Source organism: Tympanuchus pallidicinctus, unplaced genomic scaffold (assembly GCF_026119805.1).
Source record: "Tympanuchus pallidicinctus isolate F22 unplaced genomic scaffold, pur_lepc_1.0 scaffold2, whole genome shotgun sequence".
NCBI classification, from domain to species: Eukaryota; Metazoa; Chordata; class Aves; order Galliformes; family Phasianidae; genus Tympanuchus; species Tympanuchus pallidicinctus.
This window is the reverse complement of record NW_026294721.1, coordinates 16,023,539-16,167,717: the sequence shown is the minus strand read 5'-3', so window position 1 is coordinate 16,167,717 and position 144,179 is coordinate 16,023,539. Positions and strand designations below refer to the sequence as shown.

Here is a 144,179-nt window from a genome sequence, read left to right as displayed (position 1 = left end):
TCAAAATCTGTGAACACTGGAAATCCACAAATAGTGTCCCATACTCAAAATGAAAATGCCAAATCTTGAATTTCTTACTGTTTTTGCAGAAGTCATTGTATATCAACATAGGCACTTAAGAAATTTTACAGTGAGTACATCACAGGAGTCAGGGTATTTCTATCCTATTGGACTGCCACAAATGATCTTGTTCATCATCAACCAAGCTCTTTCTTTCTGAATAAAAGCAAAGCTTGTACATTTGTACTATGTAATCAATACTTGCTCAAAAAATAAGATTCCTCACAGACCACAAAGTGAAAACTGTGAAATACACCTCTCCTTGAAAATTTCTGGAGCTTGCATATACAGAATATGCCCCACTATCAAAAAGCTTTCAATCATGCAAATGAAATGTAGAGGCAAATGATATATATGGATTTAAATAGATGTTTAATAATCAAGAGAATAGAAAAAAACATTAATTTAATGCCACATACATTACTGTACCTCATACCTACGTAGAGTTAGCATATTTGGCAGATATACAAAGGGGAAAAAATTAATCTGTGGAATGAGATTAGACAGAGACATAGGTTTCAACTGCACAAACTAAGAAAGTGCAAGAGAAAGGTCAAAAAAGCTGATCAAAATTCCAGTAATACAATAATGATAATCTGACTTTCGAACATAGAAATATGACATACAAAAACAGTACTGCTGCATCACAGTTTTCAAACGTATGTAAGTCTAAATATTTAAATTATGTTCCACTGCACAGAAATACACAAAAATAATCACAAAATACTGCAGAAGTACACCTAAAGAAAATTTCAAAAGATTCAGACATATCCATTCCCTTTTGTGACTGATGAATGAATGTATGACTTCCTACTAAATGTAATCTGCATTCAAGTATAATTACTTCTTGGTAACATAGCAGTTAATGGTGAAACTGTCACTAAATCTGGAATCCTGAATTTTGTCTATGTGGCATATTCAGCCATCCATGCCTGACAATATCACTCACAAAAATTATCAGTACGCACTTTGTTAAGTGAGAAAATGCCCAGCTAGGCTGATGCCCACCGAATGGAGATTTCAGAGTGTTGTAACACAGGGACAGATTTACCATATCATGCATATGTACCTAAGCAGCACTACACAAAAGACACTCCAGAAAAGCATGCTTGAACTGAGAAAACAGAAGGCTGAATTTCTGTTCTGACTTACAACCATTCATTGTAAGAAAACAATTAAAAAGTGAGTTTGACTTTTCCCCATCACTAACCAAACTTGTACTTCTTCTCTCAAAACTAACTGGGGGTTGGAGGAGGAGAAGCAGTATTAGCAGTCCAACAACATTCACTCATTTCCCAAAAATAGATGGACAAAGACAAGAAAAAAAAAACATTTTTGGTACAGAAACAGATTTGAGTTTGAAGCCTCTAAGGAATTATTAAAACCCTAATGAATGTTTTAATTAACATTCACAGTGTCCTTTTAAGTGAAATCATTTAAGAGTTGCAGTGGAAACCTGTTAAACAAATTGCTACTTGGAAAAAAAAATCTAACTCTGCTTGTTAGTAGGTCTTCTATTTCAAACAGCTCCATGCAAACTACCTGGCATACCTAGAAACTGACTGTGGAAGATTTAACCAGTGTTCTGTTGTTTTACACCCGGATTGTGTGAACTGGTGTCTGTTGAACAGATATGCCAGGCTAAGCTAGCAAATAGGCACCTTTCTACACCCTGCACGAATAAAGAGAATAGATACTCAAAATAGATCACTTTCTTTAATAGATCAATATTGTATTGTTTTACAGGTTCAGGTACACTCAGTGGTTTGGCTAGTAAAAAAATCAATACCCACATACAGTGTGATATTTTGCAGCTGCGATCTTTGCAGGGCAGCTGGATTCTGTAGCCAACTTAGTCCTTTAGCTCTTCTCTGTTTCTGTAAAGTCTCCCTCAATTAGTCAAATTCTAACATGCTTTTCAACATTTCACGAAGTGAACAACTTCTCACTCCCAGAAAGAAAAAAATAAAAGAAAAGCCACCTCTGGAGCAGGGCAGGGTTGTGGTTATTAGTGGGCTAAATCAAAGGTTTGTTTTCACAGTGTCTAGCTTGCTTCTTTTTTTTTTCTTCTGAAATCTTTTGCATAACTATAGCAGCCATGCAGTACACTCATATTTCTGGCTGTGACAAAGAGGAAAGTCTCCTGTGTTAGAAGTGGGTTTTGTCTCTTGCACACAGAACTGATGTTACCTTTACAGTATGTTTTGTATGCAGTTTATAAACGCTACTTATATATTAATAAAACTAAAGTCATGGGAAACCTTTGTGTTTAAGTGAAGATATTTTTCTTGTTGTATTAATCTTCTCTATTACAACTTTCAAACTGGTGCACACACTTTGCTTATTTAAAAGAGATAGATTAAGACTGAGAAAATTGAAATGGACTTTCCATGGCTAAAACTGACTACAGAAAGGACGCAGCAGAACACTGCCACCTCCAGTTACAGACCATGTACAGAACACACTGTCTGCATTATTCAGACACTCTGAATAAATGAAAACCAGGCGTGAATTCCGGCACTGGGCTCACACTGACTGCCAGCAAAGAGCCACATGTACATTTGAGCCTTTGATCGCGGTTGACTTTTAAGAAAATAGTAACGAAAACTGATCCTACAGAAACAAATAAGCTATCAGTCCACATACTAGTAACAGCATGTTGCCATGTTACTGAAATTCTTCTGACTAGAGACTATTCAACCAGAGTCTCTAATCTCTAACTTCACTACTTTCTCCACCCAGCTCACATTTAGTCTTAAGAATTTGCTTGTCCATTTTTCACATATCCTTGCTTGTTTACTTGTCTTGGATTATCTACAGATTGAATGCTAACAGAACTTTGGGGATTGTATGTGACAGAAAATCTACAGAGGGAGGATATGTCCGGGCTCTAGCCATGAGGGCCTGTGCCCCACGGAGAAAATACAGGTGGTAGTAGATAGAAATGAAAGATTGTATTGATTTTTTAAAATTATTGTTACTATTACTATTATTATTATTATTAGTCAATGTGAAGGAAGACTTTGTTATCCAATTCTATGTAAGACAAAGGGGGCAAAGTTCAAGCTGATGAGATAAAGAGGATGCCTATGGCTGCTGTTAATAGCACTAAAAAGAGAAGATTGCAGTAAAACAGGTAGAAAAGCATGAAAATTCATCTCCTGATGTCCAGGTGGATAAAATCTTGTGAAATTCCTGTACCTAGTACTTCTTTCACAGTTTCCAACTTTTATGCAGCTAAGGTCAGTTACTGTCACATTCTACTTCTGTCTTCATTCTACCTGTCATTTCTTTCGAATCTGCTTCAACCACAGTCATGAGACCTTTTTATTCCTGCATCTGCCACTGCGTTTTTGCTATATACAACTTGGCTTTCTACATTGAGCTGATATTTTTTCATTTATCCATTCCCCAACTTAGACACAAGAATGCAGCTTCTCTTTTCCCAGGGTGAAATTGCATTGGAGTTTGCTTGAAACACAGCAGCAATCATGACTATGCAATAAATGACATTAGTGTGATCCTATGTATGACATTTTTGGAGAGGTGATGAAAAACTGAATGAAGTTGAAGAAAACAAAACAAACAAACAAAAAAAGATTGATAGAAAAAAAAGAATTATCTGCTCAGACTAAGAAGAAAAGATAAATATGTTTCACTTGGCTATGTGATGTCTTGCTATGGAAGAAACATGGTTACAAACAGTTGGAAGAAAGAACACAAAAGAAAGAGAGAAATTATTTAGCATTAAATTTAGCATTAGGACTTGGAAAGCATAGCAATAATGAGAAAAAAATAAGGAAGTTTATTAGAATTAAATGACATATATTAGACTGGGGAATTGCTTTCCAACTATGGGTCTTACAATAATGTTAACACTGTACTTTTAAAACAATTTGTGGAATATAATTAACCTTTTAAAAAATCTTTATCTTAAAGGATAAAGCCATTACCGTTTCACACCTATATATGATTACATCACTTAAAAAACTATCACTGCCTGCATAAGTGATAATGATTCTCAGAGAGGAGAACAAGTGAGAACAGCCAATGAGCATTAGGGTGGAACATGTTTCCCTGTTATTCTGGACAAATCTTTAGTGATGTTTTCATGAAAATAAACATGCTGTAAATTCAATTATAGTGAGATGGGAAGAATTCCTTCAGCCAGAAAAAAAGCAATGCAAAACAATCTGGGGAAAATATAAATATTCAAGTTTAAAATCTCCTGGAAGAAACAGCTTGATATTTATTTATAAAATATATATTTTCAACTTGTTCTGACTTGAAAAATGATATTTATTTAAAATAATTTAAGCATTAATATGTTAAATGCTCTGCATCAATCCATTCCATTAATTTTTTTATTAAAAAAAATTGTTATTTTTTTCCCAATCATTATTTAAATACATCTACTTCGACAAAACCACTCTCTAGCTTCTGCAAGGTTATACTTCAGTCCAGCTTGATTTTCATAATTTATGGACAGTTATTGTTGTCAGTACTTTGAATTCCTAGAATCAAAGACAGAGAGATCATAAGATTGTCCAGTTTGACCTTCTGTGTATCACAGGATCTTAAATTTCAGTAGATTCCCTGTAATGTATCTAACATCTGGGTTTGGCGAAGGCATGTCTTCCAAACTACACTCATCACTGATGTGAAGACAAGAGGCACAGAATCCAGGACTTACTGTAATTTGTGCCAATGTTTAATCACTTTCCCTGTTAGAAAATGTGTCTGATTTCTCATCTGAATTTGTCTGGCATTCGGCCATTGGCTCTTTTTATTCTTTTCTCCAGTAGATTAAAGAGCCCTTTAGTATCCTGTATATTTTCCCCATGAAAGTTCCTGTACACTGTAATCAAGTCCCTTCTCAATCTTCTTTTTTGATAAGCTAGACAGATTGAGCTCTTTTTGAGTCCCACCATAAGGCATTTTCTCCAGCCCTCAAATCATTTTTGTAGCTTCTTCCTGAACTCTCTCCCATTTTTCACTGTCTTTTTAAAAAAGTGGACACTAGAACTGATGAAATATTCCAGTAGCTGTCTCACCAGTTCCTTATGCTCTTCACTGTACTTATTCATCCTCTGAAGAAAGGCAGAGCTAGTCAGAAGGCACCATCTGGTGAGGAAGTCTGGCTGGTGGGGGGCAGATTTAAATACTTAAAGAGTAGCAGAGGGGAGGGTGGAATGAAAAAGGATCTTTAAAGACTGACTTGCTAGACTATGATCATTTTTAGTATCCCCAGGAGGTTAGTGAATTCTTCTCCGTTGGACTCCTATTGCCTGTTTTTAAAAAGGTGAATAGCAGCAGACTATAAAATATGGAAAATGAAAATTTCATTGGGATTACGCATGGATGAGGAGAATCAGCATCTGCCTGCTGGAAAACACAGGATTGACAGGGGTAAGGCAAGCAGGGAAGAGAAGAAGAGAAATACCATGATCGTCAAATAAGAACAGAAAAAAATCACAATAGTCAAAAGATTACAAATGGAAAATGGGATTTCATGACCCTAATTTAAGTAGTAACATATATAAAGAGTATTGAATTACTGAAGTTTCAGGATGCAAGTCCTGTACTCAAGCCAATGCTCACCCTGCAGAGCCAATACCTGAGAGAGGAGACTGATTAGCTCCACTCTGGCACTGAAAATTGTGCATCTTAGTGAAAGATCCCTTTCAGAAGCTCATAAAGATGTTGAGTCAAGGGCAGGATGCAGAACCTGTGAACTGTTTACTTGTGCACCCAGCTAATCATAACTGCTGGGGTAGCTCATAAGAAAAAGACAGCCAGACAGCCAAAAAGCTGGATGCTGAGATCAGAGGTGACATTCAGAGTTTCAAATATAAAAGGCATGCAAGTCCAAGTGAGCTTTCAAATCACCATTTCAGAAGCTGTGGAAGCAAAAGTACTCTTTCCTTCTTCTGCAAGAGCCAAAGCATTTGTCTCTGGCACTGCATTCAGCTATGCGTATTCATTCCTTTATGATCTTTAGATTGGATTTCTACAATGCAGGATGGCTGAGAATAAACTTGAAAAGTGCACAGCAGCTTCAGTTGTTACAGCAGGAGTGTACTTACTGCTGGGCACATATTAGTCCAAGCAGAAATTATACTAAGCCCTGCACTGTAAGCCCCGACCCTGCATTCGCAGTAGGAAAAGTATTGTTTCGCCTTTTTTTAAAATCATCCAAATAATCACAAAGTATTCCTTAACAAGGACACGTAGTAATGAAAAATGTGTAATTCTTGTCATTTTTTTATAACAGTGATTCATACACTTCCATAAACTTCTAAGAAAAGATAATACACAATACAACTTTTGGCTTCTGACCATCTAACTTTTTTTAGAAACATTCAAATACCTAAGGCACATATAGGCTTCAGTTGATCCTTTCTGAAAAATCAAAGTGTTTCTTTGTTGCTTAAGCTCTTCACTAAAGCTCCCATAGCCCCTACTAATATCCATATAAACTACATCATTCATTTAACATTGTCTGAATTCCAATAAACTAGGCAATGCAAAGAATAGCAACAGCATAAACAACATTTTTGCTGAAGAAACAGTGTTTCCAGGAATTCACCAGCCTTTGCTATATCTGGCTCATTGGTGTTACTAGGTGAATGCAAAGAAGGGAAGGTTAACATGGAAGTATGTAAAAGGCTTCTTAAAAACTGAAACAAAGGTGAGGTACAGCGTGGGTTGCAGGATAAAGAAAATTTCCAGACATCCTTCCCTTTCACATAGACTTCACAGGGGTCTTAATTCCCTTGTCAATTTATGTCAATTAATCCCATGGGACACCAACACTAGCAAGTACTTTTCATGCAAGTCCAACTTATTCCAGATTTTATCTCCCACGCAAGATGGTTTAAAAACCATCTCTCCATATTCTGATGCTTTCAGTCACATTCACGCTGGGCAAATGTGACAAATGCACAGCTTAAGATTAGAACACCAAATTCCTGTAAGTATCAGGAAATATTTTTAGGTTTTACTTTTCCAAAATAAAATTGTCCCAGCAAGAGAGGATTTCTCCTCTCAGGAAACAGCAAGAAAAATGCATTTGATTGTTATATTGTTGTAAGAAAATTAAATGTAAAAGTAAAAAGTAAATAATTTTTAAGCATACATGAACATCAACTATTTAATTCTCCTCTAGATGATTACATTTTCTTACACTGATTTCTTGCTGAAGGACAGCTGTTAGGGAAGTCCAGAAGACTTCATGTAGCTAGTTTTTTGTTACCTCAACATGAATAAATAAATGCTATATTTTTTCTTAAGAAACCTCTATATTCTAACTTGTGTTGCATCCAAACAGATTCAGCATTTTCATAGAGGTATGATGACTTGCAGATATTTTACTATTTGATAGTTTGATTTTTCCATTTGCCAGAAATATAACTGTCCACCTACTTTTCTGGAGAAATGATTCCACAGTATCATAGAATTATTAACTCCTCAAAAAAATTCTGTTCAAGCATCAGTTCCTTCACTTCAGATAAGCATATTTAGTATATTTTAAATAGTAACATTTTGCATTTAATTTCCAGGTTCCATATAGGTTCAGTAAATGATTTTCCCATTAGAGTTTTTGATAGAAGCATATACCATGCATTCATGTAGATCTTCATATTCTCTGATATGAATGTTTACTTCAAAATGTGTTCGCTGCAAGAATATGACATTGAGCACACAAAGTCAGAGAAGGAGAGCAGAAAATCCAGACACTGCATCTAGTATTTGTCCCATCTTCTTTTTGACCTTAGCTAAATTATACTGAACTTGTGCTACCTCCATTTCCCTAGTTTAAAATTGAGATGGAGGTACTTCACTCCCTGTATGACGAGGCTAAGTATTTCTTTATACAAAAATGAGAGATCCTTTAGCCAAATTGATTTAATGCAAATAAACTAATGCAATGTTATGGTTGAGAATCTGAACAGAGAGCTATCAAAAAATGCAAAGGCAAACTCCCACAGCAATTATAAAGTAGGTCATAGTGAATGTATGTGTTCATGCATTGAAGGAACACACACTTGCTCAGTCAAAACTGCAGTAGAAATCGTGGCTTTAAATCACCTGACGTCTGTGAGATCAAATTATAATGCAGTGACTGAAATTTTTATTTTCATTTAGTAAGACTTTATAGCAGATAATGCCACGTTTGCATTTTATTCAGTCACTTCTGATACTCTGCTCTGTTGATCAGTGTGGTTTCCTTCCATTTATCTTGACATGGTAGCAGCTTACATGTAGAACTGCAATGACCCTGTTTCATTTGACATTGTAATATTCCCCATACAGTTGTATTTACTTCATTTTCAGCCTTTTAGAATTGAAATAACTCCTATGAAATTAAATGATGAGCTGTTACTATCACAGAAACATCATGAAAAAATAAGTAGTGAAAGCTGGCCAGCAATATATTAGCTATCCAGGCTATCCTAAAAACAAATATATATATATATTTTGTAGACCCTAGCTAAGGTTCTATTCTCATTCATTCTCCTATTTACACTTCTATACATGAGTTGAGTCCAGGAAAAAAACAAAACAAAACAATTATGTAATGATTATCAAACAACATAAAGACTGCCAAATTCCAGATCCATCTACTTAAATGGTCAGTAGCAGATATTTAGAGAGAAGAGAAACAGTGCATGAATATGTCTCATGGAATTCATCATTTAGGAACACTTTGAGAAAAAAGTTGTACCATCACCACTAAATTTAACAGCTTTCTCACTAATTCTCTAATATCTTTTGGAATCAATTTTCATAATATTTTGTGGTAATGAGTTCTGCACTGAGACAAAATAGATTTCCTGTTCTACATCAAAATGCAAAATCTCATTTTCTGGAACAGATATCTGTGACATTATGAAGTGATAGGTATCTAAATAGAGATGTTTATTGCAATAAACTGTGCCTACCTCTCAAATACAGGAAGTATATATGCCTATATAGAATAGCTTATGGTAGTGTATTTTATATATTAACTTCATTTCCAGTATATGTGATCCTGTATATGATCCTAGGAAAAACACTTAGAATGCACATAATGAGCTTGAGTTATTTGAAACTGAAATGTCTCGAAAAAGAGAGGATTAAAATTTAAAACTATCTCAAAGACATACCACCAGCACAGTACTTCTTATGATGTGCCTCTGTGGATTCAGTAAGTTGCAGAAAGGTAACTCCAAACAAAGTATGTAGCTTAGAACTGATTTCAAAACCAGTAATGTTATGTGCAATCCATATCTGATGAACTGAAACTCACTATTTTCATAAAAGGCTGCTTATTCATCTAAAATACCCAAATCCCTTCTTTTTATTTATGAAGGGTTTTTTTTCTTCCCCAGTGGTATTGTAATTATCTTTGAACCTGTACAACAAATAGGCAGAATCAAAAAAAGCTACAATAGGTGCTTCTGATGTGAGGATTATGTTTTGTACGTACAAAAATCATCTCCTAAGGGAAATCTCTAAGTTGCAGGTAAGGAATAGTTTTCTCTAACTTTCTGACCACGTAGATAGGATCTGATGGTTAGCCACTGAGATCCCAAATTTTAGCTTGCACAACTGGTAGCAAAGCTGAGGAATCCTGAATTTACTTTAACAGTGTAGTCCAGTCATACTTGTTTGTAGGCAAAGAAAATCCTTTGCCCCTAATAATAGCCCAAAGGGGCTTGACGAGGAAGACCAGCAGCAGTACCGCATCCACAGGGCCTAAATATTTAGGTTATATTCTCTGAGGCATCAAGTAGTCACAAAACCACCTGTGACCTCTCTCTCTCCCCTACAGAGTGGGAACTATTCTTGAGTTGCTAATGCTTCTGAAAATTTATGGTTCACCGAGGCTGGTTACTTGGAATCAAAGTAAATCACAGACACGGCATGAGGATGTGAAATACCGGTTATATCTAGATTCCCTACAGCTCAAGCGCAGATGCATTACGCAGCTTAGCTAGTCTTTAACACTGCACTCAAAACTCCTACGGTGGAATCAGGCAGTTCCTTTCTCCAGGGTCCATAGCCATGCTTGTTTTTTCTTACTTTCCATTTGTTCTTTCCATCTGAAATCAAGACACTGGCAAGTAATAAATTTACCACCATACAGAGACAGTGGTTTTCTCTTGCTGTACTAGCCAGACTCCTATTATTCTGTTTCCAATAGAATGGAGAGATTCCTAGCAGAAGCTTTTAAGTATGTTGCATTATTTTCACTTAAGATACATTTGAAGGCACATTACAGAACATTTTGGAGAAATAAAACGATTCTTCATAATTTTCCATTGCAAAACTACTGGTTAAGAGTTGAAAAACGAAAGTGCTCACTTTTGAAGATTAGAAAATTCAGATTATGGGATTAGTTTGAAAAAGAAATAAAAAGAAGCTTAAGCATTCAGTAACAAGAGAATCTTGTCATTGTTTAGAGGTAGCTTCAAACATCTTTCCTAATAAATTGTGTAGCCATGCTTGTGATAATGTGAAATTTATGAAACTGGCTTCTAAGTGAAATTGTACAGAACCACATCCTATATTCTGAACCTAAACTATATTAAAAATCTGAGAAATGCATCATTCTGTGCTATCATCTTTATAAGTTTTTGGTTTTGCATTGTTTTGTTTTAATCTTCGAATTCCTTACATTATTGATAACAAATTCTGCTTGATTTGAGCACTTCTGCGGTGCCTACTGCAGAGCTTCTTAACTTTTACACTATAATGTAGTCAATGTATTTATAGTTCTTGAAAACATCACATGGTAATGTTATGCCAGGGACAGCACATCTCAGAGACTCCTTAAGATGTCTGCATTGTTGTATTCTATTTGTAGAGGCATTTTTGTCAGTGGCAGTGAAGAAACAGAGCTGCAGCTGCAGCTCTTTCAATATCACTCAAGCTTATAGTTGACCCGAGGGAATCACATTATGACATCCATATTTAATTTAACAATAAATCATATTTTCAGGGACTACAGTATTGCATTATAACCTCACTGTTTTATGGGCATGTGAATGCAGCAAGAGCAGGCTAGTGTGTGTCCACGATGTAGACTAAACAGATAGTTCATGAGAGCAAAATCAAAGTGTACAGTGACAAGACCTAAAAGGTTTTATAACAAATCTTAGAAGTATGAGCAGAAAAAAAAGACCCAAAAGCAGTCCAGAAGAAACTGCATTTAATGTAAGGTGCATTTTTAAAATCCTCTTAACTGTATCACCTTGCTTACTGTCAGTTTTAGTTCTGCTCTGCACTTCTCATGGCAGTCAGCATCCTCTGTATCTTGTTTCCTTTTCTGCTACATTCAAGTATATTTAAGGAGAAAATCAACTCCATCTGAATCTTAAGCTTTACTTATCCCTTTCTTCTAGCAATAGTTTATCTCATTTGCCCTGCGTTTTTCACTATTGACCTTTTAGCTAACTCCAAATTGAATGTTCATATGCTTTCTATTTACTTCCAGCTCGTCCTGCTTATTCTCATATATTCTTGCTTCTCATCTCCCTCTTATTTACCTCTGCCCATATCACATCACATCATCCTCAGCTTCTTTACCTTCTATTAATACTAACTTCACCTCTCCTTCCACTGTCTAATTCTCACAGGCCTCTGCTCTCTAACTTTCATTTAATTCATTTTTTCCTCCCCATCAGCATTATTATTAATCTTCTACTGGCCAGATTATGGAATAACTTCTTTGCTCTTCTCCATCATCTGCCTGTGGCAACAGTTTATCCACTGTTTACATTGCTCTCCTTCATGAATTTTATGAAACTCTATTATCTCTTTTAAAAGGTTCCAGTTTCCAAAACTAAGTAGTTTCAATTACCTTTTTATTGGCAGCCTTGATCTTTGGTCTAGCTGTCATGCTTAACATATATTACATAAAATTAAGGAAGAGCAACGGTAGTAAAAGGCGATTCACAACTCTGATCCATTTTCTCTTTATACATCTCATCCAGCCTTCTGTTCATCTTCTCTTCATGCATTGTATCTAAATTAGATTTTAAGCTCCTTGGGGTAAGAAGACATCATTTTCATTTATCTGTAAAGTACCATGCATGCTTATGGCTCTGTAGAGATGTTAAATATGTATATCCACATTTATTAAAATATTGATGCTTTTATCTATCCATATAGCGCAGAAGCAACATGGCAGTGTTTAGAAACTATTTTCCATCTTATAACAGCTATAATGTGATATATTTGTAGTGGCTCCATGCTGCTCACTCTCCATTTCCTAGTTCATATTTACATTGTTATTTCCATTCTTATTAACTAATGCCGCCCCCAAAATAAAAATTTCGGTTTTATCTGACAGCATCAAAATCTTTTTTTAAAAATAAAGCATAGGAATAACATACAGTGGTTATTTTAATTATTCACACTGTGTAATCAGTCTTATGGGTGAAGGATATTAAGTAAACTCATGAAATAAAAAGTCTGCTATAGAGCTCCAAAATCTTTCATTTCAAATAGTCTTGATATCCAAAATTTTAGGCATTTTGCACACCTGCAGTCCTGCTACCTATCTTGAGAGGCATTGAAGTGTCTGATTTTCAGAGTAGAAGAATATAGCTCTTTCTGACATTTAAGGTTTCAAAGAGGGAGAAAATATTTTCTGAAAATATTGGCTGACAATGTTAACATAAGAAATGCAAGCATGTATTCTAAAAGGCAGAACGATTTTTAATGCAAAATATAATATCAGAATACACATTAAAATTTTATATTTACAAGTGCAGTCAGTGGCTGTTGATATACTCTTCTTTGTAGTCAGGCATACTTATTTCTCAGTTAGGCAAAAAAGTATGGCCAAATCCCACTGCAAAATCCACACAAGCCCCTATCATGACCCAGAGCTCATTGCATGAATGAGCCTGTACATTTCAAAAGTTAGCTCAAAGATAAGGAATTATTTTTGACACCAATTGCAGAGCAATTGAACTTTTCTGCTTCACATAACACTTAATAAATGGTTAAGAATTAAAGCATTGAATAAAGTGAACATCTTTGAAAATCCTGTTTTTCAGGGTACCTGAACTGAAAACTTGAAATGGGTTACTCATTCATGGGCCACTTTGTAGGGAGTAGATATAAGAAACTGTTGACTCCAAGCATCAGGGGAGAATTTACATGGGGATAAAGTTACAAGCATTTCTTCACAGAATGCTCTACAGCTGATGGATTTAATATTTATATTATCTTTGTACACAGAGACCTGTTTCAATCAGTGGCCCACCATGTTTATTGATGCATAAACAAATAGACGTAAATAAAGTATAATGTTAAAGAAAAACCTAACTAAGCCTGTGTAGAGTTGCATTGGTTACAGTCAGACCACACATGTCTAAAAACTCTGCTGGACTGAATGAATGGCAAAGTAAGTCTCATTTTACCTGAATGTTGATGTCTCCCATATATGCACCAATCTCAAAGCTAGTCACCCTCATTGTCTTATTGTACACAAATAGATATGCACTAAGTGGTGATTCATCTGACTTTAAATGTTTACTTCAGGATAAGACAATGTACATTGTAGAACAACTAGACCTGAAATTAAACTCATTTAAATGCTTCTTAAATTCTTGATATCTTCTTCAGAGTAAATCAAATCCAGACATTCTGTCTGCAAAGTAAGTAAACAAAACAGGGTCAATAGCATGACTCAAACACATTCCCTTGATAATCCATGGAAATTAATTTTTACTCCATTATATATCTCCAAATATGGCTTAGGGTCATATATGGCAGAGCATGGGAAGAGCAGTCCAAGGCAGCTAGAATGTGGTATACCACCTTTAGATAGAAGCAGACCCTACCAATTAGCTTCAGAGACAGAAAATGGTTTTTGCATCTTCCACTGAGCTGAAGAAACAGTTAATTGGCATGGCTGATAAGTCTAGGTTGTGACTTGGAATAGAAAGGATTAAGACAGACAGGTAGTTTTTAAATGGCTGTTTAAATTAAGGTAATGAAATAAAAAATAAAAGCATAGCAGAAATAAAATAGAAGCAAAATGAAAGTGGAAGAATGACTACCAAAAATATTAAACAAATACATGACATTCATGATTGTGATCACTTTGGACAAATATGACAGGAAAACTGGATGAACCAGTATTTAAAAACACATTCTACTTGATACATAGAGAGATGACCTCCTCCCTGTAAATTACATCAGAGAATGCTCTCAGCAGATGGAAGGTAGAAATGGAATTTCCAGAAGATCTCAATATTGGACCAACTATGTTTGTATCAAAGTCAATAGTAAAGAAGCTTCTAAAAAATAATTTAAAAAAAAGACAACAAAAACATACCAGCATTTAATACTGTTACCTATCATGACATAATGGCAAAAGGTGAGCTATAAAGGCTTAATAGACCAGTGCAGGAATGAATTATTACAGGGAATTCTGGACAGCAGGTCATATTCTGAAAGGTTATATATATATACCCTTTATATATATACAATGGTCAGATATAATGGTGCACTTCACATCTTTCACAATGAGAAGCGTGTGTTGAGCATTTCTGAAGATCAGTGCTGGCTGCTTTGTTCAATTAATGGATGGTCCTACAACACTGAGTACATGAAATAGCGTATGGAGAACCTCTTTATCTATTTCCATCCAAAGATGTGGAAACAAGATTAAAACTACTTGCTTTACTTTCTGCTAAACATTTTTTTTTCTAATGACATCACTTTACTCTGATTTATGTGAGTTTTAGCTTCAAGAATCACTGGTCATTGCTGAATGCAAATAAGCACAAAGGAAAATTACATAAAGTTAGAACAATTGATCTGTCAGCATATCAAATGGTACCTTATAAAATTTCCTGTAAATTCGGCCTGAAATACTCCCATTATTGGCTGTCATCAAGTAGAGCAGGGTCACTTTGGGAAAACCCATTCTCGGTGATGTAAATTAGAGGGTTATTATATATATCCCCAGAACAAGAGAGCAGAAGTTTTATTCAGAACAGATGTAAGAAAGCCCATAAAATCAGATGCATTACCCTCTATCTTTTCTAAGCTAAAACTAAAACTAGTTTTCATCAAATTGCAGTGACCCTATTAACTTAATTTTCCATGAGCTGACCTTTTATGACTAACAATGGAAAAGCAAAACTGTGCAAATATCCATGAAGACAGTGAAATGACTTATTTTAATGAGAAGTCTAAAATATCTTTCCTGCATTAGCATCTGCTTATTGTGACTGCTCCTTAACCCCTTGGTACTGGCAGTCACCAGAAGTCCCATTGCCAGGGGTCGATCCATGCCAAGAATGCCTTACTGCTGGCATGAAAAAGATAATTTTTGGAGCTGAAAAGATGATAAAACACTGGTATTTCTTTTCAAACTGTAAAATAGCTATCAAGTATAAAGGCAATAAGAAAACAATAAGGCTTTACTTTTTATAGCTGGCACACATGGCATTTAATTAAGAATCCCAAGGTGACTTGTTTATTTATATCTTATACAATGTCTAACGCCATCCAGATGGGCTCCTCAAAAGAAAACAAATCACCAGTATTATTCAGTGGATTCTCAGATCCCCTTACTGGCCAGCTAGTAGTGGTTAAATTGTCCTGTGAGCCTTATGTCATACTTTGATATAATACAGAAGTCAGTATAAACCCCATGGTACTTCAGCGAGCCATAGACTCCCAATTGTAACAGACCAAGAGGGATCCGTTATTTGCTCAGCCACACATGCCATTGAGACGCTTAGCCTTTTGTCTGTGTTTTCTTGATCTTAAGTGAAACGATTCAGAGCAAAGAAGTCAGCAGTACACAAGGCCATCATTTTTAACTCTTTACTAAGTTCTAGAAGCCTTTACGATTAGTAACATTGAACTAAACATGTAGCAGGACTTTACAATGGCTTGATACTCACCACAAATAAATACTGTCCTGACAAAGCTTTTTAAGGTAAAGGACATATACCCTTCCTCGTGGTTTGCTACTGAATTTATAGAAATGCTGCCAATCTGAGTTCAGAGCTATAGGCACAGGTCCACATTGTTTTCTCTAATTACCTTGACATAACTGTGCCAGGCTTTAGCATGAGCTTTTATCAAATTATGAACTGCCTTGTAAGTTCTGGTGCAAGATTCTGTTGTAGCAGGGGCTATACCTTTTCTACAACCCTGTATAGCAACAACATAAGGCTCATTAATAATGATCCAAAGCTTCACTCAGTCTTCAAATGCTTTGCAGCAATATTTTGCACAAATTATCAAAGCTCTGAATGATCATTTTAGATCTCCAACCACCTTCATCTTCTAAAAAAAACTGGAGTAAGTCAAAGCAATACTGTGAACAGGATGTAATTTTCCAGGTTACTAATTTTTTGCTGTAATAATTGACTCCTGGAAATACTGCAAAGAATAAAGGGGTTAATTTATTAAGTTTATTACATTTTAACGCATAAAGAAACCACACTGCACATTTTGCTCTGTTATGAGATGCAAAAATTCTCTCTCAACTGTATGCTGACTACTCTGACAAGAGCCCAGAGTTGGCAAAAATGCTCAGCACACAACACATTTCATTCAGGCACATACGATGAAAAGAGGATGCAAATTTTCAAAATAGATCAGTGGACAGCAACTCCCCAGGAGAAAAACAATTCTGATTGGTGCTGGTCGCATGAAAATATAATCCTTTCATTTTAATTCCCAAATGGCAGCCTAGCTGCATGTACAAGATCAAAATGCATTGGAAAAATCCTGGCACAAGAGTTGGACAGGTAGATTTGTTCTAATGAAAGAATTTCTCTCCTTGAGAAGTATGTATTTTACAAAGTTTAGTTCCTTACTCAGCAAGGTAAGTAAGATGATCTTTCATGATTTGAACTTTGTTTGCTGGTAAGCTGCTTCCTCCAGGCTGTTCTTTTCTCTGTCACTCTCCATGCCAATATCAAGACAAAGAAGACACTACCAATGCATTTAATACTTTGCAACGATGAGAATTCAATCATTTCCTCATTAGATAGGGCAACTTACCAAATCTATGTGAGATTTACAACTTTTCATGGGGCTCTGGTATATTTTAGAGTTTGGGGTGCTGGTCTATTTAACTACTAGCTCGAATGTCTTGGCAATAGTTTAGCCAAGAAACCAACTCTCTTCCTTTTACACCACCATTACACAGACTGCTCAATCCTTCTGGTGCCAAGAAGGATTTAGCTCACCTCCCTAAAATCTCATGACTTCCAACCTCACTTGTCCCCCTTGATAAGACAGAGTTCAGCTATAATCTCTTGGATGCACTGTTAAAAGTGGCCAGCACTGGGGATGCATTTCTAGAGGCTTAAAGGGAATTCACCTTCTGTTCAGATTTAGTAGTGGTTGACATGAATATGTTTCCTAAAGGACTATTTTTATGCTGCTCCGAGTTCACTGCAAGTTTAAATATCAAAATACCTTAAGCTCTCACATAAGCATTTTTAATTTTACCTAAATCCAAACACAGCTACATTGCTTTTTAAGCCTTCTGAAAATATTAGATATTGCAAAACATATCATAAGCTCTGGTTCAAAGAGTATCAATTAGCACGCTCTTTTACTAGAACTATCTGGTTTAGTGAAATAATTGGAAAAGGCCAACAGTGGCCTTGAATTATTATTTGTTAAGCTACAAGGCTCCAGCCAGGAGTAGTTCTCCATCATGCTGGGGAATGGAGAAATCAGACAGCTTTTGCTTCAAAGACTTGGTCTAAATATACCAAAGTGTTAAAGAACCTTAGTGAGTTCTAGACTCCCACATATCCTAAAAAGACATAGCTGCTTAGGAAATGTCTATCTTGAGGATATGCTGCAAACATAAACAAAACTCCAAGCTAAAAAATGATTTCTAAAGTTGAGAATGCAGTAGAAAGTAGGAGGAGAAATTAAGAGAGAATAAATTAATTGCACAGATCATCAAAATATAGGCCTATGAGATTGTGGATGGTTTCTATTATTATTACCAATGTGTGAACAAAAGATGTTTTAAATCCAAACAAGAAACCGGTTCATTAATAGATATGTCTGTATTACATCGTACTATGTATTTCCAGGGGTTTGTAGGTTCATCTTGGTGTGTATTGATATTTAAAAATGTCAGCAGAGAATCCTGCATTAACTTCTTCTTAAAAAGACAATAATAAATTTCAGATTATCCTATCCTCAAGTTAAAACTTAAGGACTTGTGTCAAATGGCTTTTTTTTAAACACAGCATATACTGCAGCAATCAATTAAGAACCCAATATCTAGACAGTGACTTCTTGTAAACAAACATGTGCATACACATCCTTTAACACAGAAAGACTCAATAAGTGTGTTTACCATGTAATTCACAATAAATCTCACAGGTAGTTTGCTTTTCCATCCGAATATGTCACCAGAAGAACCGAACTGCTTAGGAGATATACATATGAGTCTCAGAAGGCACCCTCATAAAAAGGGAAGGAATTTACTGGAACTGTAATTTTTGATAATTCTTGCCATTTGCAACCCATTTAGTGTAAAACCAGTTTGTTTCTGTTATATTTTAACAGGGAATCATTTGATCTGGTTGTGTGTTAACTGTTGCTGAAAGAACTGCAAGGTTTACTACATAAATTGATTTGAGGAAAAAAAACAACTAACACAAACACAACAAAAACAACAACAAAAAAAGCCTCTTCACTGGTACACGATCCCATTCTACCACATTGGGAATAATGCTTCTATGGGGGTTTTCTATTGTAATAATAGGTAATAGGGTTTTCTATTCTAATTTTCAGAGTAGCCTGATTTAGTTTTTATGGCTATATTTGTGGGTTATCTAAAAGCAGAAATACAGAAGAAATCTTTCTTCCAGGAAAGTGTACAGATAAGGGATTTTTGGAGACACAACAAAATTATGGGATTACAGTTATTAAGGAGCACTTTATCACTGGAAAATGAAGGATTATTCTTCTCTCCTTGCTATTGTTTTTCTCTCCCCATCTTGATTCCCTGTCTTAATGCTGAAGTGAGGCAAAACATGCAACTCTCCAAGACTTAACAGCCCCATGGCGACTACTTCTGTCCTCCTCCACATCTGCACCCAGTGTATAGCAGATAACATTCTGCTCAGAACAGCTTTTAGGGCACAAATAACACTGCTAAAATACTTCTCAAACAAACTGTGCAAGTTTTAACCTAAAATCAGACACACCCTACAGCAGTGCTGCTTTAAGAGCCCCCACACCCACTGAGTTGGAAACAGAATGGTTTTAAAGGTTTTCAAATGTCCTCTGTTTTAGGTGTGAAATTGGTAGGGAATCTCTTGGTGTGAACAATTTTATTTGAAAGGACATTGCTCTAAGCTTTCTAATTCTTCACATGCTCTTTATAAAAATGTTTATATAGAAGATGATGGCCTTTCCATGCTAGGCAGCTACAATTGCTTCAACAGATCACTGCACAAGAGAAGTGAACTCCTGCCTAATGAAAGCTAGCCTACTTGGAGTTTCTCCAGTGCCCTTTCGCTAAATGTAAAGTTCATAATATTAATCAGGCAACTGCTTATACTACAGATCAAGTGAACATTTTCTGAAATTACAGCTGAGTTATGTCAAAATTTTAGCTTCCCTTACCAAGTGTCTACTTGCTTTCTCCCAGTCTGACATCTGAGAAACAAAAGCCTGTTCAGTGGGCTGCTCAGTGGTGTTGCACAGTGCCTGCAGCACTAGCTGAAGGAATATCAGGACAGGGAAGAAACTACAAGGACTCAGCCAAATTTAAATCCGTTGTGCCACAAAAAACATTCCAAGGGAAGTACAAGCTGTGCTAGTAAAAGTGGGCCACATATTGTAAACTTTGGTAGCAAAGGGAAGGCTTCCATTCAAGCCTCTACGGGATGCTGGCACAGTTTCTGCAGTCATGCTCTGCAGGGAAAATGGCTGGTTGGTCTGTTTACAGCAGATCCCCCAGCCCCCTCATTTGAATTCCTGAAACAAAAGCTCCTTCACTCTCTAGTGAGAAATGTAATCTGCAGGATGCAGAGGACAGACTGCTGCCTCTTGAATAGACAAGCTCTCCATGACCAAAATCTGCAGAAGAATATTGCTTCTACTTCCTAGCGCAGATCAAGATAACCTGACTGACATTTTCTAAAAAAACTTTTCCCCTTGTAGCCTTCCATCTTTGCAAGCTTCAAAACAATGAAAGAAAGGAATTAACAAGGTAAACATTGCCCCCGAAATGCAAAGCTACATATTTTCTTGATAGAATTGAGATTCAGAAGAGTAGGAGACAGAGCTAAGATTCAAAGGTTCATCCAAACATACTTTGCTTTTGGTTTTCCTGGAACATCATCCTCCCAGAATAAAGGAGACCTCAGCCAACTGCTTTTTCCCATCCTTCCTAGTTCAGCTTCAGTTGCTTCTATAACTCATAATTCTCCTTATTTCTTCTTTTTTCCATTCCTTATATATTATATACATATATATATATACTACCATTTCCTTTCTTTTCCAGTAAGTCATCTTCATCTTTTCCCCAGTCTATGCCAAAGGAATTAAAATTAAATCAGATGTGCAACAGATTCTATACCTGACATCTAGTAACCCAGCTGGCTTGTTTATATGTCATATCACTTTATGCTTAGACTTCTGCATCATCTGTTGAGATTGTGAAAACTCTCTCTTCAGAGTGTGGGCTGGCTTGTTTTGTCATAGACATAGCTATTTGCTGAGCCTAAAGAATCCCCTGTAATGTTCTAAAGAAAATATCTGAAAAAATTATGTCCCTCTTATTATAAAACTGTCAAGAAGCTCATTACATCAGAGTATTCTGATAACCTATCTAAATCTATTTGCCAAGTAAGAGACTTCTCCATTGTAAGCCATCCAAAAATATCCTCATGGCTAGGATTCTTGTAACTAAAAACATTCTGATGTAGCAAAATGATTTAGAGTAACAATTAAACTGATGTAAGCAAAAATACATAGGAAACATAATATTAATCCTATCCCAAAAGATTGTGCTATCCAAAGGGATCTAGAATATTAATTAGTAAGTTGTTGCAAACCTATAAAAAATCATCCCATAATTACTCTGAAAAAAGTTGCAATTTCAAAGCTACGCTGCAGAATAGCTTACTGGATTAATTATGCCAGACTGCAGCAATAACCTTGAATTAAAGCTGCAACCTTCTATTTTTAAGAAACAATTGCCTTTCTGGTTGATGAAACCTGTCGTCCCATCAGGTAACAGACGTGACCAGGAAAGAGAAAAGCGATAATGAGTCAATCCAAGCTGTTTGATACATTTCAAATCTTCCTCCCACAGAGTGTAGCTGCCACAAGCTACATCACCAGTCTGGTTCTTGAAAACTCGATCTCCTCCCTGATGGGTGAATGTGCCCCAGACATTAAGGCCCCTTCCATCTGTATTCCAGCCTTCTGCTTGAAAAACAAAACTTGGTTGTTACACTTTTGACATCAGAAAGCATATGTTGAATGTAAATATTTATCACAAAGTAGGCACAAGAACCTCAGAATCCTAAGAGAAAAGCTAGTGGTATTCCCTTCCCCCTCCTCATATAATTTAAAGTAGCTAGGAACTTTCAAGCATTAGTATATATTTGCACTAGGTTTTGCATTTATTCATATTTTTGCTAGCTGCTAATTATTTGAAAATCCTGTTTCTAAAAGCACTCTGAGTTCTGACACACTTCGTATTTCCTTAGCCAAAAATCTGATGTTTGCAACTCTGGAGATATTACAGGTTTTCACAAAGGGCATTTTCTAACACAGCTTCCATCCATAAATGTAAAAGATCAGTCCATATCAAAGAAAGCCTTTAGGGTATGAGAAATACATCCAACAAATAGGCACTTATGGCTTTCTAGATGTCCTTTGAAAATCCTGACAGTCTGTTAAAAAGAAAGGAATGCCATTATGAGCTATGGCCCTAGGCATATACAGGCTGAATTAATAACACAGCTCTGCAAAACTTCTGCTTTTTGCCTAGCCAAACGTTCACAGAAATGAATTTTAAATGTTCAAAATCCCTGCACCATTTTCTTCACTCTCATAGACTGGAGAAATTTCTTTGCAATTCCAAAACAGAGGCAGTGAGATTATCTTTAAAATATTTGAAATCTCACTGTTGTCTGAGATCACACATCCTTAACATTTCATACTATTGAAGCCAAACAGATGTACCTTCCTTCCTGATGAGTTTCTTTGTCTTTCCAGAGCAATGCTGTAGCAGAGGTAAACATTCCATTTTTAATGTGGAGAGCTCTGTAAACTTAAACTCCTGCAAAGTGTGATTTTATCATGAAATCCAAATGACCCCATGATGTCCAAGCACATTCACCAGCAAGATTTTTCAGAGCTCCAGTAAATGCTCTGTTACAGTTTTACTCTCTAAAAACTAAAATGACATTGTGTGTTAAAATCACGTATAAATTAAATATCAGTTGGGTTGTAAGATTAATAACTATATAATAGCTACATATCAATCCTCAATAAAAGTGTTTTAATAATCAATTAGTATCATAGAAATTAGAGATGGAGGAGAACTATTAGGAGGTCATTGAGTCCATCCCCTGCCAATGCAAGATTGCTCCCTTAAGTATATTCAGTACTTAATACACATCTGTCTTATTAAATCTAAGTTTAATGCAAGGTTAAGCATATTGAAGACACTTAATTTAAAGCATTACTAAAATTTGTAATATCCCTTCTGTAACCTAGCTTTTCAAAGATCATTGTCACATTTCATGTTCTTTACAGAATTTTATTGCAGCACGTGAACACTGATACATCCACATTTGGTTGGTCAGTCAATTAAACTCTTATGTGGGACAACCTTCAAAGTAGGTCAAATTTTAGATCCAGGCAGCTTGAGTTTCTCGTTATCTCAGATTTTATCATAGATCTTGTGCTCTGTGTGCATGCTCCTCAGAAAAATGCCATACTGTAAGTTTTCCTGTCCTGCTTTCAATTTTAAATATGCCTGCAAAAATAAATTTTAGAGGAGTGCATGTAATAACAATTAATAGTAGTTCTTTTGTGATACTTAGAACTTGGAAGCCCTTAAGAGCAAGCTTCCACATCAGTGCTATAAGCTATAGCTCCTTTTCACCACAGTGGGGTGAAGGGAAGCCAAAAGCTCCCAGACTGGGCACCTAAGACACTTTTATTTAAGAATAAGCAGCAAGTGCAAATGCTGCACCATTGCTTTTTTGCCTGCCTTCCTCCAGCAAAGGAGATGGGTGGGAGGGGGAAAGCACTTGATTTCTAGCAGACTGCCAGTACTTCTCTGGTGGTCACTGGTGGCTATAAAGCCCTGACTGGGGCTATGTAAACCAACCCACTTTTTCAGTGAGCCTCTCTGTACAGTGCTGAGTACCCAAGCTAGCTAAATAAAGTGCAGGAAGCAATCTAGCCCAGGCAACAGAGAACTCAACACACACTAAGATACCCTGCTGAGACACAATTAGCCTGCACAGAGCTCTGCTCTGCTTCAGCTAGCTTCAATGAACTGAGCCTGCTCCTCTAAGCTTGCTCAGAAACCTTAGCGCTGTGCTGCACCTCTCACTGTAGACATACCCTGAGTTTTAGTGAACTTCCGGGCCAGGAAAAACACTGATGGGGAAACTGATTTTACATTTCAAATACATAGGGGAGGCTTAGCTACAAAATCCTTACATGTCAGTATAGTATGTCAATAAATGATGAATACAATGATGACCATGATGAAATGTGATGCATGTTCCCCATTCTCTGCAATTATCACAATGGAATAAGAGAAAATTATTTTCCTTTTAAGTGGAGCTAGTGAAGCAGGGCTATTACTTATCAGATTATTTGAGTTTTCATATACTTTGCAAGTTTGCTTTTCCTCTAAATTAACTATGTTTTCATCCTTTGATGTGAAATTTTCTTGGCTTTTTCTCTGCCCAAAAGGTAAAATTTTGTTTGAATTAATGTAGCTCAACTATTTGGCATAAGAAAGAAGTGAAGAAAAACACTTTTATCATTACAAGAATTTTTTGAAACTTTTCCCTCTCTTCAAAAAAAAAAAAAAAAAAAAAAAAAAAAAAAAAACCAACAAAAAAAACCCAAAACTAAAGCAGGGAGTTGAAATTTAGCATAGAAATGGCCCTCAGTAAGAAGAAGTGCCTTTGAGTGTTCTGCTGCAAATTGATTTTGATTTGACTGAGTCATGAACCTCTGAAATCTGCACTTTGAGCATGCAGAGTACAATTGGTATGATTTTTTAACACTTTGAAATATACAGTGAATAAGGTTGTGCTGTGCATAAATACATAGCTGACAGTGAAAAGAAAGTAGCCTATCAGCCTTTGCCTCATCCACTGTGGATCTTGTGATACATGCAGCAACCGAGTTTGGACTCTACAAGAACTATTGCTTCAATCATGCTGCCTTTAAGTCAAAAGCTGCACAGCTTCCACAGCTTTCAGGAGGAGAAATTCCCTGTTGAGTTTCTTACTTCAGTGGGAAAGGGGTCATTTGAGTAGTGTCTAGACCACATTATAGATTTTTTTTTTAACATCTCTCCCACTCAGAAGCCTTAGGAAAGCTCATTAAAAATACATTAAGAGAACATTATAGTTGCACTTCCAGCCACTCAAAAGGCAGGAAATTATAATGTCCTTCTGTATGCGCACACAATTCACATTTTAAGAATTAGTTAGCAAAGCTGTACGCGTTGCTGGACTCGAGTTAGGACCTGGCCCAGAGTATTGATTCCCAGGGAAGAGCAGGCTGTTCAGGACATTAGGTGAAATGAGCAGAGGTTGTTAAAAGGTTCCAGGCCTGGGTAAGTATTCTCACTTTCAGCAATAAGCAAGAACTAAAGGCTACATCCTCAAAGACAATTTTAGATCTACAGCTCCCATTTAGTTATTGAAATCAATGGGAGCACAGTGCCAGTATGCTGCAGGGTATAATATGAGAAAATCAGATCTATATGTGTTTTAGTGGTCTCTAAACACATGTTTATGAAGAGGGAATGGTTGAGGGCTTAGAGCTGTCAGTGTCCCTGTACCTTGTGGGTTTGCATTCCCTACTCTGCCACACAGATTTTTACCATGCTGGGCAAACTGCTTTATCGGTGCCACCATTCAGTTTGGAACATGACACGTGTCAGGAGCCTCAGTAAGTCCTGCTGTTAACCTCCCAGCTCTCTGTTTTTCACATTCCTTGAAGATTCCTCACTAAGGACCTCCATGAGTACTGACATCTACTAGGTAGTTCTCATGCCCTGTTTTGGAATAGCCAATAGTAACCTTCCTAAATTAATTCCAGAAAAGGAAATAAAAGCTACTGGGAATATTACTTATTTCTTTTTTTTCCTCTTTTTTTTTTTTCTTCCCTTTTCTTTTTTTCCCTTCACTCTCAGTAGATAGTGGAAGCTCCTCCCCATTTCCAATTCCTAACCATACGGTTCTGAGATTTGCAAAATCTTTTTCCCTCTTCTTACTGCTCAGGCCAGAAGTGTTTAAATGGAAGTGCTACATGTATTTGCATTAGATATAGCATCTATGCAATGAAGGAGAGATCTCTCCTTCCCTAACTATTTGGCATTTAAAAATTGACACCTTCAATTTGAAATGCTGCTGTAGCTGCACCCCAAGCAAATCCAGCTGGAAAAGCAATATCCTCCAGCAGCAGCTGCAGAGGAGAGGTGAATACACAGCATTATGTGATGCTATGGAGATGCGGGCCTCATTTGCAGACAACAGTTTCTGGCTCGATCTCTCTTGCACTTGTTACAAGCAGATTCTATACTGAAGACAAAAATAAACCCTGTGCAGCTTCACAGGCTGAAGGGCAAGCTATGCACTTTGCATATCTCAGGATTAGAGCAGAGAAGTTCAGTCACTAACAGTGGAAGTGAAGAAGGCAGCAGTGGAAAAGCCTACAGTGGTCACAGTGAAAGGGCTTCACTAACATACAGAGCAGGTGCCTCTTCTCCTCCCTCTTTTCCCCCACTGCCAGAGGGGTTTGTGGACCCTTAACACAACATATATCCTTCAGATAACAGGCAAAGACTCATTTCCATCCCTTCCTAGCTTCAAAAAGCAGCAGCTTCTCTGCCCTTCTCACATCAAATGTATATCTTTTTTCTCTGTCCACACCAAAAAAATTGGTCTGTCTGTGCTGCAATGGATAAGAAAGGCTGTTTTAGCCACTACATGTTTAGCAATGGAAATCACTGAGTAGAACAGAAAGGTTTATGTGGGAGTACAGGCAGAAGAGCTATCTTTCTCTTTCCTTGAAGTCTCATGGATACTCATTTTTTTCATAGAGAAGCAGCGACAACTTTATGGCATGTGTGCCAGGACAAACATCTGCAGGGCAGCCCCTGGGTCCTCTCCTCTGCCTCCTGTCAGCGCTGTACCTGCTGCCCTGTCACAGGCTGAGCAGGAAGTAGCCACAGGAGAGCTGGCTAAGCACTAACAAGTGGGATGGACTGAAAGGAGTTGACTGTCCCTTCCCAGCAAACTGCAACACCTGGCACACTAGATGGCACTACTGTAATTTTTTTATTATTATTTATCTTCATTGTTATTATTTTGAGTTAGAGAAGTTTTCTTCCCATTTATTATGTTATTAAAGCCACACTGCTTTCACCAAGGTCAATATTTGCACTACTTGGACCGTCAGATGATAACACACACCCTTCCGAGAAATATTCACAACTTAAAAGTCAACTCATTAGCAAAATGAAAGCCTTTGCAGAGATACAGAGAAGCTGATTTAAATCCAAAGTGCATGTTACAGAACCAGACAGCGCAGATGCAGTGCAAAATGAATCAGACTTTCACAGCAGGCATGTGTTTCCTCAAGTGTCTTTCAAAGGAGAGGTAAAAGCATTATGAATACAAAGGAACAAGGAGGGAAATGAGGCACAGCATACCAACTTGTTCTCAAAACACACAATGACGTATATGGTAGGCAGACATGCTCCTTACACATTTCATAGAGATAACTGAAAACCAATGCAATTAATGGGTTAATGTTCTCTGTTGGAATCAGCCTCCTCAGGCTTTCACATGCAAGCTATTGGACAGCTAACAGTAAAACACACTGGGGACATCTAAACCATGATTAATAGGTATTAATGAACCAGAGTAATTATACATGTTTTTTGCATCACTAATGTTATTGGTAGGTACTTTTTAAAACCTAAGTGACATTAATTATTTTCCCAGAAAATCATACAATTCAATTTCACGAGAGATATAACAAATATGGAGCTCAGTAACATGGGGAGGGGGCAGGCAGGAGATTGTAGCAATAAAAACCCAATAAAAAGTTTTATAAAAATGTTTAACCATAAAAACAAGGCTAAAAAGTGTCACTGATGATTCCCAGGCAGGAATCAACATAGGCATAGATGGGTTTTAGGAGAGACTGAGTGGGTGAAAGATATTCCATAAGCAGTCTGGTCTGGGGAAGAGTGAACAAAATTTGCCTCAGAGGTTAAGGCAGGTTCAGAGTAATGAGATAGCAGACTATGTCAGATAAGTAGGCAGATACTGACAGATGCAGAGCTTCAAAATTCAGAGAAGCTGAGTTTATAGCAGCTAATCTCCATCTCTTCTGGCAACCCAATTCCTATATTTGTGACCTCATTTTGGGTTGTATTTCTGGATTCATGAACCCATTTCCTGTTGCAGATGTGGGACTTGAAGTTATATCTTCATTAGATCCACTTCATGTCATGGCCCTTAGGATGCATGCCTGGCTCCTCACGAAGCCTTATTTCTCTGGCAATTTTCCCCGCATAGAGTAAGCAGTCTCACTTCACCCTAAAATTAAGTGATTCACTGCTCCATTGTTTTTTTCTAACACCTGCAAACACAAAACATTAAGAGAAGCCAGTAATACCTAGACATCATTTTTTTCAATACAAGAGTTAGTTTAGTGTAGTGTTTTTTGTTTTTTGTTTGGTTGGCTGGCTGGTTTTTTAAACATTTGCTCTGACAGAGACTATATGTAATTTAAAAAGCTCAATTAAGGTATTCCAAGGAAAAACTGAGTAGTTATTGGACATTGAAAACACTTGGATAAAGACAGTTTTGGCAAGTCAATAAAAATCAAGAGTAATTGGGTCTGATGCCAAGAGTTGGCAGCCCATCTTTACAAAATGCTAGGTGTTGTATCAAGGTGAAAGGTGAACAGGTTTTGGTTCTGGCCCCTTAGAACACATGGAATTGATTATTATCAGACTATATTGTCAAGATGGGTTCTTCCTGACTGAATCTCTGTTTCCTATCTACTTATTATAAATATGTTTAATAATATTTACCGTGTAATTTAGAAATTAATCTTTGAAAAGGTTGTGAAAATTAAAGTCTTTCTCCTAAAACAGTACACTGTGCAGAAACAGAAGAAGGATATAGTTACTTTGGAAGTGCACTTCTCCAAAACAGTTGAAGATAGAAGTTCACGTATTTCACAAGTTGTCTTTGAAACTGCTACTCATAGATTTAGCTTCCTTCCCTGGCAGCATAATGGACCAGCTATTCAGGAAAAACATTAACTAAAACACTTTGAAGTCTACCAGACAAAGTCAATTTTTAAAATAGTAATACAAAACTAATGAACGGGCAGCACAAGTTATACTGTCATGTGTCTGAATAGTAGCAGTACACAGTTTTCTTCAGGACGTTTTAGCAACAAGCTTGGCTGTTCTCAATTACATTACAGAGATTCTTTCCACCTTGCACTGTTGCTGCAGCAGAGGACTTTCAACTTTGATAATCTAAATTGAGCCTTAATTAAAACCCTCTACTGGACTGTTGATTAGGATTTCTTCTCCTGTCTGCAATGTGTCAAAATACTGTTCTCAAGCTTAAATCAAATTGGAAATGAACTCTCATGGTGACTGAAATGAAGGGTGATGACAAACAATGAAGGATAATGATAAACAATAACTTTGAAGGGAGGCATTTAGTGCAGTACACAGAGATTAGTATTACTTCTGATCTCATTTAATAGCTTCAATAATGAGCTAGAAGAGGGAGTAAATGGTACATTAATGAAATCTGCAGATCTATTAAACTAGGAGGAGCTGAGCATACTGCCGAAAATGGAGAAATAATACAAGGGGTCATGGCAAGATTAGAAACACAGGCAGAATGTTGTAATGAGATTCAGTTTAGAAAACAGAAGAGTAATATTTGGGTAAAAAAAATCAGCAGACAATTACAGGTATACACCTGACATTTGGGCAGAACTGGTAAGGACTGAGCAGCGATGACTAAACTTTAAGTAGCTCTTCAGTGTAAACAGTTCTACCATTAGCTCCCCTCTGCACTGAATCTGAGCACTGACAAAACAAACTATCAGTCAGATATTCAGAGACTTTGCAACTACAGATTTTTTTTTTTCCATGAAGGAAACTTAGAAGTAAGCCATCCATTTCACAGAGCATTGTCCTTCATGGAGTGAATGACATAACTGCAAACTGCTGGCTAAAAAATAGTAAAAGCATGAGACTGAAGAAACAAAATATTATCCCACTGCTTCTGGTAATTTTATCATGTGGTTTGTTTTTTTTTTTATTTTATTTTTTTGTATATTGCTTAGGAAACTTCCAGTGCAATTCTATCTGCTATGAACTTCCCAATACTGTGCAATAGATGTGCACAATATGTTGGAGAGCTAAAGCTAGTAGTGAGTAAGTTAATTCCACTTGAAGAGCTCCCAGAAATTATTCTTGCTGAGAATCACAGTATGCAAGTTACAGTGGAGTGCCAAGTTAATGTTATATCACTGCCTGTATCAGAGAGTTTCAGCAATTCAGCATGGCACAGCATTAGGATGTAGAGTATGTATGTGAAGTGATATTCCATATTGGCCATCAGTCATCAAAAGTCCTTGGTAGTTCTTGGCTGATGACAGATTCGTCCTTTATTGCTGAGTGCCTCCATACAGAATTTTTAAGTGGGCTGGGCCACTCAGGAGTTTGTCACTGTCACAACATTACAACCCAGCACTACCTGTGCAAGGAGCAAGGCGTTGATCCATAGCTTTAAATTTGCACGCTTCGGTAGAAAAATTGGCAGAAGCCTTCTCATATAAAACCATGCTCTATTCTACCTGTATCTCTGCATGTCCTGCCATTCCACATCCCTGGATTATGTACCTTCCTAGGAAATAGGCTGAAAACCAATGAGCCATCATGTAAAAATGTAGGTCTTTAAAAAGGAGAAGGATTTACATGAGGGCTGTTCCAAAAATAATGCCTCCTATTTTGTGTACTCACAATGATGAGGGCAGACGTTGGTGGTAAGAAAGTAGAGGTTGAACCTTTCCATCAATATTCTATTACATTTTGTTTCTTTGTGACAGATGGCAGCAGAGGGGCAGTCTCAGAACGGCATCTGACATGGAAGTGTGGATGAAGCAAAGGTGTGTCACTGAAAAAATAGTATCCACTGACATTCATTAATGCTTGATGAACATTTATGGAGACCAAAGAGCAGATGTGAGCACAAGTGAAGCAGTGGGTGATACATTTCAGCAATGGCGGCAGCAGCAGCATGAAAGATGAGTCATTCTGGATAGCCACATAGATTTTCAGGATTGCAGCAAGCAAGTTCTTGTTCACTGGCAAAAATACATTGTTAATGGTTTTGACTTTTGAAAAGTAGTGTTTTATAGCTGAGAATTTATTCTAGCAGATACTGTTATTGTGCTCTTTGCATCTGATGTATTTTCCATGGAAACAAATAGGAGGCATTACTTTTGGAGTGACCTCCATTTATAAAACCAACAAAAAGTACAGTATGTACATGTGGACATGAGAAAAGTTTCATTGTCCCTTGAGAATGAAACTTTTTTGTTTCATCTCTTCTTTGTTGCTCCAGGGAGAGCTGTCTTAAGTTTTCCAGAAGTCCAGTCTCAAGACATTTGTAGAAACTGCCTACTGGCAGTTTCCTGATGTGATTTTGCTGGGAAAATACCTGCTATGGCTAATCAGATTGGTTGCAATTGGTTAGGATGATGTTGGGATGATTTTTAACTAAACTTTTAACACTTCTAAAACAGAAGGCCCAGAAGTCTTAGATACATGTGAAAGCAGTGCAATTTCCTGTTCCACTCACAGATTCATTGGCTAATTCTTCACAGAGCTGAATATGCAAAATCATGCACATACCACCTTCACTGCACACACCAACTTCTGTTCTGTTTCAAAACCAGTATGAGCCATTTTTCCCCCACTATGTACACTTTGAAAGCCCAGCATCTTATTCAAGCTTTGCCTGACTTTGGAACATTATCCAAGTGTCCATAGGAATGCAAATGTGGAGGCTGAATGTGACTCTCTTGAAAATGTTGGCTTAGAACCTGGCTGTTTTGATGCTTCCCCTATGTTGCTGCAACTGTGCCCTGAGAGGGAGAGATGTGAGCTCCAGCCACAGCACACAGCGTCAAAAAGCTGAGATATCTGAGGTTCTACATGAATGATGCAGCATTGTCCTTAATAGCCTAACAACTGATCTCCATGGAAATCACCTACAAGATTCAACTGAATTTGATGGAAAAAAATAACTTTTTTGAGAATACACAGCTAAATAAGTTGTTTATAGTGGTGTTACAACTGATGGATAGCCTGAAAAGTAAGTCCAATTATATTGGATTATATATATATCTATACGCACACACATATATTAAAAAAGTCCTATTACGTTAGACATCAGAGAATACACTCATAGGAGACATATTATGAGTGCTAATATTTGCAAATGCTTCAAGCAAGATGTATGAAACTACACAAAAAAGCAAAAATCAAAATTCTCATATACACTTGGTTTTAAAAATTTGAATGTCACTTCACTTTTTTTTTTAAGTTCTTAGAAGATTGTTTTGCTGAAACATTAGTAACCCAGAAAAAATACTATTTTGTATTTTGTTAAACCTTTTAGATATTTATGTATTTATTTACTTTAACACATGCCTAGAATAAGGTAGAAAGGATTCTGTTCAGATTGATTTTGTACTGGGGATATACTGAGTAAACCCAGTCATTTCATCATTTATGATGTATATAAAGTCCTGTAAAGTCCCACATTTTGTTTTCAGAATTAGCCAGAAATAGTGAGACTAGGTTTTATGGCAGTGAAACTGTATCTTTCATTTTCTTTTCTTATAGGAATGCTGTTTCTAATGTCACTGACTATGACTAATGACATTGACTATGACTTTAGCAAATATGCTTGAAAAGCTTCTTCCACCAGTCAGGATTAAGAAATCCCATTATACTAGTGCATTTACATAAAATCCACTTCTCTATATCAGCAATATGGAACTATCTACTATTAAGCAGCAGCACAGTATGAGAGACAGTAGCTGATATTACTTTTCAAAAGATTTGTGCTATGCCATTATGCTGTAAATATTTTTTCCTTTTGCAAGATATACCATCCATTGTACTCTTCATTTTATCCTGAAAAATATTAGTGAATACTACTGCTTGCACCTGGAAAATGAGATAAGTAGCAGAGCAGTACTTTAATTTGACAAAGTAATCCAAGTACCTATTTGGACTTCAGTAAATACAGGTTATTTTTCAAACAACTTATGCTTCACACATATTTTTTGGTCTTCCAAACAGTGTTTCAGATGTGCAGTGATGTCTGAAGATGATGTTATTATGGAAGTATCACAAAACATGTACCTGACCCTGAATCTAAACTAACAGAATCAAAAGAAAATCAAAATTCAGTATAACTGTTTAACATAGATACCTTCTGTTTGATTTAAACATACAAATAACAATAACAAACAAACAAACCAAAAAATTAAAGGATGTGACAGGTTTAATGGTGCAGCAATGACCTTTTTTATCATCACAGAGGTTGTCTACTTAGCACAAAAGTCAGACAGATGAATACAGTATCTCATTCAATTTAATCTTAATCTCTTTAATCTTTCCCCATATTTTAGTTTTGCTCAGAGAAAGCTAAACATTCACACAGCATAGACAGAATCACGTACATTTTTCCTCTTCTGATTAAATACAAACTAATTTTATAAGCACCACACAAGAAAAAAAAAAAGGAGTTTACGAGTAAGCAAGCCTGTTTTTCTATCCACCTCCTCAGTACCTCTTAATTACCTTTTTCAAATAAAACTGGTGAACAGCTCTAGTAATGGTTGCTGTTTTAAAGCTTTTGGCTGTGAAGTGATCAGTTTCCAGTAGGAGGCAATAAGTAACGATGCGCAGATGGGAAGGCTGGCTGAATGCACATACCAAGCTCTTTACAGTCTGGCTCTTTACATTCCCATGAAGGCCTGTGGAAAAGTAGTGGGTGTTTGTGTAATTAAAGGACTATGTCGTGATCAGATTGATACAGACTGGGAGGGGGGAAAGGCAATCTACTATTTTCTAGCCTTTGAAAAGCAGATGTTGCAAATTACCATTCTGTTAGAAGAATGCATAGAGCACTTTATTAACTGTGTTTAAAATACAGCCACTTGTGTTGCTGATACCCACGTCATTTTCCTCTCTTTGTCTAAGCCAAGGCAAAAACCTGTAGCAACAGAAAACTGTTACCCTTTATGTGGACTATTACTACAGCTTGTCACTGGTTCCAGTTATTTGTTTTCTTGCCAAAGACTAAGGAACTTTATGTTGGGTTCCAAGTTCTGCAGTAGAGTGTGCTCTACTGATTATAAATTATTTTTATACTCTGCTTCTGGCCTGAATCCCTGATCTTAGTGCCTGTTGTTTTTTTTTAAACAACCTTTGGCAGCAGTACGAAAATGGAAGGGAATGTTTTCCTTGGCCTCTGAACTTCAGAATGGGGCCTGTTCAGTCTCTGCAGGAACAGCCCAGTACAGGTAATTCAAAGAAGCTGCGAAGGACTGAAAGATTCTCAAAGGAGTCTGAATCGTCAGAAAATTGAACAGCCAAACTCTAACAAGTTCTCCACTGGGCTTATGCAAGGGGTTTTTCTTCCAGGGCTTATATTGGGTCCAAATTTTAATGAATCATACCAGATATGGCAAGAAACTAATTCAAATGCTAACACACATTTGGCATTTCTGTCCAAATTTCAATTTGTTCCTTCAGTGTCTGAAGATGCTTGCTTTTCCCTGCAAAAATCTCTGATCCAACCAGGGCAAATCTGAGACCAGAAAGAGAAAGAAAAGAGAAAAGATAAGCAATTGTGCTTTAAAGCAAATGCAGAGTAGATGCAAGCCAGTTAGAAGTATTTGCAAGAAAAGAATCAAGTTCTTACTTTGCACCAGTCAGGTTAGAACATTAACTATATGCATGCCCTAAGCAGCATGTGTTGCCTAACCATACACTGAAATTATTCTTGCCTCCCCCATTTTTTTTCCTTTCTGAACATCTTATCAACAAAAACTGCATTACATTACTAAATTCTCACAAAATACCTCACTTCTAACAGTTCCAACAATGAAAATAAATAAATGTCATAATCATCACTACTTTTAAAAATCCTTCTATATTCACAATTTTCTTCCTTTTCAACATACTATTGTGGAATTCCTCAGAGTGCAGTCAAATGTAAATTCAATCTTGTTTCTAAAAAATACATTACAAAAAATTCCCACTGCAGACTCTTCATGGATAGAAATCAAAATCAGCTCAAGCTTTCCATTAAAGTCATTGGAAGTTAGATCAGGTCTTAGTTTTCACAAATATATATATGTTTATATATATGTTTTTATATATATATATATACACATATATACATTTAGTCAATCTGAATGAAAGGAGAAGAAAACATGACACATGAATGGAACCGTTTTTTTTTCCTCCAGCAAAACATCTTTTTTGTCATAATTGTATCTGATGTTTCAAAAGCTACTTTCTCAGACTTCTTTTAACACAACTGCACTGCCACTATTGCAACAGGACGTTAAATGGTTATTGCACAAGTGGATTGGAATTTTCACTCTCTCTATCCCAATCAAGATTAACCAACTCCTAGCTAACATAGGCTATAGATAAGATTTCTAAAGGTTTTCTAAAGACCGTAGGTTACGTATGCTCAAAACATCTATATTTCCCTTGCAGTTACAGCATAGAATTTTGGACTGATGCCTAGAACAGACCCAAGATGTGTATCTCAGCATGCTCTGTCATGTGCAGTTGGTTATAAAGTTTGCAGTTGTTATACAGCTAGAGTAGTGCCTTAAGCATACCTTTGCCTTTCAAGGAGAAGGTTCAAACACAACAAAACTTTTGCACTCCCAGAAAAGTGTGGTGAGAATCTCAGCATGGCAAAACAAGCTGGGAATATTTTCTTAAGAGAAGTTACTGTGATGACTATAAATTTTATTTATGGTAATATCTAGCTATTTGCATGGGTACCTTACAGCAGCCATTCATTTATTTAGGCATTGGTTTATTCTCACTCCTAAATTTGTCTTTTGACTTAAAAAAAAAAAGGATGATATTGATTTCTGAACTTTTTTTTTGCAGTTACTTTTCTTGTATGTACTGAGTATTCTAAGGAAAAGAGTTCCCAGGTGGAACAGCAGAAAGAGAGCAAAATAAGTAGGGAATAATAGCGTCAAGTGTCCAAGACAAAGAATTCATAAAAAAAACACACCACCACCAACAAAAAACCCACAACTGATATCAAATGTCTACAATACAGATTCCAGCACAAGAAGATTCCAGTGCTGTTATGCTTAGATCTTCTTTCTCTGTCCCTGAAAAGATACTATGAAGGAGAAGAGACTCCCTAGAGGAAAGATAAATGATTTCTTAAAAGCCGTAAGAAAGGTCAATATCAGGATTAGGAAGACATTTAGATCTTTCATCAGGCTAATGTCCTTTTCAGGATAATATCTATCTGTACCTTCTGCAACTGTAAAATTATCATCTGTCACTGAGCACATTTCTGAAGAGTTTGAAAAACATGCAGCTGGATATTTTGTTCTACAATATGTGATCAGAAAAACAAAAATCTAGTAGAATTTTTTTGTTAGATTTAATTAAATTAAGTTACTGTGCTGATTTGTCTGGAAAGCGTATGTGGAAAAAATGCTCAATGGAATAATGGACTCAAATAGTCCTTCAAAAGCTGACATTAACAGAGTTTTATAGACTCAGATATTAAAGTGTCAGAAAAAAGACTTTAAACTCAAAATCATGCATCTCACCTTCTGAACATTTTGTATGCAGTAACTTCTATGTACTTCTGAGTGGATGCTAAAAACATATCATTGCATTCATAACTTTGCAATGGCAAGTTTCCTGTACTAGATTTCCTTTGCATTTTAAGTTAAAAAGTTGAATGATTGCCTGTTAAAGTAAATGCTAGAATAACAGTCCCTGTGGAGAAGTAAATCTTAAATGTTTGTGTTCACCATACAACCAATTCAAGCACAAATGGTGTAAATGATGTTATAGATTACCTTTTTATCATTCAAATTTCTCCTGTGAATCTGTCAGAGAAAGAGGTGGTTTTGTTAAATAAATAATTAGAATTGCTGTTTAAGCAAGTTGTGATCACAATCTCATGAGAGGATGGATAAGTATTTGAAGGAAGAATTGGAACTTTAAAAGATGTGGCAAATCTATCTGCAAACAATAGCTTTTTCATTGGACAGCATTATAAAACTGCTACGCTTTTCTGTTGTGGTTTATCTTTGCTGTTGTCCATGTATCACTTTAAAATTTATCCTCTTAGCAATCATTAAAACTTGAAAACAAACTCTTCCCGAACTGTGTTTGTGTACATATAGAGTAAATATTCATCACTATGATGAATGAAGGAAAGTTGCTGTTGAAGGCTGGAAATACCCTGAAATTCTGTTAGCTGCTTGAGCCTTACTCACGGAAATCTACGGAGTAAAGCTGTTACCCTGTTCACAGCATCTGACACTTGCAACCTCCCACGAGTTCACTCGTGCATCTCACTTTTTTAGACACAATGTCTCTCTATGATACTTTGACTTTGACAACTGTTGAGTCTCTCCCAGGCATTAGTTTCCTAAGTGAAGTCTCTACATCATTTAGTGAGATAAATGCTTGCGTGTACTTATTCTGAAACATGAATCTCTGCAAGAGAAGAAATAATTCAGATTTCCAAATATTGGCAATCTCATAATTTTCTTTTCTTTTTTTTTTTTTTTTTTTTTTTTTTTTAAGTTCTACTCCTTTCCATAGTCAACATCATTGAAAAATATAAATAGTTTGAGTAATCTGTATAACTGTAGCAAATAGGAATAGACTGTTAATAGAGCACTGAAAAGGATGTCTATACTAAATGCTTTCCAAGCTAAATTTCTAAGTCTTCAACTATAGGTGTTACATAAACATCTACAAGAAAAGAAGATCACAATGAATCATGCAAGAAAAAAAGGCAAACTTATATGACTGTGTTTTGCTGAAATGTAAAACAGTAAGTGAACTTTGGCCACTGATCACATCTGACAACTTTCAGCTATGAAGGTGAAAACTTGACACTTATAACTGAAAAGGACAGAAAGAAAACATTAAAATCATAGATGTCACTATACTCTCCTTCTGAAATACCATTCCTAGTTACAATATAGTACAGACAACAGAGCAAGGTGATCTATGAAGCAACAATCTGTTACTAACAAAGAGGAAAAAAACTAGAAAGACTGCAGATGAGATCACGGATCATTCAGAACACCCACTGAAAAAATAGAAGAGAAAAATAAAATTCTGTTTAGCTAACTTCAGTGCTTTGCTGAATTGACCCTTGAACCACTAAGTCATCAGTTTCCAAATATCCAGATTTACTAGCCAATTACTCAGCAGAACCTGACATGATCAATGATCTGAAAGTTTTCAGTTGCTTGTATTGATCAAATAGAAACACAAAACACAACTGTCAGCTGCTCTCAGTTCATTACTGATGAAGCGATGTTTAAAATAATTAATGAATAATTGGTTGAACATGGAAGAAAGAAGCCTAAGTGATATAAAAGAGTAAAGATGTTTATTGCTCACTTAATTAATAATTTGTTTTATAATTGATTTTTAAATCATTTGACTGGCAAAAGAAAGGTGTGAACAATAATTACAAGCTTCCTACATTTACTCATTTTTTTACTTCTTTTAAGTGTTTCTGAAGTGAAGAAAGCAGATCTTTGTGCCTGCCAAGCTCTCTTCCATTTATTAGCAATATAAATAAATATAAATAAATCTCAGACACTGCCAGTTATTACAAAATGTGATGGTTGATTACTTTTTGTACAAATAGGCACAAGAGAAAATGCCGTGGTATGTGAAGGTAGGGCTTGGACACAAAAAAGGAATTATTGGAAACTAATGAGCTTCCAGGTGTCAGCTGAGCTTGGGTAACTAACAACATTTGTACTGTTAGCCTGAAGCGAATCTAAAGCAAAACACGTTAGATTGATCTTCAGGGAGATTATCCATCTTCTGTTAGCAGTACCAGCCCCAAAAAAGTGTCATGTTTGCAATGGCACATCACAAACAACAATCTGACTTCCCTTTGTACTGATTTGAGAATAAGAACAATTCCAACTTTTAATTCAGGAATTTATTTTATCTTCTACATGAGTAGAATGCTCCAAGACTGAGTTCTACCACAGCTTTTGAGAGGAAGATGCCATAAAACAACGGCTACTTTAAATAAGAAAATTCAAATCAAATTCCATACTGATTACACTGGAAGTGAATGTATGTCTTGCTTGGTCAGTTAAAATAACAGTCTAGCTGTTAGAAAATAAAGATCTCAGTCCTTATGGAGAAGGAAATTACAATGAAAAGAAAGCTGTTTAAAGGAAGGGTAAAATATGAGGGATTAGCTTACTGTTACTCTACTTTAATCTCTCATAAGTTCTTTTCAAAATTCTGTAAATCAACTTTCTTCTGCTCTGTGGCTGTTGCCATTATTTCTCTGGAATTTAAAATGCCTGTTTTGTTCAGCAAGTGGATGTTAGAAATCTTGAGCTATTAAAAGATGTTGTCAATGTTAACTATTATATAAAGGATTAAATCTTAAATAAGTAGTATTAAAAAGTGATTCTATAAACCTTTATGTTATTGGTACTTCTAAGTTTTTTTCAAAGAAAAGAAGACCAATATGAGGGATTAATAGTTAAGGTTATGCAAAATCCACTTAATCAGCATGGCTAATTTTAGCTTAAAGTAAAGCTTCTGGCAACTACGTGCATTTTGCTTTGGGGCTTTACTTTTGAAGAGAGTGATGAATGCATTTTTGAGGTAAATGTATCTTAACAGAGACTCTACCTAATGCTCTTTAGTTGCTGAAAAGGTGATTTTCTTACATTTGCATGTAGGAAAGGAAGGAGGTCTTCAGCTGTGCATCTGTAATACCCTAAAATAAGCATTTTATTTTCACATTTGTATAATATACTGCTTGACTGTACATTAGGCAGGGTTCATAAACAATACAGTCATCAACATGGGCATTGATTATGAAGACAGAATTGTTCTCCTGATATTACATATCCTATTTAGAAAAGACTAGGAAAATTGGAGCACACTCTGAAGGTATGAATACAATGACTTGCCAGACTATCTGGAGCACAAATGCTGAGAAAAAGGGTGTTTCACCGACAAATGCTGCCTAAGCAAGGCAGATGTACAGACTGTCAGCTCAAGCACCCCAGGCATTTTAAGCCAGAAATATAAACTTGCTAAGAATTACAGCTCTTCGGCCCAGCTCCAAAATCACAAAGGATTAGATCATTCCATGTGAAGTGAAAAATACACAGTTATGCTATAAGTCAAAATATAATGATGACCAGCAAGAGTCAGATAAAATCTGGCTGCATCTCAAATTGGTGGGGCAAGATGTGGGCAAAGCAAGGGTCAGGTGTTTGGTGAATTCAGCTTTCTTAAAACTATGAAAATCTTAGGGGGTAATCTACCTCCACACAAGAAAAATTAAGGACAATGGCTGCTATTCCACAGTGGATTATGAATGGTTTTTCCAGTGACAAAAGCAAGGCTAAGTTGGCAGCATAAGACTATTGATTTACAATTACATCATTCCAATTGGAGACCCGAGTGAGATTTGGGTGTATACCTTTGTTAGCTCATTGCTATTATTTATACAAAGGGATGCTATGCTAAAATTCATGTTTCAATCCTAGCATACCAGCATAGGATAATTTATCACAAGTGTAGGTTCTTTTAAGCACCATCAGTACAACTTTTTTTCCCTGTGATATGAATAAATTAATTGTATATGCAGCTTTGCTTCCGTATGTCTGATGTCAAGCCCTGAGAAGGTCATCCCAACATTCTGTGTTTCTTAGGGTTTTCACTATTATTTTTTTCACTGAAATCTGTTTAAAGGCTAGGAGCATAGAAGGTGATATACTAACTAGTCAATGTGGTGTTGTGTGTATGCAAGTGTTGTGTGTGTGGAAAGTGCTTCAGGAGATGCCTCAGAAGAAGACATGAACTCACAGTGGAACTAATAAACTTTCTTTTGGTCTGTACACATGGTTGAAGAAAGCTGAGGCCCTGTGTAATCTCTTCATGCTTAGTGAAATGAGGAAAAGTCAATAACTGAACCAGAAGCCACTTGAAGGAAACAGAGAATCTCAAGAGCAAGTCAGAAGTAATACTTTTCCTTCTTGAACTACATTTATTCTGTAATGAAGGCTGTGTCTATATATTTACAGAGGTTAGGGTTTCAGCTAACTAGTTTAACTGCTGTTAGTTGTGATACTGAGCTAGCAATTAAGCTTAGCAATCTATGAGGAATTTGTATAAATACTAAGATGGCAAGCCTGCACTAGACATGGTGTTGGCTGTTCAGCCATGAGTTTTTGATTTGCTGGGTTATTATTTTATCAGTGCAGTTTTGAGAGCCTTGCATTACTTAGGTAATATTAATATGTAGGTATGCAAGACCCACAAGAGAATTAAAGTATAACTACATTAAAAAGACCTTCTTCAAGATTGCAAGTAGAAATTAGATTGATTATATTCAGTGAAGCTGAGGTAGTATGTATTGTACTATTTAACTTTGTTAAATACCATCCAGTAATAAAATTCTGCCTGTTTAAAATCTTTTTGTTTCTCTCTAAGTCTTAGTTATAGTCTTCGATTTTTGGTTTAGAACACTGTTTAATGGATCATTGTATGGTAGTCTTTGCTATAACAGCCCAGAAGAATCTGTATTTCTCTGATGGATAAGGTTGTTAGAGGAGATTTGTGAGAGATATGTCTTTGAATATAAATTATGCTAATAATTCACTTAAAAATCTTCAGGTTTTGGAGTTTCTGCTTCTCCCTGTAGATTGGCTTTTAGAGAATAGTAATTATGAGTAATCAGAATTTGAACTTGGAATTACTTATACTGTTGTAAGTTTTTTTTTTTTTTTGGGGGGGGGGGATGGGGCGAGTATTCATAAAATATATATCTATAATTATCTTAACATTTGTTATCTTGTTTTATATACTTACATATGTACATGTGCCAAATGCATTTCTATGGGGGAGATCTGAAAAATAATTTAAAATTCTTAGAGAACTCTTTGTGTTTGCATACATGCACCAAAAGTATCTCATTTAAAAAAAAAAGAAAAATCTACCTTTCCAAATCTTGGAAACATTCCTTAAACTGCATTTCAAGCAATAAGCTCTGGCCATACCTCCCTAAATGAGATGCTGTACAGTTCTTATAAGTGAAAATACTGTTACTTATGAAAAAATCTGTCTAGGTATGCTACAACAAATGATTTTTTCTTCTAGAATAGAAAGTCAAGTATTTGCACCCATTGTAACTTACAAGGAAGAATGTTAAAACTTAGATACTTCATAAACCTTTGCACTCTTCGCTGCATTTGTTACTTCGAAACACCAGTGTTTAAAACAAGCCAGTAATTAGCTGGCATTAAAGAATGGAGACATTTGGTAGGCTGCAATCTTCCCAGAAGCTTTTGTAAAAGGTTCCTGACACGTCACATTCTCAGAAGTGCATGTGGGATTCTTAAGTGGTTGAGTATTCAAATGTCTTCATAGCCTCTGATTTGGAATCTGAAGCCTTAGAAAGTCTGCTGCTTGGGGCGACACATTTAATGTATCTCACGTCTTCTATTTCCACATTGCAGCATCAACTCCAGCCGTATGTTTCCAGTAACAGCAGTTCCACAGTCATTCTTACTTACTGTCTAGTATACTCATTGTAAACAAAATTTCTCCTTTGTGATTTCCCATTTGTTCTCAGCAAGCAGTATTTGCAACCTAATTAATATACATATGTATCTGTAGGCTATTAAGCTTTGCTTTCATTCTTTTCTATGAAATGAATATGCCCATGAGTTACTGAGAAATTGAGTTAACAAGAAAAAAAAATCACAACTAAATCAATTCATTTTTGTTACAAGTTTTTGACTCTTAAACAGATTTTAAGATAACTGTGATTGTACTAGTATGCGCATTAACTATGGAGGGGAACATTTGCCTTATTTTTTTTTTAATATCTTTCCATGCCATACTTTTACTGAAGAAACCCAATGCAGTATTTCTCTATAATTTTAAATATAAGCACCCGATCTTGTAACCCCAATCTATTTAATGATATTTTATCCTTGCCCTTTACAAAAAATTAATTATTCAAGTCATCTGGTACTTTGCCGAAATTAGAAGGCACAGCACTTGTGAGTGCAAAGCCATTCCTGATGAAGTCAGAAGCAATTTTGCATTTACTTTAACGCAACATGGGCTATATTAAGGGTGCAGAAATTACTGTGACAAAATCTTCACTGACTAGGATTTTATTTGTTGCCTGTATCTTATTGGTTCTACCCATTATATATTAAAATAACCACTACTGCAGTCTGTTAGGACAGACATAAAATCAAGTCTTCATCACAATGGTATTTGCTTTTTCTTGTGTAAAAGATTTTGTTCATTGCATCTCCATTGTCTGTGCTCTGGATTTCTATCTTTTCTACATCTGCTGCCACTCTAATAACTAAAATACATTTGTTGTCTTTTATTATCAGATTTGATCAGTGCACACTGCTCAGGTTTGTGCTACCCCTTTTATTTGGGAAGATTGTCTCATAAAAATCTGGAAAACTACCTGATAATCCTTACTTTAAACTTATAAAAAATATATTTTCCTCTGATAGCTATGAAAAATCTTGACAATGGTAAGGAAGCTAACGTGCTTGCTACAATTGCTATCTATAATGCTTACCAAAAAATCTCATTGATATCTCTCTTCTCTATCAGCTGTTGTCCCTTGATCTCTTATCAGATCTTAGCTTTTGGGTCTACAAGTTTTTGTTCTGTTTTCCAAAACATTCTCTGAGTTGTCAAAATGAGTAGGTGGCCATGCCTGACAATAATATGCTTATCTACTACGGTAAAACAAATGAACAAACATAAGAATCTTTATTTCTTTTATTAGTATAATAAAAGATAAGAATCTTTTATTTCTTTCATAAAGAAAGCAGAGCAAAAGTTCTTGGAGACATGATGCCGCTAGACATCCTTTCTCACTCAGTCACAACAAAAAGGCATAAACATTTCATGAATTGAGAAATTTTTAGATGAATGAACAGAAATATCAGTCAACAGAAGCAATGTCAATAAATAAATCTGAGATAATACTGCAGCAATCAAACTCTATTTAGACATGCTTTGGCGTATCTAATATGTCTAAATAAAGAAACTCAGCTGTGTAGCAGAAAAACGATGCTGATATATACTATTCTGGTGCTGGCATGGAACCAAAATGGATGACATTTTTGCTGTTCTACTCGGTTTCTTTATTTAGGTTTTCTGCTGCTTTATTGTAGGATGGTTGTGGGCTGCTTTTTTTTTTTTTTTTAATCCTTTTAAAAAATGCAAACAAAACCCCTTTCACATCTAAATTGATCTATGTAGGTTGTCAGATAATCTAAAATATTTTTGTTCTCTTCCTGGCTACCAGCTCAACAGTTCATAAAGTTTCCCAGTGTTTGATTTATTTACCTGTGTATTCATTTTTTGCTGCTTCAATCTAATCTGATTTTATTTGGCTTCTTTCTGAGAATGCTATGTGGAACCACTATCAGTGTTATTAACAAGTTCTGCATCTACCACTTTACCTGTATGCATTCATTATTCTTTCAAAGAATCCAATTAGTTTGGTTTCACTTCATTTGTGCTTTTTACAAATGTGCTACCAATTTATCATTGCATTTTCCTCAAGCTGTTTATATACTGATTACTCTTGCTTTGCTAATTCTTCTAGTTATTTGTCAGGTATTGAAGTTAAATTTAGTGGCCTATAATTCTTAATCTTTCCTCACCCCTCACTAATTCTCTTCTTTAAAATTTTGATATAACTTAAACCCCAATCCTTATTGGTTTCCAGAGGCATATAAATAACTGAAGGCAGATTTTGAACTAAGCAATAAACACTAATGTTTGACTAATAAAATCTAGTTTGAGTAATAAATGACTTCAGTGAGAAAAGGAGCAAGTTGTACTCAAACTGTACAAGAGAAGTAGGTTCCATTTTTGTCTCACAAGGCCATACCTTCTCTTGTTGCCTGTGCTTTTTGTTTTCTGCAAGCATGTGTTCAGTTCAAAGTAAAATGTTGACACTGCTGTTCGCTTATTATTTTTGGATCATGAATCAACTGAAATTAAAGATCACTGCTCTAGCCAAACTGGAGCTGGAGCTACAACAGTAAGAAATAGCATGTCAAGAGCCAGAAGTGATGTAATCTTTGGCTTCATGTGAGAGAAAAATTAAGTCCTATCAAGACAAAGAAAATGGGCACTGTTTTAAAAGGGCAGAGTAATATAAAATATTTGGTTCTTAAGTAGCTGAAGACTGATCCACAAAAACATTTCTTACTTAAATCTCATCAGCTCTTGCGATACTGGCCTTAAACTCAATGCTCAGCTGCAAACAGCTAAACAAATTACAGGGTGGTAAATCTGTCTATATTACTCCTTTAGCTAACACAACTGAACTCTTTTTAAACACCCCTTGTTTTCACAGACTGGACAAGGTTATGAAGCTCATAGTCTTTCAAGTTAGTATCATTAGCTCCCTCAATATCCAGCTTTCATGGGAAAGAGCACACAGGCTGATCACAACCCTAGAGGGAATTGTGGAAGATGTCTCACTAACACTGTTTTACTCCTGCAGCAAGTATTAAGATCTATGCATCAAACCTGAAGAAGCTAGCCACACAAGCATTTCAGGAATGTTTTTTTTTTAATTATTTTTTTTTTTACAGCAATCCTGCCATCTTCCATCCTGCTTTGTGACTTTCTCTGCCAGCAACAGGTAGTCAGTTGACACATCTGGCATGCAGTGAGAGGAAAATCTACAACACAGTATTGCAAACTTAAATGAATACAGCCCAGCTGTAAAATGCTGCAAAACAGCAACTAATGGACAAATATAACAGGCCAGCACAGGAATGGAGAAAATGCAGTTCAAGGCTACAATCTTGTATTTGGAAGACTCATGTTTGTGAAAAGAATACAATTGTTTTCAACTCATTACTGTGACCATGAAGAATGTCAAACATCTATAAAACACATCTCTTTTCTTTTCTTTTCTTTTCTTTTCTTTTCTTTTCTTTTCTTTTCTTTTCTTTTCTTTTCTTTTCTTTTCTTTTCTTTTCTTTTCTTTTCTTTTCTTTTCTTTTCTTTTCTTTTCTTTTCTTTCTTTTTTTTTTTTTGCAATGTTCAATTATCTTGCAGCTGAGATTCCAAGAAGAGACTGCTAAGCATAGTTCTTACTCAGAGAAGTTCACTTTAATATGTCTTTCAAAGCTGAATAAATTTCAGAGAACAGATGCAGTGTTACTGTTGTGAAAATATTCGAAGCATTATGACCTGTGCAAACTTTTAATCTGGAAAAGCATAGCAAAAGTCAACATGCGATTTAATTGTTCAACAGGAAAAAAATTCTAAATTAACATCTGCCATTTTCTAAGTACACTTCCTAAGTGCATTTGAGCTCATTCTTTCTTGACACAAAGTTTGAATGATTGAGTTAACTTCATAGATATAATTTCTCTCAGAGTGCTGTAACACCTTACCAAACATAATTCTGGTTTAAAAGAAATCTGATCTTCACATTAACATTATGATACATGTTATTTGGGTTAAGTCTTCAATAAATAATACACCTAAAGTTTCCTTAGGCTCAGATGTTTCTAGTGTCTCTTATGAGAGACTTCATTCTGGAAAATTCTGCAATATTTTCATTCTAAGTTGGGAAATAAATGATGGGGCATGATATGATGGATAAGAAGTTCAAGGTAACAATTTGGATCCTTCAGGATTGCAGCACATCCGCTTGCATGGAACTTGGATAAGAACCTGTACAAAACAAGATAATGACCTGAGCAACCAGAAAGGAATACTTTACCAAGAGAAGCAATGAATTCTCTAGCTCTGGGTATTCTGACAGGCTTTTTTTTTTTTTAAGAGAGCTTCCATTGGATACAATTTATCAAGGTCAATACAGGCTTTCAGTAGTTTCTTGTAGAATACCTTAGATCACATGATGCAACAACTAACATTAATTGCAACGAATCTTGTTCTTTTCTCCAATGAAACATCTTGGTCCACAGATCAAAACCGACACCAGTTATCGCTCATTGCTAAGCAGTCCTTTAGCAAAAGCAAAATCTACTCAAATTTGTTATTCAGAATACTGCAAGGGATAAAGTTACTAGTAGATCAATTCTGTGGTGATCCCTATTCATTTAGAGGGGAAAATGATTCTGCAGATTTTCAGTCTTACACTTCATTCCGAGAGACGGTCATTTATTAAATTCACAATATGCACAATTCACAGTAAAATAATGGATACTCAAGTATTGTGGCAATCTGATGAATGTCAGTTCCTTCAGTCAAAAGGGGCTAACTTTCCTAAACATATGTGTGATATTTTGTTATCTCCAGGTACTGCTAGTGACGATGGAAGGAAATATGAGCGAATCTTAAATATTGCTGATAGCAAAGGAGACTGGCAGACCATGATTCACAGCAGTAAGTAACTATTCTAAATGAAACACATTTACTCAGTCTTCAACGCTAATTTTAATGAAAAAATATGAAACAAAGATCAGATCCGCTGGGAAAATAGGTAACCTTTTAAACTGATGTTCCCTGAACTACAATTAATTTAGATTTAATAGGACAGTTAATGTATGTTATTTGAATACTGATTATTAATTCACAAAGGATTAAAAGTTATATAATAGATTCGTAATTGTGAATTTGATATGAACCTATTGCATAGCTACAGTACTCTGCAAATTTGTTTGAGTGTGTAGTTGCTATTTATTTTGTATATTTTAACAGTTTTATGAAGTCTAAATTAAATACTTAAATCTCAGCTGAAAATGTCCCAGGGAAATGCAAAGCAGAACATGGGATACATTTATTTTGCTATGTTTATCAAGATAAAATCCAGCAGTTTCAAAATCAACAAAAATGTGAAAAGTCTGTGAGGTCTGCTTGAGTAAAAAGTTTTTACTGGATAATTTCACTGCTAAAATGCCTAAGAAAGTAAGCAGGTGTCAGGATGATGAAGTATCCAAAAAGCAGGATCCAGAAATTTTGCTGTTGACATCAAAATGCATTTTTCCTTATTTCCCTCCTCCTTAGAAAACCTGTGATGATGTATTAATTGCTATTTATTATGCTTCCTACTGATTCATGTTTTATGACTTGTGGCTGCTTACCAGAAGTAAAAGTAATACTGCTGATAAAACGTAGTAGGATAAAAGACCCCTATGAGCCTTACTGCAGATTTCTCAATGTTTTTATTGTAACTGAGGGTGGCACAAAGATCACCTCTCTAATGACCGGAGCAGTAGCTCTGAGATCAGACAGGCATGCTATAATCTCTGCTGTAGCTCCACCTGCTGAAAGGTATAGGTTTGAGTTCAGAAGAGCACCATAGTTAAGACACATTACAGCTTCTATTTCTTTGCTGCTTTTTTTGCATCTGCATGGTACTGGCTGTGCCATGTCTTTATGTTATATAGGGTGTACGTGCATCTTGGTTACTTGGTAACAAGAAGAATCAAGCTTCTGTCTGAAGTGCAACATGATACTAGTCGCCATCAACAGGCCTGTAACTCCTGCATCGTCTGAGTGTAGGTATACCTCTGAGCCTAGATGTGTTTCTCATCGTCCTCCCATTTTTCTTCTTTTTTCCCTTTCTCATTTTCTAACAATCTGGCATGGTGTTGTAGGACACTGAGCTACAGTCTCATGTCAGTGTGCTGCTCAAGGCTGCTTACCTTCGGCCAGTGTCGCTTTTTTATTTTAACAAACATATTAGCCTTTCCCCTTTTTACTTTTTTCCCTTCAGAGTTTTCTGCCTCAATTTTAGGTATTTGCAAGGGAAATAAATAGAATCTCTTGTTTCAGGCACCATTATGCAGCCAATAAAATTCAGACTTTTCTAGAGTTAATGTGCTGTAAAATCTAAGGTGATAAGAATTGGGAGTGAAGGAAATTCTTCAAAGTATTAATGTTAAGGAAGTTTAACTCCTGAAACATTCATATGCTTAAGCATCAGACAGCTTCTCTTTCATGTGTTGTTCACACAACAGTGCAAATCCCCATCTATCTGGCTATACATAATCACCTTCATCTTGGAATACCATTTCCTAGTTTTCAGCCATAAGCACTGATGTGTTAGTAACAAAGGAGTTCAGCTACTGTTTTCCCTGCTAGTTTTTCCCCCAAGATCTGTGTGTTTGGATTCTTTGTCCATTATAATATCTATTAGAATACCTACTGAAGTATAACAAGGAATAGAAGGAAAACTCTTATTCCTGTTTTTATTAGTAGCTTACTGCTTGGAAGCCTCTAAGCTTATTAATGCAGAGTAATGTGCTCTTGCAGTCCAGAAAGCCAACCCTATCCTGTGCTGCATCAAAAGAAGCGTTGCCAGCAGAGCAAGGGAGGTGATCCTGCTACTCTACTCTGTGCTGGTGAGACCTTACCTGGAGTACTGCATCCAGATGTGGAGTACTCAGTACAAGAGAGACATGGATCTGTTGGAGTGCATCCAAAGTAGGGCCACAAAAATCATCCAAAGGATGGAACACCTTTCCTATGAGGATGGGCTGAGAGAGCTGGGGTTTTTCATCATGGAGAAGAGAAGGCTCTGAAGCACAACTTTTCAGTATCTAAAGGGAACCTACAAGAAAGAAGGGGACAAACTCACAGAAGCTGTGGTGATAAAGGGAAGCGGCACAATATATTCTATATGTTTCTGTGCAGCATATACTGCTTTGAAAAATTTAGCATTGAGACTGTATTTCACAGCCAGTGTTTCACCTACAACTGTAGATTAGAACAGCAGAGGAGGAATAAGGTCCTTGTATGAATTGAGTATAGTTCTTTTTCTTCACTGAAGGCAAAGAAAATATGGAAAAGCTGAGCATGAAACTCTTCAGGGCCTAGCTATCCTTTTTTCCCCCACAGAATTGCATATGATATATCAGGTTTTAGCATATTAAATTTCACTACCTAATTCAGACTTAACTTGAGATTCATTGAAAACCAAAACCAGCAACTTCTAAGTAAACAACTTTGAGAGCAGTCTCCTTTTATGTATTTCCAAAAAGATTCCATAAGAAGTTCGCAAACAAGCCAACTAACATTTGGGGTTCTGCCAAAGCATTCTTGAAATACTCGTGACTACTTAAAAGAACAACTAGGTAAAGAAAAAGGATAATCGAGTTTTCTTATGAATTTCTCAAACAAATCTAAAAACTATACTTCGTCCTATAGAATTACCGATGTTGAAGATCTCTAACCCCTGATCACAGCAGTGTCCAGTTTGTTGTATCCAACACATCAAACAAGACACATGCCTGGTAATGTCTGTATTTGTCACAAGCAGAGCTTGGTCTAACCAAGTTAGAACTAACAGAGGCAGGAATGTAACAGTACAACCTGCAGGTATGTAAGAAATACTTGCTGTATAAAGGTGACTCTATGCCTGCTGGATTTAGTGGTTAACAGCAAGCCAGCATTTGCCAACAGTTATCATCACCTCTGTCTACTTGGAATAATAAATAACCACAGTATTGCAGACATAGCTAAGGGCAACCAAATCCTTCCTTTTCCTTGGCGATTGCTGTAGCAAACAAAACATAACTGATGATATCCCAGGCCATTAAGGGAAGAGATTAAATGTGGTAAGTTGTTTATTTTTTTTTCCTCCAGCAATCACTACATAATGAGAGGAAAAATTAATTTTCAAAACAAAATATATTAGGGATAATTTAATGAAGGAAAGGAAAACAACAAAAAAGCACAGAGAGTACTTGTTCAGAGTCTGGAAGCAAGACACATTCAAAAAAGTTTAAGTGTCACCTCAAGTAAAGCACTGCCAGTAATAACAGGATTACCAACACTGACAGGAAATTATGAGATTGATGGAAAGAAACTTGAGGGTTTACTTCAATTCAGTTGTACAGTCAATAAGTATACAGCTATAAGATCAATAAGCACACAGATGTTAGGCTTAGTGAGATTATCACAGTGGAAAGATAATAATAATAAAAAAATGTTCACTAACATTGTACACCCACAGTAAACTCCACAAGGAGCAACCTCTAGAGAGAGAGCCTTCCTCAGGGGCAGTCAGCCCTTAAATGGGGTCTAGGAGAGGTGCAGCCAGGCTGCACCCCTTTCAGGTAGCACAGGTGAATTGCCTTCACCTGTGCTCCCACAGCTGACTCATTGCTTGCCTCAGGTGGTTAATCAGAGGTTCAGGCTATGATCAACAGTTCCCATACATCAGTTTAAGAAAAATAATCAAAGAGTTTTGGATGCAGTTTGCCTTTTTATTTATTTATTTATTTATTTATTTATTTATTTATTTATTTATTTTTAAATATCAGCTTCAATAATAAAAGATTTTTATTTTATATTGCCTCCCTCTACAAATCTTGTCTTTCCTGAAATTCCATACTCCAGCTAGTTTTGCTGCTAAGGCAGAACGTTACACTCCCTTTGCTAGTGTTCTCACCTTGCTCCAGTTACTACTTTAATCCTGCCCTGAGCTGACTTAACTCTGTAACTTGACAGAAAATCAGGATTTTTTTTATTATTATTATTAAAGAAAAAGGTTAGTTGTTGAGTTGAATCTGTTTACTGTACAGTCAGATTACTACCACAGGTAGACCACGAGACAGAATATGTAACCTAAAGCTAGAGGGGTGTGGGAAATCCAAGAGGAATGGGACTTCCTGGTTTCTGAAGCATCTGCAGAGCATCATCTCATCCTTACATCCTTAGACCACAACTACAATAGAAGTAGTGATCTAATAAACTTGACAAGAGTACATTATAGTTCCAAAAAAATAAAAAATAACAGAAAAATAAAAAAACCACTTGAAATATGTTAAGGGACTCCTGTGGGAGATTTGTTTTGGATTAAAAGCTTTTCTAAGTTACTGTGAAAACAATGGTTTCTCAAATCTTTAGCACGGAATGGAACTGCAGTATTTGCACTAAGGAAAAAAGAGGGTAAAAGCACAAGCTTGCAAGAACAATCTTTTGCTTAAAATCTTCAAGCCTTTCTAAAACAGGTGAGGAACTTCAGATTCACTGAAGAAGTAATGTAACTAAGAGAAGAAAGAATAAAAATCAACAGAAAACACAGCAAGGTTTTAACAGTACCATTTTAAAAAGAAATATCATTATAAACAGTAAGAGCTTTGCAACTACAATCCACAGTTACAGATCTTAGTAGGGGTGATCTCAGTGGAGTACTAAGAACAGAGCAGATAGTTGAGAAAATCAAGGGCAAGTAACATGCTAATTTATAAATTAAAAAGAATGGAAACATTCTTAATTAATATGAAAAGTAGTGGTGAGAACCTGTCTACATGCTGATCTTCACATGTGATGACCTTGTTTTGATAGAGTGTATCCCGTTTTAAAACTTCTGGTGCCAGACCAAAAGTGATGGGGTTGTAAGATACGAAGTACTGATCCAATAGAATTTCACTGCAGTCTGAATTTGTTTAAAACAATGGCATGAGCTGAAGAATTAAGTTTATACTGCTGAGTTAACAGATATCTATTTTCTTATAGTTGGCACAATAGCAACATAAGAGCATGAATATTGTCAATTTTGTATTTTGTGCCCTGACCTAATTTAATTCAACTGTAATTTTGGCATGGCATTTCAATTCAGATCAGGTTGGTCCTTCTGAATGACTCAGTGACTAATGATAGTGCTCAGGAAGCCATAGCCTGTGTATTCTGGTCAACAACTTCACTAAGTGGGACAGGCTCCATTTTGATTTGTGAGAGGCCAGACAAATGAGAAAACACAAAGATAGACAAAGTGCATGGTAGCTACAGAGTATCTACAACATGCCCAGGTAATTTTGATGCTGTTACTGTAGCCTTGTTCCACCTGCCGCATCCACAATTCCAATTCCTTGCCCATATCTTTTATTAGGCTGCATTTAAAACTAGGCTGCAACCAGAGGTGTTCCACGTTAATCAAGGAAAATGTACATTAAAGATTTTGTTAGCATCATTTTAGAAGCTGTTATTGACAATACAGAGTATTGTATTTCTATGTCACAGTGGGTATTTTGAAGGATGGTATTTGCCAGCACTCTGCTGTAAGGCTGTGGCTTTTTGAATTCATGGTTAGTGACCAACAGCTTTTGATGGGCTCTGGAAAGTCTCCATTCAACTTTTTTAATTAGGCACAGACAGATTTTATAACTTAATTGCAGGTTAGATAACAGTTATTCTGTTAGCCTCAGACATAGCGGCGGCAATGTACTGAGAGTTTTGTCTTCTATTGGCACAAAGGTGTTTGGGCCACGCTGTCCAGGCTGCAGAGAAAAGCAAAAACATGACTTAAGTACCCCCAGAAAAGCATTCCTGAATGTGCAATTAGAAAACACACAAGGTTTTTTGGGTGTTTTTTTTTTTCTTTTTCTTTTTCTTTTCTTTCTTTTTTTTTTTTTTTTGTTTAACACTTGAGTCTGATGTTACTGAAATGACTTTTCCCATCCTTTGGCTCTCGGGGAACTGGGAGTAACAGTGTTACCTCATTTTTACAGGGATAATATGAGGATAATGTCTAACTTTGCAAGATGCCTGACTTTATGGCACTGAAGGCTGTGCAGTATCCAGGCACCAGGTTTCCTTTCTCCAGGAAGCACGATGGCAAGCAGAACTCCTGGAAGACCATGGATTCAGAGTGTGTGACAAGGTGTGTGGCAGGAAGACAAACTGCACTACTCTACAATTGGACCACGAAGCACCAGCGTCTCCCAGAGAGATGGGGACCCAAAGGCGAACAGAAATGGAGCCGTCGCCCGGGCAGCAAAACACACCTCGCCGACAGAGGCACCGCAGGGCAGCCCGAGGTTCACCAGGCCGCAGGCCGCACCCCTCACCCCTCTCCTCCGGAGAGCGGCACCTCTCCGCCGCGCCCCCTCAGCCGGCGACGCGCAGGCGCAGTGAGGACCGCCACGGCGGCGGCGCTTGCGCGGCGGGGCCGAGGTCCGGCGGGCGCATAAGCGCGGGGTTCTCGCACCGGCGGAAGGCGGCGCTGCTGTCGCCGCGCAGGGTCCTCCCGGCCCCAACACAAAGACGAGGGCGGGTGCGGCGGTGACGGTGGCGGCTCCGGCCAGCCACCCCCCGGCACCACATGGCGGCAGAGCTGCGGCCGCGCCTAGCGCCGCCCCCGCGAAGCTAAGTGAGGGCCCGCGAGCCGCGCTCTCTCCTCGCTCCTCTCCCATCCGGCACCTCCAGGAGGAGCGGGGCCCGGCCCCGAGCGCCATGCTGCCCCCGCTCCGCCGCGCTCCCTGCCGCCCGCTTCGCCCCCGTGCCCGGCGCCCCGCGCGCCTCCTGGCCGCGCTCCTTCTCGTGGCGGCGCTGAGGGGCGGCGGCACCGCGCTGCCCCCGGGCTGTAAGTACGACGGGCGCCCCAAAAGCTCCGGCAAAGCGGCGGCTGGCGGCCCGCTGGAGGTGAAGGTGGTGTGCAGCAACCTCGAGCTCGCTCACGTCCTGCCTCCCGAGGCTCTGCCCAACCGGACGGTCACGCTGTGAGTACGGTCCCGGGGGTGGTGATTTTGTTGGGAAAGAAGTCCGTGAAGCGCTGTGCGGGTGGGGGCTGCGCAGGGTGGTCCCGCCCCGCCGTGCATCGTCCCCGTGCTCCCAGCTCCGTTCTAACTTCGGGTTACGTTCAGGCGCGCTGTTTGTACGTGGACTCGATCCGAGCTCAGCCATTTGAATAACAAGTTTCCAGCAGGATGTGCAGCTTAATCCAAACTAAGTGATGCGTTACTCTTCACGGGAAGGGTTTGCAAGTTGTTTTTTCTTTTCTTCCTGAGACGCTATCCGAAGCTATGCAGTAACACTGAATTTCATCAGCGATGGCCCAAAAGCCTGTAATTTTTTTTTTAGGGAGCCTGTGTTTCTGTGGGAGGACTCGAGTGTGATTGAGTAGTGTGCAAGAAAGTTGATGAAAAGTGACGGTAGCATAGGGTCTGGCTTAATATGCTTACTTATTTTGCTGGAATGAATGTCTCAAGGAATGGGACATCCACCACATCTCTGGTCAGCCTGTTACACTGCCTCGTCACCCTTATTGTAAACAACATTTTCTTTATACCCAATCTAAATCTTTCCTCTTTTCATTTGAAACTATTTCCCTTTGTGCTATCATCACAGACCTTACTAAAGAGTCTGTACCCTTCTTTCTTGAAGGTTCCCTTTAGATACTGAAAAGCTGCTGTCAGGTCACTTCAGAGTAGTCTCCAGGCTGAACAGCCTCAGCTCTCCCAGCCTTCGTTGTAGGAGAGGTGTTCCATCCCTTGGATCATTTTTGTAGCCTTCCTCTGGACATGCTCTAACAGATCCATATCTCTAAACTTATGTACTTTTGTCCTGAGAACAACAGTTTGACTGTTGCCTTTGTGAACTTTGACAGCACTTAAACCTGGTGGAAGGGCTTCTTTGAGAAGTTAGAGTGAGATGTGTACCCTAGTCATAAGGGCCAGTCAGTGGGAAAGGGGAAGACCAAAAAAAAGGGGCCTAAGTAGTTTCCCTCAGCTTGTCAATGTGCAAAGGATTGGAACATTTTTAAATGACCTGTGAGAAGTGACCAGAATTATTCCTGTGTGAAGTTTCTGAAGTAGAAAGGAAAGCAAAAAGTGAAAGGTAACAGCTCTTTGATCAACAAATTAATTTCGGTCTTTGTTAGCTGTAAGTGTTATGCAGCTGATTAGCTGTTAAAAAATACAGTATTATCCACAAAAAAAAAAAAGATAAAAGTATGTATTAGTCTGGATGATATGCTGAAGTTGACAGTGGGGGTCTTTTGATTCAGAAAGCTTGGAGTCACAGCTGTGATTACTGTGAAAGACAAGCAAATATCAAATATAGCATCCTTGCTGTGAATGGACCTTTGTTCATAATTGCAGTGACAGAATAATTTGGAAGAATTCATTTCGTTTTGATTCTTCATACTCCTTCGTTATCTAGAGCATATCTTCATACATTAATTATTTGCTTTCATTTCTAACCAGCCTTTGAAGTGCATGACTATTTCTGAAACAGATTTTCCCTTCAGTACTCCTAACTTTTTAAATGACTTAACTGGAAAACACATTGTTTCTTGCTGTTTTCTCTAGTAAGTATCATAACAGTGTTGATAGAATCAATGTGAATGCACGCTTTGAAATTTTACTTAAATGTTACTTAAAAGATTATTAAACTGATGCTTCTGGTTTTTCTAAGTAAGTGGACACAGTGGTTGTTGTGTTTCAGAATCTTTCAGGTTTCTTCATTTCAGAGGTGTAACTTTCCATATCTCTGAGATCATTGTACTGAGTCAGTGTTAACCTGGTTAGAAAACATTGGTGATTTATGAGTTGGGTTGCCTTGTGCCATTATGTGCAATTTCACTAACATGTTGTTTAATAGTGGCTGAGTTAATTGTTATCTAATCTTTTTCCAAAATTACTTTTTTTTTTTTCTTTTTTTCCTCCAAGCTGATACTGCAGTGGTTGGTGGGTAGTGGAAAGTTTTCTGATTAGAGTCAAACTGCCCTGAATTATCTTGAATCTTGATTCTTGTGGGATTCTTCTATTAAGATAAGTCCTACTTCTATTATAGCTTTTTGGATTAGCGGATCACTGCTGAGATAAGTAGCTGAAAATAGATCACTGTTGTGTAAATCAGCTATGTTTTAATTCAGTTAATTTTCTTTTATGTTCTTATTTTGCACAAAGCAATTTTAAATATGAGGACATTTGTGTAGTTTTATATAAACGGTGTCTTGTTTTTCGGAGAGTGAGCTGGGAAGGACTGCAGTGTTTATTCTTGAGAATCTTGATTCCATCCTCATCACTGTTCAAACTCCTGCGCTTTCAGTAGATGAACTGCTGCACATTTAGCATTTACACCTCTGTATTTTTCCTTCTGACATATTTTTGAGGATCAAGCTGTCTAAAAAGCGAGGAAAAGAAAATCAAAGGAAATGAGGATAAACAAGTTTGCATCCCAGTTCTTGCACATTGTTGTAGTTGGTGGTTAATAATGGCTTTGGTAGGTTTGGCAAGGTCACAACTTAGGAAATGGCTGGCTTTTGTTTGCCACAAAACCTTTCATTGCCCTTGTAATTTAGGTCACTACTGGTTACAATTACTTAGAATCTGCAGTTACAATTCAGAAAAAAGTAAACCCCTAACTATTTCAATTAATAAAGGTTAAAGTAAGGTTGCTTTGTGGTTGAAGAAGAAAATACTGAAATAAGTGCTTTAAAGTATGGAGAGATGTGTACAGGACAATAAGTAATGTTTAGGATTTAGGACTGCAAATTGAGATTCCTTTAGAATTTAATTAGAATTAGCTAGTGCTTTGCTAAGCAGTTACTCACATTCACCTTGAAATTTGACCTTTAGTTATGGCCAAGGAAGGGACTTGTAGCCTTATATAATAAAAAGTGATTGGGATGCAAATGAAGGGTGTACCTACATGAACATCCCACATTGCTTTGACCTTTGTAGTTTAACCGGCCAGATGAGATGCTTTTGGTGTGAAGATAATATAACTGGGTGAATGTAACTTCATTCTTTGTCTACTGTATTTCAGTAGATACTGAAGTCATTGCCGTGATTCACGTTTAAGGAGCAGGAGCATGCTATACCTCGTGCTGTAGAAGTTTGAGATAAGATAACCATTGCTGTTGTTTCTTTGATGCAAGCTCGACTGATGATTTCACAACTTTTTCTGTTGAACAGTGCTGTCCCACTGAAGACAAGCCAATGAAGTTAAAATCCTTGTTGAGAATTTTAGTCACTGATTTACATAAAAATTATCCTATAGGAATGTAAATGAATGGAGGAAATGCATGTATAGTCAGTGAAGAACAATGTTTTTGAAACAGGCGCTTTACTGACCTGCAAACAGCTTTGCTTAGCCACATGCTCTGAAAGGAACATATGAATATCAGTGTTTGCACTTGCGAGTTAGCATTTACAAGCCATTACAGTAGACTGGATTTGTGTTCAGAACTGTTCAAAGATACATTTAACTGGATTCCTATTGAGAAACATGTAAAAATGTCACATTTTTTTGCCCACTTTCCAAATATAAGAATATCAAACTACTTCTATTAAGCAACTCAAGGGCGTATTTATTTGGCCTTCCAAGGACCTTCAAAGCTTTTCCTTTTTTTTTTTTTTTTTTAACTTGAATTCCTAAACTCCCAGCTTTTCATAGCAAAAGATCACTCACATCACAAGGAATCACTCCTATCACAGCATGTGATTGCACTGTAATTACAGTAACTGTGTGTAGTTACATGAATAGTTTTTTCCTACTTGCAATAAATGGATCTTCAGGTTTTTAAAAATAAAGCATATTGTTATTATACAGTGACTTATATTTATGGCTATTACTATTCTTCCTTTTTTAATGCATCATCTGTTGCTTTGCTAAACTATGTTGATTAATTTCTTTTCCTTTGTAGAGCCTTTATTATGTGTTAGAGAAAGTGTCCTTTACAAAAAAAATTTGTCAAACAGGAAAAACTGGCATAGTAAATGTATTCAGTGGAAGTTTCCCTCTTCTTTCTTTTAAAGTACATTTCCATTATTAACTTGAATGGTACTCTTGACAGCTAATCCCTTTTTTGTTAATGTAGTCTATCTGAGACTGTTGTAAGTGCTCTGTACTAATAACTTCAACAGTGATAACATTTTTTTGGAGACACAAAAGGCTAATAATTCCCATTAAAATTTATCTTAAAATTTTCTTCAGTCATTGGATACGTGAACTGTGCAACGTATGTGTTTCTCAAGAGTGCCTGGCAGTATGGAGACAGTGCAGTATTTGAGAACTGTCACAGCCACAGTTTACCAGTGGCATCCAACCTGCAAGAATTGGTGGTGCTTCATTTTCTGTTAGGTTTTTATTCTTGTAGATCTATACAGTATATGCCTATCATTTGTGTACTTTTTTTTTTTTTTTCTCCTTGTTGGGAAGATTGCTATCCACATTGAAAATCACATAACGTTTTATTTTATATCCTATTTCAGCACTGATTCATCATTGTGGGTGGGGTTGTTATTACACAGTATTGAGTATGTGCAGTGTTCTTTTATAAATAGGTATGCTCCCATGTATATTTGAGTGCTGCAAGAAAACTTAGCTCACAACTTGAGCAGCACTTTCTTCTAATTTGTAATATTTTGTTCTGCCTAAATAACTGTGATCATTTTGTTATTTATTAAGTGTGCACTGGGGCACTCAAATTTGTATAGTGTTCTGCTGTTTCTTTTAGTGTTGTAGTGAAGTCTTTAATGTACATAGTGAATATATGGTGATTATTGTATACATGTGTTCATATATTTGCCATATATATGGTTGTTGTCACTGGTAATAATAACCTCCATGCAATAATGGTGACATCAATATATACTGATATTTCTTGAGATTCTTCCATACAAATGTTTGGATTATGCTAAGTCCTTTTCAAGAAGGTTATTATACTTCTAATCAATACATGACAAAGTTAAATATGGCTTTTTTTAATGGGTACAACTGTAGGCAATTGTTGCATGTGATAGGCTTTTAGATTTTGAATGGGAGCTTCATGTTGATTACTGCTAAGTAGAGAGGAGGATAGAGGTAAATTCTGCAGAATTCTCGAGAACAAATTTAAAATTTTGAAATGAGGCAAAATCCAGTTTCTTAATTTTTGCAGCTAACATATTTATGTAGAATTGTCCAAAGCCTTTTATTCCCCAAGAATACATATGCAGTGCCCTTTATACATACATTTCAATGTGTCATTCACTATTTTGCCTCAAGAATTGGTATTTTCAACTTCAGTGCTAAGACTTTTTTTCTTCTTTTGTTCTTTTGTTCATGCTAGTATGCCTGGTTTTGTTCTGCAAATGTACAGAGTTGTAGAACTTTTAAATGTAAAGTTAAATTTAGAGTTGAAGAAATAGGAGTAGATTTTGTGCTGCATTGATGAATGAGGAATGAACAACTACATCTCATTTCTTTTTTGCTTGAGGTTTGTTCACTTTGTAGATCTTATTTTTGTAATTTAAAATGAGTAAATGAGTTGGGAGATGCAAGATCAGATTTTTTTTTTTTTTTTTTTTTTTAGAATGTGATGGGTCCCATGTGTAGTTCACATGGGCCACATATGTTGCAGGTTCATGGATTTATTATTACTGCTTCAGTAGTTAGTCTTTACCTTCACTGTTATAATCTCTATAATTTCTAATTCTATACTCTTTAAGTGCTTTCTTAGTACAACTAACTCATGGAGATTAAAACCAGTTGAGCTTTTCTTCTCATTTGCAACAGTAAGTTTTAATTTTAAGAGCATCAGAGAAGATAATTAAAGCATATTTAGCTTTCTGTGAGGACATAATTAATGATTTTTAGATTTTACGTTGTAAAATACTTGAATTCTTTAATAGTAAACAAGTGAGAATTTTATTTTCACTTTTGGATGTCACTGTATGGCTGTTTGGCAGTGAAAACTACAATGTCTTGCTGAACTTAGTGTTTCTGTGCATTGCTCCTCCTTCAGCAGAGACATCAGCATGTCCAGCACGCAAAGCGGCAAAGCGGTGCGGTGCTGCAGATACCCAGGCTGCTCTTGCATGTCTGGGATGCAAGAGCTCTATTGGATGAGCAGAAACTAAGGCTGGCAGCTGGGGAGGGGTGAGGGAATGGGGAGCTTCTTTGTGTGCATTTGTTGGTTATGGAGGTGAGAGATCAGAAGGGCTCTGGAAGCAGTGAAAGTAGAGTAAATAAGGTGCTTAAGAGGATACAACTGGTTTAGTGAGAGGTGAGCAAGAATCCTTGGAAATAGAACTGCTACCCAGGAAATCTTTGTAAAATTAGGAACGGGTTGCCATGAGGAAATGGATCATCCAACAGTACCATGGAAAACTTCTGTTTTGTCCACATGGTGTTGCCATATGAGGGGATGAACAAGATTTTTCTGTCAGATTAAAAAGCTAATTTATTATGAATTAATCCATGTTGTTACAGAACAGATTTAACCCTGGTACTTAGCAGTTGGCAGAATTTGCTTATAAGTTGCGCTCAGATTTCTGAAATCATCTTGTTAGAAAGATATTAGCCCTATCTACTGCCTCAAAGTCATGTTTCAGGGCAACAGCAGCCCTCAAAAAGAATCCTCGCCACAGTGATGATTGTCTCATTAAACCTGCCCCCTTTCTGTGGTTGGCAGTGAGTAGGTGTGTTACAGCTCTGTGCTGGAGAATGGGAGCCCCTTCCTCTTGTACTTGCTGTTTCTGACACAGCAGTTGTCTGGAGCAAGGAACAGGAAGTAAAGTCTCACTGCTGACAGCAGAAAGTGATATCCATGTTAGCTGACTGAAACGCTGCTGCCCAAGCAGGTGTGCTGGGCATGTGCCTTTACCTCCAGGCTCTGGCTCTGTGGGTGGCTTGCTCTTCCTTCTCTGTATGGCTCCACATGCAGTCAGTCCGAGGAGCTAAACTATTCCAAACCTGTTAAGTTCTATAGGGCTAGCGTGTAAATTCTTCTGCAAATGTGTCTGTGTGTTAACAGTTGACAGGAAGTACCTGCAAACGTGTCTAGACAAATCATGTCTAGACAAAGTACTTTCTTATCAGGTAATGTACTCACTGGAAATATAAGTACATGAGACTGTGGGTTTGACAGCGTATGCTATAATTAATGCTTCTGTGATAGGACTTAGAGAATGTACTGGCTGTAGCAGCTTAAGTTAAGAGAGTCTGGCTAAACTAGTGTGTGCTGTGTCCCCTGTAAGGTGAGCTATTATGCTTCATGTGTATTTGGGTGTTGGAGGAGTAGGGTAAGCTTGCACTGAAATGCAAAGGAGCATCCTAAAAAATACGCAACTGTTGGACAAGACAAAGTCAGGAAGGAACAGAGGGAAAGGGAGTAAGGCAGGAGTTTGCAGCAGAACTCAAACTGATGCAGATGCTACAGATACAGAGGGGTTGGAAGAGAACTTGAAGGACGTCTCTAAGGATGTCATGGGCACAGGGGTTAGATTGCCAGTGCTTTTGGTTAGTTTTAGGACTAGCAACCCAGTGTGGGAAAAGGCTGGATGCTGCTTTGTACTCCTGGTTTTCTATCCTAGGTAGGCTTTCCAACCTAGGCTAAGTACTAGAAAGAGAGGTTTGGTTGTGAAGCTTATAGTTTCTTGCTATGGTACTATCTTTTTCAGCAGCATTGCTATTCATTGTTGCCTTCTACTTTGTCTCTTTATTCCAAGATGCTTTTCATGTACTATTTTTTTGTTACCTATTGCAGTGATGTGAACTGTATTTCACTAGAAATCAAGATTTCTGTCCTTAAATGTAGTGAAAGCATGTAGGCACATGTTGAATAGCAGCATGCGGAATGTGCATTGTTATATTTATAAATTAAAGACACTGAGTTTATGCAGGAAAAATAAAGGTTAGTCATTACTTCATATGAAGTTAATACATTTCCAGTTAAAAAATGGAAAGATATAAATAGACACAGATTTAATTTGGTAACTTCATTACTTCTTTGTGTTCCAGTTCACAATCTTTAATATTACCTAATGTGCATAGTAATAACATAGCACAGGAGATTCTTTATCGGTTGTGAATTTCTGTTTTGGAAATACTTCATTACTAAGCTTCCCTAATTGTATTGGTTTTGTTCTCCTTTAGTAGGGGCTTTGGAAAGATTTTTCTGTGTAATAGCTTGTAGATTGTTTTCGTTCCAGGGTTTTACTTTTAAGCAAGTACTGTTGGTGATGTGCACAGTCCATTACTTGATGCTGCTTTGCTTTTGACACCAGGAACTCTCTAGAAGGCAAACTACTAACTCTTGAACAAAAGTACTGTTTTTATGTCCTTGCTAAATCACAGCTCCTACAAAATAAACTTTGAACAATATTTGTTTTTGCATGTTCACTGCTTTCAACAGCAAGGATAGTACAGATGGTTATTTTAGCCTAATTTTTGCTGGTGGCCACTTTCCCAGTCCTTAGAGTATCCAACTATCGCAATGAAATGATCTATTTTTTGCTTCCTGGCTCTCTGTTTGAGTCTCTTAAATTGTGTTCTGAAAGCTACTTTAACATTCAGCTTAAATTTACGCCATCTCCCATTCTTTGTACTTCTTAAGAGCCCATGTTGACTATTTTGTTGTGCTAATGGATTTGTGTGTTTCAATAGCATACTATGAAAGGATTCATTTGTGAAATTTGGAGATGTATTCCTGACTAACTGATTCCTGGCTTAGTAGTAGTAGTTTTATTAGGACAAAACTTTTTGTGCACAGTGTTTATTACCTCATTCTAAAGGTAAAGACAAAACAAGCCTTGATTTTTATTTATTTACTCCCCCCTCTTTTATTGCACTATCATGAAGAAATGGCTGATGGCAGCAACTTGATCTGCTCATAAGTGATCTAAGTGTTTTGCATAGTAGCAGTTGGGCATCTGTTGCCAAAGATCTTGCCAATTAATGAGTCAGAGGTGAGTTTCTTTGCAGTTTTACTAAGCTCTGGGGTAAAGTGAAAGCAAGGCTTTCCAAACCAGGCTATAATTGATGAAGGAAAACTTCAGCGCTGTTCATTGGATGAGTGAGAAGTTGGGGAGCCTTTCTGTTTTATTTCCTATGGGAAGAAGGTTGTTACTGTCTTGTTTCAGGTTATTCTTCGCAACCATTTCATTCCAAGGAAAACGGAAATGTTTGAAGATGGCTTTGAGACGTTGTCCAGAACCTGCTTTTCAGCTGCCTTTTCCTGTTAATGCTGTAGTATATTTGTATGTGGTAGTTCCACATCCCAGTTTGTATTCTTACGCAGGGGATGGGTAGTGGACAAGCAAAACATGTTTGATTCAAGCAGGTTTTCTTGATATTTAACAAAACAACAACAACAACAAAACCACAAACAAAACACAAGAACAGCCAATATCTGATCTGTAGCTTATGAGACATACAGTGCATTGCTGATGCTTGGCTATTGGAACCTCTTCACAAATCCTCCAGATGATCATTTCTGTTGGGTCACTAGTTACAGAAGAGTTGAACAAGATAAGAATGAGTGATATTTCTCTCTCTATGATTTTTCCCTTTAAACTTCTTAATGATGGAAAAGTTCAGGTATTTTCTGAATCACTTCTCTCTTAGGAAGAATTATGTTCTTAAACTGATAACTTAAAATTATTATTGATCACAAATAATTGTCTGTATCTAAGTAGTACATAATAGCCCATCATTTTACTGTATATTAATGCACAGGAATTGTAAAAGTGGATCTAAAATGTCTACTTTGAAGTGAGTGCTTTATGGTGTTTTGTCATGTTATGCCGCATCCCTAAACACTTCTAATAATGTATAGACTAAGTATATTAATAGCAAGTTTTAAACTGACTTTTTAAAGATTACGGTTACAGCATTAAGTATGATGAAATGCCTTAGGTTATATGGAGTGTTGTAAAATCTATCATTTATTGTACTAAACCTTTATGGTTGAGCAACTAACAGCTTCCACAGAAAATACTAAATCAGGCTGACTATAATTTGTACATCACACTCCAGAGACAAATATACCTAGTGCTCAGATATTCAAAGGCTTCTACTTTAGGCCTATTATTTATAGGCAATGTCAGAAAACTGATTTTTTTAAACAGAATTGTACTTTTTATTTAGTACAAATTTAGTTCACTCAGTTGCTTCTACTTTTGAAGTGGTTTCTGTTCCATCTTAAATAGCTGCTTGTTTATTTTTCTGGAAAAGCACAAATAAGTTCATTAAATTATGAAACAAAATCAATTACAACTAAAATACAAAGGATTTTTGTGCCACCAAAGACTGTAGTATGCTTGCTTGTGTTGACTTGGGTGTTTTCTAACTCATGTTTTTTTTTCTTTTTAACCATAGACCTAAATTGGATTTGTGGCTGTGGTGACTTTTTTTTTTTTTTTTTTTTGCTGCTGCTGTTATGCCTTATATTCTGTTTGCATTAAGTAATAATGAAATTTTTTCATAAGCTCCTTCATTTATTTCATTTTATTCCTTTCTGTGTATGTTTCTGGAACCAGGAAAGACGCAGAAATAAATGTGTACTTGGTTCAGATTGGTTTAGGCTGCAAAATGAATCCTGTACCTTCCCGCTATTTCCTCTTTCTGCCTAGATTGAAACCTTTCTCAGAGTAAAAGTAAAAATAGCTTCAAGCCTTCAAGGTGCACTAATTTTAACACTTCAGTGAAGTATTTATAGTATTTCAGGCATTCCATGCCAAAGATTTTGCTTATTTATTTATTTTTCTCTTGCTTCTACTAAAATATCAGCACTCTGCCTTGCCAAACATCAGTCTCAGAAATATATATTTCAATTCTGCTCTGTTTTGGATCTTCTTTGATGCAGATGAGATCACCTATGAGTTTTTAATTTGTACATCTGTCTTTGAAACTTGCGGAGTGTGTGTGTATATATGTTATTTGTTGTGTCATTTAGGTTATCACAGAAGCAGACGAGGGGCAATTTTAGCTAATTTTTCTTCATAACATCTACCAGCGTGTCAGGCTACAGGCAATATAAGGAAATTATTTTGTATAATAGCAAATTTTTTTGTATACTTTTAAAAATAAGCATTTTTCTTACACTTTTACCTTTCCATCCATTGCTGTGATCAATTTTCATCCAGGACTGACTGGCTGTTTGGAATGCTGTGATGATCATGCTTATGTAGTAGATGTGTAAATTAGTGTCTGAAAGATGCTTGGGTGTTTCTGCAGCTTATCATTGCTTATGGAGCATTGGGCACCAGAGATACTTGAGATCAACTGCAGAAATACGTGGTGTAACTGGCAAAGGAGAAAAGGTAGGATCTCCTTTAAGCATCAGAACTGTTACCTTCGTTGACTGATTCAGTTCTAACTTCAAGAATTTTCAAACCTCCTTCATCCTGTTAGAATGAAAGATTCTTACAGAATTTCACAAAAATTGTTCAGCTGTCTAAATCCTGTGTACATGTGTGTGATTAAGAGATACTGACTCAAAGCCAGAGCTTTGAGACAAAAAAGCTGCCTGCGCTGTTTGTTGAAACTGTAGATGCTTGTGGCAGTCTGTAAGTAGTTTTCTTCTCCAGATTTCTCAGTGTAATATATGGCTGTGTCAAAATGATGCTGTTTTCATAGAAGGTATCCCTGTATTTTAGTTTCATCTTATTCTTGTTGTGTTTAGAAGTACTAAACCTTGTCATCAGATAATGAATTTTATGCGTTGGAGGGAAGGTGTGTTTGTTTTTATTGCTACTGTGAAGGAGATCTGAAAGGTGTAGCAGAGTGGAGAAAATCTCCTAGTGGCAGTTGTTAGTGCTGAAGCAGTGTGATCCAGCCTAAGGATATAATTGGTGCTAGTGAAGAAGATAACAGACTTGCTGGATCTGCAGGACGCATTTGATAGAGGATCTGTCAGAAACTGAAGTGACTGTAGCTGAAGTTATGGAAGAGATTGACGGAGTGAATAAATTTTACAGGATGAGACGGTGTTCACTGGAGAGCTTTTAGAAGAACTCGAGGATGGAGAGTCAAATGATGGATGACTGAAGTCGCACTTAGAATGAACTTACATATCCTGGTGTGGGAAGTTCTTCACAATCAGCAAAATATTGACAAAAATGATCCAGTTGATGGAGTAAGACATAGGACATTTTCTAAAAGGCATCTTGCAGTCCCTTGCCAAAGGCTTTTGAAGAAAAATGTCAGCACAAAATGAGAAAGCATTGTATCAATAGCTAAATTGTTAAAAGATAAGAGCAAATGTGGAAGTAAATGGTCAGTGTTCTCAATGGAATGGAGTGTTCCAGACCTGAAATGTTTAATGTATTTGTTAGTGACCTGTGGAAGAGGGTTTCTGGGGTGACAATAAGGATGAGGATAAATCAATGGATTTCAGAAGTTTATGAAAGCAATAACTGGGCAGCAAAATGGCAGAAGTAGCACACTAGGGAAGTAAAAAATTTCATTGGTAACAATAACTGTTCTGTCTAAATATGTGAGATGGCAGGCTGTGGGCTGACCAGCGTACTTCAGTTTTCAGTACCAGTGGTAAAGGCAGACCAGATGTTAAGAATTGCTGGGAAAACAATAGGGAACAAAATAAAACATTGTTACGTCACTATGTGGGTTTGTAACTTTTCCAAGCCTTGACTGCTGTTTTGGTTTTGGTAGTCTTGTTTCAAATTTTGAGTTAATGAAACTGGAAGAAGCTCAGAAACTAGTGAGAAAGTACTAAATGACTTCTGTGTGAGAAGTAATTAAGGAAAATATGCATCTTCCCATCTGGCAAAAGGCAGTCTGGAACTATACACAATTGTGTGTGGTAAAGAGAGGATAGATATGGATTGATCGCTGCTTGCTTTAGTGTTTCCCCTGTATAGCATTGAAGGAAGCTGATAGGAGCCACGATGAAAGCAAAGGAAATGAGGTGTTCTTTGTCAAAGTTTCGTAATGTGAAACCCTTTGCTAAGGAACGTTTTGGATGCCAGAATGGTATTCAAGAATGGTTTCAGAAGGAAAATAGGAAAAAGGTCATAGAAGTAGAAAGTGCAACCTTCGAAGTAAGGAATCATCCATGAGATTTCATATTTTGAGGATATTTGAATTTGCAGATGACTGCTGTTTGAAACGGTACTGTATGGAAGAAGAAACTTGCAGTTACATGTGGTCCTTCAAAGAGCAACAAGTAATGGGTAGAAGGACTTATCAGCTTATTTAGCAAATAATATAGCAAATAATTTTGTTATTCAATTTGTAATATAGTGTTCATTTCTGTTCTATTTACAGGATTCTGAGCAACAATAAAATAACAGAGCTGAAGAATTGTTCCTTCTCTGGATTAAACCTTCTTGAAAGACTGTAAGCGCTTCTTTAAAATATTTTTCACTTCAAAATAAGAGTTATATTCTGTTTATTTCATTAATAACTCTGGTATCAAGATGTTTGTTCTATTTGAATGTAGCTTTCTGTGATTGCAGTGTTAATATAGTTAAGAATACATGAAAATTAGTTTTATATAACAGCAAAAAAGGTACTTAGCTAAAGTTGCAAATGATGAAATTAGGTGTAAATGAAAAAAATTGAAACCCAATTGACCAACCAAAGAAACCCCACCCGCATAAATCAAACCAAACAAGAAGAGCAAGAACGGCCAGCCAACCCTGAAAATTCATCAATGACATTGACAATGGGATTGCACGCTACCTCAACAAGATTGTTGGTGACAGTAAACTGTGTGTTGCAGTCAGCGTGCCTGAGAGATGGGATGCCACCCACAGAGGACTAGACAGGCTTGAGCAGTGAACCTCGTGAGGTTTGAAAAATACAAGATCTTGCACCTGGATCATGGCAACCCTCACTATTAATACAACTTGGGAAACTAGAGGATAGAGCACAGCCCTGCCTAAACGAATCTGCTGGTGGATGGCAAGCTGGACATGAGCCAGCAGTGTGCCTTCACAGCCCAGAAACCCAACCAAGACGCCCATCCTGGGCTGCATTGAAAGAAGCGTGGCCATCTTTTTGGTTGAGAAGGGTGATCCTGCACCTCTACTCTGTGCTGGTGAGACCTCACCAGGAGTACTGTGTCCAGATATGGAGTTCTTCGCACAGGAGAGATGTAGACCTGTTGGAGTATGTCTGGAGGAGGGCCACGAAAATTATTAAAGTGATAGAATGCCTCCCCTACAAGAGCAGGCTGAAAGAGCTTGGGCAGTTCAGCCTGGAGAAGTGAGGGTTCTGAGGAGGCCTGATAGTGGCCTTTCAATATCTAAAGGGGAGCTATAGGTAGGAAAGGGATGGAATCTTAATCGGGGTCTGTTGTGGTAGGATGTGGAGAAATAGTTTGAAATTAAAAGAGGGGAGATTTTTATTGGAAATAAGAAAAAAGGTTTATTTTAAATAACCATGGTGAGGCACTGGAATGGATTGCCTAGAGATGTGGATACCCTGTCCTTGGGGACATTCGAGGTCAGGCTGGATGGGACTCTGAGCAGCCTGATCTAGATGTAGGTGTCCCTGTTCATTGCAGGGGAGTTGAATTAGATGACCTTCCAGTACCTTAACGGGGCCTATGGGGAAGCTGGATAGAGGCTTTTTGTAAGGGCATGTAGCAGCAGGAAAAGGGGAAATGATTTTGACTGGAAGAGGGTAGATTTAGACAAGATATTAGGAATAAGTTCTTTACTGTGAGTGTGGTGAGACTCTGGAACAGGTTATCCAGAGAGGTTGTGGATGTCTTCTCCCTGGTAGCATTCAAGGCCAGGCTGGATGGCGCTTTGAGCAACCTGGTCTAGTGGAAGGGTCTTAAATATCCCTTCCAACTCAAATCATTCTATGACCTTTAAAGCTCTCTCCCAATCCTGGTGATTCTGTGACTTTTCCAGAGGATGCAAATGTATTATAACTCTAAAAGAGGGCATCTGCAGTGTCAGTTTGTTATTGACATATATGTTAACAGTTTTTCTTGTTATTTTACTATCCTTGCATATGTCATCTGTATGGGGAAAAATGGGAGTGAGCCCAATGGGAGTAACCTCTTTAACTTCTCTTGCTTCCTGTTTTACTTTCCCTTTCAGATGATATATTGCTTGTGGGATAAGAAGCATTGGAGCTTCTGTTAGAGTCAGCTTTTTTTCCGGCTGATAGAAGGTCAGGATTGGCAGGTTGATCTACCTGGGAGCAAGCAGAAACTTTAGAGATAGGGATTTTTCTAGGCCATTTGACTGGGAAAGTAGCCAGTTTCATAATCATCTTGCAACATCTAGGAAGAGTTCCAAAGTCTTTTGGCTTCAGGGGATTAAAAGTATTTTATTCATCCTCTGAAACTTGAAGGCTGCAATCCCAGTCACCTGGCCTAAATAAATTCAAATGCTTCTATCATCCCACCCCCCCATGCGCTAGGAGAAAAAGATATGTCTCCTACACCGGCAGATGAGCTTTATTGTAGAAATAAGCTTTTGTGCCAAAGAGGCAAGGTTATCAGTAGGGACAGTATTCTAGATCTTTATGTGTTATTTTGGCATCACTGCTCAGGGTAATAAAAGCGTCTGCTGACAATTGTTAGTTTTTGCAACTCATTACAATTTTCAGACAGGAAATACTTGAAACTCTAATTAGTTTGAGGTGATCATTTGCATTTGTTTCGTGAATCTAAGTCTTAATTGTGCTTAATAAAGTTAGAATCCAGAGTTCTCTCATTTGATACCGGTCACTTGTAAGGGGTTTTAGGTTACTTTTAAATCTCCTGTCAAGAAAAGAAAAATAAAGCAGTAAGTAATCCGTCATGCATTCCATCTTTAAAGAGATCTGGACTAGGCAGCTTTTCAGGTGATATGGTGCTTTAATTTGAATGAGTTAACATACTTTGTGTGTGCTGGTGAAAACATTAACAAATTATTGTTGAGAGTTAGTTGTCTTCTTCAGGAAGGAAGGAAGGAATAAGTGGTATGACATATTAATCATTAGTGACCATCTTTTCTTTTTTAGCTTTTTGCCTTAAATGTTTTGAAGACCTGTGCGTGTAACTTTAGGACAGAGGATAATCATGTAATAAAAATATTTTATGAAACAGAGTTGAATAATCATTCTCTTGATTTGTTTTCTGAAGGAACTGAATCTGACAGGGTACCCTTGCCTAGAGAAACCCAGAGTCTTTACTGAGTTTTGTTGTGTTGAATACGCTGCTGTTTGTTAGGGAAAGTATTTCATCATGATTTTCAATAGTCCAGACAAATGTACTGCAGCTGATATTTGAAATTACACCTTATCTCTGAATTTTTCAACTTGAAAGTTTAGCACTTGCCTCACTGTAAAAGTGTTTTGAGACTTCATTAAGTAACCTTAGTTATTAATCCTTGAATTCTGCCTTGATTTTTGTCTTTTCTGAAAAATAGACAAAATATTTCTTTACTTGAAAGGTCCACTTTGAAAGTTATTGCAAACAGCTTGAGGAAAGATGACTGAATTTATTCTGCAGCCCCATATATGCATGCATAGATTTAGAGATGATAGTTTGAGAAAATAACATGCTGTTTCTCTCACAAGTCTCACTATGCCTTTTGAGTATCCAAGATGAAAGATATAACAGAAGCTAAAGTAATTTTTTGCTTTTTTTTCCTACCTGATATGTTTGAAATGTTAAACATTTGCCTCTTAATCATATGCTTGGAAAAATGTGTTGGCTGAATTTCACTCATATCAGATTTCCTTCTTCATGGGAGGAATCTCTGTTGTGTATGTGATATTTTGTGTTATTTTTGCTATTCTAGAGGTTCTTTACTTACCCATGTCACTTTCATACTGATGAAGAGAAGGCTTGTTTTTAAAACCTTCAGTTTTTACATTGGCATTGGCCAACTCTCCCTAAAAAGCAGACTGTTTTGTTTTCCCTTTTAAGAAAATGAAAATATAATATTGTTTAATAAGATATATACACAATATGATAATATTCTTGCATTACCTTAATACTGAAAACTTTCTAAAGTGTGGGAATTCTAACTGAGAATAGCTAGAAAAGAATTGTGGATGCGTCTATGGAAGAGAATATTTAATCCATCGTAGAATTGTGAAATATGTACTGTTTCCTTCAAATATCTCCTGTTAAATGATTACCTCAGTAGCAACAGAGCTCTGGTATGTGTGTGTATGGCAGGTAAAGTGAAAGAAAGAAGGTGATGAAGTTTGACTTTTTCTGCCTGTGTGCTTATTGCCTTAAAAACAGGGAGTACGTGTACAGAATGGTGTTCCTCTCTGGCTTTCAACACACTGCTGGCAGAAGGTAGATTGCCCAAGTGTCTGCCTCTTTCAGACATAACAGAAACACCCTCCCAGTTCTTAACACTGCGTCTCTATTCAAACTTCAAAGCTGTTCTCAGTGCTGTTGTTCTGTCCGAAGAAATCATGGATTTGTTTTCCCACTGCATTATTTTTCTCTCAATACGGGAAAATTAGAATTAGATACGAAGGAAACCTCATTCAGTGACCCAGGGAGAGCAGAAAAAAGAAGAAATATTTACATTTAGTAGTGAAGCCTATATTGTTTTGAAAGGAGAATATAATTACATATATGCCAGTATTTGCTAAGGTAATCCAGGATGCAGTAAGTATTGAGAAAATTTCCAGATGTGTTTATTTTAATTTTCCTGTTTGTGTCAGTCTGTGTCTGTGCTCATAGGCATTAGCATGTTACCTATTGATGCAACTACTCATTAACCAATTATCTGTCATTTAAAATTTTAAGCATTTTAAATCATTTCTTCTCATCTCCCAATGAAGGAATTACCATTCTATGAAAACTGCTGTGTGGAAAAGATACAATTTTGTGAATAGCTTGATAGGAGACTCTGAGTAAACTTTTTTTTTTTCCAAAATGATTTTGAGTAGGGGAGGTAAGCTATATAAGAAATAGTTTTAATTCATTTTTATTTTTATTTTAAATCTTATATGCTTATCTTATAAGCTTAAGGAAACATTGCTTATAGCAGGTTTGTGGAATTGCATGCTCATCTTTTTAATTCAGAGTGGTGCCTTTAAAAACAAAGAGTGCTTACCTCTTGCTGCTGAAACTTCCTTACCACAAATAGGAATTCTGAACCTGTTTGTTCATAGTTTTGTGCTTGTCTGTTAATTTATGAAAATGTACAATTCAGTAATCTCTTATTTTGTAAACAGGGGGTAACGACCGAAATAAGAATTTCTGTTTAACTGGAGGGTGGAATGTTTGTTTAGTACAGTAGAAAATGATTATACTGTGTATACCTCTACTCTGGTAGGGAGAAATTAATGGCTGAGTAATAGTGAAGAGGTCCAAGATCTTACTAGTAACCAGTGTCTGTTCAAAAAGATATTAAATGCTGTAATCTTCAGTGGCTTTACTAATGCTGTGTATTGTTATGATTTCCTGCCATTTAGTTGTAGAAGTAACTTCTTGCACAAGTCTATAACAGAGTATTTTTCATCATGTAGGTGCTTCACCTCATACAGCATTATCCAAAGTCTGACAGCTTAACTGATGCAGTCTGTTGAACCTTTGCATGGATAAGGAAGATTAGTTAATCTTTTTCTGAAGTGCCATTTGTCCTTGCACATGAGGGAGAGAGGAGGAAGAGACAGATGTGGATTTCAGTTAAATATTTAGGTACCAGAAAAAATTGATATTTATTAAACTGTAAGTAATAACAGAGGTTTACCAATTACTTTTTAGAATTTAATAGTGCACCTTGGAAAATATGCAGTATAAAGGGAGTATTATTTGTGGACAGTCCTTTTTCACCTGTGTTCGTCAACCCTGATTTTATTTATATATATATATGTGTGGATGCCTGAAATAAATTAAAAAAAAATAATTAAAGAACTGAATAGTTTTTCAGGCAGTGACAGTTTCTGATTATAGTTTCTGTTATCGTGCTGCGGAGTGTGGACTTCGCATTCTGCTAATGCTGGAACTTTTTTTCCAATCTTCATGAGTGATTGGAGAGTGTCAGTATTCCTTGTTTGAATGTTTCTGAACAGAGAAAATGGTTTTATGGATATTCAGGAACTCGTTTTCTGCATCGATGTTCTGGCAGCTCTGTTTATGAAAGATGAGTTAGACAGGAAAATTTTTCTTCAATGTCTACTGTGAAATTGAGTAGTTCAAACTATTCTGGACTGTTGGAAATACTGTAGAAACTTATTGATGGGGAAAAGTAGGGCTTCTTTTAGTGTATACCTCATAAAGCTGTAGGAAGGAGATGTTGGCTTTTATAATGATTTGTGAATTTTTGTAATTTCTTAATTTCTTTATGTCCATTCTGAAAAGACATATTTTATATCTTAAGAGTCCCTGGTAACCATTGTGCCCTTCCTTCATTCAGAACGAAGAGGTTGTTCAGTGGTACTTGAGAGCTAAATAATTTTTATGTTTCAGTAGTTGTGTCTTCATGCCTCTGAGATGCTTTAAGAATTACTTAAACAATCTTTATTGTCTTGAGACAGAAAAAGATAAATTGTAAATAATGTGTACTCTTAGGTAAGTAATGTATACATGCACTTTTAATTGCAGACAACTGGACACAGAAACATACAGTTTTATAATAAAATGATTTTTTTTTACATGACAAACCATAGATAAATGTAAGTATTCTTTTTTTTTTTTTTTTTTTTTTTTTTTTTTTTTTTTTTTAAATTTGAACCAAATAACATAAGGATTGGTTGTCAGGCATTCAGTGTTCTTTTTTCTTGTGAGGAGTTGCAATTTGCCTAATTAATCACATATTTGGGGAGAGAGCTTTTTTAACTGGACATAAGAAAATCCTTCATAATGAGAATGGTTAAGTAGTGGAAGAGGTCGCATGGTTCCACAGCAAAATCTCCATCCTTTGAGGATGTCAGAACTTGACTGGATGTAACAGCAGAGCAGCTGATCTGATTTAGTTGTGCTTTGAGATGGAGATGGACCATATGACCTCAACAAATCCTCAACTGAAGTCCTTCTAATGGATTTCTGTCTGTTTAAATAAACTTCTATTTGGACAGATAAATAATTATATCCTGTGGTGATTCTGTTGGTTAAGTTTTCCCAGAGAAAATGATTAAAATCAGCGAGTAAGAGGAGTGAATTCCAATTGCTAAAAACCAGTAGTTCTGTTGGCATGTATTTAGAAGCAGTAAAAATAGAACAGAGATCTCCAAGCCAAACATAACTTTTTAATAAGATTGTCTTCCCTCCCCCTTTCGTAAGACTCCCACTAATTCAACTACAGCTGCAATTTCTTCTAGAAACACTCCCTGTTCCTGGCGTCCTGGCAGTTGCACCCACTCGTGCATCAACATCTCATACTATTTCTGAAGAGCTGCCAGACATGTCAGCACTGCCGTAATTTTGTGCTCTTCCGATGTCTTTTACATTTCACATTTTTCATATTTTAATGCCTTTTGAGAGATGAAGAAGAGTTGTCTTCCAAATGACTGCAGTGGGGAGGGGGATGAATCCCAACAGACTTTCCTGACTGTTGGTGTTGCAAGTTGAGAAAAAGCTAACAGTTGTCATATTCAAGGTTCTGGTCTGCTTGTTTGTTTTATTGTTTCTTTGTTGCTTTGCTATCTTAATACAAAACATTGGAGTATACATCGTACAACTACTGTGAAAAGGTGACAATTGTGTTGGTGCTTTTTTTTTTTTAATAGTTCTGGTTTCATGATCCCTTCTGGAACTGGTTTTAAGACCTATTAACGGAGGGAAAAGGCAAAATGTCATGTAAATCTGACTAGTCACTTACTGTGAACTAATCCAAAACAAATTTGTCATAGTAAAACTCACCTTTAATTTTGAAAGTGTGTTGTTTGTTTTTGTTTTTCCACTGAAGTGTTAAATGTAAGTAAGAGATGCATCAGGGAGTTAGGATTTGAATTAATGAAATTAAAGATCAGTGATAATTTGAACTACTGGGTTTCCAAGGCATGCTGCCAAGATTTTTTTTTCTCCTCAAGTGAGAGTTGCATGGCTTTTAAATTAAAGTTTTAAGTATGAACAGTGTCATTTTTCTTCTTTGCCCCAAAGACTGATGGTAAATAAGTGATGACCAACATTTCATATTCTCAGATTTGTCAGTGTCAGGACTGGATTTTTCAGCCTTCTTGAAAGAGCTTTAAAAATGTTCGCTTTTCAGATCCATGTGCGGCAGTCCCTGCTCCATATGGGGCAAGAAAATGGAATTGAGATGAGAGATTGGCGTTTATACCATTGCTTTGTTTAATTTTAATTTGCAATGCTGCAAGGTAAATGTAAAGTATTTCGACTATTGAAAATATGTATTAGGCTTGGCAGTGAGGCATGAAGCATGTGCCATTGTCTGTTGTACCCTGTCTGACTTATCTGGCTGCAGGAAATGCTGTTGTGAAATCTTGTGGCAAACTTGGGTTTCCATTCATGTGTATCTGTGTAATGGTAGATATAATCCTCATGTACTGTTTTTGTTGGGGTTTTTTTGGCAGAATTATTAATGTTGCAGTAGATTTAAATAGTTTTTTTCTATTCCAACTCTCTAAAACACTGCTTTTAATTGGATTTACTAATTTGTTTTCAACTGTGAAGCTTTTTTATATTACCAAAGGAATTTAAACTTTTTCTCATCATAGTGCCTGGGAAGCTTTGAATCATAATACAGTACAAATATTGGATGAATAAGGAGGTGAAAATATTTTTAGCAGTGATAAAGTTTGTTCAAAACAGTAAATGCTGACAGATACTTGCTCTGATCTTTGAAGCCATGCTGTATCTGCAATACATCTGAAGTTAGGCTTTAAAACTCCTATGTCACTTGTACAGTTAATAAAGCAGATTAATAGCTACGATCTTCTGTTCTGAAAATGGAAGATCTAAAAACTTATGCTCTGTGTTTTCACCATCTTTATTTGGGATTTTCAGCCAAAGCTTTCTTTTTTTTTTTTCCGGTAATACTGATGGAAACTTTCAGTTGTCTTCAGTATTTTTAGGATCTTGTTTTGCTGCTTTTGGTAGATGTTGGACAAGTATTAAGATGTGACTGAACATTATGACACCAAGATAAAATGCATTATACTGTATAATAAGCAAATATAGTACATCCTGAGCAGCTGTAATCTATTTGGGTACTATGGTAAAAATATCTTCAATTGTACCCTTACTGTACTGAAAACTGATAGGAGATTTAAAATAACACATGCTGTTCACGTTCCTCTTTCTGGTTAAAATATGGGTTTGCAAATTTTGAAAGATGTGATTATGTTAGAAAAATGAGAAATGTATCGTGTAGCGTTTTGGGGCAGTTTGCAAATTAGCTGAAACAATTTAGGAGTAATCTTGAATCATGAATGTCTATATTTAATGGGTAGTTTGTGACTGAAGTAATGTCTTAATTTTTCTCTGCAGGGATCTTAAGAACAACCTTATAAGTACTATAGATCCAGGAGCTTTTCTGGGGCTTTCATCTCTGAAAAGACTGTAAGTAGTATATCTAACCCATCAGTTTAAGGGAAAAAAAAAAAGAAAGATATAAATATCTTTTAATATCTTTATATATATATATATATATATATATATATATACACACACATATATATCTTTATATATGTATATACACGTGTGTGTGTATATATATATATATACTTTAATATGTAGGAATGCATATATATTGAGAGTTTTGCTGTCTAAATATATACACATTTACATCTACATATAAATAAAAGAACAGAGTTCTTCAGTTGATCTGACTGAAGATCATCTACTGCATGTGGCTTGGTGGTCTCACTTGATGTTACTGATAGTCTCTCTTGTATTATTCCTCTCTTTTTCTATTTCTATGACTTCCGACATCACTGGGTGCATGTTCAGTCAGAGCTTTGATGCCATCAAGCGTTGCTTTGATGAATGTTAAACCTCTCATGCTTTTGTTTTTTTTCTTCAAAAGGTCATAGTGGAATGCAGAGTCCCTTGCTATTAATATTACACTGTAGCAACAGTGCTGCTAATGCTGCATTATTGAAGGTTGTGCCAATGTTTCCATTAACACATTTCTGGAGGATTTATACCTTGACTCAAAACTGTTTCAGATGAAGCTTGAAAAAACAGAATGTCAGTATGACAGCTTTTCTTAAAGACTTCAAATTTTCAAAATATCTGGAACAGATTTTACAGTATGGAAGTCTTAGTGATTTTTATTTTTTATTTTTTTTAATTTTGCCACTTTCCCTCTTATATTTTCATCACATATATTTGTCATTGTTTAGGTGATCTGGCTCACTTACTGTGGACCAACTATGGACTTCTTGAAGCTTAAGTTTTATCCCTTCAAGAGTTATTAGGAATTTTAGGATCTACATTATAAATAATGTAATATATATTAATATAAATATAGACATATCTGTGTGTCATAAAAGAACTGGTAAATATTTTGGCAACTCAAAAAATTAACTGAAATAGCACATGAATATACTGTACAGATGCAAAAATATGCTTTGTGGTGAAACAAGCAAAGATCATTAAGAAGTGACTTGAAAGCTCCATTTGAGCAAACCATTACTGCTTTAGAAATGGGTTAAGGAGTCTGCATGCATCTGTTTGTACATCTATACACCTGTGCCTTTTGATTTTTTGCTGAGAAAGTCTGTGTATATGGTGCATTCCAATATCATGAATTTTAGGTAAAAGACTTTGGTTTCTAGACTGTATGGCATCTTGAAATGAGTTTATTCTCATGTTTTACATTCTTCTTATTTGTAGAGACTTAACTAATAACAGAATAGGCTGCCTGAATGCAGACGTATTTAAAGGACTTGTAAATCTTATTAGATTGTAAGTACAATTTTGTTGTATATTATTTCATCTAAGTATTTTTACCGTGTAAGTTAATCTTTTGTTTCAGTGGGACTCATTTGTTGTAAGCAAGTGCCTGAAGGACATGGAGCCTGAGATGTAGATTATAGTTTTTGCTGAAGTTCTGCTATAAGAAACATTTTATTACGTGTTAGTAATGACGTATCAATTCACTGTGAACAGTGACATTATTTTTAAACTTCTTGAAATGCATAATGAACCATGCATAGAATTGCCTGGGTTGAAAAGGACCACAGTGATCATCTAGTTTCGACCCCCCTGCTATGTGCAGGATTGCAACCGCCAAACCAGGCTGCCCAGAGCCACATCCAGCCTGGGCTTGAATGCCTCCAGAGATGAACATTGCTGGTTGTTGCTTTTAATAAAGTGTTTGCTGTCAAATCTTGCTTGCCTCCAGGCTTAAAATTCTTGAGGTAAAAAACTTTTAGGAAACAATTGTTTTAGTTATTTTTTGCAAGACTGTGAAATTTGATGTGATTCTCAGTCATGTGGACTACAGCACTGTGCCAGAATAGTATCGTGTAGGTTTTAAAAATAACGCTGTCCTCAAGAGGGAATTTTTATACAGGTAAATTTCAAACGTCAATCTCTTGAGCATGAGTTGAAATAATTCTACTTTTATTTCTTAGAAATCTTTCTGGAAATCTGTTTTCTACGCTTACGCAGGGAACATTTGATCATCTTGGTTCACTGAAGTCTCTGTAAGTACTTACTGCATCTGATTTTAAGATGCACGATCATTTGTTCTTCACAAAACGTCCTTATTGTATCATAAAACATTTCTTGGAATTGCCCTATGTTTGAACCAAAAATAGCTGAAACAAATTACAGCAGTATTCCAGATTTTGAATGAGAGTTTTTCACATTGATGTGTGTACTCACTAGCAAAAAAAAAAATAAATTTTGTAAATGCATGAGAAATATGCGTACAGATGTCTGACGATTTAACTACCCTCAAAAAATGCTTGATAGTTATTATATAGGTGTAAGACAGTAAAGTTATACCAACTTCAGAGTTTGAGAAAGTTTTACTTTGTGTAATTTATTACTTCTGTCTTAAACAAATAGTATCATACACCCTTTTTTAATCAAGGGAACAAATATTTTAAAGGAAAACTTTAGTCTTATCTTGAGGCATGATATTTTGTTACACATACTGTGGCTACATCTCAACCTCATTTTTCTCTTCTTTAATTTTATGAACTCAGTGTAAGAAAGGAAGTTAAAAATTTTGTCAGTTCTTATGATTAGCTTGCATTTTTCTCTGATCTTCTTTTACTTGTTCACTGTACTGGGCTTTGTGGCTTTGGTATTGAGAAAATTGATTGCATATAAAAGTAAATGTTTTCTTTCTTCCTCCGGCTTCTTTCAATTGTTAATAAGTTGTTACTACTGATTTTTTTTTTTTTTTTTTTTATATACAAAAAGATTACTGTCAAAGAACATCATGGGTTTGGTAAGACAATCTGAAAATAACAGTTGCTGTTAAAAATATATGTCTGGAGGAATTATTGTGAACAAAGACTAAATGGAGTTTCACAAGGATGTTGATTTAATGTTTGAAGTGCTCTGCCTATGATGATGTTCTATCTTCTAGACATTTGCAAAAATGAAAATTAGGCTTTTAATAGAGGTAAAAACAGTGATCCATTTTGATGCATTTTAACTCTTTCTAAACGGGTAGACTGTTAATGCTCTCTTTGAATTTAGCTGACTTCAACAGGCACTAATGGAGGGCCTGGTTTATCTTTTTAATAGGAAATATTAAACTATATGCATGAGATTTTATTAATCACTGAAAAACCTTATATGATTTGCATATAGAGCAGAATAATCCTTAAGGTTGTGTGAGTAGTGCCTCGTAAGAGAAATAAGTGAGAGGATATCTTTGTATTTCCATTATTTTTTAATGTTAAAGCATCTGATTGCTATAATAACCTTTTGCCAGTGAAGTGTGTTCTTATGTTGTGGTGATGCATATTCAACGAGTTCCCCGTTATGTTTGCTTAAGCAATGTAAACTCTCTCAGTTAAAGAAATTACTAGAAATTATTTCATACGCAGGTATGGCTCCCCTTATCTGTATGGGGAAGATTACTTTCCTGGGGGGTGTGTGCTTTTGTGCTGGCACCACAGCTTGCAATATGTTAGAGCAGCTTCCATTATGTAGTAGCAGGCCATGCAGCTGTGTTCTGGGGTTTGGTTGTCTGCAGCCTGCATGTCTATGACTGTGCAAGGCCATCTGCAGCTATTCCTGTAAAGCTTTCAGATATGAGTGTTCCATTTCGTCACTGTGTATACTCATTTTGTATTGCAGAGAATTTCAGACTGATTATCTTCTTTGTGATTGTAACATACTCTGGATGCATCAATGGCTAAGAGAAAGAAATATAACCGTACGTGAGACTAAGTGTGCCTATCCCAAGTCACTTCAGTCACAGACAGTGACTGGTGTTAAGCAAGAACTTCTAACCTGTGGTAAGCACTTCTGACAACTAGTCCTTGTTTGCTAATTCATTCCCTATTCTATTAATATTGTTGAGTGGACTTTTTGTTTATCCGAAATTCAGATATGAAATTCAGGTAATGAAATTTGGTAATAGTGATCCTAAAGACCCATCGTTATTCCTTTTCCAGTGTTGCTTGCTTTCAGAAATACATCTGTGATTCTGTTGTGTATGTATGAATACCTGTAATGCTAAATTATAGTTCTATGAAATTATGAAGAAATAATGTGTAGCCATATTTTTCACTGTTTTGTATTCATTCTTCTAAACGTGGACTATCAAATTATTTCTGAATTTAATGGAATATATACTTTGAGTTTGACTTTCTGATGCATCAAACATCAGCTTATGTGACTGTATCAATAGTTCGCAGATGTTTTTCCTCCTTTGAAAAATACTTACATGACACTTCTGGCTAATAATTGTGCTTTTATTTCTTGAATTTTAGAACCTCCTCTTGAATTACCGTCTTTCTACATGACTCCATCTCACCGCCAGGTTGTTTTTGAAGGAGACAGTCTACCCTTCCAATGTATGGCTTCATATATTGATCAAGACATGCAAGTCTTGTGGTATCAAGATGGAAAAATTGTGGAAACAGATGAGTCTCAGGGTATTTTTGTTGAAAAAAATATGATTCATAACTGCTCACTGATTGCAAGGTAAATGTCTGCAGTGAAACTGTATTTCTTCACTCTTGTTCCTTGCTCTGATTTGGTGAATATTTCAAGGACCAGTAAGGACCACATAGAGTGAACGTGTGTAGACAGAAATTTTCCTATCAGGGACATAGTCTGTGACTTCATATCTTACAGTAACTGGTTTTGGTCATTGTTAGTAACTATTAAGGAGGGAACTCTACAGATTGTGTAGTTGAACTCCCCCTCCTCCCACCCGCTCCCGTTCAAAACAGAGCAGATTGTCCAGGGCTGTTAAGGTTGTATTTTGAGAAACTATAAAGATTTCCTAATGCAGTTAACGTTAAATAATAGTTTGTGGTATGATACATTTGTCATTTTAGAATGTTAAAATTGCAAAAACCAGTCTTAGGTAAGCACATGGAATTCTTTCCTCTTGTTTCTGACTATGCCACATTTGTAATACTGAAGTTCTCCAGAGGACACTTACATGTATATAAGTATTATTTATTCCACTTACAGTAGATTTTTGACTCTTTCAGCGTCTACAGAGTGATTATGTGTCTAGTAATTGTATTAGTAAGTTAGAGATTTATCACAAATTATGCACTTAGGTAATTGTCTTAGTTTGACATTTCTGCAACAACTGTTAAGAGCAGTGGTAATTTGGACTTCCTGTCTCTTCTTTTATAAAGTGAGAAACTTTTTTTCATAGCTTTTCTTTTTCTCTCCTGTCTTAGCATAAATAAGAAGAATAGCAAATGTTTCTCTGTTTATTACAGTGCATTTATTCATTGATAACTTATAAGATCCCAGTTTTATGTAACTAGTTGCTTTTTCCATTGTGTATATGTGCTGTCTTTTTTTCATGAAAACTTAATAAATTATTGCAAGATTGTTGAGGTTTGTTTGTTTATTCTATCTTCCCAGTGCGCTGACAATCTCGAACATTCAGGCTGGCTCCACAGGAAACTGGGGCTGCCATGTACAAACCAGACGTGGAAATAATACGAGGACAGTAGACATTGTGGTATTAGAAAGTTCTGCACAATACTGCCCTCCAGAGAGAGTTGTGAACAATAAAGGAGATTTCAGGTTGGTTTTCAACTGAAGTTTTTTTGCTTTAAAGGCACATACTTCGATCTTCATTTGTAAATTATATTGAATAGATTTTTATCTATTCTGGATTAATATGTTGAAGTGTACACGACTGAGTTAGTAAATTTTTATCTTGTAAATTTGCATCTTTGGAATAGATGGAAAGCGAACTTGATATTGTTATATTTTTATATATATAGACATATGAACTATTGGAATAAAACTTTTTGGAAGAACTGTTAATTAGATTATGTACTGATGGGGGTGGGTTTTCCACCAAGTTGTCTTTATATTTTGAAAAATTTGCTGCTCCCATATAACAAAATAACTATGCAAGAAACATGTAACTTTAGAAAATATGAATGCTGCTTCCTTTTTATGACTGATGGTAGAACTGTAAAGCTAGCTCTGATATTCCATTGTGCTGGATGTTGCAGAGTATTTTATCTTCTTACCTCTTCACCTGTTTTCCCTTTTCTGATCTTTCTGCTGCTGGTCACTCTTAACAACACGTTACTCCTGGAGGTGCCAGGTAGCTTCTGTATAGATTCTCTGTATGTAAGGTAATTCCCTTTATAATACTCTGTGTTGTACCTCCCTCCCTGCAGTAGTTTCTACAGATAATTAGTTTGTCACAACATAAATAAACCCTGTATTTGTAGGGTTTCGTAACATTATAGCAACTGCTTTTTATTTGTGTTCATTTATGGTGCTTGGCTATGCTAATCTTCTGTCTGATCTATTTATAAATTTTTGTTCCTTTCTCTATGTACATTAGAGTTATTCAGTCATCTTCTTTCTATAGAAATATGACATTTTAAGGAATGAAAAACAAGTTAGAGTATAGTTTAACTTGCTTAATAGGGACATAGGGACATAGTTTATGGGAGGGAAAAAGATAAGCTTTCAAGTGCAGAAGGCCTCCTCCATTTGTAGTAAAAATTCAGGTAAAGACCTGGCTGAGAATATTTTTTGCTGAGTTTATCTTGTTTACCATATGGATGATTTTGAGAAGAAAAGTAGTGAGTTTCTGGGTACTAAGGAACTGTTAGTAAGGAAAGAAACTGTAAGCATGCTTGCCACACAAAAGCAATTTGGAATTACTGAAGTTTCACTTTCACATTGTAATGAATTATTTATATAGGAAACACTGAACATCCTCTTTTTACACTATGTTGGCTCATACTGCGGGAATGAGGAGTACATTAGCAAATGAGAACTTCCTGCTTAAGATAAAAGGTGAAGAAAGTCAAAGAGATGGATGCTGTATTCATCAAAGAGCATACACATCTATTTAAATCACTTATGCATTTTTTTATGATACAAGTGTGAATTGTTCTTCTTTGATTTGCCATTAGAGGTGAAAACAGATGGTAAGGGCCTATTTCAAAGTGTTTTCCATTAAATTAACCTGTGCTGTTCAGCGACTGTTCAGTGTAATAGGTTTTACCCCCTCTAGAATTCAGTGGAAAGAAATAAGATTTCAGGAAATGTTCAGCTTATCAAAAGCTTCACTGTGTCTGGGTTTATTGTAACCGTCTTCTATTTGTAGTTTAGGTAGAGTAATAATAAAGGGTAATTTTTTACTTTTGAGACCATATGGAGATAAGACTTTGACTAGCGAGAAAATGGTTCTGAGCAGATGGTTGTAAATGATCCTAGGTGAATGAGATTTTATAGTTTTTTAGTTGGAACTGGCTAGTCATTTTAGCTTGGAAGCAGCTTCAAAACTGGCAGCTAGATTTTTATCCTTTAGAAATGGGACAGCAAAGAGTAGCGATGGAGAAATGTTTGTCTTCAGTGTCTGTGGTGCTGTAATAGTTCAGCATGAGTTCATAAAGATTAGGGAAAACAGTATTCATCATGGGAATGTTTTCTTCTGTTATTTTTTTCTTTTAATATATTCATCCTGTGAGGCTTTAGCTAATATCCTGAAATATGTTACAGTCTATGAATGAATAGACAACAGAATTTATGTATCAAAATATAACCTATCGCTTCTGCTTCAGTAAGTCCTTCAACTGCTGTGGTGTGTAGTGTAAGTTTATTCTAGTAGTTGATAGAATTCTGTCATAAATGTAATTATTACCCTTTGGAAAACTGTTGGTGGGCTTAATGTTAAAAATGTAATAGTCATGTTGAAGTTAGATAATTACCAAGATATAATAATAAAAAACATTAGACTGCCTGTAAGCTAATGCAATTATGATAGCAAAACACATTGGTTACTAAAATTTACTGCTGAAAGAAATAAATTCTTTCAAAACAGAATTAACATGCACGAAAGAAAGAATGCTTCTGTAACCTCATTGTCTGGCTTTTTTTTTCCTGAAATGAAATTATAGTACTTAAATGTTAATGAATCATATTTTCTCCCACAGATGTCTACTTTCACATGTGTATGCTAAACTTTGAGCACCTAATTATATACAGTGACACAATAAGAGAGCTAATACAATCTGAATCTTTACTTCTGCTAGCAGTTGGTTGAAGTGTGAAAGATGTTGATGATTCACAAGAGACAAAGAATGCTGTCAGGCTTGCTTAGGATTTTTTTTTTTTTTTCCCAATGACAAAAATTTCATGTTAAAATTTGAACCCTGCTCCATAGAGGAATGCCTCACCTTGTGGATGCACTGGAGTTGAACAGTTCATGTCTGAGAATGGTTCAGGTTGACATTCACTATGGAAAAATAGGGAAGTAGGGAAACATAATTAGAGCTGGAATCAGTTTCCACTGCTGGGCTGTGCCTGTACATAGTGTGGTGTGAATGAGAGGAAACAGTAAGGGACTTAATTCCCCCATCATTCCCTAATGACTGTACTTATTTGCATTGATTTGTATATGTATTGTAATGACAGGAAGCTTGGAAGGTTTAGTTGTCCCACTGTTCATGTCCAGTTTATCACAGAAACATAAAATGGCTTATGTTGGAAGGGACCTGCTGTAGGGGGCCTGCTTTGCAGGGAGACTGGACTTGATCTCTAGAGGTCCCTTTAGCACCTACAATTCTGTGACCTTTAGAATCTACTACTTCCAGCCCTCCTGTTATGGATAGGGTTGCTGCCTGCTAAATCAGGCTGCCCAGGGCCCTATCCAGCCTTAACTCAAATGCTTCCAGGGATGGAGCATCCAAAGCTTCTCTGGGCAACCTGTTCCATTGCCTCATGACCTCTAAGTAAAGAATTTCTCCCTATCATCTAACTTAAATCTACCCTCCTTTGTCTAAAGCTATCCACTTTATCCTCTTGATATCTACTTATGTCATCACCGATGCGGAAACTTATTTAAAAAAAAAAAGATGTCGATTAAAATTATTTTTGTAAAGAAGTGGTCTTTTAGCATCTTCATGACAGTGAAGTGGCATGCTAGAAGTTGAGTTTTGACTGTATTTGAGGTATTGGTAGGCCTACGTGTTGTCTAATAGCTGTTCCAGCTGTGTAATCAGTTGTCTTTTTTTTTTCCCGGTTGTTTTTTCTTCATTCCCTGAGACGTTTTTATATCCATAAGAGATAATTCATCCTTTAACTTGTATTTTCTCCCATATGTGCTATTGGACTATGCTTTGGTTTGTCCATACAGCAATTTCAGAGACTTTTCAGAGACTTAAGACGTGTTTACATGTTCTGGCTAACTTGCATTGTATTCTGTTTCCAATTCCTTACTTCCCACAGATCCATAATTTGTTCAGACTGTAATCAGTTGGCCAGACATGATCCAACAGTGTTATTTTTATTAGCTTGTGAGTGCGCACATAATGCTGTGCTAAGTTTGCTGCTGAGATTGCAGCACTTCAAAGTGATTTTTCTAAGGAAGATATTGTCCTTTCTGCTGCCTTCCCTTTTCTATAGGAGATAAAATACCACATAATTATGGAACCTATTGAAGAATAGAAATTACCAGTGTATAGTGAGTGTATTTTATATTTTTATTTATCTATATATATAGATTAAGCACACATTATTTGAATTGGTTTACATTCTCTACAATGTCTGTACATCATAGAATGGCCTGAGTTCAGAAGGAGCTCAAAGGTCATCTAGTTTCAACCCCCCTGACACTGGCAGGGTTGCCAACCACTGGACCAGGCTGCCCAGAGCCACTTCCAGCCTGGCCTTGAATGCTTCCAGAGATGGGGCATCCACAACCTTTCCAGGCATCCAGTTCCAGTGCGTCACCACCCCCTGTGTGAAAAACTTCCACCCTGATATCTGACCTAATCCTCCCCTGTCTCAATTTAAAAATGTTCCCCCTGTTCTGTCACTATTCACCCATGTAAGCAGTCATTAACATGTCATTCATTGCTGTTATTTTAAAACTGTGGTAATTGTTCTCTTCTTTTTCCTTTTAACATTGTCTATAGCGTCTAATTCTTGTGTTGGGTTTTTCTTCCACGTAGAGGTTGAATAGTGACACTTTAATTTCTTGGAGTGACTCCTGAGGTGCTGAATAGAAGTGTAGTGCATATTTGTTAGGCTTGATGAAGCTGTGCTTTAAGACTCGATCATTAGCTTCCAGATACTCAGAAATTCAGATGATGGTCATAATAATCCATGTCTTGTACATGGATATATCCGTATCTTTCCACATCTTGACTCAGTCATGCCATTGCAGTACAGAGAATTGCCTTCTTATGCTGAAGCTCTTAGAAAAGACACAAAAATTTCACTCTTTGTTTTCTCTTTTGGCTTATTGTAATAATTGTCTAGTTTCTTCCATTAGATTCCTTACTGACTTGAATTTTTTGGTGATGCCATGACTCATGCATTCTGAGGATACCTGCAGCTTTCTTTCTATGTGTTGCTTGGGTTTTTTCTTTGTTTTGTTTTTCCAAAATGCCTCTTGACACTTTTCTTTCACTACTGAAGATATTTGAAATGACCTGTTGGAGTTTATTGGTAATTGATGGGAAATTCAGCTAGAGAGGACTTTTAGGATACCCCAAAAAGTTTTCTCTTTTAGAGAAAACTGGGATAACTCCAATGTCTTCGGTATGAGAACTTTATTAGCTGAATAAGAAAGGAAAATGGAACTGATCAGAGAGTTGTTTGATTTCTGTGGTTTTTTTTTTTTTTTTTTTTTTGCTTAAATTTTACTTGCCTGGAACATTCATCAATGTGTTCATTTCAGACTCCAAACACAGAAATATGTGTTACAAAATTAGGTGTTCTAGATGATAGAATTGATTAAATGGCTGTTTATTGAAATACAGTCTGTATGTTTAAAAAACAAAACAAAAACTACCAATTTTAAATCACAAGTGTAGGCTAGCAATTTTTTTTCAGTTTTTGGAGACAACTGTGGTGTGTAAAAACAAATAGAAATTCTTAAGACTGGGAAAGAGGTATGTTAGTTCTTCAGGCTGTTGAAAGAGAGCTTGCGTTAGCTTGTCTTGGTTATGGTACAAAAGGCCTGGGTTGATGAAGTGGATCTTTTGCTAGGTTTTAGTTAAGCCTAGTCTGTTAGGTTGTAAGAGTTGATATATTTAGCCTTCTTTATTGTGGGTACGTGTCATTTTTGCTTTGAGTTTCAAATATTAGTGTTCTGAATTATGAAATACTGCTTATTTGCATCTTTCCAGGGAGAGAGCAGGAAGCATGGGCAGGCTGTGACTGGCATTCCTTGTTCTCAGCATTGCAGCATAATTCAGGCCTGGTTTCTTTGTATTATTATTGTTTCCTTTTGAAACAATTCTTCTTGAGTGATCAGTGCACTAAGATTGTATTGCAGTTTAATTTCCTGTATTTATTCTTACACTGACATAAAAATAAGCATCTGCAGATAAAATATACAATAAAATTACAGAAGAAACATGGAGAATATTAAAGTTTCCTTAAAATACTTAGTTCTGTGTCATGTTAGTGAAAGGAGTCCTTTCTAAATTTCTTCATATTCTGAGTGCTTAATTCTCACGTGAATTTTTAACTGCTAGATGTTTGTCTGCAGTATCAGTCACTGGTTGTACTACTGCCACGGTTTCTTAACCACTTTGAATGCAGTCCTCTGCTGTTCATCTGCAGCTTAGCATTAGTCTGAATGCATTATATGTGAACAGGACAAATAGAATGCTTGCAGGACTTGCTACTGTATATAACAAGTATTTAGATAGCATTAATGCATTTTTTTCATGAAGTAAGCTAGTTTTATTAAAAAAGAAAAACAAAACAAAAACAACCCACACACAACAACAACAAAAAACCACTTGTAAACTGTTGTTACTAATTGGTAATTTACCCTTTCTATCAATGCAAGCTCTGGGACTAAAGGATAGAGCACAGTTCTACCAAAAAGAACTTGGGGATACTGGTGGGTGGCAAGCTGGACATGAGCCAGCAATGTGCCCTATGCTGCAACAAAAGCAGCATGGCCAGCAGGGTGAGGGACATAATCCCACACCCCTACTCTGTGCTGGTGAGGCCTGCCTAGAGTTCTACATCTGGATGTGGAGTCCTCAGTATAAGATAGGCCTGTTTGAGGAGGACCACAGAAATGATCCATGGGGTGGAATGTCTTCCCTGCAAATATGGGCTATGAGAACTGGGGCTGTTCAGCCTCAAGAAGAGGCGGCTTTGAGGAGACCTGATAGTGGCCTTTCAGTATCTAAAGGGGGGCTGTAAGAAAGAAGTCGACAGACACTTGATTCCTTGTGGTGTGACAGGGGGAAATGGTTTCAAACAAAAATAGAGGAGGTTTGAATTGAATATAAGGAAAAAGATTTATTACACTAAGAGCGGTGAGATACTTGCACAGGTTGCCCAGAAATGTGGTGGATGCCCTGTCCTTGGAGATGTTCAGAGTCAGGTTGGATGGGGCTCTGAGTAATGTGATCTAGCTGTAGATTTCCCTGTTCGTTGCAGGGGAGTTGGACAAGGTGACCTGTGAAGGTCCCCTCCAACTCAAATGGTTGTGTGATTTAATGAGCACCTTTTTCACATCACCTGCAACCTCATGAAAGTATGAAAAAATATGCTAGCATTAGTACTCGTTTTGTTAATAGTGCTCAAATATAAACAGCTTGAAAATACGGAAGGTGGGCCAAGGTGGCCCTTTAAATAGTTAAGCGATGCTTAATTTTGAGTGTCTGTTTCATGTTGTAGTGCATAATCCTTTTATTTACTTGTCATGTAAATTTCTTTCTCTTTTTATTTTATTTTATTTTATTTTTTGCTTTTGACTCCCCAGGTGGCCTAGAACGTTGGCAGGCATCACAGCATACCTACTGTGTACACGTTACTCTGCTGGCAGTGGGATATATCCTGGCAACTCGCAAGATGAGAGAAGAGCTTGGCGCAGATGTGACAGGGGAGGGTACTGGGCAGAAGAGGACTACTCTAGGTGCCAATATGCAAATGATGTGACCCGAGTTCTTTACATGTTCAATCAGGTAATCTGTGCATTTCTATAAAATCACAATTTTTGATGAAAATAAAAACTCTGAAGTCTGTCATTTCTTTTAAGTACATAGCACTGGTGGTCTGGCTGAATTGTGATAAATGGGTATTTCCTGAGTATGATGGAACTTGTGGATTTATGTTGAGTGATCTATTTTGGCTGTCCTCAGATTACATGTATCAGGAAATTTTTATTCTTGTGTGTTTGTGTAAAGCATAAAGAGAATTGAATGGTATAAGTAATAAATGTATTTGTCAACTGGATGCCTTATCCTGCATATGTACTACAAGGAAACATTTTTATTTTTAACAGAGAAAAGCTTTTGTAATTATAATAGTATAAAGTGGACAAATTCTGCTCAGTTCTGGCACAGTACACCCATAATTGTTTTTGTGGATAATGGGAGTTAACTAGGGATAGTAAGAATTAATGAGACTTTTCTAATCAGATAGAATTTATAAAGATTTTTTTTAGCATTTTTTAGATTTTTTTTTTTTAGTTACAAAATATTTGCATTCCAAGTTCCTTTTCAGACTTATCTCCAGTTTATGTACATCATTGCAAAACAGCATGTGTAAATGTTCCATGTATAGGCACTGCATTGTATAATACTCCATAAACCCTTGAGCCCTCTGGTTTGAGCTTGATGTTCTCCAGTGTGTTGTATCACCACCTGTGCAACAGATGGATGCAGGGATGTCTGAGAATGTTTTGTTATGATCTACACTGTAGAACATTGATGCTGACTTGCTCCCTCTCTACTTACCACTGCATATTTAGTAGCTTTTACTTTCCCACTCTGGTCCAGAGGATCTGTGAACAGTGATGTGGGATATGTAGGAGGAGGAGAAAGAGAGAAAGCTCTGTATGTTGTGGCCCGGGGAGATTGTGAGGAAATGAGGGTCAGCTTCTTCACCCACCTAATGAGCAATAGAACTAGAGAGTGTAGTCTCCAGTTGGATATTAGGAAAAATTTCTTCTCTGAAAGAGTGGTGAAGTGCTGGAATAGGCTGCCCAGGGAGATGGTTGAGTCACCATCCCTGAGGGTGTTCAAGGAGCAATTAGATATTGTAATAAAAGGCACAGTTTAGTGAGGAAATACTGGTGGTAGGTGACAATTGGACTTGGATGATCTTGGAGGTCTTTTCCAGCCTTGGTGATTTGGTGATTCTGTGAACTATTTTGCAGTGTAGCTTCGCGTCCCTGGCACTTGGAGGTGCAGCCTTTGGCTGTCACATGAAAATATCAGAATTGAAATGTGAAGTCATGGTGGTGCTCTGTGTCCGGTTAGCAGGTGGGAGGTGTTGCCCCACTGGGGGACACAGCAAGATTCATTATTTGCTTACTGAGAGCTTTAATGAAACTGGGTTGTGTTTTTTTTTTTAACCCTGGAAGTTTATCCAGCAGCACCTGTAGCAGGGCAGTGGTATAGACTGTGTATTACCACCCAAATTTGGAGCTTAGGTTTTCTCGGGTTATAGAAGAATTTGCCAATTTAAAATAGGGGTATCAGAATGGTATTCTGGTTTCAGAAAAGCACAAGTATGATTTCCATGTGTGGAACTGGTAACTGTTTCTATTATCTGCTTTAAAAGTACAGGGACAGGTATGTACTACAGTGAAACAGATTTCCATTTTTTTCCTCAAAGTGAGAAGAGTGCCATGTTTTGATTTCTGAGACTGATTTTTACTCATTAGAGCCTTCCTCATTTTATGTGTAGTAGGTTTGGCAGTCTTTTTAGCACAAAAGTTTATCACTTCACTGAGACATATTAAATGTTTTAATGATATTATAAGCATCATTAGAGTCTTTGAACACAAAGATAGTTGATGAGCTCTTTTGAACGTTAGAACTCTGCCGAGTAATTTAAATCAAATAGGGGCCTACATTTAAAATGGAAGAAAATGTTTGTAACGTAAGTTTATATTTCACTGTTATTGTTTTTCCTTTATTCAGATATAGTTCTAGGTGGAGAGAAATTCATGTTTTAAGTTCAAAGAAATTATAAAAATACCTGACCTTGAATTTTTCATTGTTCAATGTGTATTATGACTTCGAACTGTGAGTCACATACTTAAATTGTAAGTAGTGTTTTGGAAAAAAATAATCTTCCATTAATTGCATTCAAATCCATGTATATGGACTAAGACCTACAGGGACTGATGTACAGCTATGCTTATGTGGCAGATTACAAATACAGTGGGAAAGACTGGATGTTTGTACACCAAAAATTGGAGTGGCAAGATGCTTCTTGTTTGGATTATAATGGATAAACAGCAACTGAACATGAGCTGATAACATTTGCACAGCATTCTACTGTACTATATGAAATTTGCTGGTTTTGGTCCCTGCTAGCTCAGGTATTTTGGAGTTAGGTTTTGTTTAGTGGTAAAGAGTTTTTTAACCTGGTACTTATTTCAGAAATTAAGCAATTGAGCTTTGTCACAGAAATAATCTGTCTTGGGTTTGATTTTTTTTTTTGGTGCAAGTTCCATTATAAACACTTCTAGTAATTATAGAATCAAGAGAATGCAACAGCAGTGGTGCGTTAGAATTTTTTTTTGGCTTCTCTTGCTATGAAACACCATGTTTTAGGAGTTTCACATTACTCAAGCTGTCATGCAAAACAGAATAAGCTTTTAACAGCACTGTCATTTTTGCTCTTCTTGGTTAAAAAAAATAATAGTAATAATAATCTCTCTCCTTTCTAAGACAATAAGACAAAATAAAATTTAAGGCCGCCAAGACTTGGTTCTTCTGCATGTTAGAGAATGTGTTGCTAGCAGATAGGGTAGCAGTTCCTAGCTACTTAAACTGAACTCTCCTGTGATCCCTGTGGAGTTTGTTATTCTTTTTGGGAAAATGCTGGTTTGTGAATTGCTGAAGTGTTTTCCTTTGTCTTGTACTTAAGCATTTTTAAAAAGTGAACATCGTTTCTTCTTTGTGTAGATGCCGCTCAACCTCACTAATGCATTGGCGACAGCAAGACAGCTTTTGGCTTACACTGTTGAAGCAGCAAATTTTTCTGATAAGATGGATGTTATTTTTGTGGCTGAAATGATAGAGAAATTTGGAAGATTTGCAGAAAAGTACAAAGAGGTAACTGGATAACTTGCCATTGCATAAAAATAACCGGTGTCCTAAAGTATTTTGAGCAGTGAAGCCTTCTCAACAGTAGATGCAGGCACCGAGTTAGTGGTTTATCAGATTCTATCCCATTTTTTTGTTTGTTTAGTAGGTCTCTGAAGTTGCTGACCCATGGTCACAGACTTTGCATTCGCGCTGAGATCATCCAGCATTCACTGGACCTGTAATGTGAGTAACACCTCTGGTCAGCACTGGAGCAGGGAGATAGGTACAGTAAGTCTGTTTTTATTTAATATGGAGTGGGTCACGCAGGTTTTCATTGGTCTGTTCTTATCTAAAAAGATGAATAATGAAAGCCTCAGAGATCCTCTCAATAATGAATAAAACAAGACTTATGTTCTCCCCTCCCACCATGGTAGGATGTCTTTATTCAGTATTGAGCTGTATCTCTAAGGTTTTCAGAATTCTTACAGTTTGAAGGATAAGATAAGACATTAAAATAAAATCTTAGAGAACGCTCATTGTTGGGGAGAAAAGTGTGAGTGATGAAATAGTCCCACCGGTGGGCAGGAACTCTCTGTTTCACTGCTGAACAGAGGTTTAAATTGAACTCACTCTACACTGCATGTTGGGCAGTTGTTGATTACAATGCCTTGCACAAAAAAAAACAGCCAAATTTTCCTCTTCACCCCTCAGAAAACCATAAATGCTGGCTGTAAATTCTTCATAGAACTCCTTGGAGAATTTTCAGTCTACAATTCATTTTTACAATCGTAGCTTGCAATTTTTTTGGTACATCTTGCAATTATACAAGCAGTTCATTAAATAGCTGATATTTGTATTCAGCTGAAAGCATTTTAGAATTCTGTGCCATTAGTTACATTATAAGGATACTCTCTTCTACAGACAATAAATCACAGCTGAGAGCTTCACAATCTGGCATGTTTGAAGGTAATAAATGATATGGAGAAGAAAAAGTTAAATTTTTTTGTAATTTCACACATATCCTTGATGTTCTTTTATCTTAACTGGTTTGATTTTATATCAACCTTGTTTTAATTTGTGGAAAGGATGTGAGTGCAATTTCATTTAATACTCTACTAGTTAGGAAGACTGGCATGTTTCTTGTTAGTGTCTGCAGAACTCTTTTTAACTGTGGATATGATTTTGTGGTCACTTCAGTTTGCATTACAGTGGACTATTCTGAAATATAAATACTGTAAATGGTAAAATGTTTCTTTTTTTTTTTTTTTTCATGTGAAAAGAAGAAGCTGAAAACACTCAGAATGTTTTCAGTAGATTGTCATAAATTAGATTGCAGTTTGAAAAACTTGCACATACCTTAAAGTGAAAGAATAATATACAATATTTGTAACAGGAGTCCTATGGTTTCAGGATCTTAACACTGATAATGTGTTGTAAAAACACCATCTGTAGATGTATAGGGCATGGTACCTATTTTAAAATAATAATGAGCATCTTCATTAATTTAAGTTAGACCTATTCTTGAGAATTCAACAAAAAGTGCTTCAGCCTGTAGATTTTGCACAATGCTGTTTGATAGTTTTTAATGTCTATAGGTTCTGTTCCTAAAAAATCAGTTCCTAAAACAGTGAATATTTTTATATTAGCATTTTTGCCCTTACTTTAAAAGATTTTTAAAAATGAGAACAATCTGTTATGTTCTAACCTTGCTAGCAATGTTCTTAAAAGTACAAAGGGTAATTAAAAAAAAAAAAAAAAAAAATTCCAGATGTGAGGGAGATCTTTTCTGTACGTAACCTTGTCTTCTTTATGTAGAAAATTCGTCACAAAGTTTAGTCTCTGAAAATGGCTTTTCATTCAATTCAGAGTACATGCATTTTCACTTCTGGTGCAGCATTTGCCGCTTCCTAAAATGCTGCGAAAAATCCAGCGTAGATGCTTGATAGTTGTTGTGTACATAAAGGAATTCAGTTTGTTGGTTTGTATTTCGTCATACATTAGACCAGGTAAGGTATGTGAGCAACAACTTCATAACAGTGTAACTAGCGGCTTTGAAATCAACTCTGTACCTGTGGTTACTTGCCATCATTCGTGAATAGCTTGAGACCTAACACTGACAGTGTAAAACTAATGATATGCAAGGAAGGAATCAAAGAAAGGCATAGCCAAAGGAAGAGGAGTGGAAGCATTGTGTGCAAGTTCTTCCTGTATTACTCTGTTCCTTTTTTTTCTACCCAATGTGTAAACTATACCATAGCCGATTAATGGTTGTTTTTATTTTAGGTTTGAATTTGATTGTAAATTGTTTTTTTTAAACAATTAGCAGAGTAGAATGTGGAGTATTATACCTTTGAATCTTAATAAAATACCTGCATTTTTTCATGTTTTTATTCTGTAAGTGCATGGTAAATATGCAAATTGCATTGGTGTGATATTTGAGTGTTGATGTTGAGAAGTAGTATTGCATCTTCTGGTGATTATTCTCCTTGATGTATGTTATTGAAAATGCAAAATAACCGTATTTCTTTTCCCTGTTAGCTTGGCGATGTGATGGTGGATATAGCAAGTAACATTATGTTAGCTGATGAACGTGTTCTGTGGATGGCACAAAGGGAATCCAAGGCTTGCACTAGAATTGTACAGTGTCTGCAAAAAATTGCTATGTATCGGCTTGCAAATGGAGCTCAAGTTTATTCTACTGTAAGTATGGATTTGTTTAGAAAATGTTTTGCTGATTATTTTTCCTTGTTTAATAGAACTTGACGTTATCTAAAATGTGTGCTGTTTTTTTGTGGAGAAGAGAGTAGAAATATTCTGAGTTCCCTACCAGATACATAGGAATAGGATTGCTTTTTGGTTGTTTTTTTTCTTGTATACTGTTACAGTTGAGAATCTCTTACAGGTTATTTGTTATTCTTCCTGTAATGCATATGTTTTTATTAAATTTTTGTTGCTGTTGTTGTTACAGTATTCTCCAAACATTGCTCTTGAGGCTTACGTAATAAAGGCTGCTGGGTTCACTGGGATGACGTGCACCGTATTTCAGAAAGTGGCTACATCAGACCGTACAGGGCTCAGTGATTATGGCAGAAGAGATCCAGATGGAAATCTAGATAAGCAACTAAGTTTTAAGTGCAATGTTTCAAATACGCTGTCAAGTCTGGCTTTAAAGGTTGGATATTCATTGTTTATCCCACTGTTATCTTTGTAATGATATAATAAATATGAATCACTTGGAAAGCAATTTCTAATATTAAAGTAGCATTCTTATGTAATCCAGAATGACTGTGACAAAGGATAATTAAAATGAGAAGGAGTAATGTAGCTTGATTTTGGAATAATTTCTTAACGGACGCACTTCTTAATGAATAGGTGTGGTTTTCCTTTTTAAAACATGTTAAGTGGAAAGATTCTCTGTTTCAAAAGTAGGGAAACTGAAATTCTCCCTAGGTCATAAGGAGAGTCATTGCCTCTTATTTTGCTGTATTTTCTCCTTCATTACATATTAAATATCAATCAACGTACAGTGTTAATTCAACTAGAAAATGGTACGTGTGCATGGACTTGAAAGGGTCACTTTATTAGTATGTGTATTTTAGGCATGTGTATTCATTTTAGGTGTGTACGTGCCCACACAAATGCACATCTGTGTATCAGAATGATAGAATGGCTTGCACACTAATTTGCTTTTACACTTAATGTGCTTGAACATCACTGCAGAATCCGTGTATAAAATAATGGTGTAATTCTGTACAATTTACAGGCATGCTCCCTTACCATAGTTTATGTACAATGTAACAAAGCCTTATTGGGTAGAGTGCTTCATTTTCTATGACAGTGATGTGCAGTTACAGGAAATTGTGCTTTGCTGTATGTACGTGTTCTCACCTGGCCTTGGTTACTGCTTCTAGTTGCCGGAAGTATGGAAATTGTTGTAACAAGTTGCTGATTTCCATTTCAACTTTACCAGCTGCAACAATGAAGGCAATTACAGAGTCTTAGCACTTCTCCTTCCTTTTTAAGAAAGGGATAAGACTTTTAATAGATTCGGGCCTTCTGCTGTGGATTATTTGGAAGTGCTGTCAAATGAATTTGTTGCAGTGCTTTCATTTCTGACAGTGTTCAGGTGGAGGAGTTGTTTGTAAAGAAAATTTCACTTTGTCTTTAAAACTTTTACAATCTCTTTATTTCTAGAATACAATCATAGAGGCTTCTATCCAGCTGCCAGCTTCTCTTTTCACCCAGAAGCAAAAAAGAGAAATCAGACCAGCAGATGAGTCTGTCTACAAGCTTCAGCTTATTGCATTTCGCAATGGAAAGCTTTTTCCAGCAACAGGAAATTCAACAAACCTTGCTGATGATGGGAAACGTCGTACAGTTGTGACACCAGTCATTCTCACCAAGATAGGTTTGTTTTTTATATTATTACATATTTATGATCTTTGAGACACTTTTGATGACTTATTTGCATCAAGTTTGTGCGTGTCTAAAAAATGAGAGTTTTTTTTTTTTAGCACTTGGCCAGCTGAGAAATTTATGTGCAACTGCGTTTATTTTGTCATAGACGGTTTGAACCCAGCCAGTCACCATGTTCCTATAAATGTGACACTAAGGCGTATTGCACATGGAGCAGATGCTGTTGCAGCTCAGTGGGACTTTGATCTACTGAACGGACAAGGAGGGTGGAAGTCTGATGGCTGTCGCATTCTTCTGTCTGATGAAAACATTACTACCATTCAGTGCTACTCCCTCAGCAACTATGCAGTTTTAATGGTATGATACTTAACATTACATATTCTTTCTGGAACTTAAAAGTATTGGAACCACAACTGTTCTTTGTTCTTGCATTAAAGTAAGCATTCCCTTGTTCCTTTATTAAGAAAACAAGGCATAGAGATCTTCAGTTGCTGCTTCTGTAAATATAAGTTTTCATTCAAGGTGAGGTTTAAGAAAAATGTCGAAGTGGGATTAACTGCTGAGTATTTGAAATAAAAATAACTTTTAGGCAGAAAGTACTATACTATAGGAAAGAAATCATGCTAATGAGCTTTAATCATATGTGCTTTTATGAACTTCAATCTAATAATGACAGCTCAAAATAAAGAACAAGTAATATTGGAGAAGTTGTTATTGTCTGCTGGATAAAATTTACTAACATTATTAATGCTTCCCAGGTTGTTGGGTTGGCTTTTTGTGTGTTTTTTTGTTTTAGTCCATAATTTGTAGCTGTTTTGTTACAAATAAGCTACTCGCTTCCTAATATGTAGGTCCATTGCCAAAAGAAATTAGTTGAAAAGGTGAACAAATAAATAATTACTATCTAAAATAAAGCATTTTAAATGTTGTTTAAAACAGCATTATCTCAACTTTAATAGGTAACAAGTTCTAAAATATAATGGTAGCTGCATAAAAAGGAAGAGAGGTGCCTTCATTCCCTGCTGTTCACTTAGGAAGTAGGATTTCTTCTTTGTTCCCAGAGCTCTTCAGTTTGGAATTTGGCCTGGGAAGCTTCCATTTTATGGCCAGCGGTTGTTGACCTGCTCTGTCATCATTGTGTATAAGATGTGATGCCATAAAAGTGGTAAACTAGTAAGAAACAGGGTGAAATTGTAAAAGCTTTAAGAAAGCATTATGCTAACTTGCTGAATTTGTTGTCTTTAGAACTGAATTTAAACTTCATCTGTAGGTATAGTATACATTCAGAAAGAAGTTCTGCTTAAAGTTGGTCATGTTTCTGCCATCTGGAGGAAGAAAAATGAAGGACATACTTAATCTGCAGCTGTAAATGACTTTCTAAATTTATATATGGCACAATTGCATCAGTATCTACGTATATTGTGAGGCATGTAGAAAACTGCTGACAATCAGAAGTCAAAAAAGAGCATGAGGCAGCTTTCATCCTTCTCTGCTAATGTCTGTCGTTGTGTGTGCTCAGAACTCCTTAAATATTAGGTAATGTTCAAAGCATTAGACAGTAGAGACGAGAGGAGAGGATAGGTGAAAGAAGGAAGACCAAATCTTATTTGTTAAGCTGTTCCTTGCACATAGTTTAAAATACTGCAGAACCTCTGGCTCTCTAAGTAGCTGCTGAAGATGCTTTTCATAATGCCTGTGTTATTATTTAACTGAAAACTTAAAAAGGCCACAATAGCCTATTTTCTTAATAGACTCTCATAGTGGTACATAAGCCTGGATTCAGATTAGTGGCTTATAAGAAGTTTTTGGATTTTTGTTTTAGAAGTTTGGCTTTTAATTCTAGAGCTATCATTAACAAATACATTAAATACATAAACAGGAGTGGCAGCCAGGGGTCTGAAAGCAGTATTCATCATCTTGGCTGCATGACTTCTGGCTAATAACCTGAGTTATTTAATTATTTATTCTTCTATACCTATTTAAAATAAAAGCAGATGTACTTGTATATCTGTATACGTTTCAGAACATAATGTAAATTCCTTTCTGATAAGGGAGCTGTATTTGAGTGCCTGGTTTTTTAATCTGGTGATCTAGAAAGATAGAGCTATAAAAATCTGTATATGTTTTGAAATTATTTGAACTACTGCTTAATAATGGAACAGATAACTAGGAGACTCATCAGAACTCTCATTAGTGTGTATGTATACATATACTTCTCATCCTGCAGTGGAGAGGAAAGTAAAAGCAGTGCTTCTAGAGAAGAAACCCAGTGCTGCTAGGCTGTAAACACCCTAGCGTTCTTAATGTCATCTCTTCTGTTGTTTTATTGACATTTTATAAACAAATTTTTATTTATGATCAGTTTAGCTCAGAAATAACATTTGCTTCCTCACTCCTTTTTAGTAGATATGATGAAAAATTGACAGTGCGGTCAGAGTTCCATTGATGTAGTGGGCATTGGGTCCAGCTGAATTTTCTCAAACACTTTAGAAATTCATTTTAAATTTTGTGATTTTGTAGCTTTTGCTCTCTACACTTATAATAAATGGTAGGTGGCATCATGCTACCTGTCACCAGCTTGGAAGCAGTGACTGGAGTTCTCCCAAGGTTTTTGTTCTCAATTGTGTGACAGTATCTTCGCTCATACTTGTCACTGCAGTGTGGTCCTAAGGATCTCCAGGTGAATAAAAAAAAAACGAATGGAGGGAAAAAAAAAAAAAAAACATAAAAAAATCAAACAGCAGTTTGATCAAATTTGTATCGAGGTTGGTGAGTTAATTAGCAATAACAAATTTATATTCTGATAAAAGAATTGAAGGAGTAGTGAATATACTTCTAACTCTAATTTAATGGTAATTGTTGATTCAAGAACTCTTCTCCTGTCCATGAAATCAGATTACTCATCTAAACCTTAAAAATAGAATGTATATCACTGTGATTTTTCTCCAAAGCAAGCTGAAGCTTCTTCCTAATGTTCTTTCTTTTTTGTGAAGGCTGAATTTGTTATCCTTTCCTCAGCAGGCATTTGAAATTTGCACAACTCTTGAAGTTTGAGTGACTTGCCATTTGTAGCTAGAAGATATGTTTCTGTGTATGGTCTATTCCAGAAAGGAAAAAATAGACATGTTTGCCTAATACCAGTGAAAAAGCAGTTCATTCTGTGTTAGAAGACACTGAAGCATTTTTCAAATTTGTTACCATTAGGGAAACAATCCTAGTAAATTGTTTCAACTTGAGCTGAAATGTACCTACTGCATAGAATTCTATTTTTTAGTGTCATAATAAGAAATCCATTGCCTCTCAGTCTTCTCTGTTCAGCTCCAGAAAGTTCGTCATCTTCGTACTATCCCAGTCTTTAGCTCAATATAATGATGAGATTTCTTATTAGAATAACTAGTCCAATATAATAATATTGATTTTTTGACCCATCTTTCTTCTCAGAGATCCAGCCTTTTCAGCCTCCATTGTATGCTTCACCTGTTGCACCATCCTGCGTGTGTCTGTCTTGTGCTAGGAGGCTTCCAGCTGAGTACAGTTCTGCACAGGTGGCTGCAGAGGGGAATGGCTTCTATTTATCTGTGTGTCATTTTCACTGGTACAGTGAAGTGTGGCCTTGGGCTGTAGTGTGTGCTGCTAACTTGTTTTCAAGTTCTGTCTACCAGCACCCCCAGGTTCTTCTTTCCTTGCTTTCTATTCAGTCCAGCACCTAGCCCATACTGTTGCATTCATGGGAGTTATTTCATCCCAGATGCAGAATATTCAGCTATTCCTTCGATGAAGTTCATGACATTTCCCAGCCCGCTTCTCTCTGTCCTTAATATCTTCCAGCCTGCTGATCTGCTCCCCCACTTCAGCATCATCTGCAAACTTGCTCAGGATGGTTTCTCTTAAGTTGTCCAAGTTATTGTAGATGCTAATCTTCACTGGAACACAGTGTTATCCTACACACTATACAGACTTAGATACATTTTAAAAATAATAAAATTGCTTTTGACAGAACCGCTAACTTGTCTCTGTATTCCTACATACGTGACATTTAAGCGTGCTTTAAAATATGACTGTGTTTATAACATTCAGCCAGAACAGGAGGTATTTGTGAGCTACCTTAACTAACTGGGGGAGACGGTGGGGACATAGCATTTTATCTGTAGGGTTCCTGTTAATTCTGTGTGTATATACATATATATTTTTTTTCCTCTGTCATTGCTACAGAATAAGGAGATGGACTAACGTTACTTCTGGTTTTGTTGTCAGGACTTGACAGAAGCTGAATTATATACACAGCCAGCTGATCTTTTGCATCCAGTAATTTATGCCACTGCAATGGTTTTGCTAATGTGCCTCTTGATGATCATAGTCAGCTATATATACCATCACAGGTATGAATAAAATTAAAGACTAAACTGCTTTCTTAGTGCTTACAACAACCTTTTCTTTCTGTTTTGAACATGACATAGTGATCTGTATCATGTTTTCCTATAAAATTTGTTGATGCAAACAAACTGTTAAGGAAGTAGCTATTTCATCTATTCTTTTTGGTGTGATAATCTGTGTCTTGTAACTTAGGATTTCTTTAATCATTCTCTTTTCTTTTGTGGTGATGGAAATGACCACTCTCAAAAACGACAGAGAAATTAAATAATGTTCTACTTTTTACATTTGTGTTGACATGAAAGCTTGGATCCTGACATTTTTTTGATTCAAGGCCAAAATAGTTGTATTAAACTGGTTAATAGGAGGGCGTGTTAATTTCTTGTAATGAAGTCCAGAGCTTGTTTGATTGCAAAATGCATGGTAGTCAAACAGTCATTAACAGTAATTACATCTCATTTAACATGACTGCATGACTGTATATCTTGTTTCTGAAAGATGATAATGCAGCTGTGCTCCATGTTTTTATGTTGTCTAACTTCTTTTTTTTTTTTTTTTTTTTTTTTTTTTTAAGTCTGATCAGGATCAGTGTGAAAAGCTGGCATATGCTGGTTAACCTGAGTTTTCACATTTTCCTGACGTGTGTGATGTTCATTGGAGGTGTAACTCAGACCAGGAATGCCAGCATTTGCCAAGCAGTAAGTAAACACAGAAGCAAAAGAAAATAAGTTGAAATTATTTCCAGAAAATAATGTTAAGATTTTAACTCTCCCATTATTTTGCTAGGGGAAGTGAAACTTTAAATATGAAAACTTAATATTTTGAGGTTTATTTATTATAGCAGTGAACATTTTGGAATTGTGCTTAATGTCTTTTGAAAAAGTCAGGTACATTTAATACCACTATATTCATATACACCCCTTTGCCTCCTACAGAACAGCAGTACTCTATAGGCATTTTCATCAGAATGCTAAATTTAGGCGAAGAATCACATTTTTCTACCTTAAAGATAAGAATCTGTTATTTGAAAACTGGAAAAATACTTCATAAGAGCAGCAGATCTTTTTAGCCAGAAATACTATCACAGTGGTTGTTTTACCTTATCTTTTATTTTCGAGACTTACAGCTCTCTATAACAGTTCTGTAATAAGTATGTGACATTTACAGACCATATAAAAACTGCTTTCTGCAAATAGAAACATAATTATTTTTAGTGCCTCAGGATAACTTAAAAGGAGGAAATGAGAAGTGTTTGAAGTGAAAGACCTGTGCTTTCTCTAAACAAACAGCTTTTATCAGGTCTTCTCTTTTGTGATGATTGTTCTTCTGAGATTGAGCCATCTATCATTCAGTTGCCATGTTTCAGTTACGCAGTTGCTTCTTTGGAACAATGTCAGTGGAAATTTTTTGAACTGTTTTCTTTTCCTCCAGTGACTCCTAAAAGTTTCTAATCCTTTACTGTAATGTTCCCTAGTGCTTTTGTTTGAATTTGCAATTATTAGATTGAGAGTTGAAAACATTGTAGCAAATTGTCTTTTCTTGAACTGAAATTTTGGAAATTCAAGTTTTATGCCAATCATATGGTAATTTTGCAGTTTGGTAAGCTATAAATGCTTAGGGGTTTATTTTTATTTTTTAAGGTTGGGATAATTCTCCATTATTCCACTCTTGCAACAGTACTGTGGCTGGGAGTGACATCTCGTAATATTTACAAGCAAGTAACCAAAAAAGCAAAAAGATGTCAAGATACTGATGAGCCACCACCTCCACCCAGACCAATGCTGAGGTGAGCCTGTTGTTTGAACAATGCCAGATCACCATGCTCATGTTCTGACTGGAAGTTGTAAAGTCAATAGCATTTTTTTCCAAGCGCCATTCAAGCCTCTTCCAGACTTCTCTGTTTCCAAGAGTTGGTAGTGAGGATGAGGTGAAGGATGCTTGATCTTATGTTACTGTTTCAGCAATGCATCTGAGGTTTTGACTGTGGCTTTAGGTTGGAACACTTTCCTTTAAATTGTCATAGGGAAATGACTGGGGAGAATTGTTACCAGAAAATTAACAAAGACTTGCATTTAAGTATAGTTTAATACATTTTTCCAAAAATGTCATTATCAAATAAAAGTAGTGTTCTTTGTAAAGTGTTCCTCTTTGGAATATTTGTTTCTGAAATCTCTGAAATGGGGCAAACTTTTAATTTGTAAAATTTCCCCTATGAAGTACTTCTAATAGTAAACATGAATGAGCCTCCAGATATTAATTAAAAACTGCTAAGCTCGAATTCTCCACAAGGTGGCAGACATTGATTAACTTTGATTAGTTACACAGGCAAGTGTTTAGAAAGCTTAGTTTTGAAATACAGAAGCATGAACCATTTTTCTAAGTATCAGCTAAAATGTGCAGTACAATGTACAAACATATAGAATTACCGTGTATGTGAGCCAGAAGGTTAGTAGTGGTACCACTGAGCATTCCCATTGCGTTATTTAATTTTGTCCATTATATTAAGAAAAAGAATCTGTTCCACTTATTGTAGGGTATCATGTGTGCCTTCCAGTGCAATACTGAATGGGCATTTTGACATCTGTTGCAATTTTTTTTCCCCATCCGCTATTACTATATGTCATTCTTTCTCTGGAAAATTTTCTAGTAAAATTACCAGCCTCACAGACGTAGCTCTATGTAAACACAAACATACACCTCTTCAGATTTGGACCCTCATCAATAGCTCTGGAGAGAAGTACAAGAACAGGGAAAACATACGTTATGTATTCTCAGATTCTTGTCTGCAGATCAGGATTTCCTGAGTCAATGTGTGATATTTTTGCTCAGCAGCTGTGGAAGAATTTTTCTTCACTCAATTGCCTATTATATCTGTGCTCAAAACAAGCCTCCCCAGTTGTAGCAGAGGGCAAGGACTTCTGAGCAGGAGTTTGTTTGTATGGAACCAGTCATTGGTTATTTTCAGTCTTCCTGTTTCTTGAGTGGAAAGAGGCAAAACAACCAATTCAGAATTTGTCTTCATGCTACTTAGATTCTTCTTCTCACCTGCCTTTTCAGGGTAACAAAGGATATTTTAAAGTGGACAAATTAAAACCCCAGTAGATGTATATGATAAATGAGAAGAAAACTGCATATCCATATACAAATTATTCTGCTTTGCATTCTTTGTGTTTACAAAAAGTTCACTTTGCAGTTGGTAGGTAGACAGTATGCATACACAATGATCTTCAGTTCCTGGGGGTACCTTTTGAGAAATGGATTTTGTATCCATTAATCATCCTTCCCACTAGCACAGATAAGCTTTGTTTTGTGTTTTGTTCGTTGCATGTAAGATATTATTGTTGATGATGACCTCTGTTCTTTGTGTTAGTGCATGCAGCTTTGTCACAGGTCATAAACAATATAAAAAAGATTTCTGAAATCAATTCAGTGTGGGTTTTTTTGGGTAGAGGGTAGAGAGGAGTTCAAGGCTGATTGTAAATAAACATGATCCTTCAGTACAGCAGACTGAACTACAATTTGCAAACAATCCATGTTACTTCACTGCCCCACTAATAATAGCTTGTCTTGTGTAGAACCAAGTTAAACTGGCTGTTTGTTTGAATAGTGGTAGACGTTTGAGGCAGTGATTTAGTAATTTGTAATGATAGATAAGTGGAGTAAGGTCTGCCACAACCATCTGTTTTGTCTGTCTTCCTCCTGTTAACTGTATTGTGACAGTTTATAAACAAGTGACAAAACATGATCCTTCTTGGCCTGGGCAATTGAGTAATATATTTAGTCTACCTGGACCTCCAAGGAAGACTTTAGTTCATTTTAGACTGTTTTGTTTTATGTTAAGACAAAATAGTTTGTAATGCAATGGGCAAATTCAAGACTGCAGGAATGAATATTTGTTGTTGACAAAACAAACTACCCATGTAACTACCCATGTATATACCACAAAAATAGTTTTCAGTGCATGTTGATCTGAATTTGATCTGAGTTTTGACAGGATTAACATAAAGTGCTGTTCTTAGTGGCATTGATTGGAATGATTGTTTGCATTTATTGATCTGCCACTAACTAATTCAAGATGAATTCATGACAATTGGAATTAAAAGTTAAAGCTAGATCCTCTAACATTATATGCCCTCATTCTTACGAAAGCATGCATTTTGCATTAACACTGCCAGAGGGAAGCAGGAGATGTATACTACAACTTTAGTCCTTTTAAAACAAAACAAATGGCTGGTTCTTGTGGCTGATCTTCAGAAAAGTATCCGTATTAAACAAATTCGTCTTAATTCATTTTCAAGAACTATTTCCTTCTAAGTGTATATATTCTTTTGTAGTAATTTATAACTTCTGACTGCCAGCTATTGCATCTCCCTTCTAACTTTATGTACCTTGAATGCTTAGTGCCTCAGAGGGAAATTAGAAGTTGAAGGAGGAGTGGATTTACATTGGGAGAGGAAAAACTGTGGTGTAGAAGAGTTTTTTTTTTAAATAAAAAAAAAAAAAAAGTTTTGCTGGAGCACAAACACAACTCCTGGAAAGCTCTTTCTCTTTTCCTCTAGGGTTACTGAATAAAATATTGCCTTTAAACAATCACTGATATATTAGTTTTACTTTTTAGGTTCTACCTTATTGGTGGAGGAATCCCTGTCATAGTTTGTGGAATAACAGCAGCAGCAAACATTCGAAATTATGGCAGCAGACCTAATGCACCTTAGTAAGTACCGTATAACTGACAGTTCTGTTACAAGCTTTCAGTTGTGCTTTTCTGTATATTCCTTGTGATTTGAATGCTTCAGAAAATGTAATGCAGCCAAGATCATTTCAAGGTACCATTCTGAACCAATGGAAGTATAAGACACGTAGGAAAACGTGTTTGTCTTGACTTTGTGTTCATTTTTTTTTTTTTTCCAGTTGCTGGATGGCTTGGGAACCTAGCTTAGGAGCATTTTATGGACCAGCTAGCTTTATAATTTTCATAAACTGCATGTATTTTCTCAGCATATTCATACAACTAAAACGGCACCCTGAACGTAAATATGAGCTTAAGGAACCAGCTGAGGAACAGCAGCGTCTGGCTACCAACGAACACGGGGAACTGACTCATCAAGATTCCTTGTCAGTGTCATTAGTGTCCACATCTGCATTAGAGAATGAGCACAGCTTTCAAGCACAGCTTATGGGAGTGAGCCTTACTTTGCTGTTGTACATTGCTCTGTGGATTTTTGGAGCTCTGTCCGTTTCCCTGTATTATCCTATGGACCTGATTTTTAGCTGTTTTTTTGGGGCAACTTGTTTAAGCCTCAGCGCCTTTCTTATGGTGCATCACTGTGTTAACAGGGAAGATGTCAGGCATGCATGGATAACAACTTGCTGCCCTGGAAGGAGTACATATTCTGTGCAAGTGAATGTTCAGCCATCCAGTTCCAGTGGAACCAACGGGGAGACCCCAAAGTGCACCAACAGTAGTGCAGAATCTTCATGCACAAATAAAAGTGCATCAAGCCTAAAAAATTCTTCTCAAGGTTGTAAACTAACTAATTTACAAGCTGCGGCAGCTCAGTGCCACTCTACTTCTCTACCATTAAACACAGGGCCTCAGCTTGATAACAGTCTCACTGAACATTCGGTGGATAACGATATCAAAATGCACGTAGCTCCATTAGAGGTACAGTTTCGGACAAATGGGCACCCAAGTCGGCATCACAAGAACAGAAGCAAGGGGCACCGTGCTAGCAGGCTTGCAGTATTGAGGGAATATGCGTACGATGTTCCTACAAGTGTTGAAGGAAGTGTGCAAAATGGTGTGCCTAAAAGCCGACCAAGCAACAGTGAAGGACATTCAAGGAGCAGGAGAGCCTATTTGGCGTACCGGGAACGTCAGTATAACCAGTCCCAACAAGATAGCAGTGATGCTTGCAGTACGCTTCCAAAAAGCAGCAGAAATACTGAAAAAGCAATAGCTGCCAACAACAAAAAAGATATACTGAGGAAACCGATAGTGGTTGAACTTGAAAACCAGCAAAAATCTTATGGCCTAAATTTAGCCATTCAGAACGGACCTCTTAAAAGCAGTGGACAGGATGGGCCCTTGCTCACTGCAGACAGTACTGGTAATATTAGAACTGGGTTATGGAAACATGAGACTACTGTGTAGCGTTATCGTTCAGTGGACAAATCCGTATGAACTGTGATTACACATTCCTTAAAGCTATTAAACGCTTCTAAAGACTGTTTACAAATTGTAGGTACTGTATGCAGGGATGGAACAGAGATAATCTGCCAAGCAAAAGATTGTATGCATTATTATCTTTATTCTTCCTACAAGGATGAACTTTTGATATTTTGTGATTTGTGTTTTGGGATTTATTTTTTTTTTAATTTCTTTTGAAGCATCAATCTCCACAGAACTGTAGAATCACCAAACTGTCAGGGTTGGTAGGGACCTCTGGAGATCAGCAAGTCTAGCCCACTGCTATAGCAGGTTTCCTACAGTAGGTTACAAGTAGGTTAGAAGAACAGTTTCTTCCGTGTGAAACTAAGTTATTCCCATGTATCTAGGGAAGCAATATATTTCCACTTCTCTTAGCAGATGGATGTGAAAGATGTCTAATAAAATAATGAATTTGACTAGTGCCTACAGTACAGATAGGGTATTTAGGATGGAAAAGAGTGACAGGGAAAAGGAACGAAAACATCACAGGCTTCAAATATAAAAGATACAAAGCCTTTTAAATTAGGTTCAGAAAACTTTAATAGTTGTTACATATGTATTTTTCCAAAGTGATGACTTTTGCATGTACTTTGTATGCAGTAGGAGTCTGATGCATTAAAAAAAAATCAGTACAGGCACAAAGAGAAACAGAATGGATACAAGTTTGCAAGTTTTTTGGTTTTTTTTTTTGCAAGTTTGCTTAACAAACTAACTCTATTTAATTAAATTCTGACACATCCATATCAAACGCTTATAATCCTCATTCTGTCTGTAATAAAAGAATAGCTGATGAACTAAAAGGGTCAAATTTGCTCCATTAGCAGTAGAAGAGGTTTCTCCAGACTGGGCCAAATTAGCACAGCAATCACTGCTTTGAATAGAGTGCTGATGTCTTCTGTCTCTGTATCCTCTTACCAGTGACTCGATTATTACTGCGTTTTTCAGCCTTTGCCTTCCTTCCTCTTTCTTTTGCCTCTCATGCATTGCAGGAGAGAAGCCTTTTCTTCATCCCTTCTCCAAGAGACACCTTGGGCCTTCTTTTGAAATTCCCCACAAGGCTGAGCATGTTTACAGTTCATCCCATCTAGATTGGAGCCCGGGCCCTGAAGTTGACACTGCCAGGGGTGTCTCAGTTGGCCAACCAAGGGCTTCGTGGAGGGTCTCTCTACCCCTCTTTCTGTCTGGTGGCTGAGTGTAATGGGAAGGAGCAAAGGAGGGGCAGGTGAGGCTGCTGATGTCACTGGGGGAGCAGCCAGCTGCATCTTGCTGAGCGATGCAAAGCACAGCTTTGTACATTTTTATTTTTGACGTGTAACTCTGAAGATGTGTCCACAATGCATTTCAAATTTGTATTTAAAAGTGTAATAAATGGTATTTTCCCCAGCAGCAGTTTTGCCTTCATTTGTTGGTTTTTTAATGAAATATTATTGCATTTAACATCATCGTGATTTTACTTCATGTCTGAAAAACTGTGACAGTTTCAGTCAAAAGAAATATTTGGTGTTTGAAATAGACAATACAAATAGTTCAGTTAATTGCATCAATTCTAGAGTTTGTTTGAAACGAAGTTATATTCTATAGAGCTTTGTTGGTTTTTAAAAGCAATTTGTACAGTCTTTCACAATAAAGTGTAGTTTGAAAATTAAAATCATGTAGTTGCACTGCAATTCCATTTAAATTAGAATTTATCTACAACATTAGTCAAACTATTTTATTTGAAATGCAATATAATGATTTTTTTCAGTTATGATTATAGTTTACTTAAATTGCTGATTTAGCAATACAAACAGGATCATATTTTGTGTCATCTTAATGCTGTGACAAATGTGAGTTTGTAGGTCATGGTTGGGGGTTTTACTTGTTCCTTTAACTGTTACCCAGTTTTCTGGAACCCTTTGTATTTAATAGCAAAAAAGTGCTTATATGTGTCTCTGGGCTGCCTGCAATTGTCTGCTGTCCCCAGTTCAAACTCCTCTCTTGTGCATTTTACTGTTCATCGTACTCTCTGAATACAGGACTGGCTCTGACATTCTCACTGCTCAGAGGAGGTGTTTTACAATGCAAGGATCATCCAGGTACATTTAGTTATTGCTTGCAAGCTCTACTGCACCTCCCTACCATTTGGTTTGGTAGCCTGAACTGATCTTGTGTACAAACAACACTTGAAGGACAGTTTTACTAGGATTTGGGTGGAATTCTTGCTTCTTCTGAGTAGTTTCTGTCCATGAATTGTCAAAATGATGCTTTGAGGAGTGCATAACTGGGTTTAATTGCTGGGCTGTTTCACTGGCTGAGAGTTAGTTAGCTTTTAGTTTGTAACCAACCTCAGAGCTGCCCCGTGTGTAGATGTGCACTTATAAGTATCTCCAGAAAAATTGAATTTGAACTGAATGTCCAAATACGTCTAAAATATGTACATTTTAAGCTATTGGACAAGCTTGTTAAACTTCTTTAGACAACTCACTGCTTTACTGGGGAGGAAGGGGAGCAATGACAGCCGTTTGAGTTACTGTTGAAGCTTGTATTAGCTGATGGCTCCCCTTGGTGCCAAAAATACATTTTCAACTGTGAAGTCAAAATCCAGGTGGCTTGATCATAATTCCATGCCGAGTGTTGCAATTAGGGCCAGTGTAATCATTGGGGTTCCTTACTTAGGTTATAGCCCAGACCTTGCATCTCTGCAGGTTAATGAAGCATACATGCTGTTTTGCATAGCTACGAATACCTATACTAAGGCAAATAAGTCAAGTTACTTTGTGCTTTATTGAAAATTCTGTGTGTGTGTATATAGATATGAACAAGGTATGAATGGCTTAGGGTAAAAACAAATGCCTTTCAGAAGCAGCTTGTCCTTGGCTTTTAGCATCTTTTCCATAAGTTTGGGTGGAAATATTTACTCAGTCTGTCTTGAAGCTGCCTTCAGTTTTAATCCTGTATGTAATACTTCATAGTTTCAAAGCTTGGCTTAAACATTGATGAGACTGAGAAATAAACTGTGCTAAGTAGGCAGTATGGAAGCAGATGCATAGCCTTGATACTTACAGACTACATGCTTCTCTTGTGTTTCACATGAAGAATGTTAAATAAAGGAATTTACGTAACTAAAAGAAGAGGAAGACAGGTTATTAAGCTGTGAAAAAGCACAGTTATTAAGTGTAAGGAAATTGGAAACAAAATTTTCAAGGTTCCTCATCTTCTTTTCTAATAGCTTGTAAAACAAGCTTATTTTCAGAGGTTTTTAATTAAACCTTATGTAAAACCCTTTGGATCGCTACAGTGGAAGAAGAAAAGCACCATAGACATTTATTTTGCTTGTTGGAGCTAGACAAAAAGGAAGTAGTTGAACAATCATTCAACGATCAGATACGTAAAGGGGAGTAGATAATACTGAAGTGAGAAAAATCTCTTTTAAGACTGCTTTGCTTGCTGCAGAAAAGGTTGGAGGCTGCAGTAGTTGGTGACAGGAATTATAATAAAAGAGTAAGTTTGTCCTCAAATGATAGACAAAAGAATGCTTTGTAAAGCTGGTGGCACGGCTTTGGAGGCAGAGGGCAATGAGCATGTCACAGCTTTTGGCTCTAATAGAGGTTCAGTAGTGATACCAAGGGTGGAGATTCAGGCAGAAAAAAAAGTTGTGTTAATAAGGAATTGATTTTAATAAGAGATGTACATGAGAAATCATCTGTTTCATAGTCAAATTGACAGCTCTCAGGTTCTGAGAGCTAAATCAGGTAGCTTTATGGCTTCTAAGAGAAATGACACCAGCGTACGTAGGATAGTACATCTACCTGGTCAGAGTGCTGTTAAATGTATTATCAGGGAAACGTGTTAAACAGTACTTAGACTTTAAATTGTGCTTAATTACGTAGACATCTTTTGAAGAAAGCATTTATAAGGAAAAAAATAAATTTTTGTAAGGGAACTTCTTGTTTTCCATGCAAGCAAGCATTGCATCAGTGTATGATTAAGATATGAAGGTACAAATATTTTCCCTTTTATTGAGAAAAGAGCTTTTCTGTATTACTGTTTTGCTCATGGGTGGTGTGTAAAGATGGGTTAGCAGAATGTGTTAAATGTTAATTACTGGCTTTAAATTTCTGTAGGTTAGAAAATATGTCAGCTTTTGAAAGGAAGGCTTTTCACTTTTATGTTAAGTACTTGAGTAGTTCCACGTTAACACAGCGCTGCTCGCTGTGGCTCTGATTTGTATGTTGTTTTGCTGCTCTTTCACATCCCTGAAGCAAACTGAAGGATCAGTGGATTTTTATTGTTGGATGGGCATTTTTTTGCTTTCAGTTTATAGAACTCAGTGTTTGTTTGTCTGTTTCTGAATCTTAATCAGTGGCTACTTGTGAGAAATTGTCCTTATACTTCAAAACTCACATACAGTGCATGAAGGAAGCTTGCAATGTAAGCAACACATTGTGAATGTTTAATCCCCGCTTTCCAAAACTGAAGGACTTGTTGTAGTGTGGGGATTTTTTTTTTTTAATTGGTTGCATTTGGTTTATACCTTCCCGGTTCCAGGGTTGTGCAGGGACATCTGGGGAGATGGAGGAGGATGTGAAGGGGTGGTGGCTATGAATATAAAATGTTTTCTGTGGAAGACTTAACTTTTGAAAGTGATGAGGTTAGCAAATCCAGAAGTATGAGAAGTTTTTGTTACTGGAATACAAAGCCACCAACAGCCCCTCTATACAGGCAGACCCCAAATGGCAGTAGCTGCGGTCCTGAAGCCCAGAGGTGAGGAAATCAGCCTAACACTGCCTTACCTGGTGTTTACTAACCTGGCAACTTACTAAAGCCCCTGCAAAACTGGCACTGCTGGCCAGGCTTCTCTGCTGACTGCTGCTGTGCCTTACCAGTATGTTATACACAAAACCCTGAGTGAGTGGAGAATGTCCATGTGTCAATAGAGCAGCTGTAAGGTCAGGGCCGAGATGGGGCTTTCCAGTTTCTGCAAGTGTGCTTTGTTGGCTGTTGAGCACATGACTGTTGTGGCTTCAGTTTAAAAACAAAAATTTCTGCCACTTCAGCAACCTGCAATGAGGATGAAAATTGAAAATTATCCAAAATAAAACCTCCAAATATACAATTTTTATGTACAAATGAAGTGGCTGAACTAAGTTTTTTAGTTGAATTCAGCAGAGCCTTCTTCTAAATATTGCATTCTCTGAGTGCAATAGATGGGGCAAGCCTTAAGATCAACAAGATCAAATTGTGAAGAAATTTTGTAGTCTGTGTTAGCTGGAGCTTCTTGAAAATTTGCAGTTAAGTGTTGAAAGTAGCAGAAGATTAATACACCTTCAGTGGGGCATCTCTTACAAGAAAAGTAGCCTCAAATCCAATAGCAGTAAAGTCTTGGCTCTCTTTAATTTTTATTTTATTTTTTCATACAGTGAGCATCAGATGCAGAGGAAGCTTTTTGGGCTTCCCTGCTTTCATCCATTAGGAGGAGCTTAAGGAGCCATGTGCAAAGCAATACCTCTGCCTGCAGCCCGGTAAGGACAATGCTGGCAACATTCACTGCTTTATTTCACACATTTCTGTGGGCTTTCAGTGACAGCAGCAGGTCTCTGGGCTATGAAGGCAACTGAAAAGCAGGAGTTGTTATGGTAGATATGCTGTTTTTGAAGAGGAAATAATCCAACCAAAAGTACTGGCAAATGTTTGTTCCTTTAGGTACAGCCTTTATTTTGCAGAAGCTTACTAGTGGAAAAAAATATCTGACCAACAATTATGCAAATATTGTTTTCTTCACAAGGATAAAATTAATGGTGTGCTTCAAGCTACAAATTTTTCCAGGTCTCCTATGTTTGACTTTAAAGAAAGCTTACATTTTTCAGCAGTGTTACAACCAAACCTGTTTAGAAGTGGAGAGGCAAAAATGCAAAGGAAAACAGAACAAGGAGGAGCATAGAGAGAGATAAGATGAGAATGGTGATGGAGGAAGAAAACACAAGAGAAAATGCAGTTTCTAGAAAGACTGTGTGTCTATACCAGGCTTGCTGAGTTCTAGCCTGGGAGCTGGTGGGTGCCAGCAGAGATGGCTCTGCTGATGGATGCTGCCCCAGGCCTCCAAAGAGACTGTGAAATGTGGAACTACAGAAGCAATGCTGTGAGCCTGAAAGGAGCCGGGAGGATGAGAGAAGGAGAGATGGAGGAGAAAGCAGTATAAATATGTTACAATGCTGCTAGTGACAAGTCGCTTATAGCCGTCACAGACAAAAATAAATGAATGGCAACCCTGTCATCACAAATGTATGGAAAGAGCATAATAATTAAGAAATGATCTGAAGTAACAATATGACTAATAGCAGAATGGTAAGGAGCTGGTGGACAGCTGTCACAATAAGCAGGTTCAGTCATTGAGAGTGTTGCCATGGATTTCAATAGAGCTCAGACTGACAAAGTTGCCTGCAGCCAAATTAAAATGGAAGAAGTTCCAAAATGAGAGCATACTCGAGATCATCTCCAGAAATAAAAGCCTACTTCAGCTCTATTGGTGGCAGTGAAAGTCAAAAGCAGTGCACAGCTCTGGTAAGAAACAGAAAAAGCAGGAAACAGACAGGTAATACTGCATTACCTTCATTAATAAATGAAAACCTTTATTATTTCTTCTGATCTGCATTAGAAAACTGGTTATTTTCTACTCATTATATTGTTTTTATTTGTCAGTATCCTGCACTGCTAACTCCCATTGGATGCTATTCTGAACCTGATGCAACAGAAAAAAAGTAAAGGCTTCAAAAAAGAAATCTCTTCCTCAATCCCCAGAATCTTTACTTTTAGACTTCGATAGAAATCCCTTTAGAACAATATGTGCATATTCCTAATAGAATATTTGCAAGGGTAATCTAGAGTAATCTAAGAGGGCTGCTCCAAAAGTATTTTACCTCCTATTTTATGCTGATAGCCTGCAGTGTCAGAGGTGGATGCTAGAACGGCAGCAGAGGTTGAACCTTCTCACCAATGTTCTGTTAAATGCCGTATGACAGATGGCAGCAGAGGAGCAGTCTGACAGAATGGCGTCTGACCTAACAGTGTGGATGAAACAAAGGTGTGTCATTGAATTCATCATGCAGAAAAAAATGGCATCCACTGACATTCATTGACTGAACGTTTATGGAGATTAAATAGTGGATGTGAGCACAGTGAGGTGCTGGGTGATTCATTTCAGCAGTGGTGACACTGGATCACCTCCACTGGTGCACGTGGTTACAAGTGTGGCATGGAGACTCTTGCTCTTGCTGGTGAAAATGCATAGCTAATGGTGGTGATTGGGTTGGAAAAAACAGTAGCTGAGAATTTGCTCTGTCAAATAGTGTTATTGTGCTCTTTGTAGCTGTTGTAGTTCCCATGGAAATAAATAGGAGGCTTATTTTCAGAGTGACCTACCTATTGCATTATTCTGGTGCTGTCATTGATCTGTGAAGTGAGAGAATAACAAACTCCAGGTACTTAAAAGTTCCTATTAAAAAACCCAGGCACAGAAAATACAAGCTTGCTTGCCCACCCCGACCAATATACTAATTGCATTAAGGAAACTGATTGATGGCAGGTGACATCTGGCACCTGCGTGTGCATTTTATGTCTTAAGAATTGAGATGGAGTATTAAATAAATTAAGGTGATTAACAGTCAGTAAAAATCAGCGTTCCCTAAGCATGTTTGAAAACACTGAATTTAAAGCTGTAAAGACACAGATAACAGCTGGCCTTGGAATTAAAGCTTAAGTTTGCTTCCAACAGTAATTCAGTGGTACAAAGCCAACAGAATACAGCAATGTCCCTCACATGCTATTCTTGTTTTCTTAGACAGGAAGATAATACAAAGCTTTCACTGAAAATTACTCAAAATCACATTGTATTTCTGAAATACTGCCCCTGTATTAAGGACCTATTCTAACATTTTATACATCACATTTGATTCTGCATTGCATGAGAAGTTAAAGTAAAGGATATCGGGCTCTATGGTCCGCTCAGCACAACGTTTAGACTCTACGTCACGGCTAAATATATTTGTAAGGCACAGGGGAAGTTAATGCACAAAGTGATCCTTCTGAGCAGTTTATGTGCCGGTTTATTGTAAGCTGTAAATTGCTTTTGGAGATGAAAGACATTCTTTTCCATTATTAACTATAACATAATAACACTCAATGATTCTGAAATAGTTTCAAAGCTGGGGATGAGAATATGCTCATCATAATGCTACCTAACACTCCTGAAAGAGAGTGCATTGCTGAAATATTCACCTTTCAAACTCAGAATAAGAATATATGGAAAAGCTTTATCATAGTATAGATACCATAGCAATTTTTTTTTCTGGATTTTTCATGGTCATTTTTACATTAATATAGCGTTCTTTTAAGATTTGTTGCTTAAAATGTACATAGAATCAGAATTTCAGTTGAAGGGAACCCTCAAATGTTGCAGGAATTATTTCAGATAACAGTTTTGCAACATAATCTCGTGACTACAAAAGCTACATGCGTGTTCACCACACCAATCTCAGGTGAACTGTGATGAATTTATACATGCTGTGGACTCCAGTGGTTTCCCACGCCCAATTGTAGTGGTGAAAGCTTAATCAGCCATGCTGAAGAGCAGAAGAAGGCAGAAAAAATTCTTCTGTCAGTTCTGGCCATTCTAAAACTTTTGCTGCTTTATTAGGATATGCTGCAGATGACAAGAAGGTAGCGTAGTGTATGTGTGTGTATATTTTATAATCCCATCCTGTTGTTTTTTTATATTATTTAGAACACTTTTAAGAAGTAAGCATGGTTTATTTGCTCCTGCTGCCTTCTTTTCCTTTTCTCTCTCTTTTTTTTTTTTTTTTTAATATTATTTCCTACATTGGCACACATCCTTTTTTTTTTTTCCCCTCCAGAAGGTCGTATTGCAAAGTACACATTTTTCCATGCAGCAGTGTAAAACCTTTTCATGTGTGATATATTGCAGGCAATTGAGCCAGAGGAATTTGCAGCCGGCATGCAAATAATTCCTGGAGTACAGCTCTTTATTTTGCCCTTATTGCTCAAACCCAGTCAGGGAATCTTTCCTCAGTGGCAAGGGGAGCTGTGGCTCACAGCATTGTTTAGCTTTATCCTTCTGCTACAGTAATGCTGTTTAAAGAGGACTTCTCTCTCCTGAGTCAGACCTAGTCCTTAAAAATACTGTAAAGCTTCAGAGTATTCTTGATAGCAGAAGGGGTAAGTTCTGTGCAGAATTAGATTATTTGCTAAGTCTTTGTATTCATCTCATCTGTAAACAATCAACAAAATGCAAATATTGCCGATGCTAATGTGGCAGGAGGGAAAGAAACTTAATTTACCTTGGCAAAACTGAATTTTCTCTCACCTCCAATCCATACACAAGAAGACAAAAATATGATCTCATGCTGTGATTGTCTTGAATTGTATTGCTCCAAGGAAAGAGCTGACACTGAGGGAACTGTACTGCAATACTGGGTCAGAAAATCCATACACTGAAGTAAAAAAAAAATAAAATAAAAAGCAACACTTAACATACTATTTTCAAAAATTTGCCTCAGGTCTGTTAGTTTATTGATTGGACTACAGATTTACATTTTAATTTCCTGTTCATTTTAGTTTTCCCAATATCAGCAATGGCAATTCTAGAATTTATGACCATTATAAAAATTGTTTTGAAAGACACCGTGTGATGGATTCGTTCATTAAAACTGCTGCAGCTTTACATTTTGTTGTGGAAGTCACGGTGCTAATGGTTTGCATTGCAAATGTGCAAAGTAGCATAAAATGCCTTGAACATGAATTTATACCTCACTGCAATAATAGTAAAAAGGAAAATTAATGAGTGTTCTGCATCTAGGTTAATGACTGGAATATTCTCCAAGCAAATTAATGTTATGTTCCCTCTGTTTGAGAAAGGAGCCCTTTGAGTGCCCCAGGAACTTATTATGGTCCTTGGCCACTCTTTGTGTTCTGTAAGTCAAGGCAATGTCTTAGAAAGGTTTATCAGATTGACGTAGAACCAGATCAAGCTCCAGAAATTTTCCTTGTCAGCATAATAATACAAAATAATCAGAAAGGAAAGAATCGGCTCTCTGTCCATAAAATTCCTGGAATTTCATGCATAGTTTGTTCCAAAGCAGAAAGAGCTTCTTCGGAAAACTTTCATGGCTGCCAGAAACAAAGCTGATTTCAGTCTTTGAAATGTGCCAGTCTGTATCAAGGTCTCGTCTTCCTTATTTCTAAGGATCATTAAAGAAAAGAATTGCATTAAGGGCAGTTTTAGCCTTTGCTTTTTTCAAAACTTGGAAGGAAGAGAGCCACGTTTTCATTTCAAATCAAGTAGCTTAAATGTTAACAAAATTATCCTTAAAATAATTGTGAATTTTGATGTATGCTAATAAACATATTGAGGTAAAATCTCATGTGGTTGGCATTGCTGAAAGATATCTTAAAGAGTGCTTCAAAATCATGTTAAGCTGATGAATCAAAAGAATAAGTGCACAGAACAAACATTTATTGAAAATGCAAGCAGAATATTTTGGGGTTGATCTTTATATCTAAACATGGTTTAAATGTATTGGTATAAAAAATCTTGGCTTTGTCTTATAAAGCTACAAAATCTCATAATTTAATTACTGAAACATGAGGAAGTCCAGGAAAAAAAAATATTCAAATTGCATAGCTCTCATAAAACTGGAAAGGGTAATAAAAATGGTAATACTGAGTAGTTTTATAGACTTTTCTTTTAATGTTGCAAATTGCAAACATAATTTAATGACAGTTGCAGACTGCAAGTGATGAGATGTGAAAATGAAGAGTAGAACCTGTTCCCAGTAGATCTTTAAAATGTGTACCACTGACTAGAATGTGACTGAGAATTTAGGTTTTTATTACACATTTAAAACAGATTAAAAAAAAAATAGTGTTTCCATGACAACTATGTTGAAATTTCAGGAGTTTTTAATGTAAATTACATGTAAATACTTATTTCCAAATATAATGTGGGCTGTATTGCCTTATTGCTGTTGCTCTCAGAACTCAGTGTCCACTCAGCAAAGGGAGAAGGAAGCAGTGTGCATGTGCAAGAATGTAAGCAATTTCATTCCCGAATTAAGTAAAATGCCCAAATCTCCTCAGGTGCTCTAAAATGATTAGTAGACACCTTCACATTAAGGACGAGTTTCAAGGAGTAGCATTTACAAGTAGTAGAGTCTCCCTGGAGAGAGGGTTGATTACTTTTCAAAATAAGCTTTATAGATAATATTCTGATCTCAAAGTATGAAAAAGATTTTGAAATGTTCAATGATGAAGGATCATCTGCAACAAATCCAGAGAGGTCAGAGGCCCAGAAAGTCTCTTTTCAAGCACTGTATCCATCAAACTTCAGTACAAATCCATGGCTGCTGGGGATATGGCACATTCCCTGTCTTTCTCCCATTCCTGCTAAAGGTGCCTGAGAAGCCCAGAAAAGAGCCCTAATGTTTCTAACTTAGCAGAATACTTGCAGTAAGCAGGTAGCATCAGGGAAAGCAATCTCCTTTGCCAAAGGTATTTGAGGGAGATGAACTGTGTGTGTTCTGTAACCTTTTGTATCAGGGAAATCACATTGAAACATCCGAAACAATTTTTCATTTGAGAGGTGTAAAAAAAAATAGTCTGTCTTATCCCTTTCTGCCTGTTACGCTCCCCGTACAGTTTTCTGTATCATAAACCTCTCCTCTTTTTAGAAAAGCAGAATAAAAATCCAGACATCTGGGATACTTGACTCTCAGAGCAATACCTGCCTTCACTTGTATCCCTTTGTATGACATTCCTCTTGGCCTACACAGACACTTTCAGGTTTTTGCATTGAAGCGCTTGATAGACAAGCTTGCCTCATACTCAAGCAGGTTTGTATTCAAAACAACCACACAATTTTACCAGGCAATAATTCCCTAAGGTTGCACTAATTACCTCCTCTTTGCAGTCTGCACCATTCCGTCAGCTAAGTGAGCAACTCTTCCTTTTGCATACAGAAAAATAAATGGTCAGTGCATTAAATGTAATGACGCTAAAATTTGCTTGCTTGTTTTTCCACGTGCATTTACATGAGCAGATAAACAAATGATCATAAATGTAATTTTATGTATGTATAACTATCCAGCTGAATGAATTAGAAACCAGCTGTTTCCCAGGGTAATTAAAAAAGGAATGATTGCAACTAACATACAACTGTAGAGGTAAGATAGAGGAAAGTTCTAACTGATTTTGATACTGGCTTTGGTGAGGTTTGGGGTATGTTTTTATCCTCCTGGAATAAGAGAGAAACAAAATAAATGGTGTTGTTATTTGTGGTAGGCATTTGCATGGGTGAGAGGAGGCACAGAGGAAATTAATTCATAGTACTCAAATCCATCAGAGAGAAACAGACTTCTCGGGTTTAATTTGTTCAGGCTTATAAATATAGTTACGTTTTATTCTTTATATCAATTTAATCTCACCTCTTTCTAGAAATAATGGAACTTGAAGTAACTTTGTAAAATTAGAGGTTTAAATTCTTGTATTCTGAAGGTAGGTGATCTGTAGAATTATATTTATTGGAAAATGTTTATGACAAACTGGAAACACATGGAAAAAAAGAGTAAGCGAATAAGAAAAAAAGAATAAATTGTCCCACATGAATGAAGTAGCTGATGCCAGGCTTTCCATAAGCCATAAGAATTTCAGAAGCGCTCATTGAAGCTCTTTGAAACATTTACGCCACAGGTCAGTAGCAGCAGACCTTTAGCACTCAAGCAATTTCATACCACATTAAAATCATACTCAGAACAACAGCATGTATTATCAGGAGAGAAAATACAGCTGTATAAAATACTCAGAAGAAAAATAGAATCTCAGCAAAAGCCTTTGAAAAATTTCAATTTAAGTTTGCTGAAAATATCTGTGAGCCTTTCAGATATGCATGACCTTGATTTGGAATGAAGTTGGGTTGGTGGGGAAGTCGAACCTAAACCTAAGCAACAGACAAGAAGAAAAGAAGCGTCTTTACTCTGGTTCTCTTAGGCACTTTGTCTTACACGGTTTCCACCTTTGCAAAAACTTTTGGAGTCTCTTGGCTGTTTGAACTCCACTTAAAAAAGGGTACATACCTCAGTACGTAAGTTTTTATGTTTTATAGCTACAGACAGAATCCGCCAACATAATGCCAATACTGAGGAGGAACTCCAGCAAAACCTAGAAGTACCTCAACTGCTCAAAAACCTGTTCTATTCTATAACGGGACTAATACAAGTCCAATGCAACACAAAGTGTGTTTAAGCTTTGCTGCCTGGACAACCACTTGTTTTTCAAGGTTACGGCAAAAACTGCAGTGTCTTAATTTAGCTCTTATGAATCACTGCGACTGGCAGGTAAATATAGGGGTCGTTATCGTTCAAGATGTTGTAAGTATGTCAAGCAGCATCAGCTGAGTAACAGAATCCTGTCCCAAGTCAAAGGTAAATAAAACAACACCTCCCACGCTCCCTCTATGTACGTGTAAAATATCCCAAAGGTTATAAGTTGTGCCAACAAATGATTCTGCACAGTCCAATGAAACTTGAACTACCCACCTTTGTCTCATTAAAATGTGTATGAAATCACAAGAAAGAAGAACAGACAACCAGGTCTAACATTTTGGAAGGAAGTTGAAAGAGAGAGAAAGAGGTCATAAATGTGCCATTTGGGGCAAATCAGCTGGGCTGGCTTGCTAAAGCATATGTTCCACTGGAAGCAAAGAAGTGAGCTGACAGATGTGAAACTGCAGAGCTGGGAGAATACTTAGAGCACAGGGTGAGTGCCCTTTCTCCTCCACTAATCTTCTGAAACAGATCACAAGCCTTCTGGTTTGTTTTACTGGAAGGTGACTTTAAATCATTCTCTGCAATTTTCATGGTTATAGTAAAATATTCTCTTCCTCTACTCTGTGCATTTCTTTTGTGACATTTTTTCCTAATCCCTATTTCAGTATGCAGAATTCTCCAGGCTTAAATGTTCAGGATACACTTTTAGGGGGGAAAAAAGTTTCAATATTAGGATCTCTTTCTCATAATTTAGGCTCTAGATAGACAAGATTCTAAATCAAGTTCTGTTCAGCAACTCTCTTCAACACTTCTTAAATCTATTCTGTTGAATTCAGATGCTTGTTATGATGATGAACCACTGACTAATGGTCAAATCTGTAGTTTGCAGATGTTAATTTCAGAAAAACACACATGATTTATAATGCCAAAAATACAGACAAGTTCATCACTTTCACGAGACTCCTGCACAGCAAATTCTTGGTATATATGAAGAAGTCATCTTCAGCACATGTCATTCAATAGCCTCTAAAAACTGACTCATTAATTGTGATGATATTGAATGAGAATTTCATCTATTTTAGTACAGAAATTGTCTAACACCTTCACTTGTAATAGGAGTGACAGAAACTGCCATGTCCAGAGGAACCATAGAGGACTAGACAAGCCCCACTAGCCACAATTGCATGTGAGTGATAGCTTCTCATCTCACCACACACTGCTGAAGGAGGCTTGAAGACAGCTGCAGGCTTGGAACTAGGTGATGTTTAAGGCCTCTTCCAATGAAATCCATTGTATCTTTCCACTGCCAGTTCCTGAAGCATGGTCAGTACAGAGTATTGCCAATAGAAATCAATTTTTAAAAAGTGAATGTAAAGCTGATAGCAAGAAGAGGCAGAGAGAATGTAGCAAGCACCCTCAGCATGCACTGTGAGAAAACCAGTGGTGTTTACTCACCAACATTTTAACAGAATCCTAAATTTTGATATTAATTTTACCTACCTGCAGTATTTCAAACAAAGATAATTTAGTCTCTGGTAATCCTGTTTATTACAAAGATTAAGCTACAGGGAATATTTTAAGTCAAGTAAAGTTGAATAACTTTGTGGGAAGGTAGCGAGAGATGAAAGGAGAATATCACAGGTCATGAATTTATAAACTTTTGTAGATTTGAGCGACTGTGTTACTAACTTGCTCATTCTTTATTTAACCATGTCATTTGGTTTATATTTACAGAGATTTTAAGGGTCAAAAGAGCAATACTGCCTGAATAAAATTGGACTTATGGTCCACTTATTGCTGTGAAATACAAAATGCCTAATTTAAGTCACTAATGGATTAGCTAGACAGGAATATTTTTCTGCTTAGAAAAAAGATTTTTTTTTCCAACCTGCCAGCTGACCTTTGATAATTCCTTCTCATGAATTGCAAAGAAGCATTTAACTTAATCTCTGAGAAACAAGCCGGACTCTCAATGTACCTTACGCTAGTTAACTCTCTGAAATGAGATGATCTGCTGTCCTGGGCCCTGCTCTTATAAACTCTTACGCCAAGTATTTGTGAATCAGTTTTCTTTGAGAATATGTGAAAGTGTGTGAAAGTGTCACTATTAATAATCACTAGAATTAATTCTGTTCAGAACATCTTTGTTCCTGCAGACAGTCAACTTGGGAGTCACATACAAGAGAATGTGTCCCACAGGCCCTATTCCTCTGACACATAATAAAATAAAATGTTTTTTTTTAATTTGTGATTCGTGGTGCTAGGCGCTGAAAAAAGAAGGAAAGAAAAGAAGAAAACATACATTTCAGGTATTTTATGAAGAAGACAAAGTGTATGAGCCCTGCCCAGTATCACAAAAGCTGTTTTGTTTGTTTCCTTTTGATTGGTAAGCCATGTAAAAATGCAAGTCTTCAGAGAGGAGGAGGATGGCTTGCGCTCAAAGCCTGGCACTTACAGAGTTGTTAGAGGAGATGAACAAGATTTTCAATCTCTTGAATTTCCAGGACAGATCTGGAAATTTAACCTGTATATCCTACGCAAATGAAGCACCTGAGAAACATCATTGGTAGATAATAAAAAGGAGATGCTCTCTTCTGCTGTCCTTTCCTTGCCTCTTTTCAAGCCAGCAGCATTTCTCTGAGAAAAACAAGCATATGCTCATTCCTAGGAGCAATTATTTCCAAGGACAGAGGCTCCCCCTGGAAAACCTGTATCCAGCACCTGTGTACTGAGGCATTTCCACTACCACTGTGTTTGTGCTTTGTATTTTGAAAGCTCTAGAAGCTGCGTGTTTTTTTATTTCAAGGTGCCTTTCACTTTCACTGCAGTCTTCACAAGGGCCAGATGCTCAGATTCAAGCCATGCAGGGTTTTATTTGTGAGTATGAGCACTATCAGATCTGGCTGGGAACAAGACTAGCAGTCTGATCTCTCTAATTCAACTCAAAAATTCATTTTCCTATCACAAAGCAGAAAAATGCAGTATTAGGAAACTCTAACAAGGAGCTGATTTGTTGTTAGAAAAAAACACCAAAAACACAGCTTTAATTTATAATAAGGAAATTAGTAGTAAAGGCAGGTCTTACGTAAAGAATATTTGCCTCTTTGTTGGTTACTACAGGAACATAATGAACGAATAAAAGACATTGAAGCCACTTTAGCCTGGTGTGTAGCTCATTATTACAGAATTGTTGGGTTTTGTTAGATGAACAGAATTCAATCCCAGATAAATGGTGTATTTTATTGACTGGATTATGTTTATGATAATTTTAAAAGGGCAATCTGTCAGAGCTTTATTTTTCTTTGATTTTTGCATTACCAAGAATCTAAAGCTATACTGTTAATAGACAAGGTATATCCTAGTTTGTAAGCTAGAAGTAAACAAAAAAGCCATCAAATATACCAGCCTTTGAAGTACACACTGCATAATGAATGCATTTGAAATGAAACCCATCACTGATTCAGACACAGAGATGATTACATCCCTAATTGTCCCAAGCCTTACAAAATACACATAAGAATCACATGTAATTGGTGTAAATTAAACTCCCTGAACTGCCCGGAGCCTAAACAGAGAAAATAGAGAATGAGACCAAAGACCTACAACAGAATGCTGCATTTAAATTGTATGCTTCAGTTTTAATTTCAGAACTTATTAAAGTTTTCTGCTGGCAGAGGCATGTTTTCATCCAAGCCCTAAGCACACAACACTACTTAAGACCGGCTTTAGAAATTTGGTGGTCCTTAAATTCAGAATGAACTGCACTAGAGAGAAATACACTATTTTGCTATGATGTAGTTTAATAAAAGAAAAAATACGAAAGTATTTTTCAGTAACTGTTTCTCCTATTCTAGTTTCAGATCTACCTAAAGATTGAAAAAAGTATTTTCCCCATTATTTTTTATTACATACAACTGGATGTAATTAGCTGGATAAACAATTAGCACACAAATCTGATGAAATGGTGTCCAGACACTGGGGGTTCTGTGGAGATGGGAAAAAGAAATAGGATACAGGGAAGCAGCTCCTAAGGATGTTGCAGCTCACTACAAGCATCTGCCAGAGTAACATTTGTTTATAATTCACACCATTCTGATGTAATGACAGTGCTGGAAACTTCTTACACTCAGATCACCCAACAGCTGCCACTAGAAACACAAAAGCTTGTCATGCAATTGCAGATGCATTCTTTCAGCAACCAGTAATTCAGTGTACGTTCACTGCATCATTTCCTCTTCCCAGGAGATGCAACAACACTTCCTATGTCTACACAGATCTACCCCAGTTTATTGTGGATAATGATATTTCACTTTACTACATTTAAGACAGAAAAAAAGACCCACTAAGACTGTAATTAAATTATGATAGCTTTGTGATCTAATTGATTTTCAGCCAATCCTAACCTATCTTTCCTTTCCCATTGTATTTTCTGGAATATCAAAATGAAAATTTGGATACTCTTCAGAGGCCATTCACTGATACGGTAGTTTCAGAGATGTTCTAAATTGGATATAGAGTGTTCATCCTGAAAGAAGAAAGCCTCACCTTGGCTGAAAGACAGAATAGCTTAGAGGTAGTTTTTAGAGCAGCTGAAGTCCAACTGAGTTGATTTGCATGTTTAGTTGCATTTCTTCACGTAAGAATTCCACGAGACTGAATAACACAATTGATTTGTTTTGGAAAATTTGAACCTCTAGACAGAGAAAGTATTAAGCTGTATGCTCTGTACCAATGTAGTAAAATTAGTGTATGTTGTCACTCTCTGCATTAAATGGGCACAGATCTCCATTACCAGGTAGACAATGATTTCTGTTCTCAGCATCAGGGCCTTGATTAACAGAGCACACACTGTAATTTTAAAAAGACTCAGAGAAGAGTCAAGAGATTTCTATACTGAAACTTGATTAAGTATTATGTCATTTTTATGGATTCCAAACACTATTTAGAGATCAGAGATGAGAAAACCAGTTTCAGTTGGAAAGTAATAAGATTGTTTTATGTCATTATCTTTTGTTAGCCATTAAAGTTTATTAAAGATGCCATAAGCTGCCTTATTCCTCCTCTACTTGCAATTTATAGTGGCTGCACTGCCAGAATACAATTTCTCCTATAAGTGGAGAAAGCCCATGCAGAAATAAGTACTAATCCTGCTTGTTATTGAATACATCTCTCAACAGTACTATATAGGCAACATCTGATATCATAGTTCCAAAAATTACCTTAGGTTCTGGATGACTTAAGAAACTCTTAATATTTCTGCCAATGAATCTATGGACAATGCAGCTTCAATTTCCACAATCGATGCAGTACTGCATGTAATGCAAGACCAAAGCTCCAAAACCTGAGTATTGATATTTGTGTGCCTTGTTAGGGTTCATATAGATAAGGCTTTTTCCCACTATCACATCCTGCGGGATTCTGCAGACACAAATCAACCAAACCAGAATAAAATCCATGAGTCTTTCTTCCTCCCCTTCAAAAGATGGCCTAGGTCACAAATGAATCTTTTTCGTAGAAGTTAGTACAAAGTACTCAGAACGTAGCAGAAGTCTTTCAATCCCTCAGGTCCTTAGAAAGGAAAAACATACATTTCTGGTTTACTGGCTTGTTAGATTAATGGGAGTTCTTTTAAATATGCATCAAGTTTCTTTCCCATTTTTTTCTTTTTTTTTTTTCATACCCCATTCTTAAATATCCCAACTCCTGCACTAAATGTTTGAGATTGCGTATCTTAACTCTGCTTAAATTTATTTCTGCCTCACAACATAGTTTTGATCTATATTTTGCTTTTGCCATCTAGATGAAGACAGACTTTGTTACTTTCAGCACCTAGGAGCTAACAGATAGATAAATCTTTACCAGGCCATTTCAGTCAGCTATCAGTCTGATATGGATCTGGTGTTTCTTTGGTGCGTCTTATTTACTCACATGGTATATCCAACCCCAGATCAATGCCAGATTCTCCATATGGAGCTTTCTGAACAGATAAAAGCTCAGACTCTCCCTAGACTTTACTTCCTCACACAGATATTGAAATCATGGCTTTATCAAGTCCTGTTTATTGCCTCTAATATTTGTCACCACCAAGACTTTTACATGCAAAGACCACTATTCTTGAATAGTGCCCCTTTTTTTTTACCCTTCTCACTTTTTCAGTAAGCTCTCCGTGCACCTGGGATCCCAATCACAGATATTAGCTATTAAGAAATACAGAAGGATTTCCCCATTGTTATAAAGCTGTTGTCTCAGCATATGTATACAGACTGTCAGGTGGGAAAAGTAATTTATTTGAGTCAGTAGTGGCAGAGACATAAGTTTCAGAGTCTAGAGGAACAATTTTAGCTAGTTTTGACACTAGCTTTTTCCTGCTATTTTGCAACTTGCTAGTTGCAGCAGAAAATGAGGTAGATAAAAGGATGTGTGGTGTAAAAATTATTTAAGCAAGTTTTGCAACTTGGTTTGTCACTCTTATAAAGACAGTAATTCTCTGTTTTCATTAGGTAGCAGAAAACAAACAAACAACAACAAAAAAAGTGATTTCACTTGCTGCGATGCTGAAATTTACTTTAACCCCAGTAATTCAATTCTAAAGCTTTTCTCTTCAGAAGGTGAGAGTATGTCATTATAAACTGATGTGAAACCATTATTCTTCTAAAACTTCAAGAAAAGAAAAGATTTACAGTGCTGTTATATACACATAGGTACAAATAACAATGATTTTATAGTAACAGCTGAACACTACATATAAAATAGTCAGTCAGTAAAACAAAGAAAAAAGATTGATTTTACTAAAAGAAAGAAGCAGCAGACCTAAAGAATTGGTTCTTATCTGAGACTAACACCACCAATAATCAGCCATTAATAGATAATAGGAATCATTTGTTAAATGATTAGTCTATTTAGGAAGTTATAGGAAGCACCTGCTACTGTTTTCCCCCTAGTGAAGCCAGGAGTAAAGCTCTAGAGGAACTGCTGCTCCCAGCACAAGAATGTGAGGTCTGCTGAAGTTTAGGTGAAGTTCTATTAGGTGTCTTTTTCTTAGTCTGGAAGCGTAAAATGAGAAAAGGAAAGAGACAACTGTGTTCTGGTTAAGTGTGATTCTTGCTGGAGTATTCAGCTCTCGGACCTTTAAGCCACAAGTAGCAAAGCTGAGGATCACAGAAATGCACCTTAAAACCATGCAGGCAAGTTGCAGTTAAAAACACAGGTGAGCAGAATTAGAAAGATGCTTAATATTTCAGGTATATGACAAGCTATTACAGCTTTCTGAATTTTTGTCTTTGAAACTTGATGTTGTGTATCTTTTCTGGGCACCTCTGCTCAGCTGCATAGCCGTTGCATAACAATTGTTTATTGATGCTTGCCTGCTTTTGTTGCAGGCTCACTGGAAGATGGATACTACACAGAGAGAAATGCTGAAAAAATCCTTTTGGTGAGTACAGTGATATGATTATCAGAAGTCATATTGACAGATATGTTGAGACAAATATGTGAGGAAGGAGAGACATGGAGCACAGATGATGTTATTTTAATTAAAACTGATATGCTTAAAGGAACTACAGCTTATCAAAAAGAAGTTTGTTACCCTTGGCCACTTTCTAAAGTGTGTTGAGAAATACAGTGGAGGAAGAAATAGGTGGTTTTGGTTGTTTTTTGTTGTTGTTTGTTTGTCTTTTAAAGGTAATGTAACTCTTACGAGAGTAAGAGTAAGCTCCTTTGTGTCTGTCATAGTTTCTGTGGAGCTAAGTAGGAGACATTACTTTTGGAGTGACCTCTGTATTGCAAGGAAATGAGCCTACCTTCCCTTACTCAATATTTGCCATATTGGTAAAGGCAGCAATGATTTTCAAAATAAGAGCCTATTGTTACAACTTTGAGGAAGACCCACTGTTAAGTTCTTCACATAGATTTCAAATGAATTTCATTATCTCAGAAGTCATCTTTTTCTTACTGTTTGCCTGGAATTCATTCTAGCTCAGAAATGAAACTACTTAATTTGGATACCCTTTCTCAAATTTTTTCTGTGCTTAAATCTAGGACTTTGATAATCATTGAGATTCACAAACTGAGTGTCTTTGATAATATATGTGAAGAATGCTCACTATGTGATTTAACTTTTTGGAGCAAGCCACAGTACAAATGGCAAAGATAATATTTTCTGATATGTAATGAAGTAGTGGGAAGTTCAGAATTTCCTAAATTAATTCTGTTGCACACAATTCCGAGAAAGATTTTCAGTCACAGGTAATAGTCTCATTTAGTCAATTTTTCAGATTTCTACATTTATCACCTTTCAGAAGAGTGATAGTATCAAGAGCAAGAAGCACTTCATCTTCCAGTTTATGTAACATAGAATTTTCTTAATTTCCATTGCCTATCTTGGCCCTTAAAGGAGAATTTTCTTCCTTAGTTTTTAGTTCAAAAATGAGGAGGGAAAAAAAAAAAGAAGAGAATTAAGTGTTAATTCCATAAATTCTTTTACGTAAGACTGCTGCTAACTTGAATACATTGAACTAGACAAATATCCAGTCAAATCAACATAGTGAGGCTGAGAGAAATTCTGGATGGCAGCTTATCTTTCTCAGAAAAATGTTTGAACACATTTAATAAACATAAACATCAGCCAAAAAGTACTTTTTTGGTAGATACCTAAAATCAGAACAGCTACTTGTGGTGGATATAAATACACAACGAAGATAATATGAATCACAGCAAAGGTAGAACTATTGATGAATTAAGTTATTGAGCTTTGAGACTTGTAATCTGGAGTGATGTTCATTGAATCGTAGAATATCCGAAGCTAAATCCTCCAGGGATCATGAAGTCCAATTCTTAGCTCCACACAGCACAGAGTAGAACAATCCCTCACACAGCTGGCAGTGCTGGGCCTGATGCACTCTGGGTTGTGGTTGGCCCTTTTGGCTGTCAGGGCATGCTGCTGGCTCAGCTTCAACTTGCTGCCAGCTTTAACTCTGATCTCTTTCTGCTGCACTGTTCTCCAGCCTCTCATCCCCCCAGTCTGTGCATATAGCCAGGGTTGCTCCATTGCAGGTGCAGAACCTGGCACTTTCTCTTTTAGAGAAAAGAAAGCCCAGGTCTCTAATTTGTCATGAGCTCTCTGTAGTCTCTCTTCAACAATTCCTCCTAAACATTGCAAACATAGTATGCACATGAATCCTATCTGCAGACAATTTAGAAAAACATTGAAGAGATCTGGCTCAAAAATGGAGCCCCAGGAAATCCTCATAGCAACTGGCACAGTGTAACACCACTTACTATTGTCTTTTGAGTCTGACTGGTCAGGCAATTGTTCAGCCATGCTGTTACGTACTTGTCTAGCTGCACAATGAATATTTTGTCCAGCAGGATACTCAAAGATGTTGTAAATATTGTCCTCACTACACATAGACTGTAATTTAGACCTCACGTCAGCACATTCAAGCATCCCAAGAAGGGGGGAGAACAGTGTCTAATCATAATTTGAAATATTTTTAGTATCTGCCATTACTTTGGCTGATGAAGTCTAAAAATATACCTCCAGTACATCCTGTAATTACATGCAAACATTTTAATAATGGAACCAGAGTATATTTTCAGGATATTTCTCACTCCCTCTGTCTCATTTGTCTCTCTCTAGGGGCTATTATGCTTAGGGTTCCTCTGTACTCTCCCTATAATGGATCTACAATTTGTTGTTTTATTCAGAATTATGCAAGAAATTAAGTCAAATATTATTTCTGGTGCACATTTCATTCTGCAAGCTACACATACTCAGTAATTCATTCACTGTTAGAGCTTGCAGAACTTTCATGAACAGGGAGGAGTAAAACAGCACTTGGACACTTGATAAGTGTGCCCCACGGGTGCTGTCTTAAACACTGAAGTATAGCAAAGAACAGGTACCTTTCAGGTTTCAAGACACCTGAAAAAGGCAGCTGAGCTGCAAGAAAAGCATAGGGAAGTTGATCATAAAATGTTTAGTTGTATGATGACAGAGGCATTTATTTCAGATATGCCAATTCATGATATGTTAGTGCCTGTAGTTCAAATGCCTTATTCATTTGAAGTCAAGAAAATCTTGTAGGCAGAATAGACAATCTCAGGGCTAGTTCCAAACCTCATAAAGTTAATGAAATCTTTCCACAGATTTCCTTCAGTTAATGTTTGATAAGCATGGGTCATATTCACATAATCACAGTAAGTGACAAGCAACAATTGCTTGTATTTCTTGGATAAAAATAAAGTAGTAGATTTGCACTACTTACCATGATTTGCATTGTGGCTTAATGGTAATTACAAACCACATCTCTCAAGCTCTTTTTCTAGTTAAATGAGTTAGCGTCCATTAAAGGTAACTGTGAATTCAGAGCCCATTTCCGCTGCCAATTGCTAATTTATATGCATTTTTCTAAGCTTTTGCCTTTGCTGTTAAGAATTTTCTGCCTTACAGGCTTTCAAAAACAACTTCTTAAATGAAGGGAATATTTGTTATCCTTCTTTTCGACCTTCACTGTTATTTTATGTGCTGATATAGAAGGGCTCAGCTATCTTCACCGTTGAGCTTGCTGTCCTGATCTGTGTAGCAGAGAATTGTTAAAGTAGGGCACCTTCATAGAAAATGCCTCAGCTAGCTTGAATACCCTTAACCCGACTTGGTATGCCTAAAGAAATTCTGTATTAGAGCAGTACCTGTAGAACTGTTTTATCATATATAATTATAAACCAAACTGACCCTTAGCTTCTAATTAAGCATTAATTAGGTAAAATACACTGCGATTGTAAAACAGTGTTTTGTAACAAATCTAACTTTGCAGTTTCTATGCTCAAATAGTCAATTAGTTTGAGTATCTCTGGTTCAAGCTGTTGAGTTCATGTTTCTCCTAGCAACAGTATCAATACATAAAAAGTTTGAGCTCTGTGCAGGTAGACAGCAAACCACTTCATCCTGGTTATTTTGATGAGTGCTAGAAACAACACAGTATTCTTCAGTGATCTAGAAGCATTTCCTTGTTTTTTGTTTTTTGTTTTTTTTTTTTAATAGCAAAAAGGAGCACAAGCAGAAGAAAATCATGTTAAAAACTTGAAAGCTGAGTATTCCACGAATATAACTTTAAAAAAAAAAATTAAAAAAAAATTCCCATAACGAGAGATGATGTCATCACCCTGGAATTAAATGTAGCACAGAGCTTTTAAAATATTGCATAATTTGTTTCACCTTCTACAGGGGAAGTTCCAAAATATGATTTAATTCAGGGGCAGCACTTGAGAATTGCCAGAGCCATCAGATCCATTTCATCTCTGTTTTTATTGAGGAAAAATATTTGGGTCCATGACTTCCTTAAACGGTCCTATCTACTAGGTGTAGTAGATACACCAGTAGTAGTAGTTTCTGACAAATAGTCCTTGCAATCACTCCATTTTAATGACTTAATTCAGCAAAGTTTACCTGATTTTAGGATTTAAACAGCAGTCTTCACATTCAATCAGTAGTCTTTTCACATCTACGTAGGTAACTCCGAAAGTAATGCCTCATTTATTTCCAAGGAAACTACAACAGATAGAAAGAACATAATGATAGTACTTGATAGAGCAAATTCTCAGCTACAAAACATTCTTTCAACACAGTCACCACTATCAGCTGTGCGTTTTCACCAAGGATGAACAAAAGCCTGCATGCTGTTCTTGTAACAATCTATACCAGTGAGGGTGACCCACTGTCACCACTGTGAAGCACCCCACCACTGCCTCACTGTACTCGCATCCACTTTCTGGTGTCCTTCAGTGTTCAGCAAGCATCGATGAATGTCAATGGATACATTTATTCCACATGGAGGAATTCAATGACATGCCTTTGCTTCATACCCTCTTCCGCATCAAATACCATCCTGTCAGATTGCCCCTCTGCTGCCATCTGTCGTGCAGCAACAACATGAGAAGGTTCAACCTCTGCGGCCATATCACCAACACCCACCTCTGATGTTATGTGCCAACATCAATCAATAGGGGGCATTACTTTCAGAACAGCCCTCATATTCTACTCTCATATCAAAGATCTAAGGGAAACGAACCTGCCTCTTTTGACTTCTAAGCATTAAAGTTAGGGGAAAACTGTAAATTTGTCAAGTTTTTTGCATACTTAATAATTCATCCACATCTTCTGAGACTTTGATAGCCTTTTGTTTTTCTACCTCTTCTCATTTGTGAATGACAAACTACACTGAAATGAAATAAAACAGAGCCAGAAATGTTTTTTAACTTAATTAATGGAAATGTTTTTAAGTTTGAATCCGTAAAACGCACTAGAATTTTTTACCAGATTTTATCAAGTATTGGAGGTTAGGCAAGAGAGACCCCAGCTTCAGAGGAGAATTTGCTTATGGATTGTTACTGGGTTAAGTGTTGGATTACCATAGCTGTGAATTTCTTTTCAGTTATCTAGTTTTAATTTCTTATATTTCCCACTGTTGGATTTTTGAAGTAATAAATATAAGTGTTCCTCTACCTCTATTCAATATTAAAGGCTACAGATTTTTGATTCAGAAATCTGATTTTAATATTTTAAAAACTTCAGATTTATGCTATCTACTCATTCATTGTACTTGAATGTTATCAAAAAATGCCTTACTGTCAAACTACAGTACATCAAGTATAAAATGAGACCCGAAGGGACTACATAAAATTCCAGAATTTTTACAGTGGATACTTCAAAATGCAAAAATAGATGAATTGTAATTATGGTAAGGGCTCCAATCAAAAGACAGAGGATTTTTTATTTACTACACATTAGTGTGCATTTGCACATCACAGAAATACTGAGCATAAAGTGGAACATCAGGAAAAAAAAAAAAAAAGGGGCATTGGGTCAGATCTCAGCTATCCAAAGGTTTTGCTTTCCAATGACAGGAACGGATTTATAAACATACCTGTGAAGTTTTAATTCTTCACCAGCATACCAATATTTCAGAAAGAAAAAGGAAAGAAGTCCAAGGGTTTTTTTTTCTTCTGATTCTGGCAAGAGAGAAAAACATCTCTTCCTAAGTGTGACTGTTTTATTACACTTAAGAAGATATAAGTTTTAGATTATAAAGTCTGCAATCAATACATTTTAGTTAGGACATATCAAAACACAGTTCAGTTAGTGGTAGGTACGTTTTTGTCTATGTCTTTCTGCCTCTAGCATAAATTTTCTCTGAGTATGAGGAAAAAATGAAAGTTTATTTCAAAGGCAGCAGGAACTGGGAAAGCACAAATGATGCTGATGGGTGAAGTAATGGATCATTGCCTGCTCTGTGAACCTGAGCAATGTGTTAGCCTGATGTAAACACTTAAAAATTAATACCTGGAAAATGTAATAGTGTTTCATTGTAAGATACTCTATACTGAAATTAAATATTGATGTTTTCATATACATGGCTTTTATGAGTATACTGCAGAACTAGAGAACTGAGTGTTGTTATTCATACCAGGTGAATGACAGTTTTCAAGGAAAAGGTTTGGCTGGGTACTCTTTATTAAACTGTATTTCATTGCCATATTTTGAGCAGAAAAGAAAGCAACAGTAATCCAGTGATGTGAAGATGATAATGGAAAACTTGATAGCTGGACTGCTATGGTAACTAACTACGGAGCAGTTCATATTTTTCTTAAAGAATGAGAAGAGGCCCATCACGTCTTCTGATTTCCTGTTCTCTTCCCTCTCGAAAGGAAAGGGTTATTGTTACCTGGGTTTGTGATGTTTTATGACTATTGTTGACATAGATATTCTTCAGGTTGGAGGCTGATGCTAGCCTTATATTTTGTATTCACGCTCTTCAAAGAGTCTGTACCTGCATGTACTACTGTTCTTACTTTTAACCAGAGACTGGAAATGTTCTGAATTTTCTGAATCTGTCAGACTAAGAAGTCTAAGTCTAAGACTTAGAAGTCTAAGAAGTGCTATTAGCTTCTTTTTATTACCCAATGCTCTCCTTGGTTACTCATAGGTAATGAGCTATTCTTGTCCCCAGTATGAGCCCCAGCAGCTTTTATGATTCTAAAATGTAGGCCTTTAGTCCAGCAACTGTATCAGTTTTAAGATTTTAATTATCAAATAGCAAAAAAAAAAAAAAAAAAAAAAAAAAAAAAAAAAAAAAGATTATTCATTGAAATGCTCGACTTTCTGGTAAGGCAAAAAATAAAACATAAAAATTACTGAATTAAATGAATAAAGCAGAAGGTTGTTCCTATGCCAAATTATCAGCCAATTTCTTATTTAAATGCTCTGCATACCAGCTTACCAGCTTAGGGGAGGGGGGGGAAAAAAAAAAAAAAAAACCAATGAAAAATTGGTTTTTGAAAAATTGAAAAATAATATCAGCCTTTTGTTGGTATTGTCATGAAAATTGCATTCTTCAACATTTCTAAGTTCATACGTTGATCTTTGGTCACAGAGTTTGTGATTGACACCTGGTGGCTGTGCATTTATTTTGGAAGAGATGGATGCTGGGTAGTTATGGGTTCTGTCCACGTGTGAATAGCAAAGTGTATGATGTATTTTTGTTGTTTGTTTTCTATAATTTAAAATCAAATACTCTGTGAGGAAAAAAAATTGTAAAAGGGACTCTCAGATGGTGTAAAATGTGTTCACTCAGCTAATAGGGCATGGAGCTGACAGGAACATGCTGACTTAAGTCAACTGAGGATGCAACCATTAGTGGTCACAGAAAAGTATAAAGAAACATCACTATAATGTCTAAAAGTTCAGCATTTTATACTGCTTATAGAAATGCACCAGCTGCTGACAGTTAAGTTCTACTGGGTTGAAATTTAACTTAAGACATTGATTATTTTTGTGCATCATATTTGCAGGTTTTTATTCTACCAACAGCTGTAATGGTACTTTGAAGCTGCTGATTCAGTACTGTTTATAAGATATGGTTTTTTTGTAGCACAGCCTGTTTCAGATCAATAAAATATGAAGATAAGTGGTGAAAATTGAGTACTTTCATAATGAATACTTTCATAAATCTAGCCTTATTATCATACTTGTTTATTTTATTTGTCCTTCAGAGAACAAAGAAGATACCTCCTCCTTTACGTCTAGTAGCATGGCTATAGTTCTTTGCACTACAAAATGCACCTATATCAGATTTCTTATTAAGGGGATTATCACAAAAGCACTGTGCTATCTGGCAAATGAATCATAGACCTAAAAATTTATACTATTACTACTCTTACTAGAAAATCAATTTAATCCATCTGTTTTCCTGTCAACAGAAGGGAGTGCTTATTTAATCTCTCACAGACTGATACAAAGCTTAATACATACAGCATTCTACCAGTGTTAGTTCTTGTTTGGATCACTAAAGCTTCAACAGTTTTTCCAAAAACCTACAATTTAGGCTTGATATTGACATTTGTGTTTAGAAAAAAAGTATATCTAAACCATCGATTTTAAACCTACAGCTTTTATGTTAGATGGATACTTATTCATGGAAAAAGTAACTCAGCTTTTACGCATAGAATTTGCTGAAAAGACCATATCTGTCTAAATATGTACTAATACCAATCTTTGCCCTGTCAGTAAAATGTTATAGAGGCAGATTAATTCTTATACTTAAATATCTTTTAATTTCACTGAGGTTTTCTCTTTTTTCTTTCCTCTGCTTTCACCTCATTAGTCATGATCAAAGTGTATTCCTCTTAATAGTTCCTTAATGTGATGCTTTGATCACATTTTTCTGACTAATTTGAAAGTCTGTTAACTGAATTACAACTGAGACTGTGTATTTGAAGTTTTTGGATTCATTTTCCTTAGGCCATTTTACTCTGTTATACCCAACATTTGTTGGGATGTATTACAGCATCATGGGAGCTCTGTTGCACTGTGCTTCTGCTAGAAGGAGACACCTTTGATAAAAGCAAGTCGTGCATCTCCAGGAACATGATTTGCCCTTCTGTGGACCAAATGTTTCTCAGGTGATTTCTATCAACTAGAAAAGGTGTTGATGGCAACCAGGGTCTGAAATTAGGAAATTTATTCAAATTCCTAGAAGTAACTAGGATAAATTTGGTTTGTTTTACAAACTTACACAGCATCACAGACTCCCAGAATCATAGGGGCTGGAAGGGACCTCTGGAGAGCATTTAATCCAGCTCCCAGTTAAAGAAGGTTCCCTACTGTAGGTTGCACAGGAAAGTGTCTAAGTGAGCTCTGAATATCTTCAGGGAAGGAGACTCCATAATATCTCTTGGCTCCCATCCCTGTGTTCTGTACCGTTCAAAGGTAAAGTTTTTCCTCCTGTTTGTTTAGAATGCTTAGTGTTACAGTTGGTGCCCATTGCCCCTTGTTCTGTGGCTTTGTGGCCCTCTGGTGTGCTTTCTTCAGTAGTTCCTTTTCTTTTTTGAACTGAGGAGCCCAGAACTGGACACTGCACTCCAGATGTGGCTGGCAAGGACAGAGTAGAGGGGTAGGAGAACCTCCCTTAACCTGCTGGCCATACTATTTTTAATGCACACCAAGGTATCATTTGTCCTTCTTGGCCGCAGGGGCACACTGATGGCTCATGGGCCACTAGGACTCCTAGGCCCTTCTCCTAAAAGCTCCTTTCCATCAGGTCAGCCCCTAACCTGTGCTGATGCATGCCATTATCACTCCCCAAGTGTAGGACTCTGCATTTGCCCTTGACTGTGATCATGATTCTTGTCCCTCTCTTGTTCACAAGCAGCTATTTTAATAATTTTCAGTTATGGGTAGCAATCAACAAGGAAATGTCCATGAGCTACAAGAGCCATCTCTCTGTGGGCTCTAGAATAGCCAACACAGAGAACTTTCTTTTTTTCATCCTGTACATCCATACAGAGTTTATTCTAGCAATTTCTGCTATCTTTATGCTTCCTTTCTTGAAGGCTCCGTTAAAACCATCTGAAAACTTGTTGGCAGAAATGTTTTATCCAAAGGTACTCCTTATACACCCCAAAATTTATCCATAAAAATGTACCCAGTTAGTTATCTCATAAGTAATTCATAAGTATCTCATAAGTAATTCATAAGACAAACTCATAAGTTTGTCTCTGCCCCTGAAATTTCTTTGGTGAGGGATCTGTCACACAGTCAATGGAAATAAATACATCAAGGTCACAGGACTGATATTATATATGCAGGAATTGGTAACTGCTTCAGACGATGGAATAATGAAGTTTGTTAAGCAGTTAGGAACCCCTGGAGGAAAAACTGTGTAAAATTCCTCAATAATTAGAGGTTGGTTTATTTTCCATCTGTTATAGCTCAGTGGAAAATAACAATTTTTTTTTTCTTTACTACCTTGGATCCATATTCCAAGAGGTACCATTCACTCTGTTGCTATCAATACTCAACACTGAGTATTAGGTAAATTAAAGCAGAGTAGTCAATTTACAAAACTGTAAATGTGAGAATCTTCATACTGTATCAGATTAACTTCCATGCTGTGTAATGGTGAGCATTAAGTTAAAGTTAAAGCCTGTTACCCTACTCCGTGCAAAATTCTGCCATGCGTTTTAGCAGGAGCAACTCAGATACAGAAGACAGTATACAGTATTTGGGATCACTGAAATCAAAACTGGATGTGACAGGTTTTATAGTTTCATTCAAACAGTGATCACTTTTCCATAACTCTAGATAATGTTTTAAAAAGCAATCAGTGATCAATATAGAAACTAGCGAAGTTACGAGGTACGTGCATAAGGTATCTAAGTGGTTTTCCAAGATTCTGCTCTGCTGGCATTTAAGCAAGCTTCTTCCTATCACACTAGGAACATGCTCTTATCCTGAACCACTGAGTGAGACTCAGTTCTCTCACCAAGATAGTTCTTCATCTCTTTCCTATTCAGTGAAAATGGATTTATTGTTCATTTATGTAACTGCCCAGACACAATTAGCACTTTCATTTTCTTCAGGTTGCTTAGTCACATCTAATCATTGTAAAAGGTAGAGAAAATCTTTTTTGAAATATCATCCAATTTTCAAAAATGCATCCTGACAATTTTAGTTGGCTGTATGGTGTATTTTGCAATCCCTGGCAATGAATTCTAACACTTATTGCCATACAAACCCCAGCTGCCTCTCATTCAGCTGATATATGTTCCCCATAAACGTCCTGCTGAATCTTTAACACTTTACTAAGGCAAAGGGTGATATTTTCAAGAGTAAAGGGACCCAATCTCTGTTGGAGGAAATTAAACTCCGTTTATGTAAAGTCTTCCATTCCAAACACATTCTTGGTTCTGACTATAGATTTTTAAAGTCTTATTTCCTAACTGAAGGTCAAACTTTGGCTCTTGAAAATCCAATTTCATTTTGTTACCCATTCAAAGTTAATTTAATTCCAAGGTGCTTTAGACTTTGTTAGTGTCATTTTAACACCTATCAGGAGGAACTGAAAGTACATCATGGGTCTGAGGACAGGAGACAACAGAGCTCATCTATGAACTATTTCACTGGTTTATTGGATGATACTGAATACTTCTGAAGGAAAGGTAGAATCTCTAAAGATAAATCTGAGTGCTTCTGTCCTCTTGCTGTTGATCTAATCAAGGTGCAGAAGCAGATGCGTTCCCTTTCTTGGCACACCATCCTTGGATGACAAAGATGACACATCATCTGAGAAGGCAGAAATCAAAACAACAACAGACTGTCACAAAGCAGAAGAGCTGAAGTTTTACAGTATAGAAACAGGACAACTGCTGCAACAGCTTATGACAGGCTGAGTGCTGCTCAGACTGGCTGCAGGAGAGTTCAGAGCAGGATGAAGAGAAGCTGTGAGCTGCAGGAACCCTGCAAAATGAATTGTCAACTGTTAATAGGTCAGCAGATACAGTAGAATCATAGCTGGATTCTGATAGATTCACTTTCTATAGAAGGAAGTTGAGGTAAGGTAGAGAAAAACTTCAAAGCTTGTGGGAAACAGGGCTTGGAGTTTCCCCAGGCTTTTAAAGAAATAACAAAAATAATGCTTTGAGCAGCAATTTAACCTAGATCAAGAGATGAAATTGCTACCTTACAAACCTTTATGGTTAGATCTGCTGCAGTTTGAACATTTTCTTACAGGAAGTTCTGCCACAGTAACCTGGGTGCATGTTTATACGTTTTCAGGGAGAACATGTGCTATCAGCCAAGGTAAAACAGAAGCTGATGCTGAAGAACAAACCTTTAAAATCAGTGGAGTCACCCTGCTTTCAAACTGTCTTCACCCTGTACTGAACTTTCCCCAAAGTACTCATGAGAAAGGGATTTTAGTCCAAATTGTCATTGAACCTTTGTACCAAGGATATGTATAACTACCAGCCCTGTATCCCAGTGATTCTCTAACAGCAACTACCATCTTCACTATTGAATACTTTTAATAGTTTAGGCTATGCCATGGCAAAGCTATTGTCTGCTTCAGGTAATTCTCCCAGGCTCAAATCTTACCCACAATGAACTTCACGATGAAGAGTCTGTTTCTTGGATAAACTTCTCCCTATAACCCAATTAAGCTTTTGAAATTGAACTTACTAATTAAGTAATAACTTTTCTGACTATGCATAATTTTGCATAATTTTGATTCTGCTTACACACAAATCTAAGTGAAAGAATAACATGAAATTATGTAACAATTGCACAGATTTACTTTTGATTTTGAATGGCTTTGATCTGAACTTGCACTGTGTCTCTGTGTATTTAAAATATAGAAAATTATCAACTTAATGTCATAGTTCAAATTCACTGGTACTTGTTAAAATATTCAACTGCTTAGACAGCATCATTGGCATGCTTTTTGGCAACATTATGAAGTGTAAATAAGAGATAGAATGGGATGTTTATCTCACACCTAAGTATGAAGTTCAGTAAGATGTTTAATCAAATCAGCAAGAGAAATGACTGTTTTTCATTAAGAAACTGAAGCTGAGGTGAAGTAGTCTGAAGAGAAATAAGATGACATAAAAAAAAATCAGAAAAAATTCAGTGGGCTCAGGTGTGTTGTGTATTGAACTTGCTGCTAATGTACATTATATATAACTTGCTGTTAATATAGAAAATATGAGCATTTATAAATATGTTTAAAGTTTCACCAGTTTACCAACAAGTGGAAAAATAAAAGTAGCTTACTGATTTATAGATGCTTCAATGTTCTGAAAATGGAAAATTCAAACAGCTGGGTGATCAAGCAGCTTCTCTTGTAGCTAACACATTAAGAATTTTTTTCCCCAAGCTAGTTTAATTGCCTTGTTAAAGAGATTGTTATGTTTTGTACTAGGACCAAGTCTCACAAATCCTGACGAGAGTTAAGATAATATATTCTTGTTTCTATGTCCGTCCTTAGAAATGACCTGAAGAATAATAGGCTTACTGGGCTTTTATTTGCTAAAGGGAAAGCCAAAATATATGTGGAGAGGAGGCTAGAATGTTTCTCCCAGAGCACACTTGTCTTTAAGCCACTCCCCAGACCATGGTATCTCCAGCACAAGCAACTGCCAACAGGCGTTTTAATGCATCCAGATAGCAAGCTAGGTCATATAAGGTTGCCTGACTTACTGAGGTTACGTGTCCTTGCCAACATATAGCAGCAGGGCTGCAGTGACTCTAAGGGTGCGTTCACCATAGGTCCTTCAGAGCACGTGGAGCCGGGGGGAGGTGCAGCACTGTCAGTAGTGTAACTTCACCCACCCTCCCTGCTTACAAACTCCCCACACCAGCTACAGCTCAGAATGGGAAGCTACTTCACTCCACTTGACTATGCTGTAGGCTGGAACTGTAGGAAGAGGTAGAAGAGGAAAATATTCAAGTCTCCCACTGACACATAGCAAGAGAGGGCTGATGACACTGATGTGTTTTGGCTTGGTTACAGTAAATAATAACTTCAATCACAGAGAAAGTAGAAAAGGCTCTATTAGCAGAGAAAAGTGAGGAGTTACATATTTTGATGGGGCATTCAAAGATCTCATCTTCCTTGACCTGTAAGAAAGACTGCAAATATCTGCTTTGGTTAATGCATAGAGAATAGATACTGGGAATCTGCCAGATAGCAGAGTAAAAGTATTCTTGGATCTTTTGCTAGGAATCTTCCTGAACTGAATGTTGTTTTATATTAGTGGGAGTAAGGACTTTCATTTTATGATAGAACTCGCTCTTTCTGAGATCTTAATTTACCAATCTAAGATTTACAACCAATTTAGCAAAATTTTATTTTTATCAGGTTGTAATAGATTGGCAATGCTCAACAGATACCAGCTGATTCATATATCATTGGCTTTATTAGTAATCTGAGAATGGAAAAATTTGAGAGCTCCAACTGGAGGACACGGAATCAAGTGAGGTGTTTATTTGTGCCATGCTTAGGGTCCCTCTTAGTGAAAGAGAGTGTCTGCAAAAGTGGGAACCTTGAATATGAGAAAATGGCAGTTAAGGAAACAGAACCTCAACAGATGTCTGTAACTGTATGGCTGAATTAATTAATTCAGTGTTGTATGGCTGTTTTATACCAGTTAGAATCACTAACTAGGCTCTTGCAGAATATTTTTTGCTTGCCACATTAAAAGATAAACAAGTTATGCTGATGTTTTTTTTTTCCTTTAATAAGAATAATTCATGTCATTAAAGTATCTGTAATCTTATTTAATTCTTCTAGTTAGAATAAAATATTAACTACTTTTTTTAGAATATGTGGCTATTAAATTCTATGCTTGCTGTTATATCATTGTTACTCCTATAAGCTAATGAAAATTTTAGTGTGTTTTACATTTCTACAGTTTCTCAAAGTAAAATGTGACTTTCTTCTGTTGCAAACTGTAACAATTTATTCCCATAGCTGAGACTACATAAACAGAATGTAAATGCTAAGGAATTAAATTTAGTTCTTTATTATACATTCCATGAGTTTTCTGGAATCTCAAACCTGCACTGAACTATACACGTATTCTAAGTATTCCCTAAGGAAGAGGATATGCTTAAGTTTCAAACATAGATCTTTTAAACCCTGCAAACATTTTAGACATACTTATAGTTTTTAATCACTACATCTTCATGTTTACATATATATTTTTGATGTATTTTTGACCTATCTTGTCTGTTACTAACACAGCATTTCTACTGTTCACTGGGAAATGGTCTGAAGACACAGCCATATATAGCATATAAAAATACAGGCTGTGTAATGGCTATATTTTAATGTTTAGTATGTTAACTCTTATACTTCCACTAAATAAATTCCCAGAGTACTTAACTGACTGATAAAGAGATTTTCCTTCAGCATGTAAATTTTGCCTCAAATAAAATATATGTTTATATATTTTATCCTGGCACCTAACTCTGCCAGGATTGCCTTTCATTCTCCATATTTCTGCTTACAGAGGATCATTTGTAATCTATTTTCAAAGTACATCTACCCCCAGACAACAGAGAGCTAGGAGAAGAGTATATCTCCTCCCCACACTTTCAGCCCTGGCTCTCAGCCTTCAACCAAAAGTGTAGGGAGAAAATATGTTAATATTAGAACTCAAATTTATTCTTCTGTGGCAGCAGCAATGTAAGTTTCAGAAGAATGTACAACAATTAAACTAAATAATTAGTAAAATTCAAAATAGACAAGAAGGAGGGGAGAAAATAAACCTTTTAGCACACCCATTTAGTATTAGGGGTTCTGATTTTAATGAATTCTCCAGTAAATATCTTAATGTCCAGCTTTCCCAGTCAGCTAGCTGAGGAACATCTTGTACAGCTCAATGTCTATTGTGAATTGTGCTTTCTGAATACCAAACTTCTCTTGTGTTTTGGAGGGAGATCGATAAATTTCATGGACCTCATTGCATACAAATTTCTTATACAATACAGAGAAGCCTAAGGGAGGGTTAGAGAGAGAAGAGGATCAGCCACTGCTCTGAGCATGAAAATTCCAGAAGACAACCACTTAAGTATCTAAATTAAACGTTCAATGTATGGTGATGTTTTATGTAGTTTGCTCCAAAAGTAATGCCTCTTGTTTATTTCCAAGGAATCCACAACAGATACAAGGAGCGCAATCACTCTTTTTCTCTTGATACACAAAATTCCCACCTACAAAACACTCTCTTTCACAAGAGTCTGATTATTACACTAAAAAATCTGCACCAGCAGAGGTGACCTGCTGTTGCTACTACTGAAATGCACCTCACTATGTTCACATCTGCTGTTTGGTCTCCA

General features: G+C 36.6%; 1 protein-coding gene and 1 long non-coding RNA gene across 3 annotated transcripts; both read left to right on the top strand.

Annotated features, from left to right (window-relative positions):
• Positions 1–53,728: 53,728 nt before the first annotated feature.
• Positions 53,729–109,076, top strand: ADGRA3 (adhesion G protein-coupled receptor A3). Of its 2 annotated transcripts, XM_052682035.1 has the most exons (19): positions 53,729–54,138; positions 67,418–67,489; positions 76,521–76,592; positions 77,871–77,942; positions 78,614–78,685; positions 80,301–80,461; positions 80,939–81,152; positions 82,059–82,223; positions 89,410–89,611; positions 92,570–92,719; positions 95,231–95,392; positions 95,661–95,864; positions 96,887–97,100; positions 97,257–97,465; positions 101,363–101,487; positions 102,054–102,177; positions 103,120–103,265; positions 106,098–106,193; positions 106,391–109,076. In XM_052682035.1, exons 1-19 carry the CDS (start codon positions 53,873–53,875, stop codon positions 107,631–107,633), a joined length of 3,969 nt encoding a protein of 1,322 aa, XP_052537995.1. In that variant the 5' UTR covers positions 53,729–53,872; the 3' UTR covers positions 107,634–109,076. The 2 variants fall into 2 exon arrangements, with proteins under 2 accessions (XP_052537995.1, XP_052537996.1); XM_052682036.1 differs by lacking the exons at positions 53,729–54,138; positions 67,418–67,489; positions 76,521–76,592; ... (3 more) ...; positions 80,939–81,152; positions 82,059–82,223 and adding an exon at positions 82,438–82,789.
• Positions 109,077–127,938: 18,862 nt separating this feature from the next.
• LOC128080145 (uncharacterized) lies at positions 127,939–133,401 on the top strand. Its single transcript, XR_008206510.1, has 3 exons — positions 127,939–128,210; positions 128,383–128,435; positions 133,320–133,401. It is a non-coding gene; the product is annotated as an uncharacterized LOC128080145 (long non-coding RNA).
• The last annotated feature ends 10,778 nt before the right edge of the window (positions 133,402–144,179 follow it).

Bases quoted from the DNA above. Each gene is read 5' to 3' on its own strand.
- ADGRA3 (XM_052682035.1), top strand. From the start codon at position 53,873: ATGCTGCCCCCGCTCCGCCGCGCTCCCTGCCGCCCGCTTCGCCCCCGT. The intron at 77,943-78,613 runs GTAAGTACAATT...TTTATTTCTTAG, and splicing joins CTTGTAAATCTTATTAGATT to AAATCTTTCTGGAAATCTGT. The intron at 80,462-80,938 runs GTAAGCACTTCT...CTTGAATTTTAG, and splicing joins GCAAGAACTTCTAACCTGTG to AACCTCCTCTTGAATTACCG.